General features: G+C 47.0%; 1 pseudogene; it reads left to right on the top strand.

Moving 5' to 3' along the window:
- The first annotated feature begins 67360 nt into the window (after window positions 1–67360).
- On the top strand, window positions 67361–143668 carry LOC139250613 (Ig heavy chain C region-like; annotated as a pseudogene).
- The last annotated feature ends 511 nt before the right edge of the window (window positions 143669–144179 follow it).

Below are 144179 nucleotides of genomic sequence, written 5' to 3'. Positions count from 1 at the left end.
CCCACAGCCCCTGTACACACTAAACTGTCCTGGGATTACCACCCATTTAATCACCTCCCACAACCGATGTACACACTGCACTGTCCTGAGATTACCACCCATTTAATCACCTCCCACAGTCCATGTACATAGTACACTGTCCTGCGATTACCACCCATTTAATCAGCTCCCACAGCCCGTGTACACATTACACTACCCTGGGATTACCACCCATTTAATCACCTCCCACAGCCCATGTACACAGTACACTGTCCTGGGATTACCACCCATTTAATCACCTCCCACAGCCCCTATACACAATACACTACCCTGGGATAACCACTCATTTAATCACCTCCCACAACCCCTGTACACACTGCACTGTCCTGAGATTACCACCCATTAAATCACCTCCCACAGCCCATGTACACAGTACACTACCCTGGGATTACCACCCATTTAATCACCTCCCACAGCCCCTGCACACACTAAACTGTCCTGGGATTACCACCCATTTAATCACCTCCCACAGCCCCTGTACACACTGCACTGTCCTGGGATTACCACCCATTTAATCACCTCCCACAGCCCCTGTACACAGTACACTGTCCTGGGATTACCACCCATTTAATCACTTCCCACAGCCCGTGCACACACTACACTGTCCTGGGATTATCACGCATTTAATCACCTCCCACAGCCCCTGTACACACGACACTGTCCTGGGATTACCACCCATTTAATCACCTCCCACAGCCCCTGTACACAGTACACTGTCCTGGGATTACCACCCATTTAATCAGCTCCCACAGCCCGTGTACACACTACACTGTCCTGGGATTACCACCCATTTAATCACCTCCCACAGCCCCTGTACACACTACACTTTCCTGAGATTACCACCCATTTAATCACCTCCCACAGGCCCTGTACACACTACACTGTCCTGGGATTACCACCCATTTAATCACATCCCACAGCCCCTGTACACAGTACACTGTCCTGGGATTACCACCCATTTAATCACCTCCCACAGCCCCTGTACACACTACACTGTCCTGGGATTACCACCCATTTAATCACCTCCCACAGCCCCTGTACACACTACACTGTCCTGGGATTACCACCCATTTAATCACCTCCCACAGCCCCTGTGCACACTAAACTGTCCTGGGATTACCACCCATTTAATCACCTCCCACAGCCCCTGTACACACTGCACTGTCCTGGGATTACCACCCAATTAATCACCTCCCACAGCCCCTGTACACAGTACACTGTCCTGGGATTACCACCCATTTAATCACCTCCCACAGCCCCTGTACACACTACACTGTCCTGGGATTACCTCCCATTTAATCACCTCCCACAGGCCCTGTACACAGTACACTGTCCTGGGATTACCACCCATTTAATCACCTCCCACAGCCCCTGTACACACTACACTGTCCTGGGATTACCACCCATTTAATCACCTCCCAAAGCCCATGGACACAGTACAATGTCCTGGGATTACCACCCATTTAATCACCTCCCACAGCCCCGGTACACACTATACTGTCCTGGGATTACCACCCATTTAATCACCTCCCACAGCCCCTGTACACAGTACACTGTCCTGGGATTACCACCCATTTAATCACCTCCCACAGGCCCTGTACACAGAACACTGTCCTGGGATTACCACCCATTTAATCAGCTCCCACAGCCCCTGTACACAGTACACTGTCCTGGGATTACCACCCATTTAATCACCTCCCACAGGCCCTGTGCACACTACACTGTCCTAGGATTACCATCCATTTAATCACTTCCCACAGCCTCTATACACAGTACACTGTCCTGGGATTACCACCCATTTAATCACCTCCCACAGCCCCTGTACACACTACACTACCCTGGGATTACCACCCATTTAATCACCTCCCACAGCCCCTGTACACACTGCACTGTCCTGAGATTACCACCCATTTAATCACCTCCCACAGCCCATGTACACAGTACACTGTCCTGGGATTACCACCCATTTAATCACCTCCCACAGCCCCTGTACACACTACACTGTCCTGGGATTACCACCCATTTAATCATCTCCCACAGCCTCTGTACACACTACACTGTCCTGGGATTACCACCCATTTAATCACCTCACAAAGCCCCTGTACAAAGTACACTGTCCTGGGATTACCACCCATTTAATCACCTCCCACAGCCCGTGTACAAAGTACACTGTCCTGGGATTACCACCCATTTAATCACATCCCACAGCCCCTGTACACACTACACTGTCCTGGGATTACCACCCATTTAATCACCTCCCACAGCCCGTGTGCACACGACACTGTCCTGGGATTACCACCCATTTAATCACCTCCCACAGCCCCTGTACACACTACACTGTCCTGGGATTACCACCCATTTAGTCAGCTCCCACAGCCCGTGTACACACTACATTGTCCTGGGATTACCACCCATTTAATCACCTCCCACAGCCCCTGTACACACTAAACTGTCCTGGGATTACCACCCATTTAATCACCTCCCACAACCCCTGTACACACTGCACTGTCCTGAGATTACCACCCATTTAATCACCTCCCACAGTCCATGTACATAGTACACTGTCCTGCGATTACCACCCATTTAATCAGCTCCCACAGCCCGTGTACACATTACACTACCCTGGGATTACCACCCATTTAATCACCTCCCACAGCCCATGTACACAGTACACTGTCCTGGGATTACCACCTATTTAATCACCTCCCACAGCCCCTGTACACACTACACTACCCTGGGATTACCACCCATTTAATCACCTCCCACAACCCCTGTACACACTGCACTGTCCTGAGATTACCACCCATTTAATCACCTCCCACAGTCCATGTACACAGTACACTGTCCTAGGATTACCACCCATTTAATCACCTCCCACGCCCCTGTACACACTATACTGTCCTGGGATTACCACCCATTTAATCACCTCCCACAGCCCCTGTACACAATACACTGTCCTGGGATTACCACCCATTTAATCACCTCCCACAGGCCCTGTACACACTACACTGTCCTGGGATTACCATGCATTTAATCACCTCCCACAGCCCCTGTACACAGTACACTGTCCTGGGATTACCTCCTATTTAATCACCTCCCACAGCCCCTGTACACACTACACTACCCTGGAATTACCACCCATTTAATCACCTCCCACAACCCCTGTACACACTGCACTGTCCTGAGATTACCACCCATTTAATCACCTCCCACAGTCCATGTACATCGTACACTGTCCTGCGATTACCACCCATTTAATCAGCTCCCACAGCCCGTGTACACTTTACACTACCCTGGGATTACCACCCATTTAATCACCTCCCACAGCCCATGTACACACTACACTGTCCTGGGATTACCACCCATTTAATCACATCCCACAGCCCCTGTACACACTACACTGTCCTGGGATTACCACCCATTTAATCACCACCCACAGCCCCTGAGATCACTACACTGTCCTGGGATTACCACCCATTTAATCACCTCCCACAGCCCCTGTACACACTACACTGTCCTGGGATTACAACCCATTTAATCACCTCCCACATCCCCTGTACACACTACACTACCCTGGGATTACCACCCATTTAAACAGCTCCCACAGCCCCTGTACACAATAAACTACCCTGGGATTACCACCCATTTAATCACCTCCCACAGCCCCTGTACACAGTACACTGTCCTGGGATTACCACCCATTTAATCACCTCCCACAGCCCCTGTAAACACTGCACTGTCCTGGGATTACCACCCATTTAATCACCTCCCACAGCCCCTGTACACACTACACTGTCCTGGGATAACCACCCATTTAATCACCTCCCACAGCCCCTGTACACACTACACTGTCCTGGGATTACCACCCATTTAATCACCTCCCACAGCCCCTGTACACACTACACTGTCCTGGGATTACCACCCATTTAATCACCTCCCACAGCCCCTGTACACACTACACTGTCCTGGGATTACCACCCATTTAGTCAGCTCCCACAGCCCGTGTACACACTACATTGTCCTGGGATTACCACCCATTTAATCACCTCCCACAGCCCCTGTACACACTAAACTGTCCTGGGATTACCACCCATTTAATCACCTCCCACAACCCCTGTACACACTGCACTGTCCTGAGATTACCACCCATTTAATCACCTCCCACAGTCCATGTACATAGTACACTGTCCTACCATTACCACCCATTTAATCAGCTCCCACAGCCCGTGTACACATTACACTACCCTGGGATTACCACCCATTTAATCACCTCCCACAGCCCATGTACACAGTACACTGTCCTGGGATTACCACCCATTTAATCACCTCCCACAGCCCCTATACACAATACACTACCCTGGGATAACCACTCATTTAATCACCTCCCACAACCCCTGTACACACTGCACTGTCCTGAGATTACCACCCATTAAATCACCTCCCACAGCCCATGTACACAGTACACTGTCCTGGGATTACCAACGATTTATTCACCTCCCACAGCCCCTGTACACACTACACTGTCCTGGGATTACCTCCCATTTAATCACATCCCACAGGCCCTGTACACAGAACACTGTCCTGGGATTACCACCCATTTAATCACCTCCCACAGCCCCTGTACACACTACACTGTCCTGGGATTACCACCCATTTAATCACCTCCCACAGCCCCTGTACACACTACACTTTCCTGGGATTACCACCCATTTAATCACCTCCCACAGCCCCTGTACACATTACACTGTCCTGGGATTACCACCCATTTAATCACCTCCCACAGCCGCTGTACACACTACACTGTCCTGGGATTACCACCCATTTAATCACCTCCCACAGCCCCTGCACACACTACACTGTCCTGTGATTACCACCTATTTAATCACCTCCCACAGCCCCTGCACACACTACACTGTCCTGGGATTACCACCCATTTAATCACCTCCCACAGCCCCTATACACACTACACTACCCTGGGATTACCACTCATTTAATCACCTCCCACAACCCCTGTACACACTGCACTGTCCTGAGATTACCACCCATAAAATCACCTCCCACAGCCCATGTACACAGTACACTGTCCTGGGATTACCAACGATTTAATCACCTCCCACAGCCCCTGTACACACTACACTGTCCTGGGATTACCTCCCATTTAATCACATCCCACAGGCCCTGTACACAGAACACTGTCCTGGGATTACCTCCCATTTAATCACCTCCCACAGCCCCTGTACACAGTACACTGTCCTGGGATTACCACCCATTTAATCACCTCCCACAGGCCCTGTACACACTACACTGTCCTAGGATTACCATCCATTTAATCACTTCCCACAGCCCCTGTACACAGTACACTGTCCTGGGATTACCACCCATTTAATCACCTCCCACAGCCCCTGTACACACTACACTACCCTGGGATTACCACCAATTTAATCACCTCCCACAGCCCCTGTACACACTGCACTGTCCTGAGATTACCACCCATTTAATCACCTCCCACAGCCCATGTACACAGTACACTGTCCTGGGATTACCACCCATTTAATCACCTCCCACAGCCCCTGTACACACTACTCTGTCCTGGGATTACCACCCATTTAATCATCTCCCACAGCCTCTGTACACACAACACTGTCCTGGGACTACCACCCATTTAATCACCTCACAAAGCCCCTGTACAAAGTACACTGTCCTGGGATTACCACCCATTTAATCACCTCCCACAGCCCGTGTACACAGTACACTGTCCTGGGATTACCACCCATTTAATCACCTCCCACAGCCCCTGTACACACTACACTGTCCTGGGATTACCACCCATTTAATCACCTCCCACAGCCCCTGCACACACTACACTGTCCTGGGATTACCACCCATTTAATCACCTCCCACAGCCCCTGTACACACTACACTGTCCTGGGATTACCACCCATTTAATCACCTCTCACAGCCCCTGTACACACTACACTGTCCTGGGATTATCACCCATTTAATCACCTCCCACAGCCCCTGTACACACTACACTGTCCTGGGATTACCACCCATTTAATCACCTCCCACAGCCCGTGTACACACGACACTCTCCTGGGATTACCACCCATTTAATCACCTCCCACAGCCCCTGTACACACTACACTGTTCTGACATTACCACCCATTTAATCACCTCCCACAGCCCCTGTACACACTACACTGTCCTGGGATTACCACCCATTTAATCAGCTCCCACAGCCCGTGTACACACTACATTGTCCTGGGATTACCACCCATTTAATCACCTCCCACAGCCCCTGTACACACTACACTGTCCTGGGATTACCACCCATTTAATCACCTCCCACAGCCCCTGTACACAGTACACTGTCCTGGGATTACCACCCATTTAATCAGCTCCCACAGCTCGTGTACACACTACACTGTCCTGGGATTACCACCCATTTAATCACCTCCCACAGCCCCTGTACACACTACACTGTCCTGAGATTACCACCCATTTAATCACCTCCCACAGCCCCTGTACACAGTACACTGTCCTGGGATTACCACCCATTTAATCACCTCCCACAGCCCCTGTACACAGTACACTGTCCTGGGATTACCACCCATTTAATCACCTCCCACAGCCCCTGTACACACTACACTGTCCTGGGATTACCACCCATTTAATCACCTCCCACAGCCCGTGTACACACTACACTGTCCTGGGATTACCACCCATTTAATCACCTCCCACAGCCCCTGTACACACTAAACTGTCCTGGGATTACCACCCATTTAATCACCTCCCACAGCCCCTGTACACACTGCACTGTCCTGGGATTACCACCCATTTAATCACCTCCCACAGCCCCTGTACACAGTACACTGTCCTGGGATTACCACCCATTTAATCACCTCCCACAGCCCCTGTACACACTACACTGTCCTGGGATTACCTCCCATTTAATCACCTCCCACAGGCCCTGTACACAGTACACTGTCCTGGGATTACCACCCATTTAATCACCTCCCACAGCCCCTGTACACACTACACTGTCCTGGGATTACCACCCATTTAATCACCTCCCACAGCCCCTGTACACACTAAACTGTCCTGGGATTACCACCCATTTAATCACCTCCCACAGCCCCTGTACACACTGCACTGTCCTGGGATTACCACCCATTTAATCACCTCCCACAGCCCGTGTACACAGTACACTGTCCTGGGATTACCACCCATTTAATCACCTCCCACAGCCCCTGTACACAGTACACTGTCCTGGGATTACCACCCATTTAGTCAGCTCCCACAGCCCCTGTACACACTACATTGTCCTGGGATTACCACCCATTTAATCACCTCCCACAGCCCCTGTACACACTAAACTGTCCTGGGATTACCACCCATTTAATCACCTCCCACAACCCCTGTACACACTGCACTGTCCTGAGATTACCACCCATTTAATCACCTCCCACAGTCCATGTACATAGTACACTGTCCTGCGATTACCACCCATTTAATCAGCTCCCACAGCCCGTGTACACATTACACTACCCTGGGATTACCACCCATTTAATCACCTCCCACAGCCCATGTACACAGTACACTGTCCTGGGATTACCACCTATTTAATCACCTCCCACAGCCCCTGTACACACTACACTACCCTGGGATTACCACCCATTTAATCACCTCCCACAGCCCCTGTACACACTGCACTGTCCTGAGATTACCACCCATTTAATCACCTCCCACAGTCCATGTACACAGTACACTGTCCTAGGATTACCACCCATTTAATCACCTCCCACGCCCCTGTACACACTATACTGTCCTGGGATTACCACCCATTTAATCACCTCCCACAGCCCCTGTACACAATACACTGTCCTGGGATTACCACCCATTTAATCACCTCCCACAGGCCCTGTACACACTACACTGTCCTGGGATTACCATGCATTTAATCACCTCCCACAGCCCCTGTACACAGTACACTGTCCTGGGATTACCTCCTATTTAATCACCTCCCACAGCCCCTGTACACACTACACTACCCTGGAATTACCACCCATTTAATCACCTCCCACAACCCCTGTACACACTGCACTGTCCTGAGATTACCACCCATTTAATCACCTCCCACAGTCCATGTACATAGTACACTGTCCTGCGATTACCACCCATTTAATCAGCTCCCACAGCCCGTGTACACTTTACACTACCCTGGGATTACCACCCATTTAATCACCTCCCACAGCCCATGTACACACTACACTGTCCTGGGATTACCACCCATTTAATCACATCCCACAGCCCCTGTACACACTACACTGTCCTGGGATTACCACCCATTTAATCACCACCCACAGCCCCTGAGATCACTACACTGTCCTGGGATTACCACCCATTTAATCACCTCCCACAGCCCCTGTACACACTACACTGTCCTGGGATTACAACCCATTTAATCACCTCCCACATCCCCTGTACACACTACACTACCCTGGGATTACCACCCATTTAAACAGCTCCCACAGCCCCTGTACACAATAAACTACCCTGGGATTACCACCCATTTAATCACCTCCCACAGCCCCTGTACACAGTACACTGTCCTGGGATTACCACCCATTTAATCACCTCCCACAGCCCCTGTAAACACTGCACTGTCCTGGGATTACCACCCATTTAATCACCTCCCACAGCCCCTGTACACACTACACTGTCCTGGGATAACCACCCATTTAATCACCTCCCACAGCCCCTGTACACACTACACTGTCCTGGGATTACCACCCATTTAATCACCTCCCACAGCCCCTGTACACACTACACTGTCCTGGGATTACCACCCATTTAATCACCTCCCACAGCCCCTGTACACACTACACTGTCCTGGGATTACCACCCATTTAGTCAGCTCCCACAGCCCGTGTACACACTACATTGTCCTGGGATTACCACCCATTTAATCACCTCCCACAGCCCCTGTACACACTAAACTGTCCTGGGATTACCACCCATTTAATCACCTCCCACAACCCCTGTACACACTGCACTGTCCTGAGATTACCACCCATTTAATCACCTCCCACAGTCCATGTACATAGTACACTGTCCTGCGATTACCACCCATTTAATCAGCTCCCACAGCCCGTGTACACATTACACTACCCTGGGATTACCACCCATTTAATCACCTCCCACAGCCCATGTACACAGTACACTGTCCTGGGATTACCACCCATTTAATCACCTCCCACAGCCCCTATACACAATACACTACCCTGGGATAACCACTCATTTAATCACCTCCCACAACCCCTGTACACACTGCACTGTCCTGAGATTACCACCCATTAAATCACCTCCCACAGCCCATGTACACAGTACACTGTCCTGGGATTACCAACGATTTATTCACCTCCCACAGCCTCTGTACACACTACACTGTCCTGGGATTACCTCCCATTTAATCACATCCCACAGGCCCTGTACACAGAACACTGTCCTGGGATTACCACCCATTTAATCACCTCCCACAGCCCCTGTACACACTACACTGTCCTGGGATTACCACCCATTTAATCACCTCCCACAGCCCCTGTACACACTACACTGTCCTGGGATTACCACCCATTTAATCACCTCCCACAGCCCCTGTACACATTACACTGTCCTGGGATTACCACCCATTTAATCACCTCCCACAGCCCCTGTACACACTACACTGTCCTGGGATTACCACCCATTTAATCACCTCCCACAGCCCCTGCACAAACTACACTGTCCTGTGATTACCACCTATTTAATCACCTCCCACAGCCCCTGCACACACTACACTGTCCTGGGATTACCACCCATTTAATCACCTCCCACAGCCCCTATACACACTACACTACCCTGGGATTACCACTCATTTAATCACCTCCCACAACCCCTGTACACACTGCACTGTCCTGAGATTACCACCCATAAAATCACCTCCCACAGCCCATGTACACAGTACACTGTCCTGGGATTACCAACGATTTAATCACCTCCCACAGCCCCTGTACACACTACACTGTCCTGGGATTACCTCCCATTTAATCACATCCCACAGGCCCTGTACACAGAACACTGTCCTGGGATTACCTCCCATTTAATCACCTCCCACAGCCCCTGTACACAGTACACTGTCCTGGGATTACCACCCATTTAATCACCTCCCACAGGCCCTGTACACACTACACTGTCCTAGGATTACCATCCATTTAATCACTTCCCACAGCCCCTGTACACAGTACACTGTCCTGGGATTACCACCCATTTAATCACCTCCCACAGCCCCTGTACACACTACACTACCCTGGGATTACCACCAATTTAATCACCTCCCACAGCCCCTGTACACACTGCACTGTCCTGAGATTACCACCCATTTAATCACCTCCCACAGCCCATGTACACAGTACACTGTCCTGGGATTACCACCCATTTAATCACCTCCCACAGCCCCTGTACACACTACTCTGTCCTGGGATTACCACCCATTTAATCATCTCCCACAGCCTCTGTACACACAACACTGTCCTGGGACTACCACCCATTTAATCACCTCACAAAGCCCCTGTACAAAGTACACTGTCCTGGGATTACCACCCATTTAATCACCTCCCACAGCCCGTGTACACAGTACACTGTCCTGGGATTACCACCCATTTAATCACCTCCCACAGCCCCTGTACACACTACACTGTCCTGGGATTACCACCCATTTAATCACCTCCCACAGCCCCTGCACACACTACACTGTCCTGGGATTACCACCCATTTAATCACCTCCCACAGCCCCTGTACACACTACACTGTCCTGGGATTACCACCCATTTAATCACCTCTCACAGCCCCTGTACACACTACACTGTCCTGGGATTATCACCCATTTAATCACCTCCCACAGCCCCTGTACACACTACACTGTCCTGGGATTACCACCCATTTAATCACCTCCCACAGCCCGTGTACACACGACACTCTCCTGGGATTACCACCCATTTAATCACCTCCCACAGCCCCTGTACACACTACACTGTTCTGACATTACCACCCATTTAATCACCTCCCACAGCCCCTGTACACACTACACTGTCCTGGGATTACCACCCATTTAATCAGCTCCCACAGCCCGTGTACACACTACATTGTCCTGGGATTACCACCCATTTAATCACCTCCCACAGCCCCTGTACACACTACACTGTCCTGGGATTACCACCCATTTAATCACCTCCCACAGCCCCTGTACACACTACACTGTTCTGGGATTACCACCCATTTAATCAGCTCCCACAGCCCGTGCACACACTACACTGTCCTGGGATTACCACCCATTTAATCACCTCCCACAGCCCCTGTACACAGTACACTGTCCTGGGATTACCACCCATTTAATCAGCTCCCACAGCTCGTGTACACACTACACTGTCCTGGGATTACCACCCATTTAATCACCTCCCACAGCCCCTGTACACACTACACTGTCCTGAGATTACCACCCATTTAATCACCTCCCACAGCCCCTGTACACAGTACACTGTCCTGGGATTACCACCCATTTAATCACCTCCCACAGCCCCTGTACACAGTACACTGTCCTGGGATTACCACCCATTTAATCACCTCCCACAGCCCCTGTACACACTACACTGTCCTGGGATTACCACCCATTTAATCACCTCCCACAGCCCGTGTACACACTACACTGTCCTGGGATTACCACCCATTTAATCACCTCCCACAGCCCCTGTACACACTAAACTGTCCTGGGTTTACCACCCATTTAATCACCTCCCACAGCCCCTGTACACACTGCACTGTCCTGGGATTACCACCCATTTAATCACCTCCCACAGCCCCTGTACACAGTGCACTGTCCTGGGATTACCACCCATTTAATCACCTCCCACAGCCCCTGTACACACTACACTGTCCTGGGATTACCTCCCATTTAATCACCTCCCACAGGCCCTGTACACAGTACACTGTCTTGGGATTACCACCCATTTAATCACCTCCCACAGCCCCTGTACACACTACACTGTCCTGGGATTACCACCCATTTAATCACCTCCCAAAGCCCATGTACACAGTACACTGTCCTGGGATTACCACCCATTTAATCACCTCCCACAGCCCCTGTACACACTATACTGTCCTGGGATTACCACCCATTTAATCACCTCCCACAGCCCCTGTACACAGTACACTGTCCTGGGATTACCACCCATTTAATCACCTCCCACAGGCCCTGTACACACTACACTGTCCTGGGATTACCATGCATTTAATCACCTCCCACAGCCCCTGTACACAGTACACTCTCCTGGGATTACCACCTATTTAATCACCTCCCATAGCCCCTGTACACACTACACTACCCTGGGATTACAACCCATTTAATCACCTCCCACAGCCCCTGTACACACTGCACTATCCTGAGATTACCACCCATTTAATCACCTCCCACAGTCCATGTAGACAGTACACTGTCCTGCGATTACCACCCATTTAATCAGCTCCCACAGCCCCTGAGATCACTACACTGTCCTGGGATTACCAACGATTTAATCACCTCCCACAGCCCCTGTACACACTACACTGTCCTGGGATTACCTCCCATTTAATCACATCCCACAGGCCCTGTACACAGAACACTGTCCTGGGATTACCACCCATTTAATCACCTCCCACAGCCCCTGTACACAGTACACTGTCCTGGGATTACCACCCATTTAATCACCTCCCACAGGCCCTGTACACACTACACTGTCCTAGGATTACCATCCATTTAATCACTTCCCACAGCCCCTGTACACAGTACACTGTCCTGGGATTACCACCCATTTAATCACCTCCCACAGCCCCTGCACACACTACACTGTCCTGTGATTACCACCCATTTAATCACCTCCCACAGCCCCTGCACACACTACACTGTCCTGGGATTACCACCCATTTAATCACCTCCCACAGCCCCTATACACACTACACTACCCTGGGATTACCACTCATTTAATCACCTCCCACAACCCCTGTACACACTGCACTGTCCTGAGATTACCACCCATTAAATCACCTCCCACAACCCATGTACACAGTACACTGTCCTGGGATTACCAACGATTTAATCACCTCCCACAGCCCCTGTACACACTGCACTGTCCTGGGATTACCTCCCATTTAGTCACATCCCACAGGCCCTGTACACAGAACACTGTCCTGGGATTACCACCCATTTAATCACCTCCCACAGCCCCTGCACACACTACACTGTCCTGTGATTACCACCCATTTAATCACCTCCCACAGCCCCTGCACACACTACACTGTCCTGGGATTACCACCCATTTAATCACCTCCCACAGCCCCTATACACAATACACTACCCTGGGATTACCACTCATTTAATCACCTCCCACAACCCCTGTACACACTGCACTGTCCTGAGATTACCACCCATTAAATCACCTCCCACAGCCCATGTACACAGTACACTGTCCTGGGATTACCAACGATTTAATCACCTCCCACAGCCCCTGTACACACTACACTGTCCTGGGATTACCTCCCATTTAATCACATCCCACAGGCCCTGTACACAGAACACTGTCCTGGGATTACCACCCATTTAATCACCTCCCACAGCCCCTGTACACACTACACTGTCCTGGGATTACCACCCATTTAATCACCTCCCACAGCCACTGTACACACTACACTGTCCTGGGATTACCACCCATTTAATCACCTCCCACAGCCCCTGTACACATTACACTGTCCTGGGATTACCACCCATTTAATCACCTCCCACAGCCCCTGTACACACTACACTGTCCTGGGATTACCACCCATTTAATCACCTCCCACAGCCCCTGCACACACTACACTGTCCTGTGATTACCACCCATTTAATCACCTCCCACAGCCCCTGCACACACTACACTGTCCTGGGATTACCACCCATTTAATCACCTCCCACAGCCCCTATACACACTACACTACCCTGGGATTACCACTCATTTAATCACCTCCCACAACCCCTGTACACACTGCACTGTCCTGAGATTACCACCCATTAAATCACCTCCCACAGCCCATGTACACAGTACACTGTCCTGGGATTACCAACGATTTAATCACCTCCCACAGCCCCTGTACACACTACACTGTCCTGGGATTACCTCCCATTTAATCACATCCCACAGGCCCTGTACACAGAACACTGTCCTGGGATTACCACCCATTTAATCACCTCCCACAGCCCCTGTACACAGTACACTGTCCTGGGATTACCACCCATTTAATCACCTCCCACAGGCCCTGTACACACTACACTGTCCTAGGATTACCATCCATTTAATCACTTCCCACAGCCCCTGTACACAGTACACTGTCCTGGGATTACCACCCATTTAGTCAGCTCCCACAGCCCGTGTACACACTACATTGTCCTGGGATTACCACCCATTTAATCACCTCCCACAGCCCCTGTACACACTAAACTGTCCTGGGATTACCACCCATTTAATCACCTCCCACAACCCCTGTACACACTGCACTGTCCTGAGATTACCACCCATTTAATCACCTCCCACAGTCCATGTACATAGTACACTGTCCTGCGATTACCACCCATTTAATCAGCTCCCACAGCCCGTGTACACATTACACTACCCTGGGATTACCACCCATTTAATCACCTCCCACAGCCCATGTACACAGTACACTGTCCTGGGATTACCACCCATTTAATCACCTCCCACAGCCCCTATACACAATACACTACCCTGGGATAACCACTCATTTAATCACCTCCCACAACCCCTGTACACACTGCACTGTCCTGAGATTACCACCCATTAAATCACCTCCCACAGCCCATGTACACAGTACACTGTCCTGGGATTACCAACGATTTATTCACCTCCCACAGCCCCTGTACACACTACACTGTCCTGGGATTACCTCCCATTTAATCACATCCCACAGGCCCTGTACACAGAACACTGTCCTGGGATTACCACCCATTTAATCACCTCCCACAGCCCCTGTACACACTACACTGTCCTGGGATTACCACCCATTTAATCACCTCCCACAGCCCCTGTACACACTACACTGTCCTGGGATTACCACCCATTTAATCACCTCCCACAGCCCCTGTACACATTACACTGTCCTGGGATTACCACCCATTTAATCACCTCCCACAGCCCCTGTACACACTACACTGTCCTGGGATTACCACCCATTTAATCACCTCCCACAGCCCCTGCACACACTACACTGTCCTGTGATTACCACCTATTTAATCACCTCCCACAGCCCCTGCACACACTACACTGTCCTGGGATTACCACCCATTTAATCACCTCCCACAGCCCCTATACACACTACACTACCCTGGGATTACCACTCATTTAATCACCTCCCACAACCCCTGTACACACTGCACTGTCCTGAGATTACCACCCATAAAATCACCTCCCACAGCCCATGTACACAGTACACTGTCCTGGGATTACCAACGATTTAATCACCTCCCACAGCCCCTGTACACACTACACTGTCCTGGGATTACCTCCCATTTAATCACATCCCACAGGCCCTGTACACAGAACACTGTCCTGGGATTACCTCCCATTTAATCACCTCCCACAGCCCCTGTACACAGTACACTGTCCTGGGATTACCACCCATTTAATCACCTCCCACAGGCCCTGTACACACTACACTGTCCTAGGATTACCATCCATTTAATCACTTCCCACAGCCCCTGTACACAGTACACTGTCCTGGGATTACCACCCATTTAATCACCTCCCACAGCCCCTGTACACACTACACTACCCTGGGATTACCACCAATTTAATCACCTCCCACAGCCCCTGTACACACTGCACTGTCCTGAGATTACCACCCATTTAATCACCTCCCACAGCCCATGTACACAGTACACTGTCCTGGGATTACCACCCATTTAATCACCTCCCACAGCCCCTGTACACACTACTCTGTCCTGGGATTACCACCCATTTAATCATCTCCCACAGCCTCTGTACACACAACACTGTCCTGGGACTACCACCCATTTAATCACCTCACAAAGCCCCTGTACAAAGTACACTGTCCTGGGATTACCACCCATTTAATCACCTCCCACAGCCCGTGTACACAGTACACTGTCCTGGGATTACCACCCATTTAATCACCTCCCACAGCCCCTGTACACACTACACTGTCCTGGGATTACCACCCATTTAATCACCTCCCACAGCCCCTGCACACACTACACTGTCCTGGGATTACCACCCATTTAATCACCTCCCACAGCCCCTGTACACACTACACTGTCCTGGGATTACCACCCATTTAATCACCTCTCACAGCCCCTGTACACACTACACTGTCCTGGGATTATCACCCATTTAATCACCTCCCACAGCCCCTGTACACACTACACTGTCCTGGGATTACCACCCATTTAATCACCTCCCACAGCCCGTGTACACACGACACTCTCCTGGGATTACCACCCATTTAATCACCTCCCACAGCCCCTGTACACACTACACTGTTCTGACATTACCACCCATTTAATCACCTCCCACAGCCCCTGTACACACTACACTGTCCTGGGATTACCACCCATTTAATCAGCTCCCACAGCCCGTGTACACACTACATTGTCCTGGGATTACCACCCATTTAATCACCTCCCACAGCCCCTGTACACACTACACTGTCCTGGGATTACCACCCATTTAATCACCTCCCACAGCCCCTGTACACACTACACTGTTCTGGGATTACCACCCATTTAATCAGCTCCCACAGCCCGTGCACACACTACACTGTCCTGGGATTATCACCCATTTAATCACCTCCCACAGCCCCTGTACACACTACACTGTCCTGGGATTACCACCCATTTAATCACCTCCCACAGCCCCTGTACACAGTACACTGTCCTGGGATTACCACCCATTTAATCAGCTCCCACAGCTCGTGTACACACTACACTGTCCTGGGATTACCACCCATTTAATCACCTCCCACAGCCCCTGTACACACTACACTGTCCTGAGATTACCACCCATTTAATCACCTCCCACAGCCCCTGTACACAGTACACTGTCCTGGGATTACCACCCATTTAATCACCTCCCACAGCCCCTGTACACAGTACACTGTCCTGGGATTACCACCCATTTAATCACCTCCCACAGCCCCTGTACACACTACACTGTCCTGGGATTACCACCCATTTAATCACCTCCCACAGCCCGTGTACACACTACACTGTCCTGGGATTACCACCCATTTAATCACCTCCCACAGCCCCTGTACACACTAAACTGTCCTGGGTTTACCACCCATTTAATCACCTCCCACAGCCCCTGTACACACTGCACTGTCCTGGGATTACCACCCATTTAATCACCTCCCACAGCCCCTGTACACAGTGCACTGTCCTGGGATTACCACCCATTTAATCACCTCCCACAGCCCCTGTACACACTACACTGTCCTGGGATTACCTCCCATTTAATCACCTCCCACAGCCCCTGTACACACTACACTGTCCTGGGATTACCTCCCATTTAATCACATCCCACAGGCCCTGTACACAGAACACTGTCCTGGGATTACCACCCATTTAATCACCTCCCACAGCCCCTGTACACAGTACACTGTCCTGGGATTACCACCCATTTAATCACCTCCCACAGGCCCTGTACACACTACACTGTCCTAGGATTACCATCCATTTAATCACTTCCCACAGCCCCTGTACACAGTACACTGTCCTGGGATTACCACCCATTTAATCACCTCCCACAGCCCCTGCACACACTACACTGTCCTGTGATTACCACCCATTTAATCACCTCCCACAGCCCCTGCACACACTACACTGTCCTGGGATTACCACCCATTTAATCACCTCCCACAGCCCCTATACACACTACACTACCCTGGGATTACCACTCATTTAATCACCTCCCACAACCCCTGTACACACTGCACTGTCCTGAGATTACCACCCATTAAATCACCTCCCACAGCCCATGTACACAGTACACTGTCCTGGGATTACCAACGATTTAATCACCTCCCACACCCCCTGTACACACTGCACTGTCCTGGGATTACCTCCCATTTAGTCACATCCCACAGGCCCTGTACACAGAACACTGTCCTGGGATTACCACCCATTTAATCACCTCCCACAGCCCCTGCACACACTACACTGTCCTGTGATTACCACCCATTTAATCACCTCCCACAGCCCCTGCACACACTACACTGTCCTGGGATTACCACCCATTTAATCACCTCCCACAGCCCCTATACACAATACACTACCCTGGGATTACCACTCATTTAATCACCTCCCACAACCCCTGTACACACTGCACTGTCCTGAGATTACCACCCATTAAATCACCTCCCACAGCCCATGTACACAGTACACTGTCCTGGGATTACCAACGATTTAATCACCTCCCACAGCCCCTGTACACACTACACTGTCCTGGGATTACCTCCCATTTAATCACATCCCACAGGCCCTGTACACAGAACACTGTCCTGGGATTACCACCCATTTAATCACCTCCCACAGCCCCTGTACACACTACACTGTCCTGGGATTACCACCCATTTAATCACCTCCCACAGCCACTGTACACACTACACTGTCCTGGGATTACCACCCATTTAATCACCTCCCACAGCCCCTGTACACATTACACTGTCCTGGGATTACCACCCATTTAATCACCTCCCACAGCCCCTGTACACACTACACTGTCCTGGGATTACCACCCATTTAATCACCTCCCACAGCCCCTGCACACACTACACTGTCCTGTGATTACCACCCATTTAATCACCTCCCACAGCCCCTGCACACACTACACTGTCCTGGGATTACCACCCATTTAATCACCTCCCACAGCCCCTATACACACTACACTACCCTGGGATTACCACTCATTTAATCACCTCCCACAACCCCTGTACACACTGCACTGTCCTGAGATTACCACCCATTAAATCACCTCCCACAGCCCATGTACACAGTACACTGTCCTGGGATTACCAACGATTTAATCACCTCCCACAGCCCCTGTACACACTACACTGTCCTGGGATTACCACCCATTTAATCACCTCCCACAGCCACTGTACACACTACACTGTCCTGGGATTACCACCCATTTAATCACCTCCCACAGCCCCTGTACACATTACACTGTCCTGGGATTACCACCCATTTAATCACCTCCCACAGCCCCTGTACACACTACACTGTCCTGGGATTACCACCCATTTAATCACCTCCCACAGCCCCTGCACACACTACACTGTCCTGTGATTACCACCCATTTAATCACCTCCCACAGCCCCTGCACACACTACACTGTCCTGGGATTACCACCCATTTAATCACCTCCCACAGCCCCTATACACACTACACTACCCTGGGATTACCACTCATTTAATCACCTCCCACAACCCCTGTACACACTGCACTGTCCTGAGATTACCACCCATTAAATCACCTCCCACAGCCCATGTACACAGTACACTGTCCTGGGATTACCAACGATTTAATCACCTCCCACAGCCCCTGTACACACTACACTGTCCTGGGATTACCTCCCATTTAATCACATCCCACAGGCCCTGTACACAGAACACTGTCCTGGGATTACCACCCATTTAATCACCTCCCACAGCCCCTGTACACAGTACACTGTCCTGGGATTACCACCCATTTAATCACCTCCCACAGGCCCTGTACACACTACACTGTCCTAGGATTACCATCCATTTAATCACTTCCCACAGCCCCTGTACACAGTACACTGTCCTGGGATTACCACCCATTTAATCACCTCCCACAGCCCCTGTACACACTACACTACCCTGGGATTACCACCAATTTAATCACCTCCCACAGCCCCTGTACACACTGCACTGTCCTGAGATTACCACCCATTTAATCACCTCCCACAGCCCATGTACACAGTACACTGTCCTGGGATTACCACCCATTTAATCACCTCCCACAGCCCCTGTACACACTACTCTGTCCTGGGATTACCACCCATTTAATCATCTCCCACAGCCTCTGTACACATAACACTGTCCTGGGATTACCACCCATTTAATCACCTCACAAAGCCCCTGTACAAAGTACACTGTCCTGGGATTACCACCCATTTAATCACCTCCCACAGCCCCTGTACACACTACACTGTCCTGGGATTACCACCCATTTAATCACCTCCCACAGCCCCTGTACACACTACACTGTCCTGGGATTACCACCCATTTAATCACCTCCCACAGCCCCTGCACACACTACACTGTCCTGGGATTACCACCCATTTAATCACCTCCCACAGCCCCTGTACACACTACACTGTCCTGGGATTACCACCCATTTAATCACCTCTCACAGCCCCTGTACACACTACACTGTCCTGGGATTATCACCCATTTAATCACCTCCCACAGCCCCTGTACACACTACACTGTTCTGGGATTACCACCCATTTAATCAGCTCCCACAGCCCGTGCACACACTACACTGTCCTGGGATTATCACCCATTTAATCACCTCCCACAGCCCCTGTACACACTACACTGTCCTGGGATTACCACCCATTTAATCACCTCCCACAGCCCCTGTACACAGTACACTGTCCTGGGATTACCACCCATTTAATCAGCTCCCACAGCTCGTGTACACACTACACTGTCCTGGGATTACCACCCATTTAATCACCTCCCACAGCCCCTGTACACACTACACTGTCCTGAGATTACCACCCATTTAATCACCTCCCACAGCCCCTGTACACAGTACACTGTCCTGGGATTACCACCCATTTAATCACCTCCCACAGCCCCTGTACACAGTACACTGTCCTGGGATTACCACCCATTTAATCACCTCCCACAGCCCCTGTACACACTACACTGTCCTGGGATTACCACCCATTTAATCACCTCCCACAGCCCCTGTACACACTACACTGTCCTGGGATTACCACCCATTTAATCACCTCCCACAGCCCCTGTACACACTAAACTGTCCTGGGATTACCACCCATTTAATCACCTCCCACAGCCCCTGTACACACTGCACTGTCCTGGGATTACCACCCATTTAATCACCTCCCACAGCCCCTGTACACAGTACACTGTCCTGGGATTACCACCCATTTAATCACCTCCCACAGCCCCTGTACACACTACACTGTCCTGGGATTATCTCCCATTTAATCACCTCCCACAGGCCCTGTACACAGTACACTGTCCTGGGATTACCACCCATTTAATCATCTCCCACAGCCCCTGTACACACTACACTGTCCTGGGATTATCACCCATTTAATCACCTCCCACAGCCCCTGTACACACTACACTGTTCTGGGATTACCACCCATTTAATCAGCTCCCACAGCCCGTGCACACACTACACTGTCCTGGGATTATCACCCATTTAATCACCTCCCACAGCCCCTGTACACACTGCACTGTCCTGGGATTACCACCCATTTAATCACCTCCCAAAGCCCATGTACACAGTACACTGTCCTGGGATTACCACCCATTTAATCACCTCCCACAGCCCCTGTACACACTATACTGTCCTGGGATTACCACCCATTTAATCACCTCCCACAGCCCCTGTACACAGTACACTGTCCTGGGATTACCACCCATTTAATCACCTCCCACAGGCCCTGTACACACTACACTGTCCTGGGATTACCATGCATTTAATCACCTCCCACAGCCCCTGTACACAGTACACTCTCCTGGGATTACCACCTATTTAATCACCTCCCATAGCCCCTGTACACACTACACTACCCTGGGATTACCACCCATTTAATCACCTCCCACAGCCCCTGTACACACTGCACTATCCTGAGATTACCACCCATTTAATCACCTCCCACAGTCCATGTAGACAGTACACTGTCCTGCGATTACCACCCATTTAATCAGCTCCCACAGCCCCTGAGATCACTACACTGTCCTGGGATTACCAACAATTTAATCACCTCCCACAGCCCCTGTACACACTACACTGTCCTGGGATTACCTCCCATTTAATCACATCCCACAGGCCCTGTACACAGAACACTGTCCTGGGATTACCACCCATTTAATCACCTCCCACAGCCCCTGTACACAGTACACTGTCCTGGGATTACCACCCATTTAATCACCTCCCACAGGCCCTGTACACACTACACTGTCCTAGGATTACCATCCATTTAATCACTTCCCACAGCCCCTGTACACAGTACACTGTCCTGGGATTACCACCCATTTAATCACCTCCCACAGCCCCTGCACACACTACACTGTCCTGTGATTACCACCCATTTAATCACCTCCCACAGCACCTGCACACACTACACTGTCCTGGGATTACCACCCATTTAATCACCTCCCACAGCCCCTATACACACTACACTACCCTGGGATTACCACTCATTTAATCACCTCCCACAACCCCTGTACACACTGCACTGTCCTGAGATTACCACCCATTAAATCACCTCCCACAGCCCATGTACACAGTACACTGTCCTGGGATTACCAACGATTTAATCACCTCCCACAGCCCCTCTACACACTACACTGTCCTGGGATTACCTCCCATTTAATCACATCCCACAGGCCCTGTACACAGAACACTGTCCTGGGATTACCACCCATTTAATCACCTCCCACAGCCCCTGTACACAGTACACTGTCCTGGGATTACCACCCATTTAATCACCTCCCACAGCCCCTGTACACACTACACTGTCCTGGGATTACCTCCCATTTAATCACCTCCCACAGCCCCTGTACACACTACACTGTCCTAGGATTACCATCCATTTAATCACTTCCCACAGCCCCTGTACACAGTACACTGTCCTGGGATTACCACCCATTTAATCACCTCCCACAGCCCCTGTACACACTACACTACCCTGGGATTACCACCAATTTAATCACCTCCCACAGCCCCTGTACACACTGCACTGTCCTGAGATTACCACCCATTTAATCACCTCCCACAGCCCATGTACACAGTACACTGTCCTGGGATTACCACCCATTTAATCACCTCCCACAGCCCCTGTACACACTACTCTGTCCTGGGATTACCACCCATTTAATCATCTCCCACAGCCTCTGTACACACAACACTGTCCTGGGATTACCACCCATTTAATCACCTCACAAAGCCCCTGTACAAAGTACACTGTCCTGGGATTACCACCCATTTAATCACCTCCCACAGCCCGTGTACACAGTACACTGTCCTGGGATTACCACCCATTTAATCACCTCCCACAGCCCCTGTACACACTACACTGTCCTGGGATTACCACCCATTTAATCACCTCCCACAGCCCCTGCACACACTACACTGTCCTGGGATTACCACCCATTTAATCACCTCCCACAGCCCCTGTACACACTACACTGTCCTGGGATTACCACCGATTTAATCACCTCTCACAGCCCCTGTACACACTACACTGTCCTGGGATTATCACCCATTTAATCACCTCCCACAGCCCCTGTACACACTACACTGTCCTGGGATTACCACCCATTTAATCACCTCCCACAGCCCGTGTACACACGACACTCTCCTGGGATTACCACCCATTTAATCACCTCCCACAGCCCCTGTACACACTACACTGTTCTGAGATTACCACCCATTTAATCACCTCCCACAGCCCCTGTACACACTACACTGTCCTGGGATTACCACCCATTTAATCAGCTCCCACAGCCCGTGTACACACTACATTGTCCTGGGATTACCACCCATTTAATCACCTCCCACAGCCCCTGTACACACTACACTGTCCTGCGATTACCACCCATTTAATCACCTCCCACAGCCCCTGTACACACTACACTGTTCTGGGATTACCACCCATTTAATCAGCTCCCACAGCCCGTGCACACACTACACTGTCCTGGGATTATCACCCATTTAATCACCTCCCACAGCCCCTGTACACACTACACTGTCCTGGGATTACCACCCATTTAATCACCTCCCACAGCCCCTGTACACAGTACACTGTCCTGGGATTACCACCCATTTAATCAGCTCCCACAGCTCGTGTACACACTACACTGTCCTGGGATTACCACCCATTTAATCACCTCCCACAGCCCCTGTACACACTACACTGTCCTGAGATTACCACCCATTTAATCACCTCCCACAGCCCCTGTACACAGTACACTGTCCTGGGATTACCACCCATTTAATCACCTCCCACAGCCCCTGTACACAGTACACTGTCCTGGGATTACCACCCATTTAATCACCTCCCACAGCCCCTGTACACACTACACTGTCCTGGGATTACCACCCATTTAATCACCTCCCACAGCCCCTGTACACACTACACTGTCCTGGGATTACCACCCATTTAATCACCTCCCACAGCCCCTGTACACACTAAACTGTCCTGGGATTACCACCCATTTAATCACCTCCCACAGCCCCTGTACACACTGCACTGTCCTGGGATTACCACCCATTTAATCACCTCACACAGCCCCTGTACACACTACACTGTCCTGGGATTACCACCCATTTAATCACCTCCCACAGCCCCTGTACACACTACACTGTCCTGGGATTACCTCCCATTTAATCACCTCCCACAGGCCCTGTACACAGTACACTGTCCTGGGATTACCACCCATTTAATCACCTCCCACAGCCCCTGTACACACTACACTGTCCTGGGATTACCACCCATTTAATCACCTCCCAAAGCCCATGTACACAGTACACGGTCCTGGGATTACCACCCATTTAATCACCTCCCACAGCCCCTGTACACACTATACTGTCCTGGGATTACCACCCATTTAATCACCTCCCACAGCCCCTGTACACAGTACACTGTCCTGGGATTACCACCCATTTAATCACCTCCCACAGGCCCTGTACACACTACACTGTCCTGGGATTACCATGCATTTAATCACCTCCCACAGCCCCTGTACACAGTACACTGTCCTGGGATTACCACCCATTTAATCACCTCCCACAGGCCCTGTACACACTACACTGTCCTGGGATTACCATGCATTTAATCACCTCCCACAGCCCCTGTACACAGTACACTGTCCTGGGATTACCACCTATTTAATCACCTCCCACAGCCCCTGTACACACTACACTACCCTGGGATTACCACCCATTTAATCACCTCCCACAACCCCTGTACACACTGCACTGTCCTGAGATTACCACCCATTTAATCACCTCCCACAGTCCATGTACATAGTACACTGTCCTGCGATTACCACCCATTTAATCAGCTCCCACAGCCCGTGTACACATTACACTACCCTGGGATTACCACCCATTTAATCACCTCCCACAGCCCATGTACACACTACACTGTCCTGGGATTACCACCCATTTAATCACATCCCACAGCCCCTGTACACACTACACTGTCCTGGGATTACCACCCATTTAATCACCACCCACAGCCCCTGAGATCACTACACTGTCCTGGGATTACCACCCATTTAATCACCTCCCACAGCCCCTGTACACACTACACTGTCCTGGGATTACAACCCATTTAATCACCTCCCACATCCCCTGTACACACTACACTACCCTGGGATTACCACCCATTTAAACACCTCCCACAGCCCCTGTACACAATAAACTACCCTGGGATTACCACCCATTTAATCACCTCCCACAGCCCCTGTACACAGTACACTGTCCTGGGATTACCACCCATTTAATCACCTCCCACAGCCCCTGTAAACACTGCACTGTCCTGGGATTACCACCCATTTAATCACCTCCCACAGCCCCTGTACACACTACACTGTCCTGGGATAACCACCCATTTAATCACCTCCCACAGCCCCTGTACACACTACACTGTCCTGGGATTACCACCCATTTAATCACCTCCCACAGCCCCTGTACACACTACACTGTCCTGGGATTATCACCCATTTAATCACCTCCCACATCCCCTGTACACACTACACTGTCCTGGGATTACCACCCATTTAATCACCTCCCACAGCCCCTGTACACACTACACTGTCCTGGGATTACCACCCATTTAATCACCTCCCAGAGCCCCTGTACACAGTACACTGTCCTGGGATTACCACCCATTTAATCACCTCCCACAGCCCCTGTACACAGTACACTGTCCTGGGATTACCACCCATTTAATCACCTCCCACAGCCCCTGTACACACTACACTGTCCTGGGATTACCACCCATTTAATCATCTCCCACAGCCCCTGTACACACTACACTGTCCTGGAATCACCACCCATTTAATCACCTCCCACAGCCCCTGTACACACTACACTGTCCTGGGATTACCACCCATTTAATCACCTCCCACAGCCCCTGTACACATTACACTGTCCTGGGATTACCACCCATTTAATCACCTCCCACAGCCCCTGTACACACTACACTGTCCTGGGATTACCACCCATTTAATCACCTCCCACAGCCCCTGCACACACTACACTGTCCTGTGATTACCACCCATTTAATCACCTCCCACAGCCCCTGCACACACTACACTGTCCTGGGATTACCACCCATTTAATCACCTCCCACAGCCCCTATACACAATACACTACCCTGGGATTACCACTCATTTAATCACCTCCCACAACCCCTGTACACACTGCACTGTCCTGAGATTACCACCCATTAAATCACCTCCCACAGCCCATGTACACAGTACACTGTCCTGGGATTACCAACGATTTAATCACCTCCCACAGCCTCTGTACACACTACACTGTCCTGGGATTACCTCCCATTTAATCACATCCCACAGGCCCTGTACACAGAACACTGTGCTGGGATTACCACCCATTTAATCACCTCCCACAGCCCCTGTACACACTACGCTGTCCTGGGATTACCACCCATTTAATCACCTCCCACAGCCCCTGTACACAGTACACTGTCCTGGGATTTCCACCCATTTAATCACCTCCCACAGCCCCTGTACACATTACACTGTCCTGGGATTACCACCCATTTAATCACCTCCCACAGCCCCTGTACACACTACACTGTCCTGGGATTACCACCCATTTAATCACCTCCCACAGCCCCTGCACACACTACACTGTCCTGTGATTACCACCCATTTAATCACCTCCCACAGCCCCTGCACACACTACACTGTCCTGGGATTACCACCCATTTAATCACCTCCCACAGCCCCTATACACACTACACTACCCTGGGATTACCACTCATTTAATCACCTCCCACAACCCCTGTACACACTGCACTGTCCTGAGATTACCACCCATAAAATCACCTCCCACAACCCATGTACACAGTACACTGTCCTGGGATTACCAACGATTTAATCACCTCCCACAGCCCCTGTACACACTACACTGTCCTGGGATTACCTCCCATTTAATCACATCCCACAGGCCCTGTACACAGAACACTGTCCTGGGATTACCACCCATTTAATCACCTCCCACAGCCCCTGTACACAGTACACTGTCCTGGGATTACCACCCATTTAATCACCTCCCACAGGCCCTGTACACACTACACTGTCCTAGGATTACCATGCATTTAATCACTTCCCACAGCCCCTGTACACAGTACACTGTCCTGGGATTACCACCCATTTAATCACCTCCCACAGCTCCTGTACACACTACACTACCCTGGGATTACCACCAATTTAATCACCTCCCACAGCCCCTGTACACACTGCACTGTCCTGAGATTACCACCCATTTAATCACCTCCCACAGCCCATGTACACAGTACACTGTCCTGGGATTACCACCCATTTAATCACCTCCCACAGCCCCTGTACACACTACTCTGTCCTGGGATTACCACCCATTTAATCATCTCCCACAGCCTCTGTACACACAACACTGTCCTGGGATTACCACCCATTTAATCACCTCACAAAGCCCCTGTACAAAGTACACTGTCCTGGGATTACCACCCATTTAATCACCTCCCACAGCCCGTGTACACAGTACACTGTCCTGGGATTACCACCCATTTAATCACCTCCCACAGCCCCTGTACACACTACACTGTCCTGGGATTACCACCCATTTAATCACCTCCCACAGCCCCTGCACACACTACACTGTCCTGGGATTACCACCCATTTAATCACCTCCCACAGCCCCTGTACACACTACACTGTCCTGGGATTACCACCCATTTAATCACCTCTCACAGCCCCTGTACACACTACACTGTCCTGGGATTATCACCCATTTAATCACCTCCCACAGCCCCTGTACACACTACACTGTCCTGGGATTACCACCCATTTAATCACCTCCCACAGCCCGTGTACACACGACACTCTCCTGGGATTACCACCCATTTAATCACCTCCCACAGCCCCTGTACACACTACACTGTTCTGAGATTACCACCCATTTAATCACCTCCCACAGCCCCTGTACACACTACACTGTCCTGGGATTACCACCCATTTAATCAGCTCCCACAGCCCGTGTACACACTACATTGTCCTGGGATTACCACCCATTTAATCACCTCCCACAGCCCCTGTACACACTACACTGTCCTGGGATTACCATCCATTTAATCACCTCCCACAGCCCCTGTACACACTACACTGTTCTGGGATTACCACCCATTTAATCAGCTCCCACAGCCCGTGCACACACTACACTGTCCTGGGATTATCACCCATTTAATCACCTCCCACAGCCCCTGTACACACTACACTGTCCTGGGATTACCACCCATTTAATCACCTCCCACAGCCCCTGTACACAGTACACTGTCCTGGGATTACCACCCATTTAATCAGCTCCCACAGCTCGTGTACACACTACACTGTCCTGGGATTACCACCCATTTAATCACCTCCCACAGCCCCTGTACACACTACACTGTCCAGAGATTACCACCCATTTAATCACCTCCCACAGCCCCTGTACACAGTACACTGTCCTGGGATTACCACCCATTTAATCACCTCCCACAGCCCCTGTACACAGTACACTGTCCTGGGATTACCACCCATTTAATCACCTCCCACAGCCCCTGTACACACTACACTGTCCTGGGATTACCACCCATTTAATCACCTCCCACAGCCCGTGTACACACTACACTGTCCTGGGATTACCACCCATTTAATCACCTCCCACAGCCCCTGTACACACTAAACTGTCCTGGGATTACCACCCATTTAATCACCTCCCACAGCCCCTGTACACACTGCACTGTCCTGGGATTACCACCCATTTAATCACCTCCCACAGCCCCTGTACACAGTACACTGTCCTGGGATTACCACCCATTTAATCACCTCCCACAGCCCCTGTACACACTACACTGTCCTGGGATTACCTCCCATTTAATCACCTCCCACAGGCCCTGTACACAGTACACTGTCCTGGGATTACCACCCATTTAATCACCTCCCACAGCCCCTGTACACACTACACTGTCCTGGGATTACCACCCATTTAATCACCACACAAAGCCCATGTACACAGTACACTGTCCTGGGATTACCACCCATTTAATCACCTCCCACAGCCCCTGTACACACTATACTGTCCTGGGATTACCACCCATTTAATCACCTCCCACAGCCCCTGTACACAGTACACTGTCCTGGGATTACCACCCATTTAATCACCTCCCACAGGCCCTGTACACACTACACTGTCCTGGGATTACCATGCATTTAATCACCTCCCACAGCCCCTGTACACAGTACACTCTCCTGGGATTACCACCTATTTAATCACCTCCCATAGCCCCTGTACACACTACACTACCCTGGGATTACAACCCATTTAATCACCTCCCACAGCCCCTGTACACACTGCACTATCCTGAGATTACCACCCATTTAATCACCTCCCACAGTCCATGTAGACAGTACACTGTCCTGCGATTACCACCCATTTAATCAGCTCCCACAGCCCCTGAGATCACTACACTGTCCTGGGATTACCAACGATTTAATCACCTCCCACAGCCCCTGTACACACTACACTGTCCTGGGATTACCTCCCATTTAATCACATCCCACAGGCCCTGTACACAGAACACTGTCCTGGGATTACCACCCATTTAATCACCTCCCACAGGCCCTGTACACACTACACTGTCCTAGGATTACCATCCATTTAATCACTTCCCACAGCCCCTGTACACAGTACACTGTCCTGGGATTACCACCCATTTAATCACCTCCCACAGCCCCTGCACACACTACACTGTCCTGTGATTACCACCCATTTAATCACCTCCCACAGCCCCTGCACACACTACACTGTCCTGGGATTACCACCCATTTAATCACCTCCCACAGCCCCTATACACACTACACTACCCTGGGATTACCACTCATTTAATCACCTCCCACAACCCCTGTACACACTGCACTGTCCTGAGATTACCACCCATTAAATCACCTCCCACAGCCCATGTACACAGTACACTGTCCTGGGATTACCAACGATTTAATCACCTCCCACAGCCCCTGTACACACTGCACTGTCCTGGGATTACCTCCCATTTAGTCACATCCCACAGGCCCTGTACACAGAACACTGTCCTGGGATTACCACCCATTTAATCACCTCCCACAGCCCCTGCACACACTACACTGTCCTGAGATTACCACCCATTTAATCACCTCCCACAGCCCCTGCACACACTACACTGTCCTGGGATTACCACCCATTTAATCACCTCCCACAGCCCCTATACACAATACACTACCCTGGGATTACCACTCATTTAATCACCTCCCACAACCCCTGTACACACTGCACTGTCCTGAGATTACCACCCATTAAATCACCTCCCACAGCCCATGTACACAGTACACTGTCCTGGGATTACCAACGATTTAATCACCTCCCACAGCCCCTGTACACACTACACTGTCCTGGGATTACCTCCCATTTAATCACATCCCACAGGCCCTGTACACAGAACACTGTCCTGGGATTACCACCCATTTAATCACCTCCCACAGCCCCTGTACACACTACACTGTCCTGGGATTACCACCCATTTAATCACCTCCCACAGCCCCTGTACACACTACACTGTCCTGGGATTACCACCCATTTAATCACCTCCCACAGCCCCTGTACACATTACACTGTCCTGGGATTACCACCCATTTAATCACCTCCCACAGCCCCTGTACACACTACACTGTCCTGGGATTACCACCCATTTAATCACCTCCCACAGCCCCTGCACACACTACACTGTCCTGTGATTACCACCCATTTAATCACCTCCCACAGCCCCTGCACACACTACACTGTCCTGGGATTACCACCCATTTAATCACCTCCCACAGCCCCTATACACACTACACTACCCTGGGATTACCACTCATTTAATTACCTCCCACAACCCCTGTACACACTGCACTGTCCTGAGATTACCACCCATTAAATCACCTCCCACAGCCCATGTACACAGTACACTGTCCTGGGATTACCAACGATTTAATCACCTCCCACAGCCCCTGTACACACTACACTGTCCTGGGATTACCTCCCATTTAATCACATCCCACAGGCCCTGCACACAGAACACTGTCCTGGGATTACCACCCATTTAATCACCTCCCACAGCCCCTGTACACACTACACTGTCCTGGGATTACCACCCATTTAATCACCTCCCACAGGCCCTGTACACACTACACTGTCCTAGGATTACCATCCATTTAATCACTTCCCACAGCCCCTGTACACAGTACACTGTCCTGGGATTACCACCCATTTAATCACCTCCCACAGCCCCTGTACACACTACACTACCCTGGGATTACCACCAATTTAATCACCTCCCACAGCCCCTGTACACACTGCACTGTCCTGAGATTACCACCCATTTAATCACCTCCCACAGCCCATGTACACAGTACACTGTCCTGGGATTACCACCCATTTAATCACCTCCCACAGCCCCTGTACACACTACTCTGTCCTGGGATTACCACCCATTTAATCATCTCCCACAGCCTCTGTACACACAACACTGTCCTGGGATTACCACCCATTTAATCACCTCACAAAGCCCCTGTACAAAGTACACTGTCCTGGGAATACCACCCATTTAATCACCTCCCACAGCCCGTGTACACAGTACACTGTCCTGGGATTACCACCCATTTAATCACCTCCCACAGCCCCTGTACACACTACACTGTCCTGGGATTACCACCCATTTAATCACCTCCCACAGCCCCTGCACACACTACACTGTCCTGGGATTACCACCCATTTAATCACCTCCCACAGCCCCTGTACACACTACACTGTCCTGGGATTACCACCCATTTAATCACCTCTCACAGCCCCTGTACACACTACACTGTCCTGGGATTATCACCCATTTAATCACCTCCCACAGCCCCTGTACACACTACACTGTCCTGGGATTACCACCCATTTAATCACCTCCCACAGCCCCTGTACACACCACACTGTTCTGGGATTACCACCCATTTAATCACCTCCCACAGCCCCTGTACACAGTACACTGTCCTGGGATTACCACCCATTTAATCAGCTCCCACAGCTCGTGTACACACTACACTGTCCTGGGATTACCACCCATTTAATCACCTCCCACAGCCCCTGTACACACTACACTGTCCTGAGATTACCACCCATTTAATCACCTCCCACAGCCCCTGTACACAGTACACTGTCCTGGGATTACCACCCATTTAATCACCTCCCACAGCCCCTGTACACAGTACACTGTCCTGGGATTACCACCCATTTAATCACCTCCCACAGCCCCTGTACACACTACACTGTCCTGGGATTACCACCCATTTAATCACCTCCCACAGCCCCTGTACACACTACACTGTCCTGGGATTACCACCCATTTAATCACCTCCCACAGCCCCTGTACACACTAAACTGTCCTGGGATTACCACCCATTTAATCACCTCCCACAGCCCCTGTACACACTGCACTGTCCTGGACTTACCACCCATTTAATCACCTCCCACAGCCCCTGTACACAGTACACTGTCCTGGGATTACCACCCATTTAATCATCTCCCACAGCCCGTGTACACACTACACTGTCCTGGGATTACCACCCATTTAATCACCTCCCAAAGCCCATGTACACAGTACACTGTCCTGGGATTACCACCCATTTAATCACCTCCCACAGCCCCTGTACACACTATACTGTCCTGGGATTACCACCCATTTAATCACCTCCCACAGCCCCTGTACACAGTACACTGTCCTGGGATTACCACCCATTTAATCACCTCCCACAGGCCCTGTACACACTACACTGTCCTGGGATTACCATGCATTTAATCACCTCCCACAGCCCCTGTACACAGTACACTCTCCTGGGATTACCACCTATTTAATCACCTCCCATAGCCCCTGTACACACTACACTACCCTGGGATTACCACCCATTTAATCACCTCCCACAGCCCCTGTACACACTGCACTATCCTGAGATTACCACCCATTTAATCACCTCCCACAGTCCATGTAGACAGTACACTGTCCTGCGATTACCACCCATTTAATCAGCTCCCACAGCCCCTGAGATCACTACACTGTCCTGGGATTACCAACGATTTAATCACCTCCCACAGCCCCTGTACACACTACACTGTCCTGGGATTACCTCCCATTTAATCACATCCCACAGGCCCTGTACACAGAACACTGTCCTGGGATTACCACCCATTTAATCACCTCCCACAGCCCCTGTACACAGTACACTGTCCTGGGATTACCACCCATTTAATCACCTCCCACAGGCCCTGTACACACTACACTGTCCTAGGATTACCATCCATTTAATCACTTCCCACAGCCCCTGTACACAGTACACTGTCCTGGGATTACCACCCATTTAATCACCTCCCACAGCCCCTGCACACACTACACTGTCCTGTGATTACCACCCATTTAATCACCTCCCACAGCACCTGCACACACTACACTGTCCTGGGATTACCACCCATTTAATCACCTCCCACAGCCCCGATACACACTACACTACCCTGGGATTACCACTCATTTAATCACCTCCCACAACCCCTGTACACACTGCACTGTCCTGAGATTACCACCCATTAAATCACCTCCCACAGCCCATGTACACAGTACACTTTCCTGGGATTACCAACGATTTAATCACCTCCCACAGCCCCTGTACACACTACACTGTCCTGGGATTACCTCCCATTTAATCACATCCCACAGGCCCTGTACACAGAACACTGTCCTGGGATTACCACCCATTTAATCACCTCCCACAGCCCCTGTACACAGTACACTGTCCTGGGATTACCACCCATTTAATCACCTCCCACAGGCCCTGTACACACTACACTGTCCTAGGATTACCATGCATTTAATCACTTCCCACAGCCCCTGTACACAGTACACTGTCCTGGGATTACCACCCATTTAATCACCTCCCACAGCCCCTGTACACACTACACTACCCTGGGATTACCACCAATTTAATCACCTCCCACAGCCCCTGTACACACTGCACTGTCCTGAGATTACCACCCATTTAATCACCTCCCACAGCCCATGTACACAGTACACTCTCCTGGGATTACCACCCATTTAATCACCTCCCACAGCCCCTGTACACACTACTCTGTCCTGGGATTACCACCCATTTAATCATCTCCCACAGCCTCTGTACACACAACACTGTCCTGGGATTACCACCCATTTAATCACCTCACAAAGCCCCTGTACAAAGTACACTGTCCTGGGATTACCACCCATTTAATCACCTCCCACAGCCCGTGTACACAGTACACTGTCCTGGGATTACCACCCATTTAATCACCTCCCACAGCCCCTGTACACACTACACTGTCCTGGGATTACCACCCATTTAATCACCTCCCACAGCCCCTGTACACACTACACTGTCCAGGGATTACCACCCATTTAATCACCTCCCACAGCCCCTGCACACACTACACTGTCCTGGGATTACCACTCATTTAATCACCTCCCACAGCCCCTGTACACACTACACTGTCCTGGGATTACCACCCATTTAATCACCTCTCACAGCCCCTGTACACACTACACTGTCCTGGGATTATCACCCATTTAATCACCTCCCACAGCCCCTGTACACACTACACTGTCCTGGGATTACCACCCATTTAATCACCTCCCACAGCCCGTGTACACACGACACTCTCCTGGGATTACCACCCATTTAATCACCTCCCACAGCCCCTGTACACACTACACTGTTCTGAGATTACCACCCATTTAATCACCTCCCACAGCCCGTGTACACACTACATTGTCCTGGGATTACCACCCATTTAATCACCTCCCACAGCCCCTGTACACACTACACTGTCCTGGGATTACCACCCATTTAATCACCTCCCACAGCCCCTGTACACACTACACTGTTCTGGGATTACCACCCATTTAATCAGCTCCCACAGCCCGTGCACACACTACACTGTCCTGGGATTATCACCCATTTAATCACCTCCCACAGCCCCTGTACACACTACACTGTCCTGGGATTACCACCCATTTAATCACCTCCCACAGCCCCTGCACACACTACACTGTCCTGTGATTACCACCCATTTAATCACCTCCCACAGCACCTGCACACACTACACTGTCCTGGGATTACCACCCATTTAATCACCTCCCACAGCCCCGATACACACTACACTACCCTGGGATTACCACTCATTTAATCACCTCCCACAACCCCTGTACACACTACACTGTCCTGGGATTACCTCCCATTTAATCACATCCCACAGGCCCTGTACACAGAACACTGTCCTGGGATTACCACCCATTTAATCACCTCCCACAGCCCCTGTACACAGTACACTGTCCTGGGATTACCACCCATTTAATCACCTCCCACAGGCCCTGTACACACTACACTGTCCTAGGATTACCATGCATTTAATCACTTCCCACAGCCCCTGTACACAGTACACTGTCCTGGGATTACCACCCATTTAATCACCTCCCACAGCCCCTGTACACACTACACTACCCTGGGATTACCACCAATTTAATCACCTCCCACAGCCCCTGTACACACTGCACTGTCCTGAGATTACCACCCATTTAATCACCTCCCACAGCCCATGTACACAGTACACTCTCCTGGGATTACCACCCATTTAATCACCTCCCACAGCCCCTGTACACACTACTCTGTCCTGGGATTACCACCCATTTAATCATCTCCCACAGCCTCTGTACACACAACACTGTCCTGGGATTACCACCCATTTAATCACCTCACAAAGCCCCTGTACAAAGTACACTGTCCTGGGATTACCACCCATTTAATCACCTCCCACAGCCCGTGTACACAGTACACTGTCCTGGGATTACCACCCATTTAATCACCTCCCACAGCCCCTGTACACACTACACTGTCCTGGGATTACCACCCATTTAATCACCTCCCACAGCCCCTGCACACACTACACTGTCCTGGGATTACCACTCATTTAATCACCTCCCACAGCCCCTGTACACACTACACTGTCCTGGGATTACCACCCATTTAATCACCTCTCACAGCCCCTGTACACACTACACTGTCCTGGGATTATCACCCATTTAATCACCTCCCACAGCCCCTGTACACACTACACTGTCCTGGGATTACCACCCATTTAATCACCTCCCACAGCCCGTGTACACACGACACTCTCCTGGGATTACCACCCATTTAATCACCTCCCACAGCCCCTGTACACACTACACTGTTCTGAGATTACCACCCATTTAATCACCTCCCACAGCCCCTGTACACACTACACTGTCCTGGGATTACCACCCATTTAATCACCTCCCACAGCCCGTGTACACACGACACTCTCCTGGGATTACCACCCATTTAATCACCTCCCACAGCCCCTGTACACACTACACTGTTCTGAGATTACCACCCATTTAATCACCTCCCACAGCCCCTGTACACACTACACTGTCCTGGGATTACCACCCATTTAATCACCTCCCACAGCTCCTGTACACAGTACACTGTCCTGGGATTACCACCCATTTAATCAGCTCCCACAGCCCGTGCACACACTACACTGTCCTGGGATTATCACCCATTTAATCACCTCCCACAGCCCCTGTACACACTACACTGTCCTGGGATTACCACCCATTTATTCACCTCCCACAGCCCCTGTACACAGTACACTGTCCTGGGATTACCACCCATTTAATCAGCTCCCACAGCTCGTGTACACACTACACTGTCCTGGGATTACCACCCATTTAATCACCTCCCACAGCCCCTGTACACACTACACTGTCCTGAGATTGCCACCCATTTAATCACCTCCCACAGCCCCGGTACACAGTACACTGTCCTGGGATTACCACCCATTTAATCACCTCCCACAGCCCCTGTACACAGTACACTGTCCTGGGATTACCACCCATTTAATCACCTCCCACAGCCCCTGTACACACTACACTGTCCTGGGATTACCACCCATTTAATCACCTCCCACAGCCCCTGTACACACTACACTGTCCTGGGATTACCACCCATTTAATCACCTCCCACAGCCCCTGTACACACTAAACTGTCCTGGGATTACCACCCATTTAATCACCTCCCACAGCCCCTGTACACACTACACTGTCCTGAGATTGCCACCCATTTAATCAGCTCCCACAGCCCGTGCACACACTACACTGTCCTGGGATTATCACCCATTTAATCACCTCCCACAGCCCCTGTACACACTACACTGTCCTGGGATTACCACCCATTTAATCACCTCCCACAGCCCCTGCACACACTACACTGTCCTGTGATTACCACCCATTTAATCACCTCCCACAGCACCTGCACACACTACACTGTCCTGGGATTACCACCCATTTAATCACCTCCCACAGCCCCGATACACACTACACTACCCTGGGATTACCACTCATTTAATCACCTCCCACAACCCCTGTACACACTACACTGTCCTGGGATTACCTCCCATTTAATCACATCCCACAGGCCCTGTACACAGAACACTGTCCTGGGATTACCACCCATTTAATCACCTCCCACAGCCCCTGTACACAGTACACTGTCCTGGGATTACCACCCATTTAATCACCTCCCACAGGCCCTGTACACACTACACTGTCCTAGGATTACCATGCATTTAATCACTTCCCACAGCCCCTGTACACAGTACACTGTCCTGGGATTACCACCCATTTAATCACCTCCCACAGCCCCTGTACACACTACACTACCCTGGGATTACCACCAATTTAATCACCTCCCACAGCCCCTGTACACACTGCACTGTCCTGAGATTACCACCCATTTAATCACCTCCCACAGCCCATGTACACAGTACACTCTCCTGGGATTACCACCCATTTAATCACCTCCCACAGCCCCTGTACACACTACTCTGTCCTGGGATTACCACCCATTTAATCATCTCCCACAGCCTCTGTACACACAACACTGTCCTGGGATTACCACCCATTTAATCACCTCACAAAGCCCCTGTACAAAGTACACTGTCCTGGGATTACCACCCATTTAATCACCTCCCACAGCCCGTGTACACAGTACACTGTCCTGGGATTACCACCCATTTAATCACCTCCCACAGCCCCTGTACACACTACACTGTCCTGGGATTACCACCCATTTAATCACCTCCCACAGCCCCTGCACACACTACACTGTCCTGGGATTACCACTCATTTAATCACCTCCCACAGCCCCTGTACACACTACACTGTCCTGGGATTACCACCCATTTAATCACCTCTCACAGCCCCTGTACACACTACACTGTCCTGGGATTATCACCCATTTAATCACCTCCCACAGCCCCTGTACACACTACACTGTCCTGGGATTACCACCCATTTAATCACCTCCCACAGCCCGTGTACACACGACACTCTCCTGGGATTACCACCCATTTAATCACCTCCCACAGCCCCTGTACACACTACACTGTTCTGAGATTACCACCCATTTAATCACCTCCCACAGCCCCTGTACACACTACACTGTCCTGGGATTACCACCCATTTAATCACCTCCCACAGCCCGTGTACACACGACACTCTCCTGGGATTACCACCCATTTAATCACCTCCCACAGCCCCTGTACACACTACACTGTTCTGAGATTACCACCCATTTAATCACCTCCCACAGCCCCTGTACACACTACACTGTCCTGGGATTACCACCCATTTAATCACCTCCCACAGCTCCTGTACACAGTACACTGTCCTGGGATTACCACCCATTTAATCAGCTCCCACAGCCCGTGCACACACTACACTGTCCTGGGATTATCACCCATTTAATCACCTCCCACAGCCCCTGTACACACTACACTGTCCTGGGATTACCACCCATTTATTCACCTCCCACAGCCCCTGTACACAGTACACTGTCCTGGGATTACCACCCATTTAATCAGCTCCCACAGCTCGTGTACACACTACACTGTCCTGGGATTACCACCCATTTAATCACCTCCCACAGCCCCTGTACACACTACACTGTCCTGAGATTGCCACCCATTTAATCACCTCCCACAGCCCCGGTACACAGTACACTGTCCTGGGATTACCACCCATTTAATCACCTCCCACAGCCCCTGTACACAGTACACTGTCCTGGGATTACCACCCATTTAATCACCTCCCACAGCCCCTGTACACACTACACTGTCCTGGGATTACCACCCATTTAATCACCTCCCACAGCCCCTGTACACACTACACTGTCCTGGGATTACCACCCATTTAATCACCTCCCACAGCCCCTGTACACACTAAACTGTCCTGGGATTACCACCCATTTAATCACCTCCCACAGCCCCTGTACACACTGCACTGTCCTGGGATTACCACCCATTTAATCACCTCCCACAGCCCCTGTACACAGTACACTGTCCTGGGATTACCACCCATTTAATCACCTCCCACAGCCCCTGTGCACACTACACTGTCCTGGGATTACCTCCCATTTAATCACCTCCCACAGGCCCTGTACACAGTACACTGTCCTGGGATTACCACCCATTTAATCACCTCCCACAGCCCCTGTACACACTACACTGTCCTGGGATTACCACCCATTTAATCACCTCCCACAGCCCCTGCACACACTACACTGTCCTGTGATTACCACCCATTTAATCACCTCCCACAGCCCCTGCACACACTACACTGTCCTGGGATTACCACCCATTTAATCACCTCCCACAGCCCCTATACACACTACACTACCCTGGGATTACCACTCATTTAATCACCTCCCACAACCCCTGTACACACTGCACTGTCCTGAGATTACCACCCATAAAATCACCTCCCACAACCCATGTACACAGTACACTGTCCTGGGATTACCAACGATTTAATCACCTCCCACAGCCCCTGTACACACTACACTGTCCTGGGATTACCTCCCATTTAATCACATCCCACAGGCCCTGTACACAGAACACTGTCCTGGGATTACCACCCATTTAATCACCTCCCACAGCCCCTGTACACAGTACACTGTCCTGGGATTACCACCCATTTAATCACCTCCCACAGGCCCTGTACACACTACACTGTCCAAGGATTGCCATCCATTTAATCACTTCCCACAGCCCCTGTACACAGTACACTGTCCTGGGATTACCACCCATTTAATCACCTCCCACAGCCCCTGTACACACTACACTACCCTGGGATTACCACCAATTTAATCACCTCCCACAGCCCCTGTACACACTGCACTGTCCTGAGATTACCACCCATTTAATCACCTCCCACAGCCCATGTACACAGTACACTGTCCTGGGATTACCACCCATTTAATCACCTCCCACAGCCCCTGTACACACTACTCTGTCCTGGGATTACCACCCATTTAATCATCTCCCACAGCCTCTGTACACACAACACTGTCCTGGGATTACCACCCATTTAATCACCTCACAAAGCCCCTGTACAAAGTACACTGTCCTGGGAATACCACCCATTTAATCACCTCCCACAGCCCGTGTACACAGTACACTGTCCTGGGATTACCACCCATTTAATCACCTCCCACAGCCCCTGTACACACTACACTGTCCTGGGATTACCACCCATTTAATCACCTCCCACAGCCCCTGCACACACTACACTGTCCTGGGATTACCACCCATTTAATCACCTCCCACAGCCCCTGTACACACTACACTGTCCTGGGATTACCACCCATTTAATCACCTCTCACAGCCCCTGTACACACTACACTGTCCTGGGATTATCACCCATTTAATCACCTCCCACAGCCCCTGTACACACTACACTGTCCTGGGATTACCACCCATTTAATCACCTCCCACAGCCCCTGTACACACTACACTGTTCTGGGATTACCACCCATTTAATCAGCTCCCACAGCCCGTGCACACACTACACTGTCCTGGGATTATCACCCATTTAATCACCTCCCACAGCCCCTGTACACAGTACACTGTCCTGGGATTACCACCCATTTAATCACCTCCCACAGCCCCTGTACACAGTACACTGTCCTGGGATTACCACCCATTTAATCAGCTCCCACAGCACGTGTACACACTACACTGTCCTGGGATTACCACCCATTAAATCACCTCCCACAGCCCCTGTACACACTACACTGTCCTGAGATTACCACCCATTTAATCACCTCCCACAGCCCCTGTACACAGTACACTGTCCTGGGATTACCACCCATTTAATCACCTACCACAGCCCCTGTACACAGTACACTGTCCTGGGATTACCACCCATTTAATCACCTCCCACAGCCCCTGTACACACTACACTGTCCTGGGATTACCACCCATTTAATCACCTCCCACAGCCCCTGTACACACTAAACTGTCCTGGGATTACCACCCATTTAATCACCTCCCACAGCCCCTGTACACACTGCACTGTCCTGGGATTACCACCCATTTAATCACCTCCCACAGCCCCTGTACACAGTACACTGTCCTGGGATTACCACCCATTTAATCATCTCCCACAGCCCCTGTACACACTACACTGTCCTGGGATTACCACCCATTTAATCACCTCCCAAAGCCAATGTACACAGTACACTGTCCTGGGATTACCACCCATTTAATCACCTCCCACAGCCCCTGTACACACTATACTGTCCTGGGATTACCACCCATTTAATCACCTCCCACAGCCCCTGTACACAGTACACTGTCCTGGGATTACCACCCATTTAATCACCTCCCACAGGCCCTGTACACACTACACTGTCCTGGGATTACCATGCATTTAATCACCTCCCACAGCCCCTGTACACAGTACACTCTCCTGGGATTACCACCTATTTAATCACCTCCCATAGCCCCTGTACACACTACACTACCCTGGGATTACCACCCATTTAATCACCTCCCACAGCCCCTGTACACACTGCACTATCCTGAGATTACCACCCATTTAATCACCTCCCACAGTCCATGTAGACAGTACACTGTCCTGCGATTACCACCCATTTAATCAGCTCCCACAGCCCCTGAGATCACTACACTGTCCTGGGATTACCAACGATTTAATCACCTCCCACAGCCCCTGTACACACTACACTGTCCTGGGATTACCTCCCATTTAATCACATCCCACAGGCCCTGTACACAGAACACTGTCCTGGGATTACCACCCATTTAATCACCTCCCACAGCCCCTGTACACAGTACACTGTCCTGGGATTACCACCCATTTAATCACCTCCCACAGGCCCTGTACACACTACACTGTCCTAGGATTACCATCCATTTAATCACTTCCCACAGCCCCTGTACACAGTACACTGTCCTGGGATTACCACCCATTTAATCACCTCCCACAGCCCCTGCACACACTACACTGTCCTGTGATTACCACCCATTTAATCACCTCCCACAGCACCTGCACACACTACACTGTCCTGGGATTACCACCCATTTAATCACCTCCCACAGCCCCTGTACACACTACACTACCCTGGGACTACCACTCATTTAATCACCTCCCACAACCCCTGTACACACTGCACTGTCCTGAGATTACCACCCATTAAATCACCTCCCACAGCCCATGTACACAGTACACTGTCCTGGGATTACCAACGATTTAATCACCTCCCACAGCCCCTGTACACACTACACTGTCCTGGGATTACCTCCCATTTAATCACATCCCACAGGCCCTGTACACAGAACACTGTCCTGGGATTACCACCCATTTAATCACCTCCCACAGCCCCTGTACACAGTACACTGTCCTGGGATTACCACCCATTTAATCACCTCCCACAGGCCCTGTACACACTACACTGTCCTAGGATTACCATGCATTTAATCACTTCCCACAGCCCCTGTACACAGTACACTGTCCTGGGATTACGACCCATTTAATCACCTCCCACAGCCCCTGTACACACTACACTACCCTGGGATTACCACCAATTTAATCACCTCCCACAGCCCCTGTACACACTGCACTGTCCTGAGATTACCACCCATTTAATCACCTCCCACAGCCCATGTACACAGTACACTGTCCTGGGATTACCACCCATTTAATCACCTCCCACAGCCCCTGTACACACTACTCTGTCCTGGGATTACCACCCATTTAATCATCTCCCACAGCCTCTGTACACACAACACTGTCCTGGGATTACCACCCATTTAATCACCTCACAGAGCCCCTGTACAAAGTACACTGTCCTGGGATTACCACCCATTTAATCACCTCCCACAGCCCGTGTACACAGTACACTGTCCTGGAATTACCACCCATTTAATCACCTCCCACAGCCCCTGTACACACTACACTGTCCTGGGATTACCACCCATTTAATCACCTCCCACAGCCCCTGCACACACTACACTGTCCTGGGATTTCCACTCATTTAATCACCTCCCACAGCCCCTGTACACACTACACTGTCCTGGGATTACCACCCATTTAATCACCTCTCACAGCCCCTGTACACACTACACTGTCCTGGGATTATCACCCATTTAATCACCTCCCACAGCCCCTGTACACACTACACTGTCCTGGGATTACCACCCATTTAATCACCTCCCACAGCCCGTGTACACAGTACACTCTCCTGGGATTACCACCCATTTAATCACCTCCCACAGCCCCTGTACACACTACACTGTTCTGAGACTACCACCCATTTAATCACCTCCCACAGCCCCTGTACACACTACACTGTCCTGGGATTACCACCCATTTAATCAGCTCCCACAGCCCGTGTACACACTACATTGTCCTGGGATTACCACCCATTTAATCACCTCCCACAGCCCCTGTACACACTACACTGTCCTGGGATTACCACCCATTTAATCACCTCCCACAGCCCCTGTACACACTACACTGTTCTGGGATTACCACCCATTTAATCAGCTCCCACAGCCCGTGCACTCACTACACTGTCCTGGGATTATCACCCATTTAATCACCTCCCACAGCCCCTGTACACACTACACTGTCCTGGGATTACCACCCATTTATTCACCTCCCACAGCCCCTGTACACAGTACACTGTCCTGGGATTACCACCCATTTAATCAGCTCCCACAGCTCGTGTACACACTACACTGTCCTGGGATTACCACCCATTTAATCACCTCCCACAGCCCCTGTACACACTACACTGTCCTGAGATTACCACCCATTTAATCACCTCCCACAGCCCCTGTACACAGTACACTGTCCTGGGATTACCACCCATTTAATCACCTCCCACAGCCCCTGTACACAGTACACTGTCCTGGGATTACCACCCATTTAATCACCTCCCACAGCCCCTGCACACACTAAACTGTCCTGGGATTACCACCCATTTAATCACCTCCCACAGCCCCTGTACACACTACACTGTCCTGGGATTACCACCCATTTAATCACCTCCCACAGCCCCTGTACACACTAAACTGTCCTGGGATTACCACCCATTTAATCACCTCCCACAGCCCCTGTACACACTGCACTGTCCTGGGATTACCACCCATTTAATCACCTCCCACAGCCCCTGTACACAGTACACTGTCCTGGGATTACCACCCATTTAATCACCTCCCACAGCCCCTGTACACACTACACTGTCCTGGGATTACCTCCCATTTAATCACCTCCCACAGGCCCTGTACACAGTACACTGTCCTGGGATTACCACCCATTTAATCACCTCCCACAGCCCCTGTACACACTACACTGTCCTGGGATTACCACCCATTTAATCACCTCCCAAAGCCCATGTACACAGTACACTGTCCTGGGATTACCACCCATTTAATCACCTCCCACAGCCCCTGTACACACTATACTGTCCTGGGATTACCACCCATTTAATCACCTCCCACAGCCCCTGTACACAGTACACTGTCCTGGGATTACCACCCATTTAATCACCTCCCACAGGCCCTGTACACACTACACTGTCCTGGGATTACCATGCATTTAATCACCTCCCACAGCCCCTGTACACAGTACACTGTCCTGGGATTACCACCTATTTAATCACCTCCCATAGCCCCTGTACACACTACACTACCCTGGGATTACCACCCATTTAATCACCTCCCACAGCCCCTGTACACACTGCACTATCCTGAGATTACCACCCATTTAATCACCTCCCACAGTCCATGTGGACAGTACACTGTCCTGCGATTACCACCCATTTAATCAGCTCCCACAGCCCCTGAGATCACTACACTGTCCTGGGATTACCACCCATTTAATCACCTCCCACAGCCCCTGTACACACTACACTGTCCTGGGATTACAACCCATTTAATCACCTCCCACAGCCCCTGTACACACTACACTACCCTGGGATTACCACCCATTTAATCACCTCCCACAGCCCCTGTACACACTGCACTGTCCTGAGATTACCACCCATTTAATCACCTCCCACAGCCCCTGTACACACTACACTGTCCTGGGATTACCACCCATTTAATCACCACCCACAGCGCCTGAGATCACTACACTGTCCTGGGATTACCACCCATTTAATCACCTCCCACAGCCCCTGTACACACTACACTGTCCTGGGATTACAACCCATTTAATCACCTCCCACAGCCCCTGTACACACTACACTACCCTGGGATTACCACCCATTTAAACACCTCCCACAGCTCCTGTACACACTACACTGTCCTGGGATTACCACCCATTTAATCACCTCCCACAGCCCTTGTACACAATAAACTACCCTGGGATTACCACCCATTTATTCACCTCCCACAGCCCCTGTACACAGTACACTGTCCTGGGATTACCACCCATTTAATCACCTCCCACAGCTCCTGTACACACAATACTGTCCTGGGATAACCACCCATTTAATCACCTCCCACAGCCCCTGCACACACTACACTCTCCTGGGATTACCACCCATTTAATCACCTCCCACAGCCCCTGTACACACTACACTGTCCTGGGATTACCACCCATTTAATCACCTCCCACATCCCCTGTCCACACTACACTGTCCTGGGATTACCACCCATTTAATCACCTCCCACAGCCCCTGTACACACTACACTGTCCTGAGATTACCACCCATTTAATCACCTCCCAGAGCCCCTGTACACAGTACACTGTCCTGTGATTACCACCCATTTAATCACCTCCCACAGCACCTGCACACACTACACTGTCCTGGGATTACCACCCATTTAATCACCTCCCACAGCCCCTATACACACTACACTACCCTGGGATTACCACTCATTTAATCACCTCCCACAACCCCTGTACACACTGCACTGTCCTGAGATTACCACCCATTAAATCACCTCCCACAGCCCATGTACACAGTACACTGTCCTGGGATTACCAACGATTTAATCACCTCCCACAGCCCCTGTACACACTACACTGTCCTGGGATTACCTCCCATTTAATCACATCCCACAGGCCCTGTACACAGAACACTGTCCTGGGATTACCACCCATTTAATCACCTCCCACAGCCCCTGTACACAGTACACTGTCCTGGGATTACCACCCATTTAATCACCTCCCACAGGCCCTGTACACACTACACTGTCCTAGGATTACCACCCATTTAATCACCTCCCACAGCCCATGTACACAGTACACTGTCCTGGGATTACCACCCATTTAATCACCTCCCACAGCCCCTGTACACACTACTCTGTCCTGGGATTACCACCCATTTAATCATCTCCCACAGCCTCTGTACACACAACACTGTCCTGGGATTACCACCCATTTAATCACCTCACAAAGCCCCTGTACAAAGTACACTGTCCTGGGATTACCACCCATTTAATCACCTCCCACAGCCCGTGTACACAGTAAACTGTCCTGGGATTACCACCCATTTAATCACCTCCCACAGCCCCTGTACACACTACACTGTCCTGGGATTACCACCCATTTAATCACCTCCCACAGCCCCTGCACACACTACACTGTCCTGGGATTACCACCCATTTAATCACCTCCCACAGCCCCTGTACACACTACACTGTCCTGGGATTACCACCCATTTAATCACCTCTCACAGCCCCTGTACACACTACACTGTCCTGGGATTATCACCCATTTAATCACCTCCCACAGCCCCTGTACACACTACACTGTCCTGGGATTACCACCCATTTAATCACCTCCCACAGCCCGTGTACACACGACACTCTCCTGGGATTACCACCCATTTAATCACCTCCCACAGCCCCTGTACACACTACACTGTTCTGAGATTACCACCCATTTAATCACCTCCCACAGCCCCTGTACACACTACACTGTCCTGGGATTACCACCCATTTAATCAGCTCCCACAGCCCGTGTACACACTACATTGTCCTGGGATTACCACCCATTTAATCACCTCCCACAGCCCCTGTACACACTACACTGTCCTGGGATTACCACCCATTTAATCACCTCCCACAGCCCCTGTACACACTACACTGTTCTGGGATTACCACCCATTTAATCAGCTCCCACAGCCCGTGCACACACTACACTGTCCTGGGATTATCACCCATTTAATCACCTCCCACAGCCCCTGTACACACTACACTGTCCTGGGATTACCACCCATTTAATCACCTCCCACAGCCCCTGTACACAGTACACTGTCCTGGGATTACCACCCATTTAATCAGCTCCCACAGCTCGTGTACACACTACACTGTCCTGGGATTACCACCCATTTAATCACCTCCCACAGCCCCTGTACACACTACACTGTCCTGAGATTACCACCCATTTAATCACCTCCCACAGCCCCTGTACACAGTACACTGTCCTGGGATTACCACCCATTTAATCACCTCCCACAGCCCCTGTACACAGTACACTGTCCTGGGATTACCACCCATTTAATCACCTCCCACAGCCCCTGTACACACTACACTGTCCTGGGATTACCACCCATTTAATCACCTCCCACAGCCCCTGTACACACTACACTGTCCTGGGATTACCACCCATTTAATCACCTCCCACAGCCCCTGTACACACTAAACTGTCCTGGGATTACCACCCATTTAATCACCTCCCACAGCCCCTGTACACACTACACTGTCCTGGGATTACCACCCATTTAATCACCTCCCACAGCCTATGTACACACTGCACTCTCCTGGGATTACCACCCATTTAATCACCTCCCACAGCCCCTGTACACACTGCACTGTCCTGGGATTACCACCCATTTAATCACCTCCCACAGCCCCTGTACACACTGCACTGTCCTGGGATTACCACCCATTTAATCACCTCCCACAGCCCCTGTACACACTGCACTGTCCTGGGATTACCACCCATTTAATCACCTCCCACAGCCCGTGTACACACTGCACTGTCCTGGGATTAACACCCATTTAATCACCTCCCACAGCCCCTGTATACACTGCACTGTCCTGGGATTACCACCCATTTAATCACCTCCCACAGCCCCTGTACACACTACACTCTCCTGGGATTACCACGCATTTCATCACCTCCCACAGCCCGTGTACACAGTACACTGTCCTGGGATTACCACCCATTTAATCACATCCCACAGCCCCTGTACACACTGCACTGTCCTGGGATTACCACCCATTTAATCACCTCCCACAGCCCCTGTACACACTGCACTGTCGTGGGATTACCACCCATTTAATCACCTCCCACAGCCCCTGTACACACTGCAATGTCCTGGGATTACCACCCATTTAATCACCTCCCAAAGCCCCTGTACACACTTCACTGTCCTGGGATTACCACCCATTTAATCACCTCCCACAGCCCCTGTACACACTGCACTGTCCTGGTATTACCACCCATTTAATCACCTCCCACAGCCCCTGTACACACTACACTGTCCTGGGGTTACCACCCATTTAATCACCTCCCACAGCCCCTGTACACACTACACTGTCCTGGGATTACCACCCATTTAATCAGCTCCCACAGCCCGTGTACACACTACACTGTCCTGAGATTACCACCCATTTAATCACCTCTCACAGCCCCTGTACACACTACACTGTCCTGGGATTATCACCCATTTAATCACCTCCCACAGCCCCTGTACACAGTACACTGTCCTGGGATTACCACCCATTTAATCAGCTCCCACAGCCCCTGTACACACTACACTGTCCTGGGATTACCACCCATTTAATCACCTCCCACAGCACCTGTACACAATACACTGTCCTGGGATTACCACCCATTTAATCACCTCCCACAGACCCTGTACACAGTACACTGTCCAGGGATTACCACCCATTTAATCACCTCCTACAGCCCCTGTACACACTACACTGTCCTGGGATTACCACCCATTTAATCACCTCCCACAGCCCCTGTACACACTACACTGTCCTGGGATTACCACCCATTTAATCACCTCCCACAGCTCCTGTACACAGTACACTGTCCTGGGATTACCTCCCATTTAATCACCTCCCACAGCCCCTGTACAAACTACACTGTCCTGGGATTACCACCCATTTAATCACCTCCCACAGCCCGTGTACACACTACACTGTCCTGGGATTACCACCCATTTAATCACCTCCCACAGCCTGTGTACACACTACACTGTCCTGGGATTAGAACCCATTTAATCACCTCCCACAGCCCCTGTACACACTACACTGTCCTGGGATTACCACCCATTTAATCACCTCCCACAGCCCCTGTACACACTACACTGTCCTGGGATTACCACCCATTTAATCACCTCCCACAGCCCCTGTGCACAGTACACTGTCCTGGGATAACCACCCATTTAATCACCTCCCACAGCCCGTGTACACACTACACTGTCCTGGGATTACCACCCATTTAATCACCTCGCACAGCCCCTCTACACACTACTCTGTCCTGGGATTACCACGCATTTAATCACCTCCCACAGCCCGTGTACACAGTACACTGTCCTGGGATTACCACCCATTTAATCACCTTCCACAGCCCCTGTACACACTACACTGTCCTGGGATTACCACCCATTTAATCACCTTCCACAGCCCCTGTACACACTACACTGTCCTGGGATTATCACCCATTTAATCACCTCCCACAGCCCCTGTACACAGTACACTGTCCTGGGATTACCACCCATTTAATCACCTCCCACAGCCCCTGTACACACTACACTGTCCTGGGATTACCACCCATTTAATCACCTCCCACAGCCCCTGTACACATTACACTGTCCTGGGATTACCACGCATTTAATCACCTCCCACAGCCCGTGTACACAGTACACTGTCCTGGGATTACCACCCATTTAATCACCTCCCACAGCCCATGTACACACTACACTGTCCTGGGATTACCACGCATTTCAGCACCTCCCACAGCCCCTGTACACACTGCACTGTCCTGGGATTACCACCCATTTAATCACCTCCCACAGCCCCTGTACACACTGCACTGTCCTGGGATTACCACCCATTTAATCACCTCCCACAGCCCCTGTACACACTGCACTGTCGTGGGATTACCACCCATTTAATCACCTCACACAGCCCCTGTACACACTGTACTGTCCTGGTATTACCACCCATTTAATCACCTCCCATAGCCCCTGTACACACTACACTGTCCTGGGATTACCACCCATTTAATCACCTCCCACAGCCCCTGTACACACTACACTGTCCTGGGATTACCACTCATTTAATCACCTCCCACAGCCCGTGTACACAGTACACTGTCCTGGGATTACCACCCATTTAATCACCTCCACAGCCCCTGTACACACTACACTGTCCTGGGATTACCACCCATTTAATCACCTCCCACAGCCCCTGTACACACTGCACTGTCCTGGGATTACCACCCATTTAATCACCTCCCACAGCCCCTGTACACACTGCACTGTCCTGGGATTACCACCCATGTAATCACCTCCCACAGCCCCTGTACACACTGCACTGTCCTGGGATTACCACCCATTGAATCACCTCCCACAGCCCCTGTACACACTGCACTGTCCTGGGATTACCACCCATTTAATCACTTCCCACAGACCCTGTACACACTGCACTGTCCTGGTATTACCAGCCATTTAATCACCTCCCACAGCCCCTGTACACACTACACTGTCCTGGGATTACCACCCATTTAATCACCTTCCACAGCCCCTGTACACACTACACTGTCCTGGGATTACCAGCCATTTCATCACCTTCCACAGCCCCTGTACACACTACACTGTCCTGGGATTACCACCCATTTAATCACCTCCCACAGCCCATGTACACAGTACACTGTCCTGGGATTACCACCCATTTAATCACCTCCCACTGCCCCTGTACACACTACACTGTCCTGGGATTACCACCCATTTAATCACCTCCCACAGACCCTGTACACACTGCACTGTCCTGGTATTACCACCCATTTAATCACCTCCCACAGCCCCTGTACACACTACACTGTCCTGGGATTACCACCCATTTAATCACCTCCCACAGCCCGTGTACACACTACACTGTCCTGGGATTACCACCCATTTAATCACCTCCCACAGCCCCTGTACACACTACACTGCCCTGGGATTACCACCCATTTAATCACCTCCCACAGCCCATGTACACAGTACACTGTCCTGGGATTACCACCCATTTAATCACCTCCCACAGCCCCTGTACACACTACACTGTCCAGGGATTACCACCCATTTAATCACCTCCCATAGCTCCTGTACACACTACACTGTCCTGGGATTACCACCCATTTAATCACCTCCCACAGCCCCTGTACACACTGCACTGTCCTGTGATTACCACTCATTTAATCACCTCCCACAGCCCCTGTACACACTGCACTTTCCTGGGAATATCACCCATTTAATCACCTCCCACAGCCCCTGTGCACACTACACTGTCCTGGGATTACCACCCATTTAATCACCTCCCACAGCCCCTGTACACAGTACACTGTCCTGTAATTACCACCCATTTAATCACCTCCCACAGCTCCTGTACACAGTACACTGTCCTGGGATTACTACCCATTTAATCACCTCCCACAGCCCCTGTACACACTACACTGTCCTGGGATTACCACCCATTTAATCACCTCCCACAGCCCCTGTACACACTACACTGTCCTGGGATTACCACCCATTTAATCACCTCCCACAGATTGTGTACACTGTCAGGGGTGGTTTCAGGGGGTCAACTTTCCCTTCTGACCTTATATGAGTGGTTCTGAATCGCTCCCGCACCCTTGTTTCCCGACACTGGAATTATGACGGGACTGTGACAGACTTGGACAGACAATTGGTTTCAAGGTCGGAAGCAGGTATGGCTTTATTGTGTTTAAAAAGAAGTAAAAGGCACACCTTTAATAACACACACAGACCAATACACACTGAGGGGTACAACACATTAAATAAAATGTCAAATTACAGTTGTGGGGAAAATAATACAGCTTAAACTGTAAATGGGGTAAAGAGGAGAATGCAGATACATTTACACAAGTTATCCCAGCCTCCCCCCTCCCAATTCCCCTAACTAACTAAGTTATAGCTCTGAGGGTTCAGGGGCTATGCTCACCAATCCCTTTCGACAGTTGCTGGTGAATCGCGGTTTCGGGGTTCGCTGCACTTGGCCTTCGAGGTGAGCCGTACCCCGGTCGGAGGAGAGGACTTCGGACTGCGTAGTCTTCGGTTGGGGTGTATCCGTTGATGCGGTATGTTGCGTTTTGGATGTAGTTGCTAAGTACCCACTTTCTTTGGTTAGGAACAGTTTTAGTTAGTCCCTTTTGGTAATTTCTGCCCCGTTGGGTCGTTCAGAAGTAGATTGTAGAGTGGTTGTCAATTTGGTTGCTGACAGCCTTCCATTTCGTGGGCCTCGTGCTTGGTCAGTTCTTGATGAGTTCTGGTAGTTTCCTTCACTATTTCATTTCTTCACTGTAGAGGAAGCAGGCTGCTTGTGTCTGTGTCTGTGTTCCAGTCTGTGTTCTGCTCGTCTTTCCTTGTAAAACTGGGGATAGATATATCCCCAAAAAAAGGCTTCGTTATCTCCCATCAAATCTCTTGGGCTCTGTTTAAACTGTTCTATCCATTAATTTTCAAATGTCTCCTTTGTCAGCAGTAACTCGATTAGGGTGTGAGAATGTGCTATCACTGGGTTTGCATTGTTTTAGAATTGTCCAGTTTCCTGACCATGATTTCCATTGTGCTTGATTGGGTAATTCGATTATCTCTTAGGGGGTGAATAGTTCCCCCCAGACAGTCTGGGGTCCTTAATACACGAAGTTGCTTCACAGAGGTTAGCCCCACCTCCTGTATTCGGTAACTCTTTTTTGCAGCCAAAATGTTATGGAATCTTAAAATTGATATGCCCGTTTCCATAGATGTTTAGGGGATCTCAAGCTTCTATAATTTAGGTCCATTTTGAATTCCCTTTCCCATGAGTCCAAACACTGGGAGGGGGGGGTCTCCATGATTGCATCCCCTTTTATCCCCCGCAGGCTTCGTCTGCCCCTTTAAACTCATTTTAAAAGTCCAGAAAGGAATTCTTCTCCTCTGCAGGGGAAAGGTACCAGGAATCTTTGTGAGATATTGGTAAATTCTGCAACACTCTGTCATTATATGGACCCTATCCATTTCTGTGATCTCCCATTACATAATATGCACTGTCAGCTATTGTGGGCACCACCCACCCAGGTTAGTCACATCACCTGTTTATAACTGGATGATGGATGGCTGTCAATGTTCTAAAGCTGTCTATCAGTTGTAAGCAAGTTGCTTTCCACAAATCCCATCATTTAGAACCCACCTCCCAAACTCACCCTCGCCCAATTTTTAAGGTTGTCTCTATTTGCAACACCAAATTTCTGATTGGTTCCCTGGAAAGAAAGACTTGAATTTATATAGCACCTACCACAACCACCGGACGTCCCAAAGTAGTATTTTTGGCATGTAGTCACTGTTGTATTGTGGGAAAGGCAGCAGCCAATTTGTGCACAGCAAGCTCCCACAAACAGCAATATGATAATGATCAGATAAACTGTTTTTCTTATGTTGATTGAGGGTTAAATATTGGCCAGGACACCGGGGATAACTCCCCTGCTCTTCTTCAAAGTAGTGCCATGGGATCTTTTACGTCCACTTGGGAGAGCAGACGAGGCCTTGAGTTAACGTCTCATCCGAAAGACGGTACCTCCGAAAGTGCACGGCTCCCTCAGCACTGCACTGGAATGTCAGCCTAGATTTATGTGCTTAAGTGTCTAGGGTGGGATTTGAACCCACAACCTTCTGACTCAAGATGAGTGTGCTACCCACTGAGTCACAGTGAAATAGTGGAGAAGAACAGATTTCTGATTGTTCCCTTTAGAGGACAACGTTTGTCTGGAATGTGTAATTTGATCCATTGTTTGTGAGAGCCAGGCTCCTATCAAAGCTCACAGTGTTAAATCGACAGCTTTCAGAGAACAAACAGGGCTCAGAATCCCGGGTTAGGAGCTCACCCAGCGCTCACACTGCCAGGGTCAGATAGAAACATAGAAACATAGAAACATAGAAACATAGAAAATAGGTGCAGGAGTAGGCCATTCGGCCCTTCTAGCCTGCACCGCCATTCAATGAGTTCATGGCTGAACATGCAACTTCAGTACCACATTCCTGCTTTCTCGCCATACCCCTTGATCCCCCTACTAGTAAGGACTACATCTAACTCCTTTTTGAATATATTTAGTGAATTGGCCTCAACCACTTTCTGTGGCAGAGAATTCCACAGGTTCACCACTCTCTGGGTGAAGAAGTTCCTCCTCATCTCGGTCCTAAATGGCTTACCCCTTATCCTTAGACTGTGTCCCCTGGTTCTGGACTTCCCCAACATTGGGATATTCTTCCTGCATCCATACTGTCTAACCCCTTCAGAATCTTAAACGTTTCTATGAGGTCCCCTCTCATTCTTCTGCACTCCAGTGAATACAAGCCCAGTTGATCCAGTCTTTCTTGATAGGTCAGTCCCGCCATCCCGGGAATCAGTCTGGTGAACCTACGCTGCACTCCCTCAATAGCAAGAATGTCCTTCCTCAGGTTAGGAGACCAAAACTGTACACAATACTCCAGGTGTGGCCTCACCAAGGCCCTGTACAACTGTAGCAACACGTCCCTGCCCCTGTACTCAAATCCCCTCGCTATGAAGGCCAACATGCCATTTGCTTTCTTAACCGCCTGCTGTACCTGCATGCCAACCTTCAATGACTGATGTACCATGACACCCAGGTCTCTTTGCACCTCCCCTTTTCCTAATCTGTCACCATTCAGATAATAGTCTGTCTCTCTGTTTTTACCACCAAAGTGGATAACCTCACATTTATCCACATTATACTTCATCTGCCATGTCTTTGCCCACTCACCTAACCTATCCAAGTTGTTCTGCAGCCTCATAGCATCCTCCTCGCAGCTCACACTGCCACCCAACTTAGTGTCATCCGCAAATTTGGAGATACTACATTTAATCCCCTCGTCTAAATCATTAATGTACAGTGTAAACAGCTGGGGCCCCAGCACAGAACCTTGCGGCACCCCACTAGTCACTGCCTGCCATTCTGAAAAGTACCCATTTACTCCTACTCTTTGTTTCCTGTCTGACAACCAGTTCTCAATCCATGTCAGCACACTACCCCCAATCCCATTTGCTTTAACTTTGCACATTAATCTCTTGTGTGGGACCTGGTCGAAAGCCTTCTGAAAGTCCAAATATACCACATCAACTGGTTCTCCCTTGTCCACTCTACTGGAAACATCCTCAAAAAATTCCAAAAGATTTGTCAAGCATGATTTCCCTTTCACAAATCCATGCTGACTTGGACCTATCATGTCACCTCTTTCCAAATGCACTGCTATGACATCCTTAATAATTGATTCCATCATTTTACCCACTACCGATGTCAGGCTGACCGGTCTATAATTCCCTGTTTTCTCTCTCCCTCCTTTTTTAAAAAGTGGGGTTACATTGGCTACCCTCCACTCCATAGGAACTGATCCAGAGTCAATGGAATGTTGGAAAATGACTGTCAATGCATCCACTATTTCCAAGGCCACCTCCTTAAGTACTCTGGGATGCAGTCCATCAGGCCCTGGCGACTTATCGGCCTTCAATCCCATCAATTTCCCCAACACAATTTCCTGACTAATAAGGATTTCCCTCAGTTCCTCCTCCTTACTAGACCCTCTGACTCCTTTTATATCCGGAAGGTTGTTTGTGTCCTCCTTAGTGAATACCGAACCAAAGTACTTGTTCAATTGGTCCGCCATTTCTTTGTTCCCCGTTATGACTTCCCCTGATTCTGACTGCAGGGGACCTACGTTTGTCTTTACTAACCTTTTTCCCTTTACATATCTATAGCAACTTTTGCAATCCGTCTTAATGTTCCGTGCAAGCTTCTTCTCGTACTCCATTTTCCCTGCCCTACTCAAACCCTTTGTCCTCCTCTTCTGAGTTCTAAATTTCTCCCAGTCCCCGGGTTCGCTGCTATTTCTGGCCAATTTGTATGCCACTTCCTTGGCTTTAATAGTATCCCTGATTTCCCTTGATAGCCACGGTTGAGCCACCTTCCCTTTTTTATTTTTACGGCAGACAGGAATGTACAATTGTTGTAGTTCATCCATGCGGTCTCTAAATGTCTGCCATTGCCCATCCACAGTCAACCCCTTAAGTATCATTCGCCAATCTATCCTAGCCAATTCATGCCTCATACCTTCAAAGTTACCCTTCTTTAAGTTCTGGACCATGGTCTCTGAATTAACTGTTTCATTCTCCATCCTAATGCAGAATTCCACCATATTATGGTTACTCTTCCCCAAGGGGCCTTGCACAACGAGATTGCTAATTAATCTTCTCTCATTACACAACACCCAGTCTAAGATGGCCTCCCCCCTAGTTGGTTCCTCAACATATTGGTCTAAAAAACCATCCCTTATGCACTCCAGGAAATCCGCCTCCATCGTATTGCTTCCAGTTTGGTTAAACCAATCTATGTGCATATTAAAGTCACCCATTATAACTGCTGCACCTTTATTGCATGCATCCCTAATTTCCTGTTTGATGCCCTCCCCAACATCACTACTACTGTTTGGAGGTCTGTACACAACTCCCACTAACGTTTTTTGCCCTTTGGTGTTCTGCAGCTCTACCCATATAGATTCCACATCATCCAAGCTAATGTCCTTCCTAACTATTGCCTTAATCTCCTCCTTAACCAGCAATGCTACCCCACCTCCTTTTCCTTTTATTCTATCTTTCCTGAATGTTGAATACCCCTGGATGTTGAGTTCCCAGCCCTGATCATCCTGGAGCCACGTCTCCGTAATCCCAATCACATCATATTTGTTAACATCTATTTGCACAGTTAATTCATCCACCTTATTGCGGATAGGAAGGGGTGAGGCCACAGGATGTAACATGGGGATGGGAATTTTAATGTCGGGCTGTGCGGCCCATTCAAAACTTTACAGGTGCACAATATCTCCCATTGAAAAGCCGGTAAGCTCCCGGCTCGGGACTCTCAGACAGTTGCCCAGCTTAGGAGGAATGTTGATGGTGGATCGGGAGACAGTCTAGGTCCAGGAGCACAAAGGCAATGGGGGAAGGACCAGGGGCAATGGGGGAAGGTCCAGGGGCAATGGGGGAAGGTCATGGGGCAATGGGGGAAGGTCCAGTGGCAATGGGGGAATAGAAACATAGAAACATAGAAAATAGGTGCAGGAGTAGGCCATTCAGCCCTTCGAGCCTGCACCACCATTCAATGAGTTCATGGCTGAACATGCAACTTCATTACCCCATTCCTGTTTTCTCGCCATACCCCTTGATCCCCCGAGTAGTAAAGACTTCACCTAACTCCTTTTTGAATATATTTAGTGATTTGGCCTCAACAACTTTCTGTGGTAGAGAATTCCACAGGTTCACCACTCTCTGGGTGAAGAAATTTCTCCTCATCTCGGTCCTAAATGGCTTACCCCTTATCCTTAGACTGTGACCCCTGGTTCTGGACTTCCCCAACATTGGGAACATTTTTCTACCATCTAACCCGTCTAAACCCGTCAGAATTTTAAACGTTTCTATGAGATCCCCTCTCATTCTTCTGAACTCCAGTGAATACAAGCCCAGTTGATCCAGACTTTCTTGATAGGTCAGTCCCGCCATCCCAGGAATCAGTCTGGTGAACCTTCACTGCACTCCCTCAATAGCAAGAATGCCCTTCCTCAAGTTAGGAGACCAAAACTGTACACAATACTCCAGGTGTGGCCTCACCAAGGCCCTGTACAACCGTAGTAACACCTCCCTGCCCCTGTACTCAAATCCCCTCGCTATGAAGGCCAACATGCCATTTGCTTTCTTAACCACCTGCTGTACCTGCATGCCAACATTCAATGACTGATGTACCATGACACCCAGGTCTCATTGCACCTCCCCTTTTCCTAATCTGTCACCATTCAAATAATAGTCTGTCTCTCTGTTTTTACCACCAAAGTGGATAACCTCACATTTATCTACATTATATTTCATCTGCCATGCATTTGCCCACTCACCTAACCTATCCAAGTCACTCTGCAGCCTCATAGCATCCTCCTCGCAGTTCACACTGCCACCCAACTTAGTGTCATCTGCAAATTTGGAGATACTACATTTAATCCCCTCGTCTAAATCATTAATGTACAATGTAAACAGCTGGGGCCCCAGCACAGAATCTTGCGGCACCCCACTAGTCACTGCCTGCCATTCTGAAAAGTACCCATTTACTCCTACTCTTTGCTTCCTGTCTGACAACCAGTTCTCAATCCACGTCAGCACACTACCCCCAATCCCATGTGCTTTAACTTTGCACATTAATCTCTTGTGTGTGACCTTATCGAAAGCCTTCTGAAAGTCCAAATACACCACATCAACTGGTTCTCCCTTGTCCACTCGACTGGAAAGATCCTCAAAAAATTCCAGAAGATTTGTCAAGCATGATTTCCCTTTCACAAATCCATGCTGACTTGGACCTATCATGTCACCTCTTTCCAAATGCACTGCTATGACATCCTTAATAATTGATTCCATCATTTTACCCACTACTGAGGTCAGGCTGACCGGTCTATAATTCCCTGTTTTCTCTCTCCCTCCATTTTTAAAAATTGGGATTACATTGGCTACCCTCCACTCCATAGGAACTGATCCAGAATCTATGGAATGTTAGAAAATGACTGTCAATGCAGCCACTATTTCAAAGGCCACCTTCTTAAGTACTCTGGGATGCAGTCCATCAGGCCCTGGGAATTTTTCAGCCTTCAATCCCATCAATTTCCCCAACACAATTTCCTGACTAATAAGGATTTCCCTCAGTTCCTCCTTCTTACTAGACCCTCTAACCCCTTTTATATCCGGACGGTTGTTTGTGTCCTCCTTAGTGAATACCGAACCAAAGTACTTGTTCAATTGGTCTGTCATTTCTTTGTTCCCTGTTATGACTTCCCCTGATTCTGACTGCAGGGGAACTACCACAGAAAGTAGTTGAGGCCAATTCACTACATATATTCAAAAGGGAGTTAGATGAAGTCCTTACTACTCGGGGGATCAAGGGGTATGGCGAGAAAGCAGGAAGGGGGTACTGAAGTTTCATGTTCAGCCATGAACTCATTGAATGGCGGTGCAGGCTAGAAGGGCTGAATGGCTTGCTCCTGCACCTATTTCTATGTTTCTACGTTTGTCTTTACTAACCTTTTTCTCTTTACATATCTATAGAAGCTTTTGCAGTCCGTCGTAATGTTCCCTGCAAGCGTCCTCTCGTTCTCTATTTTCCCTGCCCTAATCAATCCCTTTGTCCTCCTCTGCTGAGTTCTAAATTTCTCCCAGTCCCCGGGTTCGCTGCTATTTCTGGCCAATTTGTATGCCACTTCCTAGGCTTTAATACTATCTCTGATTTCCCTTGATAGCCACGATTGAGCCACCTTCCTTTTTTTATTTTTACGCCAGTCCGGGATGTACAATTGTTGTAGTTCATCCATGCGGTCTCTAAATGTCTGCCATTGCCCATCCACTGTCAACCCCTTAAGTATCATTTACCAATCTATCCTAGTCAATTCATGCCTCATACCTTCAAAGTTACCCTTCTTTAAGTTCTGGACCATGGTCTCTGAATCAACTGTTTCATTCTCCATCCTAATGTAGAATTCCACCATATTATGGTCACTCTTCCCCAAGGGGCCTCGCACAACGAGATTGCTAATTAATCTTCTCTCATTACACAACACCCAGTCTAAGATGGCCTCCCCCCTAGTTGGTTCCTCGACATATTGGTCTAGAAAACTATCCCTTCTGCACTCCAGGAAATCCTTCTCCACCGTATTGCTTCCAGTTTGGTTAGCCCAATCTATATGCATATTAAAGTCACTCATGATAACTGCTGCACCTTTATTGCATGCATCCCTAATTTCCTGTTTGATGCTGTCCCCAACATCACTACTACTGTTTGGAGGTCTGTACACAACTCCCACTAATGTTTTTTGCCCTTTGGTGTTCTGCAGCTCTACCCATATAGATTCCACATCATCCAAGCTAATGTCCTTCCGAACTATTGCATTAATCTCCTCTTTAACCAGCAATGCTACCCCACCTCCTATTCCTTTTATTCTATCCTTCCTGAATGTTGAATACCCTTGGATGTTGAGTTGCCAGCCCTGATCATCCTGGAGCCACGTCTCTGTAATCCCAATCACATCATATCTGTTAACATCTATTTGCACAGTTAATTCATCCACCTAATTACAGATTACTCCTTGCATTAAGACACAAAGCCTTCAGGCTTGTTTTTTAAACACCCTTTGTCCTTTTAGAATTATGATGTAGTGTGGCCCTTTTTGTTTCTTGCCTTTGTTTACTCGGCCTTCCACTATTGCTTTTTACCTTTCTACCCTCTGTTTCTGACTCCATATTACTTCGCCCTGTCTCGCTGCATAGGTTCCCATCCCCCTGCCATATTAGTTTAAACACTCCCGAACTGCATTAGCAAATGTTACCCCGAGGACATCAGTTCCAGTCCTGCCCAAGTGCAAACCGTCCCTTTTGTACAGGTCCCACTTCCCCCAGAACTGGTTCCAATGTCCGAGGAATTTGAATCCCTCCCTCTTGCACCACTGCTCAAGCCACATATTTATTCTAACTATCCTGCTCCCTCTACTCTAATTAGCACATGGCACTGGTAGCAATCCAGAGATTACTACCTTTGAGGTCCTACTTTTTAATTTAACTCCTAGCTCCCTAAATTCAGCTTGTAGGACCTCTTTCCGCTTCTTACCTATATCGCTGGTACCTACATGTACCACGACAACTGGCTGTTCACCCTCCCTCTCCAGAATGCTCTGCAGCCGCTCCGAGACATCCTTGACCCTTGCACCAGGGAGGCAACATACCATCCTGGAGTCTCGGTTGCGGCCGCAGAAACTCCTATCTATTCCCCTTACAATAGAGTCCCCTATCACTATAGCTCTCCCACTCTTTTTCCCGCCCTTCTGTGCAGCAGAGCCACCCATAGTGCCATGAACCTGGCTGCTGGTGCCTTCCCCTGGTAATTCATCTCCCCCAACAGTATCGAAAACGGTATATCTGTTTTGGAGGGAGATGACCGCAGGGGACTCCTGCACTACCTTCCTGCTCTTGCCTTGCCTCTTGGTCACCCATTCACTATCTGTCCTAACCCTTACCTGCGGTGTGACCAACTCACTAAATGTGCTATCCACAACATTCTCAGCATCGCGCATGCTCCAGAGTGAGTCCATCCGCAGCTCCAGTGCCATCATGCGGTCTGTCAGGAGCTGCAGCTGGACACACTTCCCGCACACACAGTAGTCAGGGACACTGGAAGTGTCCCTGATATCCCACATAGCACAGGAGGAGCATGACATGGGTCCGAGCTCTCCTGCCATGACTTAACCCTTAAATTAATTTACTTACTAAAATTTACTTAAATACCAAACGTCTACTTAGTAGTTCGCTGCCAATTAAACCAATCTAAATGTCAGTCTAAAAGAGAGTTATACTTACCAGTCGAACAGCCAACCACTTACCAGCATGGCTGTGACGTCACCTCTTGATTTCTCACCCCTCTATCTTTGTCTGCAGTTGGTTGGGTTGGACTCTGGGCCTCCGTCTCCTACTCTTGCACTCCTTATCAGCTGCTCTAGTGTCAGCACTGGTAGGAAAAATAAGACAAAACAGCACCTGCCACCCCCACTTTCTCTTAAAACTCACCCACTTACCAAATTCACGAATGCCACTCTATGCTGCTGCACTCCGTGCTCTGCATGAGCTGCCTCTTTTTAAACTGTATCTAGGTCAGATGACTCACTACTGGTCAGTCGTTTACAGAACTGGTTTTAACTAGCTGCTAATTGCCTCCTACTGGAGAGTTACCTTGTTTTTCTCTGCCTAACCCTGAAAGATCCCCAACTATTTAACTTTTCCCTTTTAAATTAAACTGCTACTTACTTAGAAGCTGCTGGCAATTGGCACTAACAATTTACTCCAGCCTCCAAATGGTTTAAAGAGAATAACCCTTAAAACTCACCCACTTACCAAACTCACGAATGCCATTCTATGCTGCTGCACTCCAGGGGCAATGGAGGAAGGTCCAGGGGCAATGGGGGAAGGTCAATGGGCAATGGAGAAAGTTTCAGGGGTAATGGGAGAAGATCCAGGGGCAATGGGGGAAGGTCAAGGGGCAATGGGGGAAGGTCCAGGGGCAATGGCGGGAGGTCCAAGGGCAATGGGGGAAGATCCAGGGGCAATGGGAGAATGTCCAGGGGCAATGGGGGAAGATCCAGGGGCAATGGGGGAAGGTCCAGGGGCAATGGGAGAAGATCCAGGGGCAATGGGGGAAGGTCAAGGGGCAATGGGGGAAGGTCCAGGGGCAATGGTGGGAGGTCCAAGGGCAATGGGGGAAGATCCAGGGGCAATGGGAGAAGGTCCAGGGGCAATGGGGGAAGGTCCAGGGGCAATGGGATAAGACCTGCAGCAGAGTTTTGGATGAGCTCACGTTGATTGAGGCTGGAAGATGGGAGGCTGGCCATGAGAACTTTGGACAAGTCGATTACCTTAATATAATGTTATCCTGTTGTGGGACCAACACACAATCCATATTCTCTCTAGTCTCGTTTGGCTCTGCCCAGCCCCTTTTAGGGGCAGCGTGGGCCATTCAACACACCCCAGACCGGGCACTTTCTGTATCGAGAATCCGGCAAGTTGGCTGTGTGGGTTCCCCGAGTTCCTGACCTGGCCCCCCGCCCCCTGAGTTCCTGACCTTACCCCCCGACCCCGAGTTCCTGAGCTTACCCCCCGACCCCGAGTTCCTGACCTTACCCCCTGACCCCGAGTTCCTGACCTTACCCCCCGACCCCGAGTTCCTGACCTTACCCCCCGACCCCGAGTTCCTGACCTTACCCCCGCCCCCTGAGTTCCTGACCTTACCCCCCGACCCCGAGTTCCTGACCTTACCACCCGACCCCGAGTTCCTGACCTTACCCCCCGACCCCGAGTTCCTGACCTTACCCCCCGACCCCGAGTTCCTGACCTTAAACCCCCAACCCAGAGTTCCTGACCTTACCCCCCGACCCCGAGTTCCTGACCTTACCCCCCCGACCCCGAGTTCCTGACCTTACCCCCCGACCCCGAGTTCCTGACCTTACCCCCCGTCCCCGAGTTCCTGACCTTGCCCCCCGACCCCAAGTTCCTGACCTTCTCCCCCGACCCCGAGTTTCTGACCTTACCCCCCGACCCCGAGTCCCTGACCTTCTCTCCCGACCCCGAGTTCCTGACCTTACCCACCCGACCCTGAGTTCCTGACCTTACCCCCCGACCCCGAGTTCCTGACCTTCTCCCCCGACCCTGAGTTCCTGACCTTACCCCCCGACCCCGAGTTCCTGACCTTACCCCCCGACCCCGAGTTCCTGACCTTAAACCCCCAACCCAGAGTTCCTGACCTTACCCCCCGACCCCGAGTTCCTGACCTTACCCCCCCGACCCCGAGTTCCTGACCTTACCCCCCGACCCCGAGTTCCTGACCTTACCCCCCGACCCCGAGTTCCTCACCTTGCCCCCCGACCCCGAGTTCCTGACCTTCTCCCCCGACCCCGAGTTTCTGACCTTACCCCCCGACCCCAAGTCCCTGACCTTCTCTCCCGACCCCGAGTTCCTGACCTTACCCCCCCGACCCTGAGTTCCTGACCTTACCCCCCGACCCCGAGTTCCTGACCTTCGCCCCCGACCCCGAGTTCCTGACCTTACCCCCGACCCCGAGTTCCTGACCTTGCCCCCCCGACCCTGAGTTCCTGACCCTCTCCCCACTCTCCGAGCTTCTCCACTCCCCCACCCCCCCGCCATTGATCCCCTCTCCTCTCTCTCCCTTCTCGCCTCTCCATCAATCCCCTCCCCCTGCCCCCATCAATCCCCTCTCCTCTCCCTCCCTCCCCTCCCCCCACATCAATCCCCGGCCCCCAGCCCCTCCCCCACATCACGGCCGTGCAGAGGGAGTGGAAAACACGGAGCCAATAATGGCAGCGATTGTTGAACACTCCGTTCTCGGGATGTGGCCATCGCTGGCCAAGCCGCCATTTTGTGCCCATGCCCTAGTCGCCAATGAGAAGGGAGTGATGGTGTTTGGCCTTCTCCCTGACCCTCGATTTGGGACAACCCAGTGTCTGGCCCGGCCCACCTCACAGGGCAGTGAGGAGTTGGTGTGGGTCTGGAGTCACATATAGGCCGGGCCGGGTAAGGGCGACAGGTTACCTTCCCTGAACAACAGTCGGGACTCTCACCGCTATCTGCTCCTCTTTAAAAGCTCCAGATTTGTAAACTGATTTGAGATTGTTAAACTGGTGGGATTGATGAGTGCACTGGATCGGCCCAGGCCTCGGGATTCCTGGTCCAGTAACACAACCTCCACACCACTGTCAGGGACACTGTCCAACATATCAACCCTTGTGACCATGGAACCGGCCCATCCACACTCCTTCAATCACAGCACTCACCCGTGGGCCGGGCTCGGGGGGCCTCCGTATGTTCTGGGTCAGACTTCTATTGGCCGAGGCACAGGATACAAGAGCAGGGGGGTTAGGCTTGAACTGTACACAACATTGTTAGGCCACAGCTGGAGTACTGCGTGCAGTTCTGGTCACCACATTACAGGAAAGATGTGATTGCACTGGAGAGGGTACAGAGGAGGTTTACGAGGATGTTGCCGGGACTGGAGAATGTTGGCCATGAGGAAAGATTGGATAGGCCGGGGGTGTTTTATTTGGAATAGTGGAGGCTGAGCGGAGAGTTAATTGAGGTGTATAAAACTATGAGGGGCCTGGATGGAGTGGATTGGAAGGAGCTATCGAGCCTGCACCACCATTCAATAAGATCATGGCTGATCATTCACCTCAGTATCTCTTACCTGCTTTCTCTCCATACCCCTTGATCCCTTTAGCCGTAAGGGCCATATCTAACTCCCTTTTGAATATATCCAATGAACTGGCATCAACAACTCTCTGCGGCAGGGAATTCCACAGGTTAACAACACTCTGAGTGAAGAAGTTTCTCCTCATCGCAGTCCTAAATGGCCTATCCCTTATCCTAAGACTGTGTCCCCTGATTCTGGACTTCCCCAACATCGCGAACATTCTTCCTGCATCTAACCTGTCCAGTCCCATCAGAATTTTATATATTTCGATGAGATCCCCTCTCATTCTTCTAAATTCCAGTGAATACAGGCCCAGTCGATCCAGTCTCTCCTCATATGTCAGTCCTTCCATCCCAGGAATCAGTCTGGTGAACCTTCGCTGCACTCCCTCAATAGCAAGAACGTCCTTCCTCAGATTAGGAGACCAAAACTGATGTACCATGACACCCAGGTCTCGTTGCACATCCCCTTTTCCTAATCTGCCGCCATTCAGATAATATTCTGCCTTCGTGTTTTTGCCCCCAAAGTGGATAACCTCACATTTATCCACATTATACTGCATCTGCCATGTATTTGCCCACTCACCTAACCTATCCAAGTCACTCTGCAGCCTCATAGCATCCTCCTCACAGCTCACATCACCACCCAGCTTAGTGTCATCTGCAAACTTGGAGATATTACACTCAATTCCTTCATCCAAATCGTTAATGTATATTGTAAAGAGCTGGGGTCCCAGCACTGAGCCCTGCGGCACCCCACTAGTCACTGCCTGCCATTCTGAAAAGGACCCGTTTATCCCGACTCTTTACTTCCTGTCTCTGTTTAACATTCAAATAAATAAACTCAAGTAAACTGTCCCTGGACCTTGAATGCGGAACTGATTCTTGCTGGGGACTTGCTGTATAAATAAATCAGGGAATTGAAATGTGTGCTGGGGGCGGGGAGAGGAAGCTGAGCCTGTGGTTTGAGTGGGTGTGCCTCTGTTGGAACCTCACTCACTCACTCAGCCCAGTTCCCTATTTAAACAGCACTGACTGGGTCCCCACACCAAGGCGCCCTGAAGCTGCCGATTTGTGGCGTGTGTCTGTCTGTCTGCACACACAGGGGTAATGGCGAGTGTTGCTTGTCTCGGTGTCCTTCTGGCCTGTGTGATGGGTGAGTTATTGTGCACCCAGTGCTGCCTGGCTTGTCCGGGAGGCTGTGTGAGCCCGTGTTGTTCCCTGTATTAAAGTGCACCCTTCTCACTCTCTCTTCTGTTCACAGACGTGCGGTCCGCTATCGAGCTGAGACAGTCTGCTGCTGCCGTGAAACGGCCCGGGGAGTCTCACAAACTGTCCTGTACAATCAGTGGCTTCAGCCTCGACAGCTACTGGCTGCAGTGGGTTAAACAGGTCCCCGGGCAAGGGCTGGAGTGGTTACTGGATTACAAGATTGGTGGTACCAGTAGTTATGCGCCTGGAATTCGAGGACGATTTGTTCCTTCAAGAGGTTCGACCGCGATCGCCTACCTGGAAATCAGCGATCTGAGAGCCAGCGACACCGCCATCTATTACTGTGCGAGACGGTTGCTTACTGGGGCACAGGAACCTCGCTGACAGTGACTTCGGGTAAGACAAACTTCTCATTCCTTCCTGATCTGATATTGATGTTCTTAATTTGCGTTATTTAGCGAATTCGGTAATACACGAATGTGTGAAATCGGTGAGATATTCAGAATAATTACTCGACTCTATCCGAGACTGACTCCATTCTTTCGAGTTAAGAATACACCCAGTAATTGTGACTAACATCTGCTAACTGGATGGAGTGTTCAGGGTTAAGATTTAAGCCCACGGAATTGATTCCCAGAATCTAATAAATGAGGAGGTTACTTGGGTTTCCAGGATGTGTTCAGTCTGAGCTGCGGGATCCACATTCTAGTTTTGGGACACTTGCTCTGTGGGTGGAGATTTGGTCATTTGGACGGTAGGACATTGCAGGCGCTTTAGGGGTTTGTTATAATCCGAGTTAAAACACATTATCCAATTGTGTCGGGATTTAACAGTTGGAGTCAGACTGTTGTTTAAGGTTACAGTTAACATCGTTGAAGGAACAGCTTTTAGATGTAAAATAGAATAAGTTCCAGGTTCCACTGGATATTTCAGTGCTGATGGAGGGCAAATAGTTTGCACAGAATGAGGAACAGGGACTTGTGTTTATCAAACATGTCTCACACCAACAAGCGTTCAGCATTAACCAGCGATCTGCTGGACCGATAGCAAACGGCTGCATGTGTAATAAGGTTGTGTCCTGTTGATACTGTATTGTGGAGCAGTTCAGGGAAGGTTCACTCGGTTAATTCCTGAGATGAAGGGATTGTCTAATGAAGAAAGGTTGAGCAGATTGCACCTATATATTGGAGTTCAGAAGAATGAGAGGTGATCTTATTGAAACATATAAGGTTCTGAGGAGGCTCGACAAGGTGGATGCAGAGAGGCTGTTTCCCCGTGTGGGGGAGTCTAGAACTGGGGGCATAGTTTCAGAATAAGGGGCCGCCCATTTAAAACAGATGAGGAGGAATTTTTTCTCTCTTTGAATCTGGAATTCTCTGCCCCAGAAAGCTGTGGAGGTTGGGTAACTGAATATATTTAAGGTGGAGGAAGATAGATTTTTAAGCAATAAGAGAATAAAGGGTTATGGGAAGCGGGCAGGGAAATGGAGCTGAGTCCATTGAACTTATTGAACGGCGGAGCAGGCTCGAGGGGCTGTATGGCTGACTCCTGCTCCTATTTCTTATGTTCTTATGTTCTTATTGTGCCTGGACAGTAGCCGTTTAACTATCTGCGCGGTGCATGCTCCCAATTTAGTGTTTAATTCACCTCTCGTCTCTGAAACCTCAGCTTGAACTGAACCAATTCAAAGGTTGAGAACTGGAAGGATTTCTGTGCAGTCGAAATCGTTCCTTAGCAATAACAGCAATGGATCTGTTAATTGGCAGTCTATTGGTATCAGATTTTTCTGTTCAGTTTGAATGATGTTCACAATTATTGGGTTAAAACATTGGACGAGGGAATTTCACACACATGTATTAACTTATTGATGACTAAATATGGCAGAGTGCCAGTGTAATGGGTGGAGTAAGATCTCCTGTTGCAGTGTGAGTGTAACAAGGTTTATCACTCGGGCGGTTCTGACCCACTCCTTTTAATGGAGGCAGTATCCCAAATTAAGGCAAGGCGTGTGGGAAATGAGATGGTCTTATGTAATTTATATTAACGGTTTAGACTTTGGAATCAAAAGCACAATTTCTAAATTGGCGGCTGACACCAAACTTGGCGACCGTCAATACTGAGGAGGCCTGCAACAACTTACAGGAGGACATTAATAAACTTGCAGAATGGGCAAACTGGCAAATTAAGTTCACCGAGCACGCATTACATTTTGTTAGGGAGAAAGAAAGACTTGCATTTATATAGCGCCTTTCACGGCCACCAGACTTCTCAAAGCGTTTTACAGCCAATGAAGTACTTTTGAAGTGTAGTCACTGTTGTAATGTGGGAAACATGGCAGCCAATTTGTGCACAGCAAGCTCCCACACACAGCAACATGATAATGTCCAGATAATCTGTTTTTGTTATGTTGATTAAGGGATAGGGAGGTCACTTATTACTCGGAGGGTGTGAGTCTAGGTGGGGTAGAGGAACAAAGGGATCTTGGAACAAAACATTAAAAGTTGTGATGTAGGTTAGCCAGGCAAGCACTCGGGTGTATTTCTAGAGGTATCGAATTGAAGAATAGGGAAGTTATGCTAAACCTGTATCGAGCTTTGTTTAGACCACACTTGGAGTCCTGCGTAACGTTCTGGTCACCATATTAGAGAAAGGAGACAGATTTACAAGGATGATACCAGAAATGTGAGGTATACATATCGGGAAAGGATGAACAGGCTGGGTCTCTTTTCTCTTGGAAAAAAAAGGCTGAGGGGTGACCTAATAGAGGTCTTTACAATTATGAAATGTTTTGATAGGGTGGATACAGAGAAGGTGTTTCCACTTGTGGGGAAGAGCATAACTAGAGGCCATCAATATAAGATAGTCACCAAGAAATCCAATGGGGAATTCAGGAGAAACTTCTTTACCCAGAGAGTGGTGAGAATGTGGAACTCGCTGCCACAGGGAGGGGTTGAGGTGAATAGTATCGATGCATTTAAGGGGAGGCTGGACAAGCCAATGGGGGAGAAGGGTATGGAGGGTTATGCTGATAGAGTTAGATGAGGAAAGACGGGAGGAGGCTCGAGTGGGGCATAAACAGCAGCATGGCCTTGTTGGGCCGAATGGCCTGTTTCTGTGCTGTATATCCGGTGTAATCCGATGATCTGTTTGAGATGCAGCTTTATGGCCCATTTGCGGTAAAGGGAGTTTCAATGGCCCTCCCTAACCCTGCCGGGGCAGAGCACAAAGTAGACTTTCATTACACCTGGTGTATCTATCTGGACTGGATTCTAACACGCACTGTGTGGTGCGGAACTGTTATTACACCTGGTGTATCTATCTGGACTGGATTCTAACACGCACTGTGTGGTGTGGAACTGTTATTACACCTGGTGTATCTATCTGGACTGGATTCTAACATGCACTGTGTGGTGTGGAACTGTTATTACACCTGGTGTATCTATCTGGACTGGATTCTAACACGCACTGTGTGGTGTGGAACTGTTATTACACCTGGTGTATCTATCTGGACTGGATTCTAGCACGCACTGTGTGGTGTGGAACTGTTATTACACCTGGTGTATCTATCTGGACTGGATTCTAACACGCACTGTGTGGTGTGGAACTGTTATTACACCTGGTGTATCTATCTGGACTGGATTCTAACACGCACTGTGTGGTGTGGAACTGTTATTACACCTGGTGTATCTATCTGGACTGGATTCTAACATGCACTGTGCAGTGTGGAACAACACACCTCACTGAGCACAAACACTTGGTCCAGTTAAACTAACTGCTTTGAAAACCCCTCGGCCTGTGCACTTCCAACACACATCCTTCTTTGCCAGAAAGGCTTTGAAAACTGGACAGCCAAACGTATCTTGTGCCCGGATGCCTTCGATGTTTTTTTGTGGTGTTTATTGTCTGAATTTGCTGACTGGGGATTGGCTACCCCTTCCTTTCCTCACTCTTTCCTTCGCCTCGTTTATTGCCTCCTTTCATCCTCACCTTTCCTCCTTTGATTCTTTTCTTTGTTTTTGTTCTTTCTTTCTCCCCTCTTTATTTCTTGCCCTCTCTTGCTGTTCCCCTATCCTCCTTTGTCTCTGTCTCTCTCCCCTCTGTTTCCTACAAGTTAATAGAACAGTCCTCCAACCTATCAATCGGGGTGAAGATTGAATGAACAGTTCTGCAAAGATGTTGAACTCATCAGTTGAGCCCGAGCTTGTGTTCTGGACTCGGTTAACAGAAAGGTAGAGTAGGAGGTCGCTAATGTACTGTAATCATATCATAGAATCATAGAAATTTACAGCATGGAAGGAGGCCATTCAGCCCATCGTGTCCGTGCCGGCCGACCAAGAGGCTACCCAGCCTAATCCCACTTTCCAGCTCTTGATCCGTAGCCCTGTAGGTTACGGCACATCCAAGTACTTTTTAATGTGGTGAGGGTTTCTGCCTCTACTACCCTTTCAGGCAGTGAGTTCCAGACCCCCACCATCCCTCTAGACCTCCTATCTGGATGAACGGCCTCCTCCTGTTTATCATTCCACAAAGCTGCAATTGCCTTTGGGTGGTATAGTAAATCGGGTGTGCTCCCTGGTTGTTGACCCCTCTGCTAAGGGAACAGGTCCTTACTATCCACTCTATCCAGGCCCCTCATAATTTTATACACCTCAATCAGGTCTCTCCTCAGCCTCCTCTGTTCCAAAGAAAACAACCCCAGCCTATCCAATCTTTCCTCATAGACAAAATTCTCCAACCCAGGCAACATCCTCATATATTGAATGGTGGTGCAGGCTCGAAGAGCCGAATGGCCGACAACTGCACCTATTTTCTATGTATCTATGTATCTATGTAAATCTCCTCTGTACCCTCTCCAGTGCATTCACATCTTTCCTGTAATGTGGTGACCAGAACTGCAGGCAGTATTCCAGCTGTGGCCTAACTAGTGTTTTATACAGTTCAAGCATTACCCCTTGCTCTTATATTCTATGCCTCGGCCAATAAAGGCAAGCACTCCGTATGTCTTCTTAACCACCTTATCCACCTGGCCTGCTACCTTCAGGGATCTGTGGACCTGCACTCCCAGGTCCCTCTGTTCCTCTACACTTCTCAGTGTCCTACCATTTATTGTGTATTCCCTTTCCTTGTTAGACCTCCCCAAATGCATTACCTCACACTTCATAAGAACATAAGAACATAAGAATTAGGAACAGGAGTAGGCCATCTAGCCCCTCGAGCCTGCTCCGCCATTCAACAAGATCATGGCTGATCTGGCCGTAGACTCAGCTCCACTTACCCGCCCTCTCCCCGTAACCCTTAATTCCCTTATTGGTTAGAAATCTATCTATCTGTGACTTGAATACATTCAATGAGCTAGCCTCAACTGCTTCCTTGGGCAGAGAATTCCACAGATTCACAACCCTCTGGGAGAAGAAATTCCTTCTCAACTCGGTTTTAAATTGCCTCCCCCGTATTTTGAGGCTGTGCCCCCTAGTTCTAGTCTCCCCGACCAGTGGAAACAACTTCTCTGCCTCTATCTTGTCTATCCCTTTCATGATTTTAAATGTTTCTATAAGATCACCCCTCATCCTTCTGAACTCCAACGAGTAAAGACCCAGTCTACTCAATCTATTATCATAAGGTAACCCCCTCATCTCCGGAATCAGCCGAGTAAATCGTCTCTGTACCCCCTTCAAGGCTAGTATATCCTTCCTTAAGTAAGGTGACCAAAACTGTACACAGTACTCCAGGTGCGGCCTCACCAATAACCTATACAGTTGCAGCAGAAGCTCCCTGCTTTTGTACTCCATCCCTCTCGCAATGAAGGCCAACATTCCATTCGCCTTCCTGATTACCTGCTGCACCTGCAAACTAACTTTTTGGGATTCATGCACAAGGACCCCCAGGTCCCTCTGCACAACAGCATGTTGTAATTTCTCCCCATTCAAATAATATTCCCTTTTACTGTTTTTTTTTCCAGGATGGATGACCTCACATTTTCCAACATTGTATTCCATCTGCCAAACCTTAGCCCATTCGCTTAACCTATCTAAATCTCTTTGCAGCCTCTCTGTACCCTCTACACAACCCGCTTTCCCACTAATCTTTGTGTCATCTGCAAATTTTGTTGCACTACACTCTGTCCCATCTTCCAGGTCATCTATGTATATTGTAAACAGTTGTGGTCCCAGCACCGATCCCTGTGGCACACCACTAACCACTGATTTCCAACCTGAAAAGGACCCATTTATCCCAACTCCCTGCTTTCTGTTAGCCAGCTAATACATTTCCTCTGACTCCGCGCACCTTTATCTTCTGCACTAACCTTTTGTGTGGCACCTTATCGAATGCCTTTTGGAAATCTAAATACACCACATCCATCGGTACACCTCTATCTATCATGCTCATTATATCCTCAAAGAATTCCAGTAAATTAGTTAAACATGATTTCCCCTTCATGAATCCATGTTGCGTCTGCTTGATTGCACTATTCCTATCTAGATGTCCCACTATTTCTTCCTTAATGATAGTTTCAAGCATTTTCCCCACTACAACTAACCGGCCTATAGTTACCTGCCTTTTGTCTGCCCCCTTTTTTAAACAGAGGCATCACATTAGCTGCTTTCCAATCCGCTGGTACCTCCCCAGAGTCCAGAGAATGTTGGTAGATTATAACGAATGCATCTGCTATAACTTCCGCCATCTCTTTTAATACCCTGGGATGCATTTCATCAGGACCAGGGGACTTGTCTACCTTGAGTCCCATTAGCCTGTCCAGCACTACGCCCCTAGTGATAGTAATTATCTCAAGGTCCTCCCTTCCCACATTCCCGTGACCAGCAATTTTTGGCATGGTTTTTGTGTCTTCCACTGTGAAGACCGAAGCAAAATAATTGCTTAAGGTCTCAGCCATTTCCATATTTCCCATTATTAAATCCCCCTTCTCATCTTATAAAGGACTAACATTTACTTTAGTCACTCTTTTCCGTTTTATATATCGGTAAGAGCTTTGGTTTGTATTTCATTTGCCACAGTTCTGCCCACCTGACCAGTACATTGATATCTTCCTGCAGTCCACAGCTTTCTTCTTCATTATCAACCACACGGCCAATTTTAGTATCAAACTTCTGAATCATACCCCCAACATTTCAGTCTAGATCATTGATATATACCAGAAAAAGCAAGGGACCCAGTACTGAGCCCTGCGGAACCCCACTGGAAACATCCTTCCAGTCACAAAAACACCCATCAACCTAATACGGTAATGTAGTGTATGAGGCCCATCCGGTATAATGAACAGCCTCAGTCAGCATTGCACGGATATTAAAAATATCTCGGGATTTATTGTTGGGATTAAGGACACTTCAGTTTGTTTTCCTTGGGGAAGAAGCAGTTTTTAAAATTCAAAAGGGAGTTAGATGTGGCCCTTACGGCTAAAGGGATCAAGGGGTATGGAGAGAAAGCAGGAAAGGGGTACTGAGGGAATGATCAGCCATGATCTTTTTGAATGGTGGTGCAGGCTCGAAGGGCCGAATGGCCTACTCCTGCACCTATTTTCTATGTTTCTATGAATTGAGAAAGCAGGTGAAGTGTATAAGGGAGCAACAGGCCAGTCAGCCTGACTTCAGTGGGGAAACTTTTGGAGACAATATTGGGGTAAATAAGGAAAGGTTTTACACAGCGAGTTGTTATGATCTGGAACGCAGTGTGTGAAAGGGCGGTGGGAGCAGGTTCCACAGTATCTTTTAAATGAGAATTGGATAAATACTTCATGTGAAAACCTTTTACAAGGTTATGGGGAACAAGCAGGGGACTGGGATTAATTCGTGAGCTCGACCAGGCGTGGCTGGCTGACTGGTCTCCTCCTGTGTCTCATTCCACAAAGCTGTAATTGCCTTTGGGTGTATAGTAAATCGGTTAATGGCAAATCAGCAGCTGGTATCACACTCCGTCTGAGTTAGCATTCCATTGACATCAGTGTAAAGTAAGGCTCCCTCTACATGGCCCACCAAACACACCCAGGGCAAGTACAGCACGGGTTAGATACAGAGTAAAGCTCCCTCTACACTGTCCCATCAAACACTCCCAAGGCAGGTACAGCACGGGTTAGATACAGAGTAAAGCTCCCTCTACATGGCCCACCAAACACTCCCAGGGCAGGTACAGGGGGTTAGATAAAGAGTAAAGCTCCCTCTACATGGCCCACCAAACACACCCAGGGCAGGTACAGCACGGGTTAGATACAGAGTAAAACTCCCTCTGCACTGTCCCATCAAACACTCCCAGGGCAGGTACACACGGGGTTAGATACAGAATAAAGCTCCCGCTACACTATCCCATCAAACACTCCCAGGGCAGGTACAGGGGGTTAGATACAGAGTAAAGCTCCCTCTACACTGTCCCATCAAACACTCCCAGGGCAGGTACAGGGGGGTTAGATACAGAGTAAAGCTCCCTCTACACTGTCCCATCAAACACTCCCAGGGCAGGTACAGCACGGGTTAGATACAGAGTAAAGCTCCCTCTACACTGTCCCATCAAACACTCCCAGGGCAGGTACAGCACGGGTTAGATACAGAGTAAAGCTCCCTCTACACTGTCCTACCAAACACTCCCAGGGCAGGTACTTTGGAATACCTGTTCTTTAGGTATGAAAGCAAACTGCAGCAGTTTAGTTTCATATAAAAAGTGCAAAACAAATCAACAGAAGGTGGGAACGCTCTGGGGCCCTCATTGTGGTAGACGGCAGAGCAGTTATTGTCCCATGACAGAAACACATGATTTGCCGTTCTTCAATATTCTGTGAGGCTCAGGGACGGAATACGTTTTTGCTTCAATGTGAAGTCAGTGATCAGTCCGGTTAGATTCTGAACAAAATCACTTTATATTTCCCATGTGTTCTCGAGCTTTACTGTTCCAGTGAAGGACTCGATCTTAGTGCTGTGCCAATTCCATGTCATCATTTATCCCCTAACTGGGTTAGATTTCACAGGTTCCAGTGTCAGCTGTGGCTCAGTGGGCAGCTCACTCGCCTCGGAGTCAGGAGGTTGTGGGTTCAAATCCCACTCCAGGGACTTGAATATTTAAATCCAGGCTGACACTCCAGTGCAGTACTGAGGGAGTGCTGCACTGTCGGAGGGGCAGTACTGAGGGAGTGCTGTACTGTCGGAGGGGCAGTACTGAGGGAGTGCTGCACTGTTGGAGGGGCAGTACTGAGGGAGTGCTGCACTGTCGGAGCGTCGCACTGTCGGAGGGGCAATACTGAGGGAGTGCTGCACTGTCGGAGGGGCAGTACTGAGGGAGTGCTGCACTGTCGGAGGGGCAGTACTGAGGGAGTGCTGCACTGTCGGAGGGGCAGTACTGAGGGAGTGCTGCACTGTCGGCGGGGCAGTACTGAGGGAGTGCTGCACTGTCGGAAGGGCACTACTGAGGGAGCACTGAGCGATGAGATGTTAAACCGAGGCCCCGCCTGCTCTCTCAGGTGGATGTAAAAGATCCAATGGCTCTATTTCGAAGAAGAGCAGGTGGGGCTATCCCCGGTGTCCTGGGCCAATATTGATTCCTTAATTACAACAGTGACTACACTTCATAAAGTACTTCATTGGCTGTAAAGCACTTTGAGACGTCCGGTGGTTGTGAAAGGTGTTATATAAATGCAAGTATTTCTTTTTTTTAACCAAGCTTGATCGTCATGCATTAGAAGAGGTTGCGAAAGGAAGAACTTGCATTTATATAGCGCCTTTGATGATCTCAGGATGTCCCTGAGCGCTTTACAGCCACTGAAGTACTTTTGAAGTGTAACACAATGATAGCGAGTTTGTGCACAGCAAGCTCCCACACAAAATAAGCTGGTAATGACCAGATCATCTGTTTTTGTGATCTTCAGGGATAAGTATTGGCCCAGGACCTCAGGGAATCAGCTTAACCATTCACCTGAAAGACGGCACCTCCAACAGTGCGGCGCTCCCTCAGTACTGCCCCTCCGACAGTACGGCGGTCCCTCAGTACCGCCCCTCCGACAGTGCGGCACTCCCTCAGTACCGCCCCTCCGACAGTACGGCACTCCCTCAGTACCGCCCCTCCGACAGTGCGGCACTCCCTCAGTACCGCCCCTCCGACAGTGCGGCACTCCCTCAGTACTGCCCCTCCGACAGTGCGGCACTCCCTCAGTACTGCCCCTCCGACAGTGCAGCGCTCCCTTAGTACTGCCCCTCCGACAGTGCGGCGCTCCCTCAGTACTGCCCCTCCGACAGTGCGGTGCTCCCTCAGTACTGCCCCTCCGACAGTGCAGCACTCCCTTAGTACTGCCCCTCCGACAGTGCAGCACTCCCTCAGTACCGCCCCTCCGAAAGTGCGGCACTCCCTCAATACTGCCCCTCCGACAGTGCAGCACTCCCTCAGTACTGCCCCTACGACAGTGCAGCACTTCCTCAGTACTGCCCCTCCGACAGTGCGGTGCTCCATCAGTACTGCCCCTCCGACAGTGCAGCACTCCCTCAGCACTGCACTGGGAGTGTCGGCCTAGATTTATGTGCTCAAGTCTCCGGAGCGGGACTTGAACCCACGCCCACGTGAGTCCGAGGCGAGAGTGCTTCCCACTGAGCCACTGCCAATGGGCGGCTATTGTCCATCTGTCCCCAAAGACAACATTATACTGGCATTGGAGGCAGTTCAGAGAAGTTCACCAGGTCGATTCCTGAGATGAAGGGTTTGACTTATGAGGAAAGGCTGAGTAAGTTGGAGTTTAGAAGACAGAGAGGTGACCTTATTGAAACATATAAGATTCTGAGGGGGCTCGACAAGGTCGACACAGAGAGGATATTTCCCCTCGTGGGGGAATCTACAACTAGGGGAATAGTTTCAGAGTAAGGGGTCGCCCATTTAAAACTGAGATGAGAAGGACCGCCACCGACCCCGCTCTGACCCCCACCGACCCCCACCGACCCGCTCTGACCCCCACCCACCCGCTCTGACCCCCACCGACCCGCTCTGACCCCCACCGACCCCGTTCTGACCCCCACCGACCCCGCTCTGACCTCAAACGACCCCGCTCTGACCCCCACCGACCCCGCTCTGACCTCCACCGACCCCGTTCTGACCCACACTGACCCCGCTCTGACCTCCACCGACCCCACTCTGACCTCCACCGACCCCACTCTGACCTCCACCGACCCCGCTCTGACCTCCACCGACCCCGCTCTGACCCCCACCGACCTCGCTCTAACCTCCACCGACCCCGCTCTGACCTCCATTGACCCCGCTCTGATCCCCACCGACCCGCTCTGACCCCCACCGACCCCGCTCTGACCCCCACCGACACCGCTCTGACCCCCACCGGCCCCGCTCTGACCCCCACCGGCCCCGCTCTGACCCCCACCGACCCGCTCTGACCCCGCTCTGACCCACTCTGACCCCCACCGATCCCGCTCTGACCCCCACTGACCTCCCGGTCCCAGGGTGGAAGATGACCGACTGATATCGCTGTGCCGCCCGCTCTGGAAACGTTCAGCAGCTCCGGCCGCGGCTGGGGTCAGAGAAACGTTTCCGGTCCGTGACCTTTCATCACAACTTTGTTTTCAAATTCAGATTTCCAGGTTTTTATTTTGTTTTCCTGTTTTTAAAAAAGACTCGCCTTTGTATAGCGCCCTTCACAGTCGCAGGATGACCCCGGGGGGGTGTCCCCGGGGGGCTTCACAGTCGCAGGGTGACCCCGGGGGGTGTCCCCGAGGGGCTTCACAGTCGCAGGGTGTCCCGGGGGGGTGTCCCGGGGGGGTGTCCCCGGGGGGGTGTCCCCGGTCGCAGGGTGTCCCCGGATGCAGGGTGTCCCCGGGGGGTGTCCCCTGGGGGGCTTCACGGTCCCAGAGGGGGTGTCCCAGAGGGGGTGTCCCCGGGGGGATGTCCCCTGCAAGGCTTCACCATCCCAGAGGGGGTGTCCCCGGGGGGCTTCACAGTCACAGGGTGTCCCAGAGGGCTATGCAGCCAATGAAGTACTTTTGGAGTGTGGCCACAGATTGTCGGGTCATTATCACATTGCTGTGTGTGGGAGCTTGCTGTGCACAAATTGGCTGCCGCATTTCCCACATTACAACAGTGACCACACTCCAAAAGTACTTCATTGGCTGTAAAGTGCTTTGGGATGTCCGGTGGCTGTGAAAGGCACTATATAAATGCGTCTTTCTTTCATTCTTGCTCTCCTTTCTCTCTGTTACTCTCACCCTCTCTATCCTGCACAACCTCCACACACACACACACACTTGTTCCATCGTTTTTAGCAATTTATTTCCCCCTGTCAAATTCTGGGGAATGGAGTCACCTGTGATAACGTGTCGGTTTACATCAATCTCTGCCCAGTCCGATCCTTGCCCTATTCCTGAGAGTTCATTAATCACCGCTTTTAATTGCCTTTTACTGCAATCGCTCTATCACCAAGGGCTTAGATTTTCTTTTTAATTTTTCAGGTCAGTGTGGCTGGCATTTATTGCCCATCCCTAGTTGCCCTGGGAGTGTGTGTGACTGGAGTCACATGTAGGCCCAGACTGGGGAGGGGGCGGCAGGTTCACTTCCCTGAAGAACGTTAATGAATCGGGGTCACAGTCTCAGAATAAGGGGTCGGCCATTTAAACCTGAGATAAGGAGAAACTTCTTCACTCAGAGGGGGGTGAATCTCTGCAATTCTCTGCCCCAGAGGGCTGGAGGCTCAGCCTTTCAGTATATTTAAGACGGAGATCGATAGATTTTTGGATATTAAGGGAATCAAGGGATATGGGGATAGTGCAGGAAAGTGGAGTTGAGGGCGATGATCAGCCATGATCTTATTAAATGGCGGGGCAGGCTCGAGGGGCCGAATGGCGGACTCCTGCTCCTAATTCTTTTATTCTTGTGAACCCGGTGGGTTTTTACCACAATCCGGCAGCTTCTCCCGAAGGAAAAGGGGTAAGCCATTTAGGACTGAGATGAGGAAAACTTCATCACTCAGAGAATTGTGAACCTGTGGAATTCACTACCACAGAAAGTTGTTGAGGCCAGTTCGTTCGATATATTCAAAAGGGAGTTAGATGTGGCCCTTACGGCTAAAGGGCTCAAGGGGTATTGAGCAAAAGCAGGAATGGGGTACTGAAGTTGCATGATCAGCCATGTCACAGGAACCAATGTCCTCGGGGGAGTGTTTGCTAGTACTGTTGGGGAGGAGTTAAACTAATATGGCAGGGGGATGGGAACCAATGCAGGGAGACAGAGGGAAACATATTGGAGACAGAAGCAAAAGACAGAAAGGAAATGAGTAAAAGTGGAGGGCAGAGAAACCCAAGGCAAAAAACAAAAAGGGCCACTTTGCAGCAACATTCTAAAGGGTATAAGTGTGTTAAAAAGACAAGCCTGAAGGCTCTGTGCCTCAATGTGAGGAGTATTCGGAATAAGGTGGATGAATTAACTGTGCAGATAGCAGTTAATGGATACGATGTGGTTGGCATCACGGAGACATGGCTCCAGGGTGACCAAGGCTGGGAACTCAACATCCAGGGGTATTCAGCATTTAGGAAAGATAGACAGAAAGGAAAAGGAGGTGGGGTGGTGTTGCTGTTTATCGAGGAAATTAATGCAATTGTAACGAAAGATATTAGCGTGGATGATGTGGAATCGGTATGGGTGGAGCTACGGAATACCAAGGGGCAGAAACCGCAAGTGGGAGTTGTGTACAGACGTCCAAACAGTAGTAGTGATGTTGGGGAGGGCTTCAAACTGGAAATTAGGGGTGCATGCAATAAAGGTTCAGCAGTTATCATGGGTGACTTTAATATGCATATAGATTGGGCTAACCAAACTGGAAGCAATACGGTGGAGGAGGATTTCCTGGAGTGCTTCCTGGGATGGTTTTCTAGACCAATATGTCAAGGAACCAACTAGGGAGGAGGCCATCTTAGACTGGGTGTTGTGTAATGAGAGAGGATTAATTAGCAATCTCGTTGTGCGAGGCCCCTTGGGGAAGAGTGACCATAATATGGTGGAATTCTACATCAGGATGGAGAATGAAACAGTTAATTCAGGGACCATGGTCCAGAACTTAAAGAAGGGTAACTTTGAAGTTATGAGGTGTGAATTGGCTAGGATAGATTGGCGAATTATACTGAGGGGGTTGACAGTGGATGGGCAATGGCAGACATTTCGAGACCGCATGGATGAACTACAATTGTACATCCCTGTCTGGCGTAAAAATAAAAAAGGGAAGGTGGCTCAACCGTGGCTATCAAGGGAAATCAGGGATAGTATTAAAGCCAAGGAAGTGGCATACAAATTGGCCAGAAATAGCAGTGAACCCGGGGACTGAGAGAAATTTAGAACTCAGCAGAGGAGAACAAAGGGTTTGATTAGGGCAGGGAAAATAGAGAACGAGAGGAAGCTTGCAGGGAACATTAAAATGGATTGCAAAAGTTTCTATAGATATGTAAAGAGAAAAAGATAAGTAAAGACAAACGTAGGTCCCCTGCAGTCAGAAGCAGGGGAAGTCATAACGGGGAACAAAGAAATGGCAGACCAATTGAACAAGTACTTTGGTTCGGTATTCACTAAGGAGGACACAAACAACCTTCTGGATATAAAAGGGGTCAGAGGGTCGAGTGAGAAGGAGGAACTGAGGGAAATCCATATTAGTCGGGAAATTGTGTTGGGGAAATTGATGGGATTGAAGGCCGATAAATCCCCAGGGCCTGATGGACTGCATCCCAGAGTACTTAAGGAGGTGGCCTTGGAAATAGCGGATGCATTGACAGTCATTTTCCAACATTCCATAGACTCTGGATCAGTTCCTATGGAGTGGAGGGTAGCCAATGTAACACCACTTTTTAAAAAAGGAGGGAGAGAGAAAACAGGGAATTATAGACCGGTCAGCCTGACATCGGTCGTGGGTAAAATGATGGAATCAATTATTAAGGATGTCATAGCAGCGCATTTGGAAAGAAGTGACATGATAGGTCCAAGTCAGCATGGATTTGTGAAAGGGAAATCATGCTTGACAAATCTTCTGGAATTTTTTGAGGATGTTTCCAGTAGAATGGACAAGGGTGAACCAGTTGATGTGGTGTATTTGGACTTTCAGAAGGCTTTCGACAAGGTCCCACACAAGAGATTAATGTGCAAAGTTAAAGCACATGGGATTGGGGGTAGTGTGCTGACGTGGATTGAGAACTGGTTGGCACACAGAAAGCAAAGAGTAGGAGTAAATGGGTACTTTTCAGAATGGCAGGCAGTGACTAGTGGGGTACCGCAAGGTTCTGTGCTGGGGCCCCAGCTGTTTACAATGTACATTAATGCTATAGATGAGGGGATTAAATGTAGTATCTCCAAATTTGCGGATTACACTAAGTTGGGTGGCAGTGTGAGCTGCGAGGAGGATGCTATGAGGCTGCAGAGTGACTTGGATAGGTTTGGTGAGTGGGCAAATGCATGGCAGATGAAGTATAATCTGGATAATTGTGAGGTTATCCACTTTGGTGGTAAAAACGGAGAGACAGACTATTATCTGAATGGTGACAGATTAGGAAAAGGAGAGGTGCAACGAGACCTGGGTGTCATGGTACATCAGTCATTGAAGGTTGGCATGCAGGTACAGCAGGCGGTTAAGAAAGCAAATGGCATGTTGGCCTTCAAAGCGAGGGGATTTGAGTACAGGGGCAGGGAGGTGTTGCTACAGTTGTACAGGGCCACACCTGGAGTATTGTGTACAGTTTTGGTCTCCTAACTTGAGGAAGGACATTCTTGCTATTGAGGGAGTGCAGCGAAGGTTCACCAGACTGATTGCTGGGATGGTGGGACTGACATATCAAGAAAGACTGGATCAACTTGGCTTGTATTCACTGGAGTTCAGAAGAATGAGAGGGGAACTCATAGAAACGTTTAAAATTCTGACGGGGTTAGACAGGCTAGATGCAGGAAGAATGTTCCCAATGTTGGGGAAGTCCAAAACCAGGGATCACAGTCGAAGGATAAGGGGTAAGCCATTTAGGACCGAGATGAGGAGAAATTTCTTCACCCAGAGAGTGGTGAACCTGTGGAATTCTCTACCACAGAAAGTTGTTGAGGCCAATTCACCAAATATATTCAAAAAGGAGTTAGATGTAGTCCTTACTACTCGGGGGATTAAGGGGAATGGCGAGAAAGCAGGAATGGGGTACTGAAGTTGCATGTTCAGCCATGAACTCATTGAATGGCGGTGCAGGCTCGAAGGGCCAAATGGCCGACTCCTGCACCTATTTCCTATGTTTCTATGTTCTATTAATCTCCCAGTCACTGTTCAGTGCATTAATCTCCCAATCAACGTCAGTGCATTAATCTCCCAATCAATGTCAGCGCATTAATCTCCCAATCAATCTCAGCGCATTAATCTCCCAATCAATGTCAGTGCATTAATCCCCCAATCAATGTCAGTGCAGTAATCTCCCAATCAATGGCAGCGCATTAATCTCCCAATCAATGTCAGTGCATTAATCTCCCAATCAATGTCAGTGCACTAATCTCCCAATCAATGTCAGTGCACTAATCTCCCAATCAATGTCATCGCATTAATCTCCCAATCAATGTCAGTGCACTAATCTCCCAATCAATGTCAGTGCATTAATCTCCCAATCAATGTCAGTGCACTAATCTCCCAATCAATGTCAGTGCACTAATCTCCCAATCAATGCCATCGCATTAATCTCCCAATCAACGTCAGTGCATTAATCTCCCAATCAATGTCAGCGCATTAATCTCCCAATCAATCTCAGCGCATTAATCTCCCAATCAATGGCAGCGCATTAATCTCCCAATCAATGTCAATGCATTAATCTCCCAATCAATGTCAGTGCACTAATCTCCCAATCAATGTCAGTGCACTAATCTCCCAATCAATGTCATCGCATTAATCTCCCAATCAATGTCAGTGCACTAATCTCCCAATCAATGTCAATGCATTAATCTCCCAAACAATGTCAGTGCACTAATCTCCCAATCAATGTCAGTGCACTAATCTCCCAATCAATGTCATCGCATTAATCTCCCAATCAACGTCAGTGCATTAATCTCCCAATCAATGTCAGCGCATTAATCTCCCAATCAATCTCAGCGCATTAATCTCCCAATCAATGGCAGCGCATTAATCTCCCAATCAATGTCAGTGCATTAATCTCCCAATCAATGTCAGTGCACTAATCTCCCAATCAATGTCATCGCATTAATCTCTCAATGAACGTCAGTGCATTAATCTCCCAATCAATGTCATCGCATTAATGTCTCAATGAATGTCAGCGCATTAATCACCCAATCAATGGTCACCGTATTAATCTCCCAATCACTGTTCAATGCATTAATCTCCCAATCAATGTCATCGCATTAATCTCCCAATCAACGTCAGTGCACTAATCTCCCAATCAATGTCATCTCATTAATCTCCCAATCAATGTCAGCGCATTAATCTCCCAATCAATTTCAGCGCATTAATCTCCCAATCAACATCAGTGCATTAATCTCCCAATCAATGTCAGCGCATTAATCTCCCAATCAACATCAGTGCATTAATCTCCCAATCAATGTCAGTGCGAACTCGGGAACTGGGAGAAATTTAGAACTCAGCAGAGGAAGACAAAGGGTTTGATTAGGGCAGGGAAAATGGAGTTCGAGAAGAAGCTTGCAGGGAACATTAAGACGGATTGCAAAAGTTTCTATAGATATGTAAAGAGAAAAAGGTTAGTAAAGACAAATGTAGGTCCCCTGCAGTCAGAATCAGGGGAAGTCATAACGGGGAACAAAGAAATGGCAGATCAATTGAACAAGTACTTTGGTTCGGTATTCACTAAGGAGGACACAAATAACCTTCCGGATATAAAAGGGGTCAGAGGGTCTAGTAAGGAGGAGGAACTGAGGGAAATCTTTATTAGTTGGGAAATTGTGTTGGGGAAATTGATGGGATTGAAGGCCGATAAATTCCCAGAGCCTGGTGGACTCCATCCCAGAGTAGTTAAGGAGGTGGCCTTGGAAATAGCGGATGCATTGATAGTCATTTTCCAACATTCCATTGACTCTGGATCAGTTCCTATCGAGTGGAGGGTAGCCAATGTAACCCCACTTTTTAAAAAAGGACGGAGAGAGAAAACAGGGAATTATAGACCGGTCAGCCTGACTTCAGTAGTGGGTAAAATGATGGAATCAATTATTAAGGATGTCATAGCAGCGCATTTGGAAAGAGGTGACATGATAGGTCCAAGTCAGCATGGATTTGTGAAAGGGAAATCATGCTTGACAAATCTTCTGAAATTTTTTGAGGATGTTTCCAGTAGAGTGGACAAGGGAGAACCAGTTGATGTGGTATATTTGGACTTTCAGAAGGCTTTCGACAAGGTCCCACACAAGAGATTAATGTGCAAAGTTAAAGCACATGGGATTGGGGGTAGTGTGCTGACGTGGATTGAGAACTGGTTGTCAGACAGGAAGCAAAGAGTAGGAGTAAATGGGTACTTTTCAGAATGGCAGGCAGTGACTAGTGGGGTACCGCAAGGTTCTGTGCTGGAGCCCCAGCTGTTTACACTGCACATTAATGATTTAGACGAGGGGATTAAATGTAGTATCTCCAAATTTGCGGATGACACTAATTTAGGTGGCAGTGTGAGCTGCGAGGAGGATGCTATGAGGCTGCAGAGTGACTTGGATACGTTAGGTGAGTGGGCAAATGCATGGCAGATGAAGTATAATGTGGATAAATATGAGGTTATCCACTTTGGTGGTTAAAAACAGAGAGACAGACTATTATCTGAATGGTGACAGATTAGGAAAAGGGGAGGTGCAACGAGACCTGGGTGTCATGGTACATCAGTCATTGAAGGTTGGCATGCAGGTACAGCAGGCGGTTAAGAAAGCAAATGGCATGTTGGCCTTCATAGCGAGGGGATTTGAGTACAGGGGCAGGGAGGTGTTACTACAGTTGTACAGGGCCTTGTTGAGGCCACACCTGGAGTATTGTGTACAGTTTTGGTCTCCTAACTTGAGAAAGGACATTCTTGCTATTGAGGGAGTGCAGCGAAGATTCACCAGACTGATTCCCGGGATGGCGGGACTGACCTATCAAGAAAGACTGGATCAACTGGGCTTGTATTCACTGGAGTTCAGAAGAATGAGAGGGGACCTCATCATAACGTTTAAAATTCTGATGGGTTCAGACAGGTTAGATACAGGAAAAATGTTCCCAATGTTGGGGAAGTCCAGGACCAGGGGTCACAGTCTGAGGATAAGGGGTAAGCCATTTAGGACCGAGATGAGGAGAAACTTCTTCACCCAGAGAGTGGTGAACCTGTGGAATTCTCTACCACAGAAAGTTGTTGAGGCCAATTCATTAAATATATTCAAAAAGGAGTGAGATGAAGTCCTTACTACTCGGGGATCAAGGGGTATGGCGAGAAAGCAGGAATGGGGTACTGAAGTTGCATGTTCAGCCATGAACTCATTGAATGGCGGTGCAGGCTAGAAGGGCCGAATGGCCTACTCCTGCACCTATTTTCTATGTTTCTATGTTTCTATTAATCTCCCAATCAATGTCAGTGCATTAATCTCCCAATCAATGTCATCGCATTAATCTCCCAATCAATGTCATCGCATTAATCTCCCAATCAATGTCAGTGCATTAATCTCCCAATCAATGTCAGTGCACTAATCTCCCAATCAATGTCACCGCATTAATCTCCCAATCAATGTCACCGCATTAATCTCCCAATCAATGTCAATGCATTAATCTCCCAATCATAAGAACATAAGAACATAAGAATTAGGAACAGGAGTAGGCCATCTAGCCCCTCGAGCCAGATCCGCCATTCAACAAGATCACGGCTGATCTGGCCGTGGACTGAGCTCCACTTACCCGCCCGCTCCCCGTAACCCTTAATTCCCTTATTGGTTAAAAATCTATCTATCTGTGATTTGAATACATTCAATGAGCTAGCCTCAACTGCTTCCTTGGGCAGACAATTCTACAGATTCACAACCCTCTGGGAGAAGAAATTCCTTCTCAACTCGGTTTTAAATTGGCTCCCCCGTATTTTGAGGCTGTGCCCCCTAGTTCTAGTCTCCCCGACCAGTGGAAACAACCTCTCTGCCTCTATCTTGTCTATCCCTTTCATTTTTTTAAATGTTTCTATATTATCACCCCTCATCCTTCTGAACTCCAACGATTAAAGATCCAGTCTACTTAATCTATCATCATAAGGTAACCCCCTCATCTCCAGAATCAGCCTAGTGAATCGTCTCTGTACCCCCTCCAAAGCTAGTATATCCTTCCTTAAGAAAGGTGACCAAAACTGCACGCAGCACTCCAGGTGCGGCCTCACCAATACCCTATACAGTTGCAGCAGGACCTCCATGCTTTTGTACTCCATCCCTCTCGCAATGAAGGCCAACATTCCATTCGCCTTCCTGATTACCTGCTGCATCTGCAAACTAACTTTTTGGGATTCATGCACAAGGGCCCCCAGGTCCCTCTGCACCGCAGCATGTTGTAATTTCTCCCCATTCAAATAATATTCCCTTTTACTGTTTTGTTTTCCAAGGTGGATGACCTCACATTTTCCGACACTGTATTCCATCTGCAAAACCTTAGCCCATTCGCTTAACCTATCTCAATCTCTTTGCAGCCTCTGTGTCCTCTATACAACCCGCTTTCCCACTAATCTTTGTGTCATCTGCAAATTTTGTTGCGCTACACTGTGTCCCCTCTTCCAGGTCATCTATGTATATTGTAAACAGTTGTGGTCCCAGCACCGATCCCTGTGGCACAACACTAACCACCGATTTCCAACCTGAAAAGGACCCATTTATCCTGACTCTCTGCTTTCTGTAAGCCAGCCAATTCTCCATCCATGCTAATACATTTCCTCTGACTCCGCGTACCTTTATCTTCTGCAGTTACCTTTTGTGTGGCTCCTTATCGAATGCCTTTTGGAAATCTAAATACACCACATCCATCGGTACACCTCTATCCACCATGCTCATTATATCCTCAAAGAATTCCAGTAAATTAGTTAAACATGATTTCCCCTTCATGAATCCATGTTGCGTCTGCTTGATTGCACTAATGCTATCTAGATGTCCTGCTATTTCTTCCTTAATGATGGTTTCTAGCATTTTCCTCACTACAGATGTTAAACTAACTGGCCTTTAGTTACCTGCATTTTGTCTGCCCCCTTTTTTAAACAGAGGCGTTACATTAGCTGCTTTCCAATCCGCTGGTACCTCCCCAGAGTCCAGAGAATTTTGGTAGATTATAACGAATGCATCTGCTATCACTGTCAGTGCGTTAATCTCCCAATCAATGTCACTGCATTAATCACTCCCTCAGCACTGCACTGGAGTATCAGCCTAGATGATGGGCTCAAGGATCTGGAGTGGGCTTGAACCCACTACCTTCTGACACAGAGCTGAGAATGATACCATGATTCCCAACTGAGCCATACGAAGAGAGACTGGATCAACTGGGCTTGTATCCACTGGAGTTTAGAAGAATGAGAGGAGATCTCATAGAAACATATAAAATTCTGACGGGATTAGACAGGTTAGAGGCAGGAAGAATGTTCCCATTGCTGGGTAGTTCCAGAACCAGGGGTCACTCTCTAAGAATAAGGGGAAACCATTTAGGACCGAGATGAGGAGAAACTGCTTCACTCAGAGTGGTTAACCTGTGGAATTCGCGACCGTAGAAAGTTGTTGATGCCAGTTCGTTAGATACGGCCCTTACGGCTAAAGGGATCAAGTGGTATGGAGAGAAAGCAGGAAAGAGGTACTGAGGTTGCATGATCAGTCATGATCTTATTGAATGGCGGTGCAAGCTCGAAGGGCCGAATGACTTGCTCCTGCACCTAATTTCTATGTTTTTATGTTTCTATGAGCCACAATACAACTGTAAGCTGGTTGTGTCACAGTGTAACTGTTTGGGGAAATGGCTGGTGTTATACACAACACAATCTCTCCTGCTGTGTGTGCCTGTCATGCACTTTGTTTACTGGACTTATCTGTGTGCACCTATTTACCTTCCAGTTGTTCAGTCCAAACCATCTGTCTACATCGCCAACCCTTCCTGTGGCAGCAACTCCAACCAAGATGGGATCACCTTCCTGTGCCTGGTCAAAGACTTTCAGCCCAAGAGCATCATTCAGACATGGTCCACTAATGGTGCGGACATCACGACTGGAGTGAAGAAGTATCCGGCTGTCTTGGGGCAAAATATGGCGTACACGATGAGCAGTGTGCTCAAAGTCTCTGCAGCAGATTGGGAAACCAATCGGGTCTACTACTGCAAGGCGGGGTACAAGGCCAGTGAAATGGTGCCGGCTCAGACCCCAGAACCTGGACCTAAAAGTGAGTACAGACATGATTGGCCATTTAAAACTGCGCTGGTGTCGGGGGTGAAACTGGACGAGGAAATGTCACCAGCAATGTGGGAGGTTGTTAGGCAATAGAAGCGGTACAGAGTCCTGTGCCCGGACACTCTATCCCCGGGACACCAGCGGTGCTGATGGTGGCACAATACAGGGCAATGAGAAATCACCTGAAATTGGACAATGGGCGGAGACGTAATGTCATCCGAATCGCCTCTACCGCCTGTGATATGACACGCCCGATATTCGGAGTCAATGTAAGTGTGTAACGGGCGACTGATGTCATACCGCCCATTGGGTCCTCGCTCGTGTCCCCTCCCCCCCTCCCCACACACTCCACCCCCCCCTCCTCACACACTCCCCCCTCCCCACAAACTCCCCCCTCTCCCCCCCATCCCCACACACTCCCCCCCTCCCCACACACTCCCCCCCCACTCCCCCCCCTCCCCACACACTCGCCCCTCCCCAACACACTCCCCCCTCCCCACAAACTCCCCCCTCTCCCCCCCATCCCCACACACCCCCCCCCCTTCCCCACACACTCCTCCCCCTCCCCAAACACTACCCCCCTCACCACACACTCCCCGTCCCCTCCCCCCATCCACACACACTCCCAACACCCCTACCCCCATCCCCACACACTCCCCCTCCCCCCCCGGCACACACACGCCCCCCCCCCACACACACACTCCCAACATCCCTCCCCCCCATCCCCACACACTCCCCCACCCCACACACACACTCCCCCTCCCCCCCCACACACACACTCCCCTTCCCCTCCCCCTCCCCCCCACCCTCACACACACTCCCAACCCCCGCTCACCCTCCCCCCCCCACACACACACACTCTCAATAACCACCCCCCCCACCCCCGACACACACACTCACCCCCCCACACACACACTCCTCTTCCCCTCCCTCTCCCCCCCACCCTCACACACACTCCCAACCCCCGCTCCCCCTCCCCCCCACACACACACTCTCAATAACCCTCCCCCCGACATACACACTCACCCCCCCACACACACACTCACCCCCCCACACACACACTCTCCCCCCCACCCCACACACACATTCCCCCCCCCCCGACCCCACACACTCCCAACCCTACAGGACAGGAATCCATTGGGCCCATCGTGCCTGTACCAGCAATATCCGAGGTTTCACATTAGTCCCACTCCCGCTCTGCTCTTTCCCCAAAGCCCTGCAGATTTTCCCGATTCAAGTATTTATCCAATTCCCTTCGGAAAAATATGATTAAGTCTGCTCCCACCCCCTCTCCCAGACACTGCATTCCAGATCTTAGCTTGTCGCTGAGGGTACAACAAAAAATTTTTTGCTAAATTCCTCATCTCCCCCCTGGATTTTTTGCCAATTGAATTCTATCTGTGACCTCTGGCCACCCACCCTCCCGGCAGTGGCAACAGTTTCCCCCCATCCACTGAACCCCTCACAATCCGGCACACATCCATTACATTCCCCCACGGTGTGTGTGGGGATTGAGTGTACACAGAGGGAGGGTACAGCTCACAGTGTGTGTGGGGATAGAGTGTACACAGAGGGAGGGTACAGCCCACGGTGTGTGTGGGGATAGAGTGTACACAGAGGGAGGGGGTACAGCCCACGGTGTGTGTGGGGATAGAGTGTACACAGAGGGAGGGTACAGCCCACAGTGTGTGTGGGGATAGAGTGTACACAGAGGGAGGGGGTACAGCCCGCGGTGTGTGTGGGGATAGAGTGTACACAGAGGGAGGGGGTACAGCCCGCGGTGTGTGTGGGGATAGAGTGTACACAGAGGGAGGGGGTACAGCCCACAGTGTGTGGGGATAGAGTGCACACAGAGGGAGGGTACAGCCCACAGTGTGTGTGGGGATAGAGAGTACACAGAGGGAGGGTACAGCCCACAGTGTGTGTGGCTAGAGTGTACACAGAGGGAGAGGGTACAGCTCACGGTGTGTGGGGATAGAATGTACACAGAGGGAGGGGGTACAGCTCACGGTGTGTGGGGATAGAATGTACACAGAGGGAGGGGGTACAGCCCACGGTGTATATGGGGATAGAGTGTACACAGAGGGAGGGGGTACAGCCCATGGTGTGTGTGGGGATAGAGTGTACACAGAGGGAGGGTACAGCCTACGGTGTGTGGGACACATCCATTACATTCCCCCCTGAACCTTCTCTGCTGTACAGAAGGAGAACAATCCCAGCTTCTGTGGTCTCCCCATGTCACTGAAGCCCCTCATCCATTTTAGTAACTCTCCCCCGCGGCCTCTCCATAGCCTTGAATTCCTTGGTCCAGTGCGGCTCCGGCAATCCGCCAGCTGGGGCCTGGCCGGTGATTTACAGCGGTTGTGGGGATTAACTCCCTGGCCTTTGTGCTCTACGCCTCGGTTTGTAAAGCCTAGGATCCCGTGTGCTTTTTACTGAAAAATCTCGGCCACTTGTCCTGCTGCACTTCAAAGGTTTGTGTTCACAAACCCACCGGTCTCCTCGGTCCCTGCAACCCTGTAATAGGGCACCATTCCCCCCCTGTAATAGGGCACATTCACCCCCTGTAATAGGGCACCATTCACCACCTGTAATAGGGCACATTCACCCCCTGTAATAGGGCACCATTCACCCCCTTTAATAGGGCACCATTCACCCCCTGTAATAGGGCACCATTCACCTCCTGTAATAGGGCACCATTCACCCCCTGTAATAGGACACCATTCAACCCCTGTAATAGGGCACCATTCACTCCCTGTAATAGGGCACCATTCCCCCCCCTGTAATAGGGCACCATTCACCCCCTGTAATAGGGCACCATTCCCCCCCTGTAATAAGGCACCGTTCCCCTCCTGTAATAGGGCACCATTCCCCCCCTGTAATAGGGCACCATTCACCCCCTGTAATAGGGCTCCATTCACTCCCTGTAATAGGGCACCATTCACCCCCTGTAATAGGGCACCATTCACCCCCTGTAATAGGGCACCATTCACCCCCTGTAATAGGGCTCCATTCACCCCCTGTAATAGGGCTCCATTCCCCCCCTGTAATAGGGCACCATTCACCCCTGTAATAGGGCACCATTCACCCCCTGTAATAGGGCACCATTCCCCCCCTGTAATAGGGCTCCATTCACTCCCTGTAATAGGACACCATTCACCCCCTGTAATAGGGCACCATTCCCCCCCTGTAATAGGGCACCATTCACCCCTGTAATAGGGCACCATTCACCCCCTGTAATAGGGCACCATTCCCCCCCTGTAATAGGGCTCCATTCACCCCGTGTAATAGGGCACCATTCACTCCCTGTAATAGGGCACCATTCCCCCCCTGTAATAGGGCTCCATTCACCCCCTGTAATAGGGCTCCATTCACTCCCTGTAATAGGGCACCATTCCTCCCCTGTAATAGGGCTCCGTTCACCCCCTGTAATAGGGCACCGTTCACTCCCTGTAATAGGGCTCCGTTCACCCCCTGTAATAGTGCACCATTCACCCCCTGTAATAGGGCACCATTCACCCCCTGTAATAGGGCTCCATTCAACCCCTGTAATAGGGCACCATTCACTCCCTGTAATAGGGCACCATTCCCCCTCTGTAATAGGGCTCCATTCCCCCCCTGTAATAGGGCACCATTCACCCCCTGTAATAGGGCACCATTCACCCCCTGTAATAGGGCACCATTCACCCCCTGTAATAGGGCACCATTCCCCCCCTGTAATAGGGCACCATTCACTCCCTGTAATAGGGCTCCATTCACCCCCTGTAATAGGGCTCCATTCACCCCCTGTAATAGGGCACCATTCACCCCCTGTAATAGGGCACCATTCACCCCCTGTAATAGGGCACCATTCACCCCCTGTAATAGCACACCATTCACCCCCTGTAATAAGGCTCCATTCACCCCCTGTAATAGGGCACCATTCACTCCCTGTAATAGTGCGCCATTTAACTTGCGTTACCTCTTTTGTCCGTCCTTCCTACACCGAGGTCAATGGTGAGGACAATGGGGCGGAGCTACAAGTGGGCTGCCGATTGGCTGTCGGCGCCTCGAGCTCCCGCCCCACACCGATTGACACCATTTACTATTGCACCATGGAGGGGGAATGGTGTCGGTACGTCTCACACTGCACCATGGAGGGGGAATGGTGTCGGTACGTCTCACACTGCACCATGGAGGGGGAATGGTGTCAGTACGTCTCACACTGCACCATGGAGGGGGAATGGTGTCGGTACGTCTCACACTGCACCATGGAGGGGGAATGGTGTCGGTACGTCTCACACTGCACCATGGAGGGGGAATGGTGTCGGTACGTCTCACACTGCACCATGGAGGGGGAATGGTGTCGGTACGTCTCACACTGCACCATGGAGGGGGAATGGTGTCGGTACGTCTCACACTGCACCATGGAGGGGGAATGGTGTCGGTACGTCTCACACTGCCTGCACCATGGAGGGGGAATGGTGTCGGTACGTCTCACACTGCACCATGGAGGGGGAATGGTGTCGGTACGTCTCACACTGCACCATGGAGGGGGAATGGTGTCGGTACGTCTCACACTGCACCATGGAGGGGGAATGGTGACGGTACGTCTCACACTGCACCATGGAGGGGGAATGGTGTCAGTACGTCTCACACTGCACCATGGAGAGGGAATGGTGTCAGTACGTCTCACACTGCACCATGGAGGGGGAATGGTGTCGGTACGTCTCACACTGCACCATGGAGGGGGAATGGTGTCGGTACGTCTCACACTGCCTGCACCATGGAGGGGGAATGGTGTCGGTACGGGCTCACACTGCACCATGGAGGGGGAATGGTGTCGGTACGGGCTCACACTGCACCATGGAGGGGGAATGGTGTCGGTACGTCTCACACTGCACCATGGAGGGGGAATGGTGTCGGTACGTCTCACACTGCCTGCACCATGGAGGGGGAATGGTGTCGGTACGGGCTCACACTGCACCATGGAGGGGGAATGGTGTCGGTACGTCTCACACTGCACCATGGAGGGGGAATGGTGTCGGTACGTCTCACACTGCACCATGGAGGGGGAATGGTGTCGGTACGTCTCACACTGCACCATGGAGGGGGAATGGTGTCGGTACGTCTCACACTGCACCATGGAGGGGGAATGGTGTCGGTACGTCTCACACTGCACCATGGAGAGGGAATGGTGTCGGTACGTCTCACACTGCACCATGGAGGGGGAATGGTGTCGGTACGTCTCACACTGCACCATGGAGGGGGAATGGTGTCGGTACGTCTCACACTGCACCATGGAGGGGGAATGGTGTCGGTACGTCTCACACTGCACCATGGAGGGGGAATGGTGTCGTACGTCTCACACTGCACCATGGAGGGGGAATGGTGTCGGTACGTCTCACACTGCACCATGGAGGGGGAATGGTGTCGGTACGTCTCACACTGCCTGCACCATGGAGGGGGAATGGTGTCGGTACGTCTCACACTGCACCATGGAGGGGGAATGGTGTCAGTACGTCTCACACTGCACCATGGAGGGGGAATGGTGTCAGTACGTCTCACACTGCACCATGGAGGGGGAATGGTGTCGGTACGTCTCACACTGCCTGCACCATGGAGGGGGAATGGTGTCGGTACGTCTCACACTGCACCATGGAGGGGGAATGGTGTCGGTACGGGCTCACACTGCACCATGGAGGGGGAATGGTGTCGGTACGTCTCACACTGCACCATGGAGGGGGAATGGTGTCGGTACGTCTCACACTGCACCATGGAGGGGGAATGGTGTCGGTACGTCTCACACTGCACCATGGAGGGGGAATGGTGTCGGTACGTCTCACACTGCACCATGGAGGGGGAATGGTGTCGGTACGTCTCACACTGCCTGCACCATGGAGGGGGAATGGTGTCGGTACGTCTCACACTGCCTGCACCATGGAGGGGGAATGGTGTCAGTACGTCTCACACTGCACCATGGAGGGGGAATGGTGTCGGTACGTCTCACACTGCACCATGGAGGGGGAATGGTGTCGGTACGTCTCACACTGCACCATGGAGGGGGAATGGTGTCGGTACGTCTCACACTGCACCATGGAGGGGGAATGGTGTCAGTACGTCTCACACTGCACCATGGAGGGGGAATGGTGTCAGTACGTCTCACACTGCACCATGGAGGGGGAATGGTGTCGGTACGTCTCACACTGCACCATGGAGAGGGAATGGTGTCGGTACGTCTCACACTGCCTGCACCATGGAGGGGGAATGGTGTCGGTACGTCTCACACTGCCTGCACCATGGAGGGGGAATGGTGTCGGTACGTCTCACACTGCACCATGGAGGGGGAATGGTGTCAGTACGTCTCACACTGCCTGCACCATGGAGGGGGAATGGTGTCGGTACGTCTCACACTGCACCATGGAGAGGGAATGGTGTCGGTACGTCTCACACTGCACCATGGAGGGGGAATGGTGTCGGTACGTCTCACACTGCACCATGGAGGGGGAATGGTGTCAGTACGTCTCACACTGCACCATGGAGGGGGAATGGTGTCGGTACGTCTCACACTGCCTGCACCATGGAGGGGGAATGGTGTCGGTACGTCTCACACTGCACCATGGAGGGGGAATGGTGTCGGTACGTCTCACACTGCACCATGGAGGGGGAATGGTGTCGGTACGTCTCACACTGCACCATGGAGGGGGAATGGTGTCGGTACGTCTCACACTGCACCATGGAGGGGGAATGGTGTCGGTACGTCTCACACTGCCTGCACCATGGAGGGGGAATGGTGTCGGTACGTCTCACACTGCACCATGGAGGGGGAATGGTGTCGGTACGTCTCACACTGCACCATGGAGGGGGAATGGTGTCAGTACGTCTCACACTGCACCATGGAGGGGGAATGGTGTCGGTACGTCTCACACTGCACCATGGAGGGGGAATGGTGTCGGTACGTCTCACACTGCACCATGGAGGGGGAATGGTGTCGGTACGTCTCACACTGCACCATGGAGGGGGAATGGTGTCGGTACGTCTCACACTGCACCATGGAGGGGGAATGGTGTCGGTACGTCTCACACTGCACCATGGAGGGGGAATGGTGTCGGTACGTCTCACACTGCACCATGGAGGGGGAATGGTGTCGGTACGTCTCACACTGCACCATGGAGGGGGAATGGTGTCGGTACGGGCTCACACTGCACCATGGAGGGGGAATGGTGTCGGTACGTCTCACACTGCCTGCACCATGGAGGGGGAATGGTGTCGGTACGTCTCACACTGCACCATGGAGGGGGAATGGTGTCGGTACGTCTCACACTGCACCATGGAGAGGGAATGGTGTCGGTACGTCTCACACTGCACCATGGAGGGGGAATGGTGTCGGTACGTCTCACACTGCACCATGGAGGGGGAATGGTGTCGGTACGTCTCACACTGCACCATGGAGGGGGAATGGTGTCGGTACGTCTCACACTGCACCATGGAGGGGGAATGGTGTCGGTACGTCTCACACTGCACCATGGAGAGGGAATGGTGTCGGTACGTCTCACACTGCACCATGGAGAGGGAATGGTGTCGGTACGTCTCACACTGCACCATGGAGGGGGAATGGTGTCGGTACGTCTCACACTGCACCATGGAGGGGGAATGGTGTCGGTACGTCTCACACTGCACCATGGAGGGGGAATGGTGTCGGTACGTCTCACACTGCACCATGGAGGGGGAATGGTGTCGGTACGTCTCACACTGCACCATGGAGGGGGAATGGTGTCGGTACGTCTCACACTGCACCATGGAGAGGGAATGGTGTCGGTACGTCTCACACTGCACCATGGAGGGGGAATGGTGTCGGTACGTCTCACACTGCACCATGGAGGGGGAATGGTGTCAGTACGTCTCACACTGCACCATGGAGGGGGAATGGTGTCGGTACGGGCTCACACTGCACCATGGAGAGGGAATGGTGTCGGTACGTCTCACACTGCACCATGGAGGGGGAATGGTGTCAGTACGTCTCACACTGCACCATGGAGGGGGAATGGTGTCGGTACGTCTCACACTGCACCATGGAGGGGGAATGGTGTCGGTACGTCTCACACTGCACCATGGAGGGGGAATGGTGTCGGTACGTCTCACACTGCCTGCACCATGGAGGGGGAATGGTGTCGGTACGTCTCACACTGCACCATGGAGGGGGAATGGTGTCGGTACGTCTCACACTGCACCATGGAGGGGGAATGGTGTCGGTACGTCTCACACTGCACCATGGAGGGGGAATGGTGTCGGTACGTCTCACACTGCCTGCACCATGGAGGGGGAATGGTGTCGGTACGTCTCACACTGCACCATGGAGGGGGAATGGTGTCGGTACGTCTCACACTGCACCATGGAGGGGGAATGGTGTCGGTACGTCTCACACTGCACCATGGAGGGGGAATGGTGTCGGTACGTCTCACACTGCACCATGGAGGGGGAATGGTGTCGGTACGTCTCACACTGCCTGCACCATGGAGGGGGAATGGTGTCGGTACGTCTCACACTGCACCATGGAGGGGGAATGGTGTCGGTACGTCTCACACTGCACCATGGAGGGGGAATGGTGTCGGTACGTCTCACACTGCACCATGGAGGGGGAATGGTGTCAGTACGTCTCACACTGCACCATGGAGGGGGAATGGTGTCGGTACGTCTCACACTGCCTGCACCATGGAGGGGGAATAGTGTCGGTACGTCTCACACTGCACCATGGAGGGGGAATGGTGTCGGTACGTCTCACACTGCACCATGGAGGGGGAATGGTGTCGGTACGGGCTCACACTGCACCATGGAGGGGGAATGGTGTCGGTACGTCTCACACTGCACCATGGAGGGGGAATGGTGATGGTACGTCTCACACTGCACCATGGAGGGGGAATGGTGTCGGTACGTCTCACACTGCACCATGGAGGGGGAATGGTGTCGGTACGTCTCACACTGCACCATGGAGGGGGAATGGTGTCGGTACGTCTCACACTGCACCATCGAGGGGGAATGGTGTCGGTACGTCTCACACTGCACCATGGAGGGGGAATGGTGTCGGTACGTCTCACACTGCCTGCACCATGGAGGGGGAATGGTGTCGGTACGTCTCACACTGCACCATGGAGGGGGAATGGTGTCGGTACGTCTCACACTGCACCATGGAGGGGGAATGGTGTCGGTACGTCTCACACTGCCTGCACCATGGAGGGGGAATGGTGTCGGTACGTCTCACACTGCACCATGGAGAGGGAATGGTGTCGGTACGTCTCACACTGCACCATGGAGGGGGAATGGTGTCGGTACGTCTCACACTGCACCATGGAGGGGCAATGGTGTCGGTACGTCTCACACTGCACCATGGAGGGGGAATGGTGATGGTACGTCTCACACTGCACCATGGAGGGGGAATGGTGTCGGTACGTCTCACACTGCACCATGGAGGGGGAATGGTGTCGGTACGTCTCACACTGCACCATGGAGGGGGAATGGTGTCGGTACGTCTCACACTGCACCATGGAGGGGGAATGGTGTCGGTACGTCTCACACTGCACCATGGAGGGGGAATGGTGTCGGTACGGGCTCACACTGCCTGCACCATGGAGGGGGAATGGTGAAGGTACGTCTCACACTGCACCATGGAGGGGGAATGGTGTCAGTACGTCTCACACTGCACCATGGAGGGGGAATGGTGTCGGTACGTCTCACACTGCACCATGGAGGGGGAATGGTGTCGGTACGTCTCACACTGCACCATGGAGGGGGAATGGTGTCGGTACGTCTCACACTGCACCATGGAGGGGGAATGGTGTCGGTACGTCTCACACTGCACCATGGAGGGGGAATGGTGTCGGTACGTCTCACACTGCACCATGGAGGGGGAATGGTGTCGGTACGTCTCACACTGCACCATGGAGGGGGAATGGTGTCGGTACGTCTCACACTGCACCATGGAGGGGGAATGGTGTCGGTACGTCTCACACTGCACCATGGAGGGGGAATGGTGCCGGTACGTCTCACACTGCACCATGGAGGGGGAATGGTGTCGGTACGTCTCACACTGCACCATGGAGGGGGAATGGTGTCGGTACGTCACACACTGCACCATGGAGGGGGAATGGTGTCGGTACGGCTCACACTGCACCATGGAGGGGGAATGGTGTCGGTACGTCTCACACTGCCTGCACCATGGAGGGGGAATGGTGTCGGTACGGCTCACACTGCACCATGGAGGGGGAATGGTGTCGGTACGTCTCACACTGCACCATGGAGGGGGAATGGTGTCGGTACGTCTCACACTGCACCATGGAGGGGGAATGGTGATGGTACGGGCTCACACTGCACCATGGAGGGGGAATGGTGTCGGTACGTCTCACACTGCACCATGGAGGGGGAATGGTGACGGTACGGGCTCACGCTGCACCATGGAGGGGGAATGGTGAAGGTACGGGCTCACACTGCCTGCACCTTGTGGATAATTGTAGTTTCCCCACAGGCTCAGCGAGAAGGTTACAAAGTGCAGCCCTGTCGACTCCGATCCCAGACCCGGTTATGGGCACTGTGGGATCTTCAGGTCCCTGCAGAAACATTGTCTGTGAGGACAGATTGGATAGGCTGGGGTTGTTTACTTTGGAACAGAGGAGGCTGAGGGGAGACCTGATTGAGATGTATAAAATTATGTGGGGCCTGGATAGAGTGGATAGGAAGGACTCGTTTCCCTTAGCCGAGGGGTCATTAACCAGGGGATGTAGATTTTAAGTAATTGATTGGGGGAATTTGAGGGGAAAGTTTTTAACCCAGACGGTGGTGGGGGTCTAGAACTCACTGCCTGAAGGGGTGGTAGAGGCAGAAACCCTCACCATATTTAAACAGTACCTGGATGTATACCTGAAGTGCTGTAACCCACAGGGCTACCGACCGAGAGCTGGAAAGTAGGATTAGGCTGGGTAGCTCTTGGTCGGCCGGTGTGGTCACGATGGGCCGAAATGGCCTCCTTCCGTGCTGTAAATTTCTATGATGATGTGAACATACACAGCAAATCGGTCAGCATCTGAAATGTGAAAAGGGAGGCTGGTTTTCCGAGCCCAGATCTGAAAAGTAACCACACATTTCAGGAGAGGCCGAGAGAGAACCCAGTCACAATTGGGGTTGGATTGACAGGCTGAGTGAGATGAAAGGTCACCTGAGAGATCGACAGGATTCCCTTGTTCTGTTGATACCCCTCGATATCTGTCCAGGGGAACACAGGAACAGGGGTAGTCAGCCTCTCCGGCCCGTTCTGCTACTGCATTAGATCGCGGCCAATCCCAACCCCATTTAATCTGAAATCTTGCAACGTGTTACAGTTCAAGCTCCAAGCCTCATCTCGCTTGTTCCATCGCCGGAGGTTGTCTACAATCAAACCACCGTTGTCCTGGGCTGTGCCATATCTGGATTCTATCCCGACAAACTAAAGGTTTTCTGGAAGAAAGGCGGGGTAGACCAGAAGGGTATCGTTCTCCCTTCCAGACCTGGAGCCGCCGATACCTTTGAAACGGTGGCTTACCTGACGGTGCCTGTGAAGGAATGGACCAAAGGGGAGGTCTACACCTGTGAAGTGGCCCATGGATCTTCGAACCTCCCTAACACAATCAGCATGAGGTATCAAGAGGGTAAGTGGTGTCTGAGGGGGAGGAATATGGTCAGTAATCCAGCCTTGTATTAACTTAATGCGCTGATGTTCGCCCTTAACTCGTGAATCACTGTCCCGAATATCGCCCCTGGTGAGAGAGGCGAGATGTTTAGTATTTTACGTGTTGATACTGAACCGACACTTAGAGAGAGTAACGTTAACCCAAGGCGCTGGGCGGGGAAACTGCCGGGGTTGGGCTGGTCACCCGTTTACACTCTCGCCCGATTTTACTCTCCGCTAACTTCAATGGAAAGGATAATGGTGCGGAGCGTGAAACGGGCGGCCCATCGATACCTTCACCTCCTACCTGTTCCCTTCCTACTGTCTCCCAAATGTTATTTTATAGACTAGAACCAGAGAATGGTCACAGCACGAAAGGCCATTCAGCCCATCGAGCCCGTGCTGACCCCAGCCAGTCCCACTCCCCGCCCTTTCCCCGTAGCCCGCCAATATTTTTCCCTTCAGATATATATCCAACTCCCTTTTGAAAGCAGCGATTGAGTCTGCCTCCTCCACCCTCTCAGGCCGTGAATTCCAGATCCCAACCACTCGCTGCGTAAACAAGTATTTTCTTACATCCCTTTGGTTCTTCTGCCAATCGCCTTAAATCTGTGTCCCTCTGGTTCCCGACCCTTCCACCAATGGGAACAGTTTCTCTCGACCTCTGTCCAGACCCCTCATGATTGTGAACACTTCGATCAAATCTCCTCTCAACCTTCTCTGCTCCAAGGAGAACAACCCCAGCTTCTCCAGTCTATCCCCGTCACTGAAGTCCCACATCCCTGGAACCATTCTCGGAAATCCCCTCTGCACCCTCTCTAAGGCCTTCACATCCTTCCTACAGTGCGGGGCCCAGAACTGGACACAATACTCCAGCTGGGGCCGAACCCGTGTTTTATACAGGTCCATCAACATTCCCACGGGCAGTACTCTGTGCCTCGGTTTATGAAGCCCAGGATCCCGGAAGCCTTTAGAACTGCTTTCCCAACCTGAGAACACCTCTGTCAAATCTCCTCTCAACCTTCTGCGATTTCTGCACATACACCCACAGGTAGGAAAGAAATCTGCCCAGTTTTGCATTTGAATGAATTGCCACGAGCTGCTGCACCCTCTCCTGAGGGAACGTGTTCCATCGATTGACCACTCACTGAAATATTGATCCCCCACATCAGATTTGAAGTGAGCCGTCCCCAGCTCCCCTTTAAGCGCAGCTCGTGTCTCTGGTTCGCCTGTTCAGGACCAGGTGAGACAGCGTGTTATGGTCCACACGATCTGCTCCCTTTTAGCATCATATAAACTCCGGATGGAGCAGAGCTCCGGGGCCGTGTGGAGCTCCCACTTTCCCAGCACGGGACGGGAGGTGAAAATGTATAACACTTAAATCTGCAACTCTTCCGGTTCCAGGTGGAAACGCTGCGTGCTCTTGTTCTGGGTGTGTGCCGAAGTTTCTCTACCAGACTAACCTTAAAGTGACCCTTCCCGATGGTGACGAGCATCAATATAAATGTCACCAAAACAAATGCGAAATAAAGTGATTGGTTGTGAATGGAATTGGCCGCTTGATTTTATTACAAAGTGTCTGATGGCTAATAGACACGGTCCACAGTGTGTGTGGGGATAGAGTGTACACAGAGGGAGGGTACAACCCACACTGTGTGTGGGGATAGAGTGTACACAGAGGGAGGGGCACAGCCCACAGTGTGTGTGTGGATAGAGTGTACACAGAGGGAGGGTCAGGCCACAGTGTGTGTGGGGATAGAGTGTACACAGAGGGAGGGTCAGGTCACGGTGTGTGTGGGGATAGAGTGTACACAGAGGGAGGGTCAGGCCATGGTGTGTGTGGATAGAGTGTACACAGAGGGAGGGTCAGCATATGGTGTGTGTGGGGATAGAGTGTACACAGGGGGAGGGTCAACCCACAGTGTGTGGGGATAGAGTGTACACAGAGGGAGGGGGTACAGCCCATGGTGTGTGTGGGGATAGAGTGTACACAGAGGGAGGGTACAGCCCATGGTGTGTGTGGGGATAGAGTGTACACAGAGGGAGGGGGTACAGCCCACGGTGTATATGGGGATATAGTGTACACAGAGGGAGGGGGTACAGCCCATGGTGTGTGTTGGGAATAGAGTGTACACAGAGGGAGGGTACAGCCCACGGCGTGTGGGGATAGAGTGTACACAGAGGGAGGGTACAGCCCACGGTGTGTGGGATAGAGTGTACACAGAGGAAGGGTCAGGCCACGGTGTGTGGGGATAGAGTGTACACAGAGGAAGGGTCAGGCCACGGTGTGTGGGGATAGAGTGTACACAGAGAGAGGGGGTACAGCCCACGGTGTGTGTGGGGATAGAGTGCACACAGAGGGAGGGTCAGCCCACGGTGTATATGGGGGTAGAGTGTACACAGAGGGAGGGTCAGCCCACCGTGTATATGGGGATAAAGTGTACACAGAGGGAGGGTCAGCCCACGGTGTGTGTGGGGACAGAGTGTACACAGAGGGAGGGGGTACAGCCCACGGTGTATATGGGGATAGAGTGTACACAGAGGGAGGGTCAACCCACGGTGTGTGTGGATACAGTGTACACAGAGGGAGGGGCTACAGCCCACGGTGTGTGTGGGGATAGAGTGTACACAGAGGGAGGGTCAGCCCACGGTGTGTGTGGGGATAGAGTGTACACAGAGGGAGGGTACAGCCCACGGTGTGTGTGGGATAGAGTGTACACAGAGGGAGGGTCAGCCCACGGTGTATATGGGGATACAGTGTACACAGAGAGAGGGTACAGCCCACGGTGTGTGTGGGATAGAGTGTACACAGAGGGAGGGTCAGCCCATGGTGTATATTGGGATACAGTGTACACAGAGGGAGGGTACAGCCCATGGTGTGTGTGGGGATAGAGTGTACACAGAGGGAGGGGGTACAGCCCACGGTGTATATGGGGATAGAGTGTACACAGAGGGAGGGGGTACAGCCCAAGCTCGGTTCCCCAGTCCAGCCCACTCCTGGTCTACATGGTCATTCTTTGCTGGGTCACTTCGGGTCGGTCCCGGCCCCACAGCTTGACCGTTGCCTCTTTGGTCTGGGCCGAGTGGGCAACAATTGGAGGACCATCTCTGGCCCAGGGATACAGTAAGGGCGGGGGGGGGGGAGGGGGGAAAGAATAATGTCCCATTGATCCAGTGACGGGGGAGGGGGGAATGTCCCATTGATCCAGTGACTGGGTGGGGCGGCGGGGAAATGTTCCATTGATCCAGTGACGGGGGGGTGGGGGGGGGGGGACGTTCCTTGATCCAGTGACGTGGGGGGGGGGCGGAGGGGAATGTCCAATTGATCCAGTGGAAGGGGAGGAATGTCACATTGATCCATTGAAAGGGGGGTGGGAATGTCCCATTGATCCAGTGACGGGGGGGGGGGGGGGGATGTTCCATTGATCCAGTGACGGGGGGGGATGTTCCATTGATCCAGTGACGTGGGGGGGGGGGGGGAGGGTAATGTCCAATTGATCCAGTGCAAGGGGAGGAATGTCACATTGATCCATTGAAAGGGGGGGGATGTCCCATTTATCCAGTGAAAGGGGTGGGGGGAATGTCCCATTGATCCAGTGAAAGGGAGGGGCGTAATGTCCCATTGATCCAGTGTAAGGCGGGGGGGCATCTTTAATGATGTTGGTCCTGAGGCACATTGCTGAGAAAGGACACAGCAGCCCGACTGGTACCCTGCACAACCTGATAGGTTTTGGATGAAAACTCTGGGTAGCAGAAATAGAAAGGGTTCCACACCTGGAATATTGTGTACAGTTTTGGTCTCCTAATCTGAGGAAGAACGTTCTTGCTATTGAGGGAGTGCAGCGAAGGTTCACCAGACTGATTCCAGGGATGGCTGGACTGTCATATGAGGAGAGACTGGATCAATTGTGCCTGTATTCACTGGAGTTTAGAAGGATGAGAGGGGATCTCTAGAGACATATAAGATTCTGACGGGACTAGACAGGTTAGATGCAGGAAGAATGTTCCCGATGTTGGGGAAGTCCAGAACCAGGGGTCACAGTATGAGGAGAAGGGGTAGGCCATTTAGGACTGAGATGAGGAGAAACTTCTTCACTCAGAGAGTTGTTAACCTGTGGAATTCCCTGCCACAGAGAGTTGTTGATGCCAGTTCATTGGATATATTCAAGAGGGAGTTAGATATGGCCCTTACGGCTAAAGGGATCAAGGGGTATGGTTAGAAAGCCGGAAAGGGGTACTGAAGGAATGATCAGCCATGATCTTATTGAATGGTGGTGCAGGCTCGAAGGGCCAAATGGCCTACTCCTGCACCTATTTTCTATGTTTCTATGTATCATTCACCCAGCTCCCGGATACTGACATCAGTCAACGACAGGAGCTCAATGATCACAAGGAATTCAAGTTTGGGAAGTGGTTTTATAAATTCCCCTCCCCTCCTCCCCCTGAGTAAACGGAATGAAGCGTCTCTCGCCCAATAATATCATCATTTTGGAATAACAAGGGGAATATTGCGGCCCTGTGTGGGCTGATGATGGGTGAGCCTCTGTCACTGGGAACTGTTCAATGTCCAGACTTGATCACTGATGCAAGACAGGGGCTGAGCACCTTCCAAAAACCGCAACATTTAACATCAGCACCGTGCAGACTCAACCTTGGTTTGATAATCACTGACTATATACGGTGTATATTAAACCTGGGTTTGATAATCACTGACTATACACGGTGTATATTAAACCTGGGTTTGATAATCACTGACTATACATGGTGTATATTAAACCTGGGTTTGATAATCACTGACTATATACGGTGTATATTAAACCTGGGTTTGATAATCACTGACTATATACGGTGTATATTAAACCTGGGTTTGATAATCACTGACTATATACAGTGTATATTAAACCTGGGTTTGATAATCACTGACTATACACGGTGTATATTAAACCTGGGTTTGATAATCACTGACTATATACGGTGTATATTACACCTGGGTTTGATAATCACTGACTATATATGGTGTATATTAAACCTGGGTTTGATAATCACTGACTATATACGGTGTATATTACACCTGGGTTTGATAATCACTGACTATATACGGTGTATATTAAACCTGGGTTTGATAATCACTGACTATATACAGTGTATATTAAACCTGGGTTTGATTATCACTGACTATATACGGTGTATATTAAACCTGGGTTTGATAATCACTGACTATATACGGTGTATATTACACCTGGGTTTGATAATCACTGACTATATACGGTGTATATTAAACCTGGGTTTGATAATCACTGACTATATACAGTGTATATTAAACCTGGGTTTGATAATCATACTGACTATATACGGTGTATATTACACCTGGGTTTGATAATCACTGACTATATATGGTGTATATTAAACCTGGGTTTGATAATCACTGACTATATACGGTGTATATTACACCTGGGTTTGATAATCACTGACTATATACGGTGTATATTAAACCTGGGTTTGATAATCACTGACTATATACAGTGTATATTAAACCTGGGTTTGATTATCACTGACTATATACGGTGTATATTAAACCTGGGTTTGATAATCACTGACTACATACGGTGTATATTACACCTGGGTTTGATAATCACTGACTATATACGGTGTATATTAAACCTGGGTTTGATCATCACTGACTATATACAGTGTATATTAAACCTGGGTTTGATAATCACTGACTATATACGGTGTATATTAAACCTGGGTTTGATAATCACTGACTATATACGGTGTATATTAAACCTGGGTTTGATAATCACTGACTATATACGGTGTATAAAAAACCTGGGTTTGATAATCGCTGACTACATACGGTGTATATTAAACCTGGGTGTGAGAATCACTGACTATATACGGTGTGTATTAAACCTGGGTTTGATAATCACTGACTATATACAGTGTATATTAAACCTGGGTTTGATAATCACTGATAATACACGGTGTATATTAAACCTGGGTTTGATAATCACTGTATACACGGTGTATATTAAACCTGGGTTTGATAATCACTGACTATACATGGTGTATATTAAACCTGGGTTTGATAATCACTGACTATACACGGTGTATATTAAACCTGGGTTTAATAAGCACTGACTATATACGGTGTATATTAAACCTGGGTTTGATAATCACTGACTATACACGGTGTATGTTAAACCTGGGTTTGATAAGCACTGACTATATACGGTGTATATTAAACCTGGGTTTGATAATCACTGACTATACACGGTGTATATTAAACCTGGGTTTGATAATCACTGACTACATACGGTGTATATTAAACCTGGGTTTGATAATCACTGACTATACACTGTGTATATTAAACCTGGGTTTGATAATCACTCACTATATATGGCGTATATTAAACCTGGGTTTGATAATCACTGACTATATACGGTGTATATTAAACCTGGGTTTGATAATCACTGACTATATACGGTGTATATTAAACCTGGGTTTGATAATCACTGACTTTTATATGGTGTATATTAAGCCAGGGTTTGAGAATCACTGATTATATACGGTGTATATTACACCAGGGTTTGATAATCACTGACTATATACAGTGTATATTACACCTGGGTTTGATAATCACTGATTATATACGGTGTATATTAACCTGGGTTTGATAATCACTGACTATACACGGTGTATATTAAACCTGGGTTTGATAATCACTGATTATACACGGTGTATATTAAACCTGGGTTTGATAATCACTGACTATATACGGTGTATATTAAACCTGGGTTTGATAATCACTGATTATACACGGTGTATATTAAACCTGGGTTTGAGAATCACTGACTATATATGGTGTATATTAAACCTGGGTTTGATAATCACTGACTATGTACAGTGTATATTAAACCTGGGTTTGATAATCACTGACTATATACAGTGTATATTGCACCTGGGTTTGATAATCACTGACTACATACAGTGTATATTACACCTGGGTTTGATAATCACTGACTATATACAGTGTATATTAAACCTGGGTTTGATAATCACTGACTATATACGGTGTATATTACACCTGGGTTTGATAATGACTGACTATATATGGTGTATATTAAACCTGAGTTTGATAATCACTGACTATATACGATGTATATTAAACCTGGGTTTGAGAATCACTGACTATATACAGTGTATATTAAACCTGGGTTTGAGAATCACTGACTATATACAGTGTATATTAAACCTGGGTTTGATAATCATTGACTATATACGGTGTATATTAAACCTGGGTTTGACAATCACTGACTATATACGGTGTATATTAAACCTGGGTTTGATAATCACTGACTATATACAGTGTATATTAAACCTGGGTTTGATAATCGCTGACTATATACGGTGTATATTAAACCTGGGTTTGAGAATCACTGACTATATACAGTGTATATTAAACCTGGGTTTGATAATCACTGACTATATACGGTGTATATTGCACCTGGGTTTGATAATCACTGACTATATACGGTGTATATTAAACCTGGGTTTGATAATCACTGACTATATACAGTGTATATTAAACCTGGGTTTGATAATCACTGACTATATACGGTGTATATTAAACCTGGGTTTGATAATCACTGACTATATACGGTGTATATTACACCTGGGTTTAATAATCACTGACTATATACGGTGTATATTAAACCTGGGTTTGATAATCACTGACTATATACAGTGTATATTAAACCTGGGTTTGATTATCACTGACTATATACGGTGTATATTAAACCTGGGTTTGATAATCACTGACTACATACGGTGTATATTACACCTGGGTTTGATAATCACTGACTATATACGGTGTATATTAAACCTGGGTTTGATAATCACTGACTATATACAGTGTATATTAAAACTGGGTTTGATAATCATACTGACTATATACGGTGTATATTACACCTGGGTTTGATAATCACTGACTATATATGGTGTATATTAAACCTGGGTTTGATAATCACTGACTATATACGGTGTATATTACACCTGGATTTGATAATCACTGACTATATACGGTGTATATTAAACCTGGGTTTGATAATCACTGACTATATACAGTGTATATTAAACCTGGGTTTGATTATCACTGACTATATACGGTGTATATTAAACCTGGGTTTGATAATCACTGACTACATACGGTGTATATTACACCTGGGTTTGATAATCACTGACTATATACGGTGTATATTAAACCTGGGTTTGATCATCACTGACTATATACAGTGTATATTAAACCTGGGTTTGATAATCACTGTCTATATACGGTGTATATTAAACCTGGGTGTGAGAATCACTGACTATATACGGTGTGTATTAAACCTGGGTTTGATAATCACTGACTATACACGGTGTATGTTAAACCTGGGTTTGATAAGCACTGACTATATACGGTGTATATTAAACCTGGGTTTGATAATCACTCACTATATATGGCGTATATTAAACCTGGGTTTGAGAATCACTGACTATATACAGTGTATATTAAACCTGGGTTTGATAATCACTGACTATATCCGGTGTATATTAAACCTGGGTTTGATAATCACTGACTATATACGGTGTATATTAAACCTGGGTTTGATAATCACTGACTTTTATATGGTGTATATTAAGCCAGGGTTTGAGAATCACTGATTATATACGGTGTATATTACACCAGGGTTTGATAATCACTGACTATATACAGTGTATATTACACCTGGGTTTGATAATCACTGATTATATACGGTGTATATTAACCTGGGTTTGATAATCACTGACTATACACGGTGTATATTAAACCTGGGTTTGATAATCACTGATTATACACGGTGTATATTAAACCTGGGTTTGATAATCACTGACTATATACAGTGTATATTAAACCTGGGTTTGATAATCACTGATTATACACGGTGTATATTAAACCTGGGTTTGAGAATCACTGACTATATATGGTGTATATTAAACCTGGGTTTGATAATCACTGACTATGTACAGTGTATATTAAACCTGGGTTTGATAATCACTGACTATATACAGTGTATATTGCACCTGGGTTTGATAATCACTGACTACATACAGTGTATCTTACACCTGGGTTTGATAATCACTGACTATATACAGTGTATATTAAACCTGGGTTTGATAATCACTGACTATATACGGTGTATATTACACCTGGGTTTGATAATGACTGACTATATATGGTGTATATTAAACCTGAGTTTGATAATCACTGACTATATACGATGTATATTAAACCTGGGTTTGAGAATCACTGACTATATACAGTGTATATTAAACCTGGGTTTGAGAATCACTGACTATATACAGTGTATATTAAACCTGGGTTTGATAATCATTGACTATATACGGTGTATATTAAACCTGGGTTTGACAATCACTGACTATATACGGTGTATATTAAACCTGGGTTTGATAATCACTGACTATATACAGTGTATATTAAACCTGGGTTTGATAATCGCTGACTATATACAGTGTATATTAAACCTGGGTTTGATAATCACTGACTATATACGGTGTATATTAAACCTGGGTTTGAGAATCACTGACTATATACAGTGTATATTAAACCTGGGTTTGATAATCACTGACGATATACGGTGTATATTAAACCTGGGTTTGATAATCACTGACTATACACGGTGTATATTAAACCTGGGTTTGATAATCACTGACTATACATGGTGTATATTAAACCTGGGTTTGATAATCACTGACTATATACGGTGTATATTAAACCTGGGTTTGATAATCACTGACTATATACGGTGTATATTAAACCTGGGTTTGATAATCACTGACTATATACGGTATATATTAAACCTGGGTTTGATAATCACTGACTATACACGGTGTATATTAAACCTGGGTTTGATAATCACTGACTATATACGGTGTATATTACACCTGGGTTTGATAATCACTGACTATATATGGTGTATATTAAACCTGGGTTTGATAATCACTGACTATATACGGTGTACATTACACCTGGGTTTGATAATCACTGACTATATACGGTGTATATTAAACCTGGGTTTGATAATCACTGACTATATACAGTGTATATTAAACCTGGGTTTGATTATCACTGACTATATACGGTGTATATTAAACCTGGGTTTGATAATCACTGACTACATACGGTGTATATTACACCTGGGTTTGATAATCACTGACTATATACGGTGAATATTAAACCTGGGTTTGATAATCACTGACTATATACAGTGTATATTAAACCTGGGTTTGATAATCATACTGACTATATACGGTGTATATTACACCTGGGTTTGATAATCACTGACTATATATGGTGTATATTAAACCTGGGTTTGATAATCACTGACTATATACGGTGTATATTACACCTGGGTTTGATAATCACTGACTATATACGGTGTATATTAAACCTGGGTTTGATAATCACTGACTATATACAGTGTATATTAAACCTGGGTTTGATTATCACTGACTATATACGGTGTATATTAAACCTGGGTTTGATAATAACTGACTACATACGGTGTATATTACACCAGGGTTTGATAATCACTGACTATATACAGTGTATATTACACCTGGGTTTGATAATCACTGATTATATACGGTGTATATTAACCTGGGTTTGATAATCACTGACTATACACGGTGTATATTAAACCTGGGTTTGATAATCACTGATTATACACGGTGTATATTAAACCTGGGTTTGATAATCACTGACTATATACGGTGTATATTAAACCTGGGTTTGATAATCACTGATTATACACGGTGTATATTAAACCTGGGTTTGAGAATCACTGACTATATATGGTGTATATTAAACCTGGGTTTGATAATCACTGACTTTTATATGGTGTATATTAAGCCAGGGTTTGAGAATCACTGATTATATACGGTGTATATTAAACCTGGGTTTGATAATCACTGACTATGTACAGTGTATATTAAACCTGGGTTTGATAATCACTGACTATATACAGTGTATATTGCACCTGGGTTTGATAATCACTGACTACATACAGTGTATCTTACACCTGGGTTTGATAATCACTGACTATATACAGTGTATATTAAACCTGGGTTTGATAATCACTGACTATATACGGTGTATATTACACCTGGGTTTGATAATGACTGACTATATATGGTGTATATTAAACCTGAGTTTGATAATCACTGACTATATACGATGTATATTAAACCTGGGTTTGAGAATCACTGACTATATACAGTGTATATTAAACCTGGGTTTGAGAATCACTGACTATATACAGTGTATATTAAACCTGGGTTTGATAATCATTGACTATATACGGTGTATATTAAACCTGGGTTTGACAATCACTGACTATATACGGTGTATATTAAACCTGGGTTTGATAATCACTGACTATATACAGTGTATATTAAACCTGGGTTTGATAATCGCTGACTATATACAGTGTATATTAAACCTGGGTTTGATAATCACTGACTATATACGGTGTATATTAAACCTGGGTTTGAGAATCACTGACTATATACAGTGTATATTAAACCTGGGTTTGATAATCACTGACTATATACGGTGTATATTAAACCTGGGTTTGATAATCACTGACTATACACGGTGTATATTAAACCTGGGTTTGATAATCACTGACTATACATGGTGTATATTAAACCTGGGTTTGATAATCACTGACTATATACGGTGTATATTAAACCTGGGTTTGATAATCACTGACTATATACGGTGTATATTAAACCTGGGTTTGATAATCACTGACTATATACGGTATATATTAAACCTGGGTTTGATAATCACTGACTATACACGGTGTATATTAAACCTGGGTTTGATAATCACTGACTATATACGGTGTATATTACACCTGGGTTTGATAATCACTGACTATATATGGTGTATATTAAACCTGGGTTTGATAATCACTGACTATATACGGTGTATATTACACCTGGGTTTGATAATCACTGACTATATACGGTGTATATTAAACCTGGGTTTGATAATCACTGACTATATACAGTGTATATTAAACCTGGGTTTGATTATCACTGACTATATACGGTGTATATTAAACCTGGGTTTGATAATCACTGACTACATACGGTGTATATTACACCTGGGTTTGATAATCACTGACTATATACGGTGAATATTAAACCTGGGTTTGATAATCACTGACTATATACAGTGTATATTAAACCTGGGTTTGATAATCATACTGACTATATACGGTGTATATTACACCTGGGTTTGATAATCACTGACTATATATGGTGTATATTAAACCTGGGTTTGATAATCACTGACTATATACGGTGTATATTACACCTGGGTTTGATAATCACTGACTATATACGGTGTATATTAAACCTGGGTTTGATAATCACTGACTATATACAGTGTATATTAAACCTGGGTTTGATTATCACTGACTATATACAGTGTATATTAAACCTGGGTTTGATAATCACTGACTACATACGGTGTATATTACACCAGGGTTTGATAATCACTGACTATATACAGTGTATATTACACCTGGGTTTGATAATCACTGATTATATACGGTGTATATTAACCTGGGTTTGATAATCACTGACTATACACGGTGTATATTAAACCTGGGTTTGATAATCACTGATTATACACGGTGTATATTAAACCTGGGTTTGATAATCACTGACTATATACGGTGTATATTAAACCTGGGTTTGATAATCACTGATTATACATGGTGTATATTAAACCTGGGTTTGAGAATCACTGACTATATATGGTGTATATTAAACCTGGGTTTGATAATCACTGACTATGTACAGTGTATATTAAACCTGGGTTTGATAATCACTGACTATATACAGTGTATATTGCACCTGGGTTTGATAATCACTGACTACATACAGTGTATATTACACCTGGGTTTGATAATCACTGACTATATACAGTGTATATTAAACCTGGGTTTGATAATCACTGACTATATACGGTGTATATTACACCTGGGTTTGATAATGACTGACTATATATGGTGTATATTAAACCTGAGTTTGATAATCACTGACTATATACGATGTATATTAAACCTGGGTTTGAGAATCACTGACTATATACGGTGTATATTACACCTGGGTTTGATAATCACTGACTATATACGGTGTATATTAAACCTGGGTTTGATAATCACTGACTATATACAGTGTATATTAAACCTGGGTTTGATTATCACTGACTATATACGGTGTATATTAAACCTGGGTTTGAGAATCACTGACTATATACAGTGTATATTAAACCTGGGTTTGAGAATCACTGACTATATACAGTGTATATTAAACCTGGGTTTGATAATCACTGACTATATATGGTGTATATTAAACCTGGGTTTGATAATCACTGACTATATACGGTGTATATTACACCTGGGTTTGATAATCACTGACTATATACAGTGTATATTAAACCTGGGTTTGATTATCACTGACTATATACGGTGTATATTAAACCTGGGTTTGATAATCACTGACTACATACGGTGTATATTAAACCTGGGTTTGATAATCACTGACTATATACGGTGTATATTAAACCTGGGTTTGATAATCACTGACTATATACGGTGTATATTAAACCTGGGTTTGATAATCACTGACTATATACGGTGTATAAAAAACCTGGGTTTGATAATCGCTGACTACATACGGTGTATATTAAACCTGGGTGTGAGAATCACTGACTATATACGGTGTGTATTAAACCTGGGTTTGATAATCACTGACTATATACAGTGTATATTAAACCTCGGTTTGATAATCACTGATAATACACGGTGTATATTAAACCTGGGTTTGATAATCACTGTATACACGGTGTATATTAAACCTGGGTTTGATAATCACTGACTATACATGGTGTATATTAAACCTGGGTTTGATAATCACTGACTATACACGGTGTATATTAAACCTGGGTTTGATAATCACTGACTACATACGGTGTATATTAAACCTGGGTTTGATAATCACTGACTATACACTGTGTATATTAAACCTGGGTTTGATAATCACTGACTATATACAGTGTATATTAAACCTGGGTTTGATAATCACTGACTATATACGGTGTATATTAAACCTGGGTTTGATAATCACTGACTATATACGGTGTATAGTAAACCTGGGTTTGATAATCACTGACTTTTATATGGTGTATATTAAGCCAGGGTTTGAGAATCACTGATTATATACGGTGTATATTACACCAGGGTTTGATAATCACTGACTATATACAGTGTATATTACACCTGGGTTTGATAATCACTGATTATATACGGTGTATATTAACCTGGGTTTGATAATCACTGACTATACACGGTGTATATTAAACCTGGGTTTGATAATCACTGATTATACACGTGTATATTAAACCTGGGTTTGATAATCACTGACTATATACGGTGTATATTAAACCTGGGTTTGATAATCACTGATTATACACGGTGTATATTGAACCTGGGTTTGAGAATCACTGACTATATATGGTGTATATTAAACCTGGGTTTGATAATCACTGACTATGTACAGTGTATATTAAACCTGGGTTTGATAATCACTGACTATATACAGTGTATATTGCACCTGGGTTTGATAATCACTGACTACATACAGTGTATATTACACCTGGGTTTGATAATCACTGACTATATACAGTGTATATTAAACCTGGGTTTGATAATCACTGACTATATACGGTGTATATTACACCTGGGTTTGATAATGACTGACTATATATGGTGTATATTAAACCTGAGTTTGATAATCACTGACTATATACGATGTATATTAAACCTGGGTTTGAGAATCACTGACTATATACAGTGTATATTAAACCTGGGTTTGATAATCACTGACTATATACAGTGTATATTAAACCTGGGTTTGATTATCACTGACTATATACGGTGTATATTAAACCTGGGTTTGATAATCACTGACTACATACGGTGTATATTACACCTGGGTTTGATAATCACTGACTATATACGGTGTATATTAAACCTGGGTTTGATCATCACTGACTATATACAGTGTATATTAAACCTGGGTTTGATAATCACTGACTATATACGGTGTATATTAAACCTGGGTTTGATAATCACTGACTATATACGGTGTATATTAAACCTGGGTTTGATAATCACTGACTATATACGGTGTATAAAAAACCTGGGTTTGATAATCGCTGACTACATACGGTGGAAATTAAACCTGGGTGTGAGAATCACTGACTATATACGGTGTGTATTAAACCTGGGTTTGATAATCACTGACTATATACAGTGTATATTAAACCTCGGTTTGATAATCACTGATAATACACGGTGTATATTAAACCTGGGTTTGATAATCACTGTATACACGGTGTATATTAAACCTGGGTTTGATAATCACTGACTATACATGGTGTATATTAAACCTGGGTTTGATAATCACTGACTATACACGGTGTATATTAAACCTGGGTTTGATAATCACTGACTACATACGGTGTATATTAAACCTGGGTTTGATAATCACTGACTATACACTGTGTATATTAAACCTGGGTTTGATAATCACTGACTATATACAGTGTATATTAAACCTGGGTTTGATAATCACTGACTATATACGGTGTATATTAAACCTGGGTTTGATAATCACTGACTATATACGGTGTATAGTAAACCTGGGTTTGATAATCACTGACTTTTATATGGTGTATATTAAGCCAGGGTTTGAGAATCACTGATTATATACGGTGTATATTACACCAGGGTTTGATAATCACTGACTATATACAGTGTATATTACACCTGGGTTTGATAATCACTGATTATATACGGTGTATATTAACCTGGGTTTGATAATCACTGACTATACACGGTGTATATTAAACCTGGGTTTGATAATCACTGATTATACACGTGTATATTAAACCTGGGTTTGATAATCACTGACTATATACGGTGTATATTAAACCTGGGTTTGATAATCACTGATTATACACGGTGTATATTGAACCTGGGTTTGAGAATCACTGACTATATATGGTGTATATTAAACCTGGGTTTGATAATCACTGACTATGTACAGTGTATATTAAACCTGGGTTTGATAATCACTGACTATATACAGTGTATATTGCACCTGGGTTTGATAATCACTGACTACATACAGTGTATATTACACCTGGGTTTGATAATCACTGACTATATACAGTGTATATTAAACCTGGGTTTGATAATCACTGACTATATACGGTGTATATTACACCTGGGTTTGATAATGACTGACTATATATGGTGTATATTAAACCTGAGTTTGATAATCACTGACTATATACGATGTATATTAAACCTGGGTTTGAGAATCACTGACTATATACAGTGTATATTAAACCTGGGTTTGAGAATCACTGACTATATACAGTGTATATTAAACCTGGGTTTGATAATCATTGACTATATACGGTGTATATTAAACCTGGGTTTGACAATCACTGACTATATACGGTGTATATTAAACCTGGGTTTGATAATCACTGACTATATACAGTGTATATTAAACCTGGGTTTGATAATCGCTGACTATATACAGTGTATATTAAACCTGGGTTTGATAATCACTGACTATATACGGTGTATATTAAACCTGGGTTTGAGAATCACTGACTATATACAGTGTATATTAAACCTGGGTTTGATAATCACTGACTATATACGGTGTATATTGCACCTGGGTTTGATAATCACTGACTATATACGGTGTATATTAAACCTGGGTTTGATAATCACTGACTATATACAGTGTATATTAAACCTGGGTTTGATAATCACTGACTATGTACGGTGTATATTAAACCTGGGTTTGATAATCACTGACTATATACGGTGTATATTACAACTGGGTTTGATAATCACTGACTATATACGGTGTATATTAAACCTGGGTTTGATAATCACTGACTATATACAGTGTATATTAAACCTGGGTTTGATAATCACTGACTATATACGGTGTATATTAAACCTGGGTTTGATAATCACTGATTATACACGGTGTATATTAAACCTGGGTTTGAGAATCACTGACTATATATGGTGTATATTAAACCTGGGTTTGATAATCACTGACTATGTACAGTGTATATTAAACCTGGGTTTGATAATCACTGACTATATACAGTGTATATTGCACCTGGGTTTGATAATCACTGACTACATACAGTGTATCTTACACCTGGGTTTGATAATCACTGACTATATACAGTGTATATTAAACCTGGGTTTGATAATCACTGACTATATACGGTGTATATTACACCTGGGTTTGATAATGACTGACTATATATGGTGTATATTAAACCTGAGTTTGATAATCACTGACTATATACGATGTATATTAAACCTGGGTTTGAGAATCACTGACTATATACAGTGTATATTAAACCTGGGTTTGAGAATCACTGACTATATACAGTGTATATTAAACCTGGGTTTGATAATCATTGACTATATACGGTGTATATTAAACCTGGGTTTGACAATCACTGACTATATACGGTGTATATTAAACCTGGGTTTGATAATCACTGACTATATACAGTGTATATTAAACCTGGGTTTGATAATCGCTGACTATATACAGTGTATATTAAACCTGGGTTTGATAATCACTGACTATACACGGTGTATATTAAACCTGGGTTTGATAATCACTGACTATACATGGTGTATATTAAACCTGGGTTTGATAATCACTGACTATATACGGTGTATATTAAACCTGGGTTTGATAATCACTGACTATATACGGTGTATATTAAACCTGGGTTTGATAATCACTGACTATATACGGTATATATTAAACCTGGGTTTGATAATCACTGACTATACACGGTGTATATTAAACCTGGGTTTGATAATCACTGACTATATACGGTGTATATTACACCTGGGTTTGATAATCACTGACTATATATGGTGTATATTAAACCTGGGTTTGATAATCACTGACTATATACGGTGTATATTACACCTGGGTTTGATAATCACTGACTATATACGGTGTATATTAAACCTGGGTTTGATAATCACTGACTATATACAGTGTATATTAAACCTGGGTTTGATTATCACTGACTATATACGGTGTATATTAAACCTGGGTTTGATAATCACTGACTACATACGGTGTATATTACACCTGGGTTTGATAATCACTGACTATATACGGTGAATATTAAACCTGGGTTTGATAATCACTGACTATATACAGTGTATATTAAACCTGGGTTTGATAATCATACTGACTATATACGGTGTATATTACACCTGGGTTTGATAATCACTGACTATATATGGTGTATATTAAACCTGGGTTTGATAATCACTGACTATATACGGTGTATATTACACCTGGGTTTGATAATCACTGACTATATACGGTGTATATTAAACCTGGGTTTGATAATCACTGACTATATACAGTGTATATTAAACCTGGGTTTGATTATCACTGACTATATACGGTGTATATTAAACCTGGGTTTGATAATCACTGACTACATACGGTGTATATTACACCAGGGTTTGATAATCACTGACTATATACAGTGTATATTACACCTGGGTTTGATAATCACTGATTATATATGGTGTATATTAACCTGGGTTTGATAATCACTGACTATACACGGTGTATATTAAACCTGGGTTTGATAATCACTGATTATACACGGTGTATATTAAACCTGGGTTTGATAATCACTGACTATATACGGTGTATATTAAACCTGGGTTTGATAATCACTGATTATACACGGTGTATATTAAACCTGGGTTTGAGAATCACTGACTATATATGGTGTATATTAAACCTGGGTTTGATAATCACTGACTATGTACAGTGTATATTAAACCTGGGTTTGATAATCACTGACTATATACAGTGTATATTGCACCTGGGTTTGATAATCACTGACTACATACAGTGTATATTACACCTGGGTTTGATAATCACTGACTATATACAGTGTATATTAAACCTGGGTTTGATAATCACTGACTATATACGGTGTATATTACACCTGGGTTTGATAATGACTGACTATATATGGTGTATATTAAACCTGAGTTTGATAATCACTGACTATATACGATGTATATTAAACCTGGGTTTGAGAATCACTGACTATATACAGTGTATATTAAACCTGGGTTTGAGAATCACTGACTATATACAGTGTATATTAAACCTGGGTTTGATAATCACTGACTATATATGGTGTATATTAAACCTGGGTTTGATAATCACTGACTATATACGGTGTATATTACACCTGGGTTTGATAATCACTGACTATATACGGTGTATATTAAACCTGGGTTTGATAATCACTGACTATATACAGTGTATATTAAACCTGGGTTTGATTATCACTGACTATATACGGTGTATATTAAACCTGGGTTTGAGAATCACTGACTATATACAGTGTATATTAAACCTGGGTTTGAGAATCACTGACTATATACAGTGTATATTAAACCTGGGTTTGATAATCACTGACTATATATGGTGTATATTAAACCTGGGTTTGATAATCACTGACTATATACGGTGTATATTACACCTGGGTTTGATAATCACTGACTATATACAGTGTATATTAAACCTGGGTTTGATTATCACTGACTATATATGGTGTATATTAAACCTGGGTTTGATAATCACTGACTACATACGGTGTATATTACACCTGGGTTTGATAATCACTGACTATATACGGTGTATATTAAACCTGGGTTTGATAATCACTGATTATATACGGTGTATATTAACCTGGGTTTGATAATCACTGACTATACACGGTGTATATTAAACCTGGGTTTGATAATCACTGATTATACACGTGTATATTAAACCTGGGTTTGATAATCACTGACTATATACGGTGTATATTAAACCTGGGTTTGATAATCACTGATTATACACGGTGTATATTGAACCTGGGTTTGAGAATCACTGACTATATATGGTGTATATTAAACCTGGGTTTGATAATCACTGACTATGTACAGTGTATATTAAACCTGGGTTTGATAATCACTGACTATATACAGTGTATATTGCACCTGGGTTTGATAATCACTGACTACATACAGTGTATATTACACCTGGGTTTGATAATCACTGACTATATACAGTGTATATTAAACCTGGGTTTGATAATCACTGACTAAAAACGGTGTATATTACACCTGGGTTTGATAATGACTGACTATATATGGTGTATATTAAACCTGAGTTTGATAATCACTGACTATATACGATGTATATTAAACCTGGGTTTGAGAATCACTGACTATATACAGTGTATATTAAACCTGGGTTTGATAATCACTGACTATATACAGTGTATATTAAACCTGGGTTTGATTATCACTGACTATATACGGTGTATATTAAACCTGGGTTTGATAATCACTGACTACATACGGTGTATATTACACCTGGGTTTGATAATCACTGACTATATACGGTGTATATTAAACCTGGGTTTGATCATCACTGACTATATACAGTGTATATTAAACCTGGGTTTGATAATCACTGACTATATACGGTGTATATTAAACCTGGGTTTGATAATCACTGACTATATACGGTGTATATTAAACCTGGGTTTGATAATCACTGACTATATACGGTGTATAAAAAACCTGGGTTTGATAATCGCTGACTACATACGGTGTATATTAAACCTGGGTGTGAGAATCACTGACTATATACGGTGTGTATTAAACCTGGGTTTGATAATCACTGACTATATACAGTGTATATTAAACCTCGGTTTGATAATCACTGATAATACACGGTGTATATTAAACCTGGGTTTGATAATCACTGTATACACGGTGTATATTAAACCTGGGTTTGATAATCACTGACTATACATGGTGTATATTAAACCTGGGTTTGATAATCACTGACTATACACGGTGTATATTAAACCTGGGTTTGATAATCACTGACTACATACGGTGTATATTAAACCTGGGTTTGATAATCACTGACTATACACTGTGTATATTAAACCTGGGTTTGATAATCACTGACTATATACAGTGTATATTAAACCTGGGTTTGATAATCACTGACTATATACGGTGTATATTAAACCTGGGTTTGATAATCACTGACTATATACGGTGTATAGTAAACCTGGGTTTGATAATCACTGACTTTTATATGGTGTATATTAAGCCAGGGTTTGAGAATCACTGATTATATACGGTGTATATTACACCAGGGTTTGATAATCACTGACTATATACAGTGTATATTACACCTGGGTTTGATAATCACTGATTATATACGGTGTATATTAACCTGGGTTTGATAATCACTGACTATACACGGTGTATATTAAACCTGGGTTTGATAATCACTGATTATACACGTGTATATTAAACCTGGGTTTGATAATCACTGACTATATACGGTGTATATTAAACCTGGGTTTGATAATCACTGATTATACACGGTGTATATTGAACCTGGGTTTGAGAATCACTGACTATATATGGTGTATATTAAACCTGGGTTTGATAATCACTGACTATGTACAGTGTATATTAAACCTGGGTTTGATAATCACTGACTATATACAGTGTATATTGCACCTGGGTTTGATAATCACTGACTACATACAGTGTATATTACACCTGGGTTTGATAATCACTGACTATATACAGTGTATATTAAACCTGGGTTTGATAATCACTGACTATATACGGTGTATATTACACCTGGGTTTGATAATGACTGACTATATATGGTGTATATTAAACCTGAGTTTGATAATCACTGACTATATACGATGTATATTAAACCTGGGTTTGAGAATCACTGACTATATACAGTGTATATTAAACCTGGGTTTGAGAATCACTGACTATATACAGTGTATATTAAACCTGGGTTTGATAATCATTGACTATATACGGTGTATATTAAACCTGGGTTTGACAATCACTGACTATATACGGTGTATATTAAACCTGGGTTTGATAATCACTGACTATATACAGTGTATATTAAACCTGGGTTTGATAATCGCTGACTATATACAGTGTATATTAAACCTGGGTTTGATAATCACTGACTATATACGGTGTATATTAAACCTGGGTTTGAGAATCACTGACTATATACAGTGTATATTAAACCTGGGTTTGATAATCACTGACTATATACGGTGTATATTGCACCTGGGTTTGATAATCACTGACTATATACGGTGTATATTAAACCTGGGTTTGATAATCACTGACTATATACAGTGTATATTAAACCTGGGTTTGATAATCACTGACTATATACGGTGTATATTAAACCTGGGTTTGATAATCACTGACTATATACGGTGTATATTACAACTGGGTTTGATAATCACTGACTATATACGGTGTATATTAAACCTGGGTTTGATAATCACTGACTATATACAGTGTATATTAAACCTGGGTTTGATAATCACTGACTATATACGGTGTATATTAAACCTGGGTTTGATAATCACTGACTATACATGGTGTATAAAAAACCTGGGTTTGATAATCACTGACTAGACATGGTGTATATTAAACCTGGGTTTGATAATCACTGACTATATACGGTGTATATTAAACCTGGGTTTGAGAATCACTGACTATATACGGTGTATATTAAACCTGGGTTTGATAATCGCTGACTATATACAGTGTATATTAAACCTGGGTTTGATAATCGCTGACTGTATACAGTGTATATTAAACCTGGGTTTGATAATCGCTGACTATACACGGTGTATATTAAACCTGGGTTTGATAATCACTGACTATATACGGTGTATATTAAACCTGGGTTTGATAATCACTGACTATACACGGTGCATATTACACCTGGGTTTGAGAATCACTGACATTACACGGTGTATATTACACCTGGGTTTGAGAATCACTGACTATACATGGTGTATATTAAACCTGGGTTTGATAATCACTGACTATATACGGTGTATATTACACCTGGGTTTGATAATCACTGACTATACATGGTGTATATTAAACCTGGGTTTGATAATCACTGACTATATACGGTGTATATTAAACCTGGGTTTGATAATCACTGACTATATACAGTGTATATTAAACCTGGGTTTGAGAATCACTGACTATATACGATGTATATTAAGCCTGGGTTTGATAATCACTGACTATATACGGTGTATATTAAACCTGGGTTTGATAATCACTGACTATATACGGTGTATATTAAACCTGGGTTTGATAATCACTGATTATATACGGTGTATATTAAACCTGGGTTTGATAATCACTGACTATACATGGTGTATAAAAAACCTGAGTTTGATAATCACTGACTAGACATGGTGTATATTAAACCTGGGTTTGATAATCACTGACTATATACGGTGTATATTAAACCTGGGTTTGAGAATCACTGACTATATACGGTGTATATTAAACCTGGGTTTGATAATCGCTGACTATATACAGTGTATATTAAACCTGGGTTTGATAATCGCTGACTGTATACAGTGTATATTAAACCTGGGTTTGATAATCTCTGACTATACACGGTGTATATTAAACCTGGGTTTGATAATCACTGACTATATACGGTGTATATTAAACCTGGGTTTGATAATCACTGACTATACACGGTGCATATTACACCTGGGTTTGAGAATCACTGACATTACACGGTGTATATTACACCTGGGTTTGAGAATCACTGACTATACATGGTGTATATTAAACCTGGGTTTGATAATCACTGACTATATACGGTGTATATTACACCTGGGTTTGATAATCACTGACTATACATGGTGTATATTAAACCTGGGTTTGATAATCACTGACTATATACGGTGTATATTAAACCTGGGTTTGAGAATCACTGACTATATACAGTGTATATTAAACCTGGGTTTGAGAATCACTGACTATATACGATGTATATTAAGCCTGGGTTTGATAATCACTGACTATATACGGTGTATATTAAACCTGGGTTTGATAATCACTGACTATATACGGTGTATATTAAACCTGGGTTTGATAATCACTGACTATACACGGTGTATATTAAACCTGGGTTTGATAATCACTGACTATATACGGTGTATATTAAACCTGGGTTTGAGAATCACTGACTATATACGGTGTATATTAAACCTGGGTTTGAGAATCACTGACTATACACGGTGTATATTAAACCTGGATTTGAGAATCACTGACTATACACGGTGTATATTAAACCTGGGTTTGAGAATCACTGACTATATACGGTGTATATTAAACCTGGGTTTGATAATCACTGATTATACACGGTGTATATTAAACCTGGGTTTGAGAATCACTGACTATATATGGTGTATATTAAACCTGGGTTTGATAATCACTGACTATGTACAGTGTATATTAAACCTGGGTTTGATAATCACTGACTATATACAGTGTATATTGCACCTGGGTTTGATAATCACTGACTATATACAGTGTATATTACACCTGGGTTTGATAATCACTGACTATATACAGTGTATATTAAACCTGGGTTTGATAATCGCTGACTATACACGGTGTATATTAAACCTGGGTTTGATAATCACTGACTATATACGGTGTATATTAAACCTGGGTTTGATAATCACTGACTATACACGGTGCATATTACACCTGGGTTTGAGAATCACTGACATTACACGGTGTATATTACACCTGGGTTTGAGAATCACTGACTATACATGGTGTATATTAAACCTGGGTTTGATAATCACTGACTATATACGGTGTATATTACACCTGGGTTTGATAATCACTGACTATATACGGTGTATATTAAACCTGGGTTTGATAATCACTGACTATACATGGTGTATAAAAAACCTGAGTTTGATAATCACTGACTAGACATGGTGTATATTAAACCTGGGTTTGATAATCACTGACTATATACGGTGTATATTAAACCTGGGTTTGAGAATCACTGACTATATACGGTGTATATTAAACCTGGGTTTGATAATCGCTGACTATATACAGTGTATATTAAACCTGGGTTTGATAATCGCTGACTGTATACAGTGTATATTAAACCTGGGTTTGATAATCGCTGACTATACACGGTGTATATTAAACCTGGGTTTGATAATCACTGACTATATACGGTGTATATTAAACCTGGGTTTGAGAATCACTGACTATATACGGTGTATATTAAACCTGGGTTTGATAATCGCTGACTATATACAGTGTATATTAAACCTGGGTTTGATAATCGCTGACTGTATACAGTGTATATTAAACCTGGGTTTGATAATCGCTGACTATACACGGTGTATATTAAACCTGGGTTTGATAATCACTGACTATATACGGTGTATATTAAACCTGGGTTTGATAATCACTGACTATACACGGTGCATATTACACCTGGGTTTGAGAATCACTGACATTACACGGTGTATATTACACCTGGGTTTGAGAATCACTGACTATACATGGTGTATATTAAACCTGGGTTTGATAATCACTGACTATATACGGTGTATATTACACCTGGGTTTGATAATCACTGACTATACATGGTGTATATTAAACCTGGGTTTGATAATCACTGACTATATACGGTGTATATTAAACCTGGGTTTGATAACCACTGACTATATACAGTGTATATTAAACCTGGGTTTGAGAATCACTGACTATATACGATGTATATTAAGCCTGGGTTTGATAATCACTGACTATATACGGTGTATATTAAACCTGGGTTTGATAATCACTGACTATATACGGTGTATATTAAACCTGGGTTTGATAATCACTGATTATATACGGTGTATATTAAACCTGGGTTTGATAATCACTGACTATACATGGTGTATAAAAAACCTGAGTTTGATAATCACTGACTAGACATGGTGTATATTAAACCTGGGTTTGATAATCACTGACTATATACGGTGTATATTAAACCTGGGTTTGAGAATCACTGACTATATACGGTGTATATTAAACCTGGGTTTGATAATCGCTGACTATATACAGTGTATATTAAACCTGGGTTTGATAATCGCTGACTGTATACAGTGTATATTAAACCTGGGTTTGATAATCTCTGACTATACACGGTGTATATTAAACCTGGGTTTGATAATCACTGACTATATACGGTGTATATTAAACCTGGGTTTGATAATCACTGACTATACACGGTGCATATTACACCTGGGTTTGAGAATCACTGACATTACACGGTGTATATTACACCTGGGTTTGAGAATCACTGACTATACATGGTGTATATTAAACCTGGGTTTGATAATCACTGACTATATACGGTGTATATTACACCTGGGTTTGATAATCACTGACTATACATGGTGTATATTAAACCTGGGTTTGATAATCACTGACTATATACGGTGTATATTAAACCTGGGTTTGAGAATCACTGACTATATACAGTGTATATTAAACCTGGGTTTGAGAATCACTGACTATATACGATGTATATTAAGCCTGGGTTTGATAATCACTGACTATATACGGTGTATATTAAACCTGGGTTTGATAATCACTGACTATATACGGTGTATATTAAACCTGGGTTTGATAATCACTGACTATACACGGTGTATATTAAACCTGGGTTTGATAATCACTGACTAGACATGGTGTATATTAAACCTGGGTTTGATAATCACTGACTATATACGGTGTATATTAAACCTGGGTTTGAGAATCACTGACTATATACGGTGTATATTAAACCTGGGTTTGATAATCGCTGACTATATACAGTGTATATTAAACCTGGGTTTGATAATCGCTGACTGTATACAGTGTATATTAAACCTGGGTTTGATAATCGCTGACTATACACGGTGTATATTAAACCTGGGTTTGATAATCACTGACTATATACGGTGTATATTAAACCTGGGTTTGATAATCACTGACTATACACGGTGCATATTACACCTGGGTTTGAGAATCACTGACATTACACGGTGTATATTACACCTGGGTTTGAGAATCACTGACTATACATGGTGTATATTAAACCTGGGTTTGATAATCACTGACTATATACGGTGTATATTACACCTGGGTTTGATAATCACTGACTATACATGGTGTATATTAAACCTGGGTTTGATAATCACTGACTATATACGGTGTATATTAAACCTGGGTTTGATAATCACTGACTATATACAGTGTATATTAAACCTGGGTTTGAGAATCACTGACTATATACGATGTATATTAAGCCTGGGTTTGATAATCACTGACTATATACGGTGTATATTAAACCTGGGTTTGATAATCACTGACTATATACGGTGTATATTAAACCTGGGTTTGATAATCACTGATTATATACGGTGTATATTAAACCTGGGTTTGATAATCACTGACTATACATGGTGTATAAAAAACCTGAGTTTGATAATCACTGACTAGACATGGTGTATATTAAACCTGGGTTTGATAATCACTGACTATATACGGTGTATATTAAACCTGGGTTTGAGAATCACTGACTATATACGGTGTATATTAAACCTGGGTTTGATAATCGCTGACTATATACAGTGTATATTAAACCTGGGTTTGATAATCGCTGACTGTATACAGTGTATATTAAACCTGGGTTTGATAATCTCTGACTATACACGGTGTATATTAAACCTGGGTTTGATAATCACTGACTATATACGGTGTATATTAAACCTGGGTTTGATAATCACTGACTATACACGGTGCATATTACACCTGGGTTTGAGAATCACTGACATTACACGGTGTATATTACACCTGGGTTTGAGAATCACTGACTATACATGGTGTATATTAAACCTGGGTTTGATAATCACTGACTATATACGGTGTATATTACACCTGGGTTTGATAATCACTGACTATACATGGTGTATATTAAACCTGGGTTTGATAATCACTGACTATATACGGTGTATATTAAACCTGGGTTTGAGAATCACTGACTATATACAGTGTATATTAAACCTGGGTTTGAGAATCACTGACTATATACGATGTATATTAAGCCTGGGTTTGATAATCACTGACTATATACGGTGTATATTAAACCTGGGTTTGATAATCACTGACTATATACGGTGTATATTAAACCTGGGTTTGATAATCACTGACTATACACGGTGTATATTAAACCTGGGTTTGATAATCACTGACTATATACGGTGTATATTAAACCTGGGTTTGAGAATCACTGACTATATACGGTGTATATTAAACCTGGGTTTGAGAATCACTGACTATACACGGTGTATATTAAACCTGGATTTGAGAATCACTGACTATACACGGTGTATATTAAACCTGGGTTTGAGAATCACTGACTATATACGGTGTATATTAAACCTGGGTTTGATAATCACTGATTATACACGGTGTATATTAAACCTGGGTTTGAGAATCACTGACTATATATGGTGTATATTAAACCTGGGTTTGATAATCACTGACTATGTACAGTGTATATTAAACCTGGGTTTGATAATCACTGACTATATACAGTGTATATTGCACCTGGGTTTGATAATCACTGACTATATACAGTGTATATTACACCTGGGTTTGATAATCACTGACTATATACAGTGTATATTAAACCTGGGTTTGATAATCGCTGACTATACACGGTGTATATTAAACCTGGGTTTGATAATCACTGACTATATACGGTGTATATTAAACCTGGGTTTGATAATCACTGACTATACACGGTGCATATTACACCTGGGTTTGAGAATCACTGACATTACACGGTGTATATTACACCTGGGTTTGAGAATCACTGACTATACATGGTGTATATTAAACCTGGGTTTGATAATCACTGACTATATACGGTGTATATTACACCTGGGTTTGATAATCACTGACTATATACGGTGTATATTAAACCTGGGTTTGATAATCACTGACTATACATGGTGTATAAAAAACCTGAGTTTGATAATCACTGACTAGACATGGTGTATATTAAACCTGGGTTTGATAATCACTGACTATATACGGTGTATATTAAACCTGGGTTTGAGAATCACTGACTATATACGGTGTATATTAAACCTGGGTTTGATAATCGCTGACTATATACAGTGTATATTAAACCTGGGTTTGATAATCGCTGACTGTATACAGTGTATATTAAACCTGGGTTTGATAATCGCTGACTATACACGGTGTATATTAAACCTGGGTTTGATAATCACTGACTATATACGGTGTATATTAAACCTGGGTTTGATAATCACTGACTATACACGGTGCATATTACACCTGGGTTTGAGAATCACTGACATTACACGGTGTATATTACACCTGGGTTTGAGAATCACTGACTATACATGGTGTATATTAAACCTGGGTTTGATAATCACTGACTATATACGGTGTATATTACACCTGGGTTTGATAATCACTGACTATACATGGTGTATATTAAACCTGGGTTTGATAATCACTGACTATATACGGTGTATATTAAACCTGGGTTTGAGAATCACTGACTATATACAGTGTATATTAAACCTGGGTTTGAGAATCACTGACTATATACGATGTATATTAAGCCTGGGTTTGATAATCACTGACTATATACGGTGTATATTAAACCTGGGTTTGATAATCACTGACTATATACGGTGTATATTAAACCTGGGTTTGATAATCACTGATTATATACAGTGTATATTAAACCTGGGTTTGATAATCACTGACTATATACGGTGTATATTAAACCTGGGTTTGATAATCACTGACTATACACGGTGTATATTAAACCTGGGTTTGATAATCACTGATTATACACGGAGTATATTAAACCTGGGTTTGATAATCACTGACTATATACGGTGTATATTAAACCTGGGTTTGATAATCACTGACTATATACGGTGTATATTAAACCTGGGTTTGAGAATCACTGACTATATACGGTGTATATTAAACCTGGGTTTGAGAATCACTGACTATACACGGTGTATATTAAACCTGGATTTGAGAATCACTGACTATACACGGTGTATATTAAACCTGGGTTTGAGAATCACTGACTATATACGGTGTATATTAAACCTGGGTTTGATAATCACTGATTATACACGGTGTATATTAAACCTGGGTTTGAGAATCACTGACTATATATGGTGTATATTAAACCTGGGTTTGATAATCACTGACTATGTACAGTGTATATTAAACCTGGGTTTGATAATCACTGACTATATACAGTGTATATTGCACCTGGGTTTGATAATCACTGACTATATACAGTGTATATTACACCTGGGTTTGATAATCACTGACTATATACAGTGTATATTAAACCTGGGTTTGATAATCACTGGCTATATACGGTGTATATTACACCTGGGTTTGATAATGACTGACTATATATGGTGTATATTAAACCTGAGTTTGATAATCACTGACTATATACGATGTATATTAAACCTGGGTTTGAGAATCACTGACTATATACAGTGTATATTAAACCTGGGTTTGAGAATCACTGACTATATACAGTGTATATTAAACCTGGGTTTGATAATCACTGACTATATACGGTGTATATTAAACCTGGGTTTGACAATCACTGACTATATACAGTGTATATTAAACCTGGGTTTGATAATCACTGACTATATACGGTGTATATTACACCTGGGTTTGAGAATCACTGACTATATACAGTGTATATTAAACCTGGGTTTGAGAATCACTGACTATATACAGTGTATATTAAACCTGGGTTTGAGAATCACTGACTATATACAGTGTATATTACACCTGGGTTTGATAATCACTGACTATATACAGTGTATATTAAACCTGGGTTTGATAATCACTGACTATATACGGTGTATATTACACCTGGGTTTGATAATCACTGACTATATACGGTGTATATTAAACCTGGGTTTGATAATCACTGACTATACATGGTGTATAAAAAACCTGAGTTTGATAATCACTGACTAGACATGGTGTATATTAAACCTGGGTTTGATAATCACTGACTATATACGGTGTATATTAAACCTGGGTTTGAGAATCACTGACTATATACGGTGTATATTAAACCTGGGTTTGATAATCGCTGACTATATACAGTGTATATTAAACCTGGGTTTGATAATCGCTGACTGTATACAGTGTATATTAAACCTGGGTTTGATAATCGCTGACTATACACGGTGTATATTAAACCTGGGTTTGATAATCACTGACTATATACGGTGTATATTAAACCTGGGTTTGATAATCACTGACTATACACGGTGCATATTACACCTGGGTTTGAGAATCACTGACATTACACGGTGTATATTACACCTGGGTTTGAGAATCACTGACTATACATGGTGTATATTAAACCTGGGTTTGATAATCACTGACTATATACGGTGTATATTACACCTGGGTTTGATAATCACTGACTATACATGGTGTATATTAAACCTGGGTTTGATAATCACTGACTATATACGGTGTATATTAAACCTGGGTTTGAGAATCACTGACTATATACAGTGTATATTAAACCTGGGTTTGAGAATCACTGACTATATACGATGTATATTAAGCCTGGGTTTGATAATCACTGACTATATACGGTGTATATTAAACCTGGGTTTGATAATCACTGACTATATACGGTGTATATTAAACCTGGGTTTGATAATCACTGACTATACACGGTGTATATTAAACCTGGGTTTGATAATCACTGACTATATACGGTGTATATTAAACCTGGGTTTGAGAATCACTGACTATATACGGTGTATATTAAACCTGGGTTTGAGAATCACTGACTATACACGGTGTATATTAAACCTGGATTTGAGAATCACTGACTATACACGGTGTATATTAAACCTGGGTTTGAGAATCACTGACTATATACGGTGTATATTAAACCTGGGTTTGATAATCACTGATTATACACGGTGTATATTAAACCTGGGTTTGAGAATCACTGACTATATATGGTGTATATTAAACCTGGGTTTGATAATCACTGACTATGTACAGTGTATATTAAACCTGGGTTTGATAATCACTGACTATATACAGTGTATATTGCACCTGGGTTTGATAATCACTGACTATATACAGTGTATATTACACCTGGGTTTGATAATCACTGACTATATACAGTGTATATTAAACCTGGGTTTGATAATCGCTGACTATACACGGTGTATATTAAACCTGGGTTTGATAATCACTGACTATATACGGTGTATATTAAACCTGGGTTTGATAATCACTGACTATACACGGTGCATATTACACCTGGGTTTGAGAATCACTGACATTACACGGTGTATATTACACCTGGGTTTGAGAATCACTGACTATACATGGTGTATATTAAACCTGGGTTTGATAATCACTGACTATATACGGTGTATATTACACCTGGGTTTGATAATCACTGACTATATACGGTGTATATTAAACCTGGGTTTGATAATCACTGACTATACATGGTGTATAAAAAACCTGAGTTTGATAATCACTGACTAGACATGGTGTATATTAAACCTGGGTTTGATAATCACTGACTATATACGGTGTATATTAAACCTGGGTTTGAGAATCACTGACTATATACGGTGTATATTAAACCTGGGTTTGATAATCGCTGACTATATACAGTGTATATTAAACCTGGGTTTGATAATCGCTGACTGTATACAGTGTATATTAAACCTGGGTTTGATAATCGCTGACTATACACGGTGTATATTAAACCTGGGTTTGATAATCACTGACTATATACGGTGTATATTAAACCTGGGTTTGATAATCACTGACTATACACGGTGCATATTACACCTGGGTTTGAGAATCACTGACATTACACGGTGTATATTACACCTGGGTTTGAGAATCACTGACTATACATGGTGTATATTAAACCTGGGTTTGATAATCACTGACTATATACGGTGTATATTACACCTGGGTTTGATAATCACTGACTATACATGGTGTATATTAAACCTGGGTTTGATAATCACTGACTATATACGGTGTATATTAAACCTGGGTTTGAGAATCACTGACTATATACAGTGTATATTAAACCTGGGTTTGAGAATCACTGACTATATACGATGTATATTAAGCCTGGGTTTGATAATCACTGACTATATACGGTGTATATTAAACCTGGGTTTGATAATCACTGACTATATACGGTGTATATTAAACCTGGGTTTGATAATCACTGATTAGAACAGTGTATATTAAACCTGGGTTTGATAATCACTGACTATATACGGTGTATATTAAACCTGGGTTTGATAATCACTGACTATACACGGTGTATATTAAACCTGGGTTTGATAATCACTGATTATACACGGAGTATATTAAACCTGGGTTTGATAATCACTGACTATATACGGTGTATATTAAACCTGGGTTTGATAATCACTGACTATATACGGTGTATATTAAACCTGGGTTTGAGAATCACTGACTATATACGGTGTATATTAAACCTGGGTTTGAGAATCACTGACTATACACGGTGTATATTAAACCTGGATTTGAGAATCACTGACTATACACGGTGTATATTAAACCTGGGTTTGAGAATCACTGACTATATACGGTGTATATTAAACCTGGGTTTGATAATCACTGATTATACACGGTGTATATTAAACCTGGGTTTGAGAATCACTGACTATATATGGTGTATATTAAACCTGGGTTTGATAATCACTGACTATGTACAGTGTATATTAAACCTGGGTTTGATAATCACTGACTATATACAGTGTATATTGCACCTGGGTTTGATAATCACTGACTATATACAGTGTATATTACACCTGGGTTTGATAATCACTGACTATATACAGTGTATATTAAACCTGGGTTTGATAATCACTGGCTATATACGGTGTATATTACACCTGGGTTTGATAATGACTGACTATATATGGTGTATATTAAACCTGAGTTTGATAATCACTGACTATATACGATGTATATTAAACCTGGGTTTGAGAATCACTGACTATATACAGTGTATATTAAACCTGGGTTTGAGAATCACTGACTATATACAGTGTATATTAAACCTGGGTTTGATAATCACTGACTATATACGGTGTATATTAAACCTGGGTTTGACAATCACTGACTATATACAGTGTATATTAAACCTGGGTTTGATAATCACTGACTATATACGGTGTATATTACACCTGGGTTTGAGAATCACTGACTATATACAGTGTATATTAAACCTGGGTTTGAGAATCACTGACTATATACAGTGTATATTAAACCTGGGTTTGAGAATCACTGACTATATACAGTGTATATTACACCTGGGTTTGATAATCACTGACTATATACAGTGTATATTAAACCTGGGTTTGATAATCACTGACTATATACGGTGTATATTACACCTGGGTTTGATAATCACTGACTATATATGGTGTATATTAAACCTGGGTTTGAGAATCACTGACTATATATGGTGTATATTAAACCTGGGTTTGATAATCACTGACTATGTACAGTGTATATTAAACCTGGGTTTGATAATCACTGACTATATACAGTGTATATTGCACCTGGGTTTGATAATCACTGACTATATACAGTGTATATTACACCTGGGTTTGATAATCACTGACTATATACAGTGTATATTAAACCTGGGTTTGATAATCGCTGACTATACACGGTGTATATTAAACCTGGGTTTGATAATCACTGACTATATACGGTGTATATTAAACCTGGGTTTGATAATCACTGACTATACACGGTGCATATTACACCTGGGTTTGAGAATCACTGACATTACACGGTGTATATTACACCTGGGTTTGAGAATCACTGACTATACATGGTGTATATTAAACCTGGGTTTGATAATCACTGACTATATACGGTGTATATTACACCTGGGTTTGATAATCACTGACTATATACGGTGTATATTAAACCTGGGTTTGATAATCACTGACTATACATGGTGTATAAAAAACCTGAGTTTGATAATCACTGACTAGACATGGTGTATATTAAACCTGGGTTTGATAATCACTGACTATATACGGTGTATATTAAACCTGGGTTTGAGAATCACTGACTATATACGGTGTATATTAAACCTGGGTTTGATAATCGCTGACTATATACAGTGTATATTAAACCTGGGTTTGATAATCGCTGACTGTATACAGTGTATATTAAACCTGGGTTTGATAATCGCTGACTATACACGGTGTATATTAAACCTGGGTTTGATAATCACTGACTATATACGGTGTATATTAAACCTGGGTTTGATAATCACTGACTATACACGGTGCATATTACACCTGGGTTTGAGAATCACTGACATTACACGGTGTATATTACACCTGGGTTTGAGAATCACTGACTATACATGGTGTATATTAAACCTGGGTTTGATAATCACTGACTATATACGGTGTATATTACACCTGGGTTTGATAATCACTGACTATACATGGTGTATATTAAACCTGGGTTTGATAATCACTGACTATATACGGTGTATATTAAACCTGGGTTTGAGAATCACTGACTATATACAGTGTATATTAAACCTGGGTTTGAGAATCACTGACTATATACGATGTATATTAAGCCTGGGTTTGATAATCACTGACTATATACGGTGTATATTAAACCTGGGTTTGATAATCACTGACTATATACGGTGTATATTAAACCTGGGTTTGATAATCACTGATTATATACAGTGTATATTAAACCTGGGTTTGATAATCACTGACTATATACGGTGTATATTAAACCTGGGTTTGATAATCACTGACTATACACGGTGTATATTAAACCTGGGTTTGATAATTACTGATTATACACGGAGTATATTAAACCTGGGTTTGATAATCACTGACTATATACGGTGTATATTAAACCTGGGTTTGATAATCACTGACTATATACGGTGTATATTAAACCTGGGTTTGAGAATCACTGACTATATACGGTGTATATTAAACCTGGGTTTGAGAATCACTGACTATACACGGTGTATATTAAACCTGGATTTGAGAATCACTGACTATACACGGTGTATATTAAACCTGGGTTTGAGAATCACTGACTATATACGGTGTATATTAAACCTGGGTTTGATAATCACTGATTATACACGGTGTATATTAAACCTGGGTTTGAGAATCACTGACTATATATGGTGTATATTAAACCTGGGTTTGATAATCACTGACTATGTACAGTGTATATTAAACCTGGGTTTGATAATCACTGACTATATACAGTGTATATTGCACCTGGGTTTGATAATCACTGACTATATACAGTGTATATTACACCTGGGTTTGATAATCACTGACTATATACAGTGTATATTAAACCTGGGTTTGATAATCACTGGCTATATACGGTGTATATTACACCTGGGTTTGATAATGACTGACTATATATGGTGTATATTAAACCTGAGTTTGATAATCACTGACTATATACGATGTATATTAAACCTGGGTTTGAGAATCACTGACTATATACAGTGTATATTAAACCTGGGTTTGAGAATCACTGACTATATACAGTGTATATTAAACCTGGGTTTGATAATCACTGACTATATACGGTGTATATTAAACCTGGGTTTGACAATCACTGACTATATACAGTGTATATTAAACCTGGGTTTGATAATCACTGACTATATACGGTGTATATTACACCTGGGTTTGAGAATCACTGACTATATACAGTGTATATTAAACCTGGGTTTGAGAATCACTGACTATATACAGTGTATATTAAACCTGGGTTTGAGAATCACTGACTATATACAGTGTATATTACACCTGGGTTTGATAATCACTGACTATATACAGTGTATATTAAACCTGGGTTTGATAATCACTGACTATATACGGTGTATATTACACCTGGGTTTGATAATCACTGACTATATATGGTGTATATTAAACCTGGGTTTGATAATCACTGACGATATACAGTGTATATTACACCTGGGTTTGAGAATCACTGACTATATACGGTGTATATTAAACCTGGGTTTGATAATCACTGATTATACACGGTGTATATTAAACCTGGGTTTGATAATCACTGACTATATACAGTGTATATTAAACCTGGGTTTGAGAATCACTGACTATACACGGTGTACACTACACCTGGGTTTGAGAATCACTGATTGCACACGGTGTATATTAAACCTGGGTTTGATAATCACTGATTATACACGGTGTATATTAAACCTGGGTTTGATAATCACTGACTATACACGGTGTATACTACACCAGGGTTTGAGAATCACTGATTGCACACTGTGACAAGTCTCAATGTGACCAATCCCAATCTGACAGCATTTCTGTTTAAAATGCTGGGGAGAGGAACAGAGACGATCTTTAAATGAATCCACGACACGGTCCTGTCAGACAGAGACTGTGCTGACACAGCAGCTCAATCTGCAGCCGGACATGGTGATTCCCGGTACTCATTAAAGGTTTCAATCCTGACCCAGAGATGGCCATCCTGCCTCCACCCTCCCCCAGTGTTGAGATTACATATACACAGGGTAAACATTGCCTGAGTTGTGACACACAGTGAATGTGTGTGTGTGAATAGCGCTCAGAACACGCAGTGAGCTGCGAGGTTTCTGAAGTGACCATGGTCCTGTGAGAGACCAGTGTAAAGGGGGAATGTGTGAAGGATGTCACTGGCCTCGAGGGTGTGTGAGCTGCAGGTTTAGGCATTCACAGCGTGTGCCCAAACCCACAGCAATCCTCGCCACAGGTCGCACACATCCGGATAAAGGGCCTCCGCGGGCGGAGAGTTGGGCTGCCTGCTCTGCCCCTGACCCTGCCCCTCTGACAGTGCGGAGCTCCCTCAGTACTGCCCCTCTGACAGTGCGGCGCTCCCTCAGTACTGCCCCTCTGACAGCACTCCCTCAGTACTGCCCCTCCGACAGTGTGGCACTCCCTCAGTACTGCCCCTCCGACAGTGCGGCGCTCCCTCAGTACTGCCCCTCTGACAGCACTCCCTCAGTACTGCCCCTCCGACAGTGCGGAGCTCCCTCAGTACTGCCCCTCTGACAGTGCGGAGCTCCCTCAGTACTGCCCCTCTGACAGTGCGGAGCTCCCTCAGGACTGCACCTCTGACAGTGCGGCACTCCCTCAGTACTGCCCCTCCGACAGTGCGGAGCTCCCTCAGTACTGCCCCTCCGACAGTGCGGCGCTCCCTCAGTACTGCCCCTCCGACAGTGCGGAGCTCCCTCAGTACTGACCCTCCGACAGTGCGGCGCTCCCTCAGTACTGCCCCTCCGACAGTGCGGAGCTCCCTCAGTACTGACCCTCCGACAGTGCGGCGCTCCCTCAGTACTGCCCCTCCGACAGTGCGGCGCTCCCTCAGTACTGCCCCTCCGACAGTGTGGCACTCCCTCAGTACTGCCCCTCCGACAGTGCGGAGCTCCCTCAGTACTGACCCTCCGACAGTGTGGTACTCCCTCAGTACTGCCCCTGTGACAGTGCGGCACTCCCTCAGTACTGCCCCTCCGACAGTGCGGCGCTCCCTCAGTACTGCCCCTCCGACAGTGCGGCTCTCCCTCAGTACTGCCCCTCCGACAGTGCGGCGCTCCCTCAGTACTGCCCCTCCGACAGTGTGGCGCTCCCTCAGTACTGCCGCTCCGACAGTGTGGCACTCCCTCAGTACTGCCCCTCCGACAGTGCGGAGCTCCCTCAGTGCTGACCCTCCGACAGTGTGGTACTCCCTCAGTACTGCCCCTCTGACAGTGCGGCACTCCCTCAGTACTGCCCCTCTGACAGTGCGGCACTCCCTCAGTACTGCCCTCTGACAGTGTGGCACTCCCTCAGTACTGCCCCTCTGACAGTGCGGTGCTCCCTCAGTACTGCTCCTCCGACAGTGCGGCACTCCCTCAGTACTGCACTGGGAGTGTCGGCCTAGATTTCTGTGCTCAAGCTCCTGGAGTGGTACTTGAAGCCAGCACCTTGTGACTCAGAGACTCTGAACCTTGTGACTCTGAGGTGAGTGAGCTGCCCACTGAGCCACAGCTGACACTGGGGAAGGAGACCTGCTGACCTCGCCCTGTCCACGCCACACGTGACTCCCGTCCCACACCAATGTGGTTGACCCTTCACCGTCCTGCGGAGAGGACTGAGAAATGCCGGCCTTTGCCAGCGAAGCCCACATCCCGCCGGGGGAATGGTGAAATAATAATTGTGACATTTCCCCCAGGTGAATGTTTGGACGCCGGTATCTCGGTCACTTTGAGCAAGCCGCCCTTCGAGGAGATCTGGAGGAACCGGACAGCCACCATTCTGTGCGAGGTGCTTCACGGTGATTTAGAGGGGGTCAGGGTAACCTGGCAGGTGGACGGGAGTGAGCGAGAAGACGGGGTGGAGACCCGGGGGCCCGAGAGGCACGGAGATAAAGACATGATCTCCAGCAGACTGACCGTCCCTGCCGCAGAGTGGGAGAGCGGGGTCGAGTATTGGTGTTTGGTGGAGGACAAGAGCCTGCCAACGCCGGAGAAGAGGCTGATCAAGAAGGCGCAAGGTACGTGTGGAGAGAGCTCGGTGTGTGTGTCTGGGTCTGAGCCCATGAGGCCATTTATTACCGTCTCGTGGTGAGCTGTCCAGTCCGCGGTGTCTGAGTGTGTTAAAGACAGAGAGAAGCTGGAACCCTGCCGAGAAACGGATCAGGAAAACAATCCCAAATCACAACAACGGCCCGGCACCAAACCACACTGGCTCCCGCGGGATGGGTTAGTGGCAGTGGGATAGACCCCGAGGGAGTGGGATAGACCCCGAGGGAGTGGGTGGGATAGACCCCGAGGGATTGGGTGGGATAGACCCCGAGGGAGTGGGATAGACCCCGAGGGAGTGGGTGGGATAGACCCCGAGGGATTGGGTGGGATAGACCCCGAGGGAGTGGGATAGACCCCGAGGGATTGGGATAGGCCCCAAGGGATTGGGATAGGCCCCGAGGGAGTGGGTGGGATAGACTCCGAGGGAGTGGGATAGACCCGAGGGAGTGGAATAAACCCCGAGGGAGTGGGATAGGCCCCGAGGGATTGGGATAGGCCCTGAGGGATTGGGATAGGCCCCGAGGGATTGGGATAGGCCCCAAAGGAGTGGGATAGACACCGAGGGATTGGGATAGGCCCCGAGGGATTGGGATAGACCCCGAGGGATTGGGTGGGATAGACCCCGAGGGATTGGGATAGGCCCCGAGGGATTGGGTGAGATAGACCCCGAGGGATTGGGATAGACCCCGAGGGAGTGGGATAGACCCCGAGGGATTGGGATAGACCCCGAGGTATTGAGTGGGATAGACCCCGAGGGAGTGGGATAGACCCCAAGGGAGTGGGATAGACCCCGAGGGAGTGGGTGGGATAGACCCCGAGGGATTGGGATAGATCCCGAGGGAGTGGGATAGACCCCGAGGGAGTGGGTAGGATAGACCATGAGGGATTGGGATAGACCCTGGTGGCGTGGGTGGGATAGACCCCGAGGGATTGGGATAGACCCCGAGGGATTGGCAGATGTCACGGTATTAGGAGGAGCCCGAGGCAGAAGAGCCATTGGAAGGGTGAGGGAGATTGTCTGTCTGAGGCCGAGGTTGAACATGTCTCCAATTCCCTTGTGAAAGTTACTGTTGATTCTGCCTCCACCACCCTCGTTCAGGCAATGCGTTCCAGACCATCATAACTCGCTGAGTAAAACGCAAGTCTCCTCACCTCCCCTCTGGTTCCCTTGCCAGTTAAATGTGTGTCAGGGAATCATAGAGCACTTCCCACACAGGAGGCCATTCGGCCCATCGTGTCCACACTGGCCGACCAAGAGCTACCCGGCCTAATCCCACTGTCCAGCTCTCGGTCCGTAGCCCTGTGGGTTACAGCACTTCAGGTGTACACCCAAGTACTGTTTAAATGTGGTGAGGGTTTCTGCCTCTACCACCCTTTCAGGCCGTGAGTTCCAGACCCCCACCACCCTCTGGGTGTAGAAATCTCCCAGTTTTCAAGCGAGGTCTAACCAAGAGTCGATACAGGTTGAGTGTAACTTCCCTACTTTACAATACTGTGTGCGAGGACGGGACAGGACTCGGTCTAACCCAAGGTTGTCTCTGTTTGCAGTCGGTGCCAAGACCCGCCCTCGAGTCTACCTCCTCCCCCCTTTACCGCAAGAGATGGAGATGGATCGGACGGCGACCCTGGTGTGCCTGGTCACCAGGTTCTTCCCCGCGGAGATCTACGTGGCCTGGATGGCCAACGACACCCTTGTGAGGTCAGGGTTGGTGACCCAGGCACTGAGCGAGGACGGCACCAACGGCTGGAACTCGGTGTCCAGTCAGCTGACGGTCACCACAGAGCAGTGGGACAGGGATACCACCTTCTCCTGTGTGGTGGGGCACGAGTCTCTTACCACCAGCCTGATCAGGAGCATCAATAAATCACAGGGTAAACCCACCCTGGTCAATGTCTCACTCGTTCTAACCGATAGCTTTCAATCCTGCTGATACCATCCAGTGATTTCATCAATCCTCGCCCCCCATATATATATCTGGTTATATAATCCCTGTAAATGGCTGGTTCACCCTACCACAGGGTGGCTGTGCTCACTGTGAAATCTCCCTTCTGCTAGTAGAATGCTTAAAACCCTGATCACAATCCGATCTCCTTCAGTCATTGAGAAAATAATGTGTGGTCAAGGATCAAATCGGGCAACAAACATCATCTCCAAATCTTTGAAAGTCTGGAGTTCCTTTTGAAACGTTGTTGTGCCGGGTTTGATCCAGTTTGAAACCTGTGAGACACCACCAAGTGTTAAATGGATGTCGCAAAATGTCAATGTAACCATCCAATTCAATAAAACAGATGTGACAAGGTTTCTGCTTCAGGTGTTCATTGTTGGTGTGTTTGGGTAAATGGGACAGGGGGTGGGGCAGTATCGTGTGTTTGAGTAAATGGGACAGGGGGTGGGGCAGTATCGTGTGTTTGGGTAAATGGGACAGGGGGTGGGGCAGTGTCGTGTGTTTGGGTAAATGGGACAGGGGGTGGGGCAGTGTCGTGTGTTTGGGTAAATGGGACAGGGGGTGGGGCAGTATTGTGTGTTTCGGTAAATGGGACAGGGGGTGAACATCAGAACATAAGAATTAGGAACAGGAGTAGGCCATCTAGCCTCTCGAGCCTGCTCCACCATTTAACAAGATCATGGCTAATCTGGCCGTGGACTCAGCTCCACTCACCCGCCCGCTCCCCGTAACCCTTAATTCCCTTATTGGTTAAAAATCTATCTATCTGTGATTTGAATACATTCAATGAGCTAGCCTCAACTGCTTCCTTGGGCAGAGAATTCCACAGATTCACAACCCTCTGGGAGAAGAAATTC

Source organism: Pristiophorus japonicus, unplaced genomic scaffold (assembly GCF_044704955.1).
Source record: "Pristiophorus japonicus isolate sPriJap1 unplaced genomic scaffold, sPriJap1.hap1 HAP1_SCAFFOLD_402, whole genome shotgun sequence".
Classification (NCBI taxonomy): domain Eukaryota; kingdom Metazoa; phylum Chordata; class Chondrichthyes; family Pristiophoridae; genus Pristiophorus; species Pristiophorus japonicus.
Note: the sequence above shows the minus strand (reverse complement) of the source record. Positions and strands in the feature narration are given on the sequence as shown.